The 128,444-nt window shown below is 35.0% G+C and overlaps 18 protein-coding genes and 1 long non-coding RNA gene across 19 annotated transcripts; 10 read left to right on the top strand and 9 right to left on the bottom strand.

Annotated features, from left to right (window-relative positions):
- Nucleotides 1-343: 343 nt before the first annotated feature.
- Nucleotides 344-2,853, bottom strand: LOC116140855 (V-type proton ATPase 16 kDa proteolipid subunit). Its single transcript, XM_031426430.1, has 3 exons — nt 2,545-2,853; nt 1,832-2,117; nt 344-740 (listed from the first exon to the last, which is right to left on the bottom strand). Exons 1-3 carry the CDS (start codon nt 2,621-2,623, stop codon nt 608-610), a joined length of 498 nt encoding a protein of 165 aa, XP_031282290.1. The 5' UTR covers nt 2,624-2,853; the 3' UTR covers nt 344-607.
- A 3,919-nt stretch (nt 2,854-6,772) lies between these two features.
- On the top strand, nt 6,773-8,792 carry LOC116140842 (BTB/POZ domain-containing protein At1g21780-like). The gene is made up of 4 exons (XM_031426415.1): nt 6,773-7,019; nt 7,118-7,263; nt 7,667-7,782; nt 7,976-8,792. Exons 1-4 carry the CDS (start codon nt 6,907-6,909, stop codon nt 8,579-8,581), a joined length of 981 nt encoding a protein of 326 aa, XP_031282275.1. The 5' UTR covers nt 6,773-6,906; the 3' UTR covers nt 8,582-8,792.
- A 1,883-nt stretch (nt 8,793-10,675) lies between these two features.
- On the top strand, nt 10,676-19,240 carry LOC116140831 (protein transport protein Sec24-like CEF). Its single transcript, XM_031426406.1, has 7 exons — nt 10,676-10,807; nt 11,163-11,240; nt 11,390-11,482; nt 12,117-12,171; nt 12,593-12,669; nt 18,922-18,993; nt 19,139-19,240. The coding sequence occupies exons 1-7, from the start codon at nt 10,676-10,678 to the stop codon at nt 19,238-19,240; spliced, it is 609 nt and encodes a 202-aa protein (XP_031282266.1).
- A 548-nt stretch (nt 19,241-19,788) lies between these two features.
- LOC116140835 lies at nt 19,789-21,096 on the top strand. Its single transcript, XR_004129705.1, has 3 exons — nt 19,789-19,905; nt 20,024-20,092; nt 21,037-21,096. It is a non-coding gene; the product is annotated as an uncharacterized LOC116140835 (long non-coding RNA).
- A 94-nt stretch (nt 21,097-21,190) lies between these two features.
- LOC116140830 lies at nt 21,191-22,509 on the top strand. The gene is made up of 4 exons (XM_031426405.1): nt 21,191-21,199; nt 21,282-21,401; nt 21,575-21,688; nt 21,757-22,509. Exons 1-4 carry the CDS (start codon nt 21,191-21,193, stop codon nt 22,207-22,209), a joined length of 696 nt encoding a protein of 231 aa, XP_031282265.1. The 3' UTR covers nt 22,210-22,509.
- Nucleotides 22,510-25,512: 3,003 nt separating this feature from the next.
- LOC116140829 (putative disease resistance protein RGA3) lies at nt 25,513-28,329 on the bottom strand. The gene is made up of 2 exons (XM_031426404.1): nt 27,270-28,329; nt 25,513-25,811 (listed from the first exon to the last, which is right to left on the bottom strand). The coding sequence occupies exons 1-2, from the start codon at nt 28,327-28,329 to the stop codon at nt 25,513-25,515; spliced, it is 1,359 nt and encodes a 452-aa protein (XP_031282264.1).
- A 1,716-nt stretch (nt 28,330-30,045) lies between these two features.
- Nucleotides 30,046-31,712, top strand: LOC116140827 (probable inactive 2-oxoglutarate-dependent dioxygenase AOP2). Its single transcript, XM_031426403.1, has 3 exons — nt 30,046-30,164; nt 30,645-30,862; nt 31,564-31,712. Exons 1-3 carry the CDS (start codon nt 30,046-30,048, stop codon nt 31,710-31,712), a joined length of 486 nt encoding a protein of 161 aa, XP_031282263.1.
- Nucleotides 31,713-43,383: 11,671 nt separating this feature from the next.
- Nucleotides 43,384-45,176, top strand: LOC116140852 (probable 2-oxoglutarate-dependent dioxygenase AOP1). The gene is made up of 3 exons (XM_031426427.1): nt 43,384-43,915; nt 44,045-44,369; nt 44,484-45,176. Exons 1-3 carry the CDS (start codon nt 43,539-43,541, stop codon nt 44,727-44,729), a joined length of 948 nt encoding a protein of 315 aa, XP_031282287.1. The 5' UTR covers nt 43,384-43,538; the 3' UTR covers nt 44,730-45,176.
- LOC116140853 (probable 2-oxoglutarate-dependent dioxygenase AOP1) lies at nt 45,176-46,575 on the top strand. The gene is made up of 3 exons (XM_031426428.1): nt 45,176-45,494; nt 45,574-45,898; nt 45,998-46,575. Exons 1-3 carry the CDS (start codon nt 45,415-45,417, stop codon nt 46,238-46,240), a joined length of 648 nt encoding a protein of 215 aa, XP_031282288.1. The 5' UTR covers nt 45,176-45,414; the 3' UTR covers nt 46,241-46,575.
- A 1,140-nt stretch (nt 46,576-47,715) lies between these two features.
- Nucleotides 47,716-48,878, top strand: LOC116140858 (2-oxoglutarate-dependent dioxygenase AOP3-like). Its single transcript, XM_031426434.1, has 3 exons — nt 47,716-48,133; nt 48,215-48,539; nt 48,627-48,878. The coding sequence occupies exons 1-3, from the start codon at nt 47,769-47,771 to the stop codon at nt 48,855-48,857; spliced, it is 921 nt and encodes a 306-aa protein (XP_031282294.1). The 5' UTR covers nt 47,716-47,768; the 3' UTR covers nt 48,858-48,878.
- A 6,722-nt stretch (nt 48,879-55,600) lies between these two features.
- Nucleotides 55,601-56,913, top strand: LOC116140854 (probable 2-oxoglutarate-dependent dioxygenase AOP1). Its single transcript, XM_031426429.1, has 3 exons — nt 55,601-56,006; nt 56,088-56,415; nt 56,488-56,913. Exons 1-3 carry the CDS (start codon nt 55,645-55,647, stop codon nt 56,728-56,730), a joined length of 933 nt encoding a protein of 310 aa, XP_031282289.1. The 5' UTR covers nt 55,601-55,644; the 3' UTR covers nt 56,731-56,913.
- Nucleotides 56,914-57,498: 585 nt separating this feature from the next.
- LOC116140836 (molybdate transporter 2) lies at nt 57,499-58,920 on the bottom strand. The gene has a single exon (XM_031426410.1). It carries the CDS (start codon nt 58,918-58,920, stop codon nt 57,538-57,540), a length of 1,383 nt encoding a protein of 460 aa, XP_031282270.1. The 3' UTR covers nt 57,499-57,537.
- Nucleotides 58,921-65,651: 6,731 nt separating this feature from the next.
- On the top strand, nt 65,652-68,697 carry LOC116140849 (apical junction molecule). Its single transcript, XM_031426424.1, is given in 8 exon segments — nt 65,652-65,888; nt 66,038-66,153; nt 66,244-66,362; nt 66,460-66,622; nt 66,712-66,938; nt 67,033-67,351; nt 67,453-68,202; nt 68,204-68,697. Coding segments are annotated over 8 exon segments (2,169 nt in total). The 5' UTR covers nt 65,652-65,729; the 3' UTR covers nt 68,520-68,697.
- Nucleotides 68,698-69,366: 669 nt separating this feature from the next.
- On the bottom strand, nt 69,367-72,451 carry LOC116140817 (pentatricopeptide repeat-containing protein At1g15510, chloroplastic). The gene has a single exon (XM_031426395.1). The coding sequence runs from the start codon at nt 72,423-72,425 to the stop codon at nt 69,786-69,788; it is 2,640 nt and encodes an 879-aa protein (XP_031282255.1). The 5' UTR covers nt 72,426-72,451; the 3' UTR covers nt 69,367-69,785.
- Nucleotides 72,452-73,388: 937 nt separating this feature from the next.
- Nucleotides 73,389-76,463, bottom strand: LOC116140844 (root phototropism protein 3). Its single transcript, XM_031426417.1, has 2 exons — nt 75,518-76,463; nt 73,389-74,244 (listed from the first exon to the last, which is right to left on the bottom strand). The coding sequence occupies exons 1-2, from the start codon at nt 76,244-76,246 to the stop codon at nt 73,681-73,683; spliced, it is 1,293 nt and encodes a 430-aa protein (XP_031282277.1). The 5' UTR covers nt 76,247-76,463; the 3' UTR covers nt 73,389-73,680.
- A 1,136-nt stretch (nt 76,464-77,599) lies between these two features.
- Nucleotides 77,600-81,838, bottom strand: LOC116140837 (plastidic ATP/ADP-transporter). The gene is made up of 5 exons (XM_031426411.1): nt 80,902-81,838; nt 79,469-79,723; nt 78,916-79,059; nt 78,463-78,810; nt 77,600-78,195 (listed from the first exon to the last, which is right to left on the bottom strand). The coding sequence occupies exons 1-5, from the start codon at nt 81,661-81,663 to the stop codon at nt 77,839-77,841; spliced, it is 1,866 nt and encodes a 621-aa protein (XP_031282271.1). The 5' UTR covers nt 81,664-81,838; the 3' UTR covers nt 77,600-77,838.
- A 10,485-nt stretch (nt 81,839-92,323) lies between these two features.
- On the bottom strand, nt 92,324-95,501 carry LOC116140826 (caffeoylshikimate esterase-like). The gene is made up of 3 exons (XM_031426402.1): nt 95,424-95,501; nt 93,904-94,210; nt 92,324-93,089 (listed from the first exon to the last, which is right to left on the bottom strand). The coding sequence occupies exons 1-3, from the start codon at nt 95,499-95,501 to the stop codon at nt 92,431-92,433; spliced, it is 1,044 nt and encodes a 347-aa protein (XP_031282262.1). The 3' UTR covers nt 92,324-92,430.
- A 445-nt stretch (nt 95,502-95,946) lies between these two features.
- LOC116140838 (caffeoylshikimate esterase-like) lies at nt 95,947-98,310 on the bottom strand. Its single transcript, XM_031426412.1, has 2 exons — nt 97,796-98,310; nt 95,947-96,681 (listed from the first exon to the last, which is right to left on the bottom strand). Exons 1-2 carry the CDS (start codon nt 98,115-98,117, stop codon nt 96,023-96,025), a joined length of 981 nt encoding a protein of 326 aa, XP_031282272.1. The 5' UTR covers nt 98,118-98,310; the 3' UTR covers nt 95,947-96,022.
- Nucleotides 98,311-101,057: 2,747 nt separating this feature from the next.
- On the bottom strand, nt 101,058-103,601 carry LOC116140825 (probable disease resistance protein At5g63020). Its single transcript, XM_031426401.1, has one exon. It carries the CDS (start codon nt 103,584-103,586, stop codon nt 101,058-101,060), a length of 2,529 nt encoding a protein of 842 aa, XP_031282261.1. The 5' UTR covers nt 103,587-103,601.
- Between the last annotated feature and the right edge of the window lie 24,843 nt (nt 103,602-128,444).

The following is a 128,444-nucleotide window of genomic DNA, read 5'->3' as shown; positions in this document are numbered from 1 at the left end:
TAAATATTGATAATTGTTAAAGGGAAACACATTCCACACACATATATAATGGTAAACGCGTTCATCATAAGTAGCCAGTCAAAGAAGCACCCAATTTCAACACCTCATAGAAAGCATTTGCCATCATTTATTATAAACAGAAGATCCATTAAGCTACCTAAATCTAATTCGTATCTAAACATAATATTGTTCACAAGAAGCATGGAAATGAAATCACTTTAAAAGAAAAAAGGGACATTTAACAGACATTGCTGTTGATTAGAGATAAAGTGCAACTTATATATATATGCCCTCATCAATGATACCATATGGATGTATACTTGAGAGTGCGAGACAGAGAAAGTCAAGTCAAACTGAATTTGGTTATTCCCGGTTCAATATATATTCCTCAAGTAATCAGAGTTCATAGGAAAGAAAAGTATGTCACAAAAGAGTACAATTCCATGATAGTGAACCAGATCCAGCATATACAAGAGTTTATCAACTAAACCAAATATAATTTGGAAATAGATAAAAGAAAAACACAATCTCAATCAACTTCAACTGATACAGCTGCAATTTCGAATCATACTAGATGCACATCACAAAATCACTGACTTGAACTGCTTTAATCTGCCCGAGATTGACCGGCTCGGGACGACAGGATAATCCCCACAATGAGTCCATAGAGAGCAAGAGCTTCAGCAAAAATGAGGATGAGAATCATACCCACAAACAGCTTAGGCTGCTGTGCATTAGCCCTGAAAAAATCCCAACAAGAATTCAAGAGATTCTCATCAGTATGATAAAAGCATTCAACTTAATTCAAATTAAACAGCCTACAACCAAAACAACCATAACCACAACTTAAACACAACTATGAAGGAACTGATATATAAAAGCAGTAAAACAAATAGTGCCCAAAATTTAAACAAAAAAGAAAAAGAAAAATCAGGCCAAATAGCCAAAGGATTTAAAGTCCCCAAGTTCAAAGAAAAATGTAATGTATTAATAATGTATATCCGACAAAAAGTTCAACATCACTATTATTTAAGAAAAGTCTATAGGACTTAAAAACGAACAGCAATAAATCAAATAAGCAATGATGGGTGTGTAAGAAAATTGGCATAGCAATCAAGAGGTCACTGCCGCAAGACAACGAATTCATCAAGTTAAATAATGGAAAGAGAAGGGCAAGTAGGGAAGTGATGAATCCCAGCAAATTTATAGTATATCCCATAATAAAAGCAACATAAAGACATAATCAAGGAAAGGTGTTTGAATCTAACATCAATTACATGTAAGATATTGCAAAATAACATGCCTAGAAAGCATAAAGCTCATTAACCTCAAGCCCTCAACAACCTAACATTCAAAAACGTACAAGTTGATCTACTTATCAGCAAGTAATTAAAACAATTTACACTTTAACCTCATCTACTAATATACTCGATTCCACTTATGTAGATAATTTCATCCCAATAAAGGTATATTTCAATCACCTTAAACACAGACAAGTTGGCTGGGTTTGGAACTAACTATGCAGAGACTACCCCAGAAAAAAGGTTTCTGATTAATTTTATAAGACTACAGGGCAAATATGACTTAATTTAGTTGGGAATATCTATAACTATCAAAATTCTAAGCAAAGTTTGGCAAATCTTGAACCAATGGATTTGCTTGTATGTCAGCCAAATCTCAGGAAACATCATTAAAACCCAACCTAATCTGTTTTGCTTCATCCAAGCCAAGAGACAAAATTGAAATTTTGGAGTTCTATTAACCCATAAACAGAACGTCTCGTAAAAAAATAGCCAAAAAAAAAAACACAAGCAAACCGACAATGCATTACCTAACTCCAGCATCACCAACAATGCCAATGGCCATCCCGGCAGATAGGCCAGCAAGCCCACAAGCAAGGCCTGACGACAAATGTGCATAGCCATCAAACAGATAATAAGATTTTGCTTTGGGGTTAATTCCCGTACTAATAATAACAGCTATAATCAATCCGTAAATCCCCAACACTCCAGCCATAACCACTGGAACAATCGATTTCATAACAAGCTCAGGTCTCATCACTCCCATTGAAGCCACTCCAACCCCACTCTTAGCCGTCCCATATGCCGCTCCCATGCCTATAAAAGCCATCCAACAACCAACAATCAACAATAAACAATTGAAAACTTAACCATTGATATGAATTCTTACAGAAAAAAATTATATATTCATAAAATTTTCCCCACAATAAACAAATTCCAGCACAAAAAATCTTGCAGGTATTACATATGTTTTCATTAAAAATAAATGAATAATTACTAATATAACCAAATTGTCCTTAATTGTCATAAATATACAACCTTCTTTCTGTTTCCGTATTAAAAAATTTCCGTCATATGCATCAATAATAAATTATAAAACAAAACAAAGATTAATTTTATTAATTAGTTAAATGCAACTATTGATCTATTTCTTTTTTCGTCTTTTTAAGAAGCAACAAATTATATTTTCGATAAACAGAATCCTGCAATATATGATTAGAAAACAAAGTATGAGAGGAATTACAAGAGAAGACGAGAGCAGCGGCGGCTCCAAGGAAGCCAAAGAAGGGAGCAGTTTCGTCGCCGCTAAAAGTCGATGACATGGTGATGATTGTGTTTGTTTGTTTGGTTACGTAGATCTGATTAGCTGGCAGCCGGTTTCGGTGATTCGTCGATCAGACAGAGTTCTCTTCCAGAATTGCGTAGAATTTTTATTTATTTTTTATTTTTTTCAACTATATTTCAGTTTTGATGGGTGAAAAGATGAGATCGGGAATCGGGGTCGGTGACAATTGATTAGAGTGGCTCACAAGTCACAAGAGTTTGTAGATATGTGGTTTTACGAGAGTGCCCTTTAGAGTGAGAGAGGGAATAACAGGCGTGATATGTTAGATCTGATATTGTAAGCCTATGACTTGGCAATTTGGCAGGTAGTGATACGCTCTTATTTATTTTATTTTTATTTTTGTTTGCTTCACAGGCCGGTATTCGGGGGAGGCCTCCTGTAATTTCAAATTGTTAAGATCGATACCAGACATTATTAATTTACAACTGACAAAATACAAGCAAAAAACAATTAATATTTAAAAACATGTAAATGAATATATGGAAATCAAATTTATCATTCCAAATATTATGTTCTTTTATGTCATTTTTCGCATTTGCTCTTTTAACTATATTAATAAAACCTGTAATGGTTTGATCAATTAATTTTATTATTATGAGAATATTATAACTTAATAGAGGTATAGTTACAAAAATTATTGTTTTGATTCCTTATTTTATAATTCAAGTTTTAGTATTACAATATTAGAATTTCGATACATATTTTAGTAGTATTAGGATTTTAATTCAACACTTTAATTGCCTACTTTTGAAATAGATAGAAGATCATGTCTTGGAACCAACAAAGATAAGTATCATTGATGGAATTTTAAATGCAGTTAATGTATAGTCAATTAATGTGAAACCACAAATAATTGCCAATAGTTTTAAGCACTACAAAATTAGAATCTCTGATGTTGATGAATTGCAAGTTACAAATGAAATGGATGAGGAGAATAAAAGAGTCACTGTAGAATTGAGTTATCATATTCGACAACTTCACTACACTAATCGAATAGATATTAATGTCCTCCTCGATCGTTCAAATGAGTAAAACATCATGTATGCTTTAACTGCATAAGAAATAATTGCTGCAGTTAGAGAAGAAGAAAAAGGAAATAATTCTAAGAATGATAGTACAAAAATACAAAAAAGTTTCATGCTATGAAATTCTAAACATGCTTGAAAAGCTAAAACTATTTTGATTTTAACAAGAAAGTGTCTATACTAACGAGTTATTATGTACTCGCAAATTAAAAGATGTGGTAACAACTCAAAAATATAAATCATTATCCTAAATAACTTTAGATAAATATTTTATTTTATCTTAAACCTTTAATATAATATAAAATATATTTTTTTGCAATATGAAATGATTTTAAGAACTCCCTTTTATGGAATTTAAACGAAAAATTGAATTTTTTAGTGTTAATATCAGCAAAATTGTTTGATGGCATGTTTGAAAACTGAAACATAGTTTCTCCCAAAATATATAAAAAATAAAAAATAAATAAATGAAAAAAAGTTGACTTTACAAAAGAGTTTTGGACCCAAAAAAAAAAAAAGCAGAGCTTGGAATGTTTTTCAAATCATTATCAAAAACACAGGAAACATCTTTAATCTTTTAGTCCCCGTTGATCTAAATTACATGCACTTTGTGAATAATTAAACCTTTTTTTTTTTTTTTTTCTGTGAATCTTTTTCTTTTAATCATTATTACGTGGAGACAACTTTCTTTAAGACAAGAATTAGAAAAATTATAATTTATTACAATGTAAAGTTTATTCTTGTTTATAACTATATCAAATTGGGTGATATGTTTACAAGTCCAAAAACACTTGTAAACATGAGTAAACAAGGAATTACAGGTCTTAAAACACTTGTTAATTCGGTTGAATTGAAGAATTTCACTCCAAGTCCTAAAACACTTGGATTGTGGAATGTGGAAAGCAATAGAGGAAATTCGGTCCAAGCAAGTTTCAAGGAGGGAAAGAGTCCAAACATTTCGGCACAAATCATTCCAAGCCTAAGCTCAACAAGGAAAACTCAAGCCCACCAAGAAAGAAGCCCAAGTGTTGAAGTGGTCCAATCCGGCCTAAGTCTCATTCCAAAGGGGAAGATCCACGTGAATCTTTATTGGATCTATTTGCATGATTCTCAAGACCCAAACTCTTACACCCTTATTAGTAGACTTAATTAGGATCATTGATCAAACTTAATTAGGATCATTGATCAAGTTTTGATCTAATGAAGTAAGCTTATTTCAACTAATGGGGTGGTTAAAGACATAGATCATAGAATTAGAGAATTACGTCTCTTTGCATTAAATAGGCATGACATTGCTTTTTGAATGAATGACTTGTAATATTAGTTAAGTTTATTTCCATTTTATTGTATTTGTCAATTACTTGTTTATCCTTGTATTTGCCTATATAAGGACAACTATTTTATTGTAACAATTAGCTTATGAAATATATGAAATTAGCTTATCCATTTCAGAGAACTTGTGTGTTCTTGAGTGTGCATTCTTTATTCGAGTCATGACAAGGGGATTTGGTGGTAAATCAATTCAAGTTGGTGGAGTAATCCTTTAGGCTTGAAGTGTTTCTACTTGTCTTGGTCCGGATTTGCAAGTAAGTGTGCTTTAGTTCATGTTTTTAATTTGACCGAATTTCTATTTGATTTTTGGAGTGTGTTGTGTTGTTGAATTGGTTGGAAATGGATCATTATCCTAAACAACTTTAGATAAATATTTTATTTCATTTCAAACCTTTAATGTAATATAATTTTTTTTTTTTTTGTAATATAAAGATAATTATTACTATGTGGAGGCAACTTTCCTTAAAGCAGGAATTAGAAAAATTATAATTTATTACAATGGAGAGTTTATTCTTGTTTATAACTATTTCAAATTGAGACTATAATTTTTTATGACTATGTATAATTTATTCTTATATAGAGTATCACTATAGAGATATTTTACTGTATCAATATTATATAAATGAATACATCACTTGGCAAATAATAATATCACTTAAATTTTCATCTTCATATTATCCAAACGATCTTTTTGTAAAGAGTAAACCACCTTTTCCCACCCAAGGTTTGCCTTAATGACACTCTCTCCCCCAAAAATTTTCAAATATCATTTTTTCACCCAAAGTTAATATTTTGTTACTACTCAAGGCGATTCTACCAGCGAAAATTATTTCTGTCACCACAATTTGAACATCCTGTCTCCTCTATACAAAAGCTTTCTCACTCCAGCACCTGATTTTTCACCAATTGTCGGGCATAGCAAAGCTAGGGTTTTGTTCTTAGCTAATTTCAACTGATTTTGATAACAAATATTCAATCGGTCATCACTATTAAATCTATTAGCTTCTGCTCTACAAAAACCCTCTTACCGTAGCTTCTAGTAACTTGTCAGACGTCGGCTGAGAAAGTGAAGTGTATTTTGGGTATTAACGAAATATAAACATTGGGTGAAAAAATGGTAAGTTTGAAACCTTTTGGATGGAAAATGTTATTAAGGCAAACCTTGGGTAGTCTTATGTAAATATAATAAGAAGGTGGGCAAATCACTTGCTTTGGCGGGTACCCGTTGAGCCCATTTGCCAATTTCCGCCGAAGCAAACACTTGATTTAAATTCAAATAATATAAATAAAAATGAAAGTGTGCTTTTATTTAACAAGTGGTCGATGATTGGGGTGAAATTAGATTATTTACAAAATGTCGGTTGTGCTTTTGCGGCAAAAATATAGTAATACCTGAATCTGAAAGGTACCAAAATTATTAGTAAAATACAGGGTAAGTGCGAATCTACTTCATCATCCATGAATATTCATTTCTAATTACCATTATTGACTTTACACATACTTCCACCGCAATCACAACTATTTATATAATATCCTATTTTCCCACTTCATTTTCTAATTTTTCACTCTTTTTAATTTAAGTCATATGTAATTTTGTCCTTCAAACTCATATACTTACTACAAAATCATAAATTTTAAATAAAAAATAATATAACCTGTTGATAACTCCGTCATAGTGTAATCTTTTAAAAATATTATTGTTTAATAAAAGACGTGAGAAAAAGGAAACACATTTGGTGGACTTGGCTTTAGCAGACATGTCCCGTAAAAGCGCTTTTACTTCAATAGTGCGTCAAACAACTTCAACGCCAAATTCTCTTCCTTCTTTTCCCTCACCTCCCAGTTCCCACACTTGAGAACTTGCAGAGATAGAAGAAGAGCAACTCAGAAAAAATACAAACAAATGGGGGATTCTCGAGTGGAGACGATCTCGAGATTAGCACAATGGAGAATCGAAAACTTTGGACCTTGCTCTTACAAAAAATCCGACGCTTTCAAGGTCGGTATCTGGAACTGGTAAGTTGTTCACCACAGTAACATTATATATACAAGATTTTGGCTTTTTGTTTTGATATCTGGGTTTGTTTGTATAATTGAATTTTGGGATTGATTAGGCACTTGTCTGTGGAGAAAAATCGGTATCTGTATATACGTTTATTTCCGGAGCCATCCCGTTTGTCAAAAGAACAACCTCCTATTGCTAGCTTCGTTCTTCGAGTTTCTATTGCTGGCGCTAACCGCAAACCTTACATCTCTCCAGGTTTGTTTATTTATAGATTGGTATATTGTTACTGTACGTGGATGTGTGGAGGAGTTTTTGGGAGTCATAATCGTTTGATTACCTTTTTTTTTTTTCCCCCAAGTGGATGGTTAAAAGATATTGGAGAGGATAATAGGGATAATTTTCTTATCTGATCTTGTGATAAGATCACATACCCTTCAAGTTTTGTCAATGTTTAAATTGTTTGGCTTAAATTGTTTCCATATTTTTTATTTGGATGAGGTTGTGGACGTGTGTGGTTGGTTTATGTGATTCATCAGCGCTGTAGAACAAATTCAAATTTGAAAAAAGTTTTAACATGATATATGGCTTATGGCAAGTTAATTTGATATTTGCAGATTTAGCTGTTGATAGTAGATGCTATTTTGGTTTTATGTTGCAGTTCATGAGAGATTGCTTCGGACTTGTGAAGACTTTGTCTGGCCTGTTGATACTATGTTCCAGGGGCGCTTCATCATCGATGTTGATTTTCTAGACCTGAAAGTCTGTCCTCTGAATGTGAGTTCCTCTAAAATCAGTTTAGCGGTGGTGATGACGGTGTATATAAATGCATATTAGTAATTATTTTTCTGGTATTAAATGGATCATGAATCTATAAGTAATGCCTTTCACACTATTATATGTTACTACGTCATGCGTTTGAACACGGATAAGACTTCTGTTAATTAATTGTTTTCATGTCGAAACTTAGGGTGGGTTGCCCAGTTCTATATGGCCCTGTGATGGATTGATGCAACGTGTCTCATCCCAAAGCACTCTTCGATGCCTCTCCCGCATGCTTGATGAAGGCATCCATGCTGATGTTGCCATCCACGCTGCTGATGGCACTCTAAAAGCTCACAAGGCAGTTCTGGCAGCGAGTTCTCCTGTTTTCCAGAGCATGTTCCATCATAATCTCAAGGAAAAAGAATCCTCCATAATTAACATAGAAGACATGTCGGTAGAATCTTGCATGGCCCTTCTCAGTTACGTGTATGGAACCATAAAACAAGAGGATTTCTGGAAGCACAGGCTGTCACTGCTGGGGGCTGCGAACAAATACGACATTGCTGACTTAAAGGATGCTTGTGAGGATAGTCTCATGGAAGACATCAACTCAGCGAATGTCCTCGAGAGGCTGCAGGAAGCCTGGCTATACCAGTTGAACAAGTTGAAGAAAGGATGCTTGATGTATTTGTTTGACTTTGGCAAGATATACGATGTTAGGGACGAAATCAATAATTTTTTCAGGCAAGCAGACCGTGAACTGATGCTGGAGATGTTCCAAGAAGTGCTTACAGTTTGGAAACCGGTATAATTTGCCTTGTACGTTCTCTGTTTGGGATTTGGTTTCAGCCTGAGAGTTTGTATAGAATAGTGAAATCTTCTTAACTAGATATGTAATGAGTTTTTAGCTATTAACTGTGAGATTTTGAGTGTTGTAAATGATGTAAAACTTTGTTCTGGACTTGACAATTGTGTGTCATGGAATATGGATGAATATTCTTGTCTTTTGTTTAGTCCTTCTGCAAGGAGCGCTGGAGCGCAGACTTAAGGCTGAAGAACAGATTTCCTTCACATGTTTTAGTTTGGTGATGCCAATTTCTCAAATGGGCTGCCTTAGTATTTCTTTAAGGGTGTGTCTGGCTAGGGCTCTGGAAAGATAACTCCGATAATCAATCTTTAATTTTGGACATTCCTTTGTTTGGTTGTTGAGTAATAAAAGATTTTGGTAATCTTTCAATACCAATAGTGATTACTGTGGGTTATATAGGGGGTAATCAGATTACCACCTCAGGGGGCAGTATATAAAGATTATCAGCGTAATCTTAATTTTATACCCATTTTGCCTTAAATTAAATACAATTTCAAACACAATTGCTTTCAAATGTTTATCAAATAACAATCAGTCTAGACCCCGTACATTTTAGAATTTAGCTAAAACACTTCAATCACAAAAAGTTTAGAAATTAACAAAATACCTACAGCCACCAAAGACCACTGTCAGCCGCTAGCCACCATCGTCAGCCACTGGCAAAAGTCGCCAGATTGACTTACAACTGACGAGATTTGGTCGGTCGTGCGTCGGTAAGACTGTTTTCGGCTAGATTGAAGACTGAAAACAGCCAGATCATCGTGGATTTGGCCGAAAATGGCCAGAATAGATAAGTCGTTTGTGGCCGTTTCCAACCAGATCCATGATGATCTGGTTGTTTTCGGCCTTCAATCTGGCCGAAAACAACCAGATTAACATGGATGTGGCTGGAAATAGCTAGATCGCCATGGATTTGGCCGTTTTCGGCCAGATCCACAATGATCTAGCTGTTTTCGGCCTTCTATCTAGCCGAAAATAGCCAAAACGGTAGACAGCCAGCCTAATCTCATTGGTCTTGCACCGTTTTGATGACTAACGTCGATGGCAGACAGTGGTGGCCGGTGGTGGTCTTGGGTGACTGGGGGTATTTTATTAAAATTTAAACTTTGTTGTTGGGGATGTTTTAGCTAAATTTTCAAATATAGGGGGTTAAAAGAATTTATTTAAATAATAATAATAATATTATAATGGTATTAAAAAGGAAGGGCAATTTAGTAAAAACTTTTGTCAATAATATTTTATTCTTCCTAACCAAATATCTTAATTATTTATATCCACTAATCTAACCAAACATATTAATATAACATTTCTTCGTAATCTTTAAAGACAATCTATCTTGGTGGTAATCCTACATTTTCAATAATAAAACATTCCCCGAACTAAACGCATCCTAAGAGATAATCATTTTTATCCTCCTTATTTAATTAATTTCATTTTTAAATGATAATTTATATAAACGTAAATTTAATTTTATTAATTTTATATTTCCATTAAAAAACTCATATAAGGAAATTTAATTTTAGTCACCGTGGCAAAAACAATCCTTTTTGTCTTTGAAAAGGAAATACTGTTCGTAAAATTATTTTATAAAATATATGTCAATGTGTTTTCGTAAATAGCTATTAAATACTTTCTAAATAAAGCAAATTAAAATAATGTTTAATTTTTTTTTTAATTTATACCTAAAATGATTTCATACTTTTAGAACATTTTTTAATCTATTTTAAAATATAATAGATTCAAATTGTTTAAATAATATATTATTAAAAAAAATCCACACACGCACAAACGTATTTAAACTCCTTCCACATACTAACGCTCTCTCTCAACGTTAAAAACTACCCTCCCTCTCTCCCAGNGTAAGATAGATATTCCAGTAGAATCTTTTCTGCATAGCTGCAAATTCACTTTCTTTCTTTTCTATTTATTTCTTCATTGGATGCCTGTTACAGTCTGTTGAATTGCTGGTTGTTACATAAGTATCTTCTTTATCTTCTTTCTTGGTTCATTCTGTTGAAAATCTCTTGCATTCAACACATGGAATACTTTGGCATAGTGGTGACTGGTATCTATGATCAATTCTTTCAGGAAGGTCCTCGGACATTGGTGGGAGTAGCTACATTTGACTCCACAATTCATTTTTACAATTTAAAACGTGCATTACAGCAGGTGAACTGTTAGTTGGGCACTTTGCCTTTTTCTAGAGTTATTGGGTCATTCCCTTTTTTATTTTACAGAAATGATACTGGATAGTTTTTTGATGAGATTAATATATGACTTTTTGTGGAGGGGGATAAGAATCCCATTCCATTACACTGAACTGCCATTTTTTTTTTTTCCTATTCTTTTAAGCACAATTCCCTTGTAGGGGAGAGGGGAAAACGGGTCTGTCAAGAAGCTCTCTTTTATTTAATATCTCTGCCCAAAAGCTGGGATTTTTTATGGTTGCAAGGACTTGTAATCTTGCTGCAGAATCACTTGAAAAATGTTTCCAACTATTTTAATTTTCCATTTGTTGTTGCAGCCATTAATGCTTATTGTTCCTGATGTAGAAGATGTTTATACCCCTCTCCAAACAGATGTTATTGTTCAGCTTTCTGAGGTAAGCTCTAGACTTTAGTCCTTTAGGGTCTATTACTAGATTAGATATATCGTCATTCGAATTTAAACAATGATGGATGGGCTTCTGTTCTTATCTTTTGAAATTCTGAATGTCTCCTAGTAACTTTGATTATTCTTTTGATAATGTAGTGTCGTCAACATTTAGAGCTGCTGTTGGAGAACATCCCAACGATGTTTGAGAACAATAAAAGTGTGGAATCAGCCTTTGGTGCAGCAATCAAGGTATGCCATTTTTGTCCAGTTATAATCCATATTCCTGGTACTTCTTGTGTGCTTGGCATATTGCAGAAGTGAATCTATTAACAGTTCCATGGCAATGGGGGTGCGATATGCTTATGAACTATATCACAGTGTGCAGCTCCATTGAATGTGATGGCACAGGCAACATGGAGGTGCACACACTTAGACACTCACCTTATGGTCCACCAATCTATTCCAAACAATGAAGTCTCGTGTGAACCAATTTTAGTTCATTTTACAAAAGTTCCTTGCAATTCCATTACTATATAGGAGCACCTCTGCTTAAAATAATATGCTTAACAGATGTATTCAGCAAAGGAGATTATCAAGGGTTTTTATGTGAGAAAACTAGTAGCTAAGAGGTAGGAAATAGTCGGACAATATGATCAAGGATTGTGAATGTGTTGGAAAGGTGGGTAGGTTTGGAAGTTTAATTAGGCAGGGCTAGACTTAAATTCTAGATTGATGTCATTTAGGTTCTTACTGGTACTTGGATGTTTGATGCTGAAAGAGTTTAGGTTTCCAAAGCTAGGAAGAGTGTTTGGCTTTTATGGTAGTTATTTATTTATTCATCATATGGATATGTTAATACCTTCTAACTTTGTTCCAAGTTCAGGCTGGCTTTTTGGCACTGAAGGGTACTGGAGGGAAGCTTCTTGTATTTCAGTCAGGCAAGCTCATAAACCTATATATATTTGTTTGACTCTAACTTGATCTTGTTGTATAGTGCAATCAGTTGTGAATCACCCCTTCTTTATTTTGATTGGTTTTGCTCACATATATGACAAACAGAAAGGGGAAGAACAACACTTTGTCTCCAGTTTAATATATTTTGTGGAGTAGCTGCTGGTTTGTCATCAAAATTGAACTGCATCTGGCTCTTATTTTTTTATTTTTTTATTTTTGTTCAAGTTGGAACAATATGTTTATAGAGGAACCTTCATATATATTTATCACAAATGCTCATGCAAGTTTCTCATGTCTTCCACTTATCATCATTGGAAGTCTGGGAATTATCAACTAGATGATATTATTATAAAGCATACTAGTACGTTCCTGTGTGTTCTGATCATTGTAGCATTTTGCGTTCAGTCTTGCCATCAGCTGGTGTTGGAACTCTTTCTTCAAGGGAATCCGAAGCAAGAACTAATGTCTCAGTGGGGGAAAAGGTATACACATGTTCATACTTATTTCCTCTTGATGCCTGTTTCTCCTGGAGTTGTAGTACTGTGTTGACTTGCATTTTCTTTAGAAGTTGGTTGTTTTGTTCAGATAAAGGTGGGTGATTGTTCCTGTTAATGTGCAGTTGGGGAATCAGACATTTTCATTTGTTAGTGCTACTATGTACATTTTCATTTCATTGTTTCTAACCTTTTGCTAATATCCCTAAATCTACTGTTTCATTCACATATATACCCTAGGACTAAAGAATAAGACAAATGTGCTCATTTTGTTAGGACAATTACTGCATTAGAAATTTGACTTAATGCACCCTACTGGACTGTTGTTTTTCCAATATGCTTCGATATGCCTGATGGGGCTGTTTTTTCCTTTTGAATATGCTGGTGGTTCACCCTTCCTAAAAACTCATACCTACAAAAAGGTTTTAATTTTCAGCTGCTGACTGAAGTTAATTTTCTGCATGGCCACTCGCTCATGTTTAGTGTCTATTGTGTTAGGTTAACTTTTGGCCTCAAATTCTGTGTCTGTGTTGAATGAATTCCATGCTTATGATTATATTATTGTGCCACACTTCTTTCTAGACTGCTTTTCTTTTGCATTATTTGCATCTTAGTTTGTCATGGCAGGTTTAGCTTTTGCTTTCAATCCTAGGGCTTATATTAAGTTGTGCTTTGCAAATGGTCACAGTATGGTTACTATGTTCTAATGTATTTAAATCTTAAAAATAAAAAAGGGTTCCTGTTTCTTATTGTTGGAAACTATGTATATATAGTCAAGGGTATATATGTAATTGTAGTGTGTGTGTATATATTTGTTAGGTTGTACTGTTGAGAGAATTAAGTCAAATAAAAATTGAAAACAAAACATGGTATTAGAGCGGGACGCGTGAACCCTTAAACCCATTTCTTCGTTTTTTGTTTTCCGGCAATCGGCGATCTCCGGTGACATCTGAACGTCTTTGTCCATGGTTTCTCTCTCTTCGGCGATGTCTACCCTTAGTTTCTCTCTTTCCGGCGACGTCTGAATCTGTTCGAGGAACCCCGACTTCCTCTGTTATCTCCAGCAACATCTGGCCTTTGTTTCTCCCTTTTCGGCAACTTCTGTTCTCGGTTTCTCCCTTTCCGGAAAATGCTGGTTCTGTTCCAGCAATCTCTCCTCTGGTTTCTATCTTCTCTGTTGTTTGGTGCAAGTTGCAATCTCTCCTCTAGTTTCTCTCTTCTCTGTTGTTGTTTGGTGCGGTAAGCGTGGAGTTGTTGTGAATCCTTTTGGCTAGCTCTTTCTGGTTGTTTGAGATTGGGAAGCTTTTGTGTTTGCTTGGGTTGTTCGGTGTTGAGGTTGTTGTGAATCTGTGGAGTTGGGAGTTATTTGACATTGTCAATTGCTAGACAATATGGCAGAGGACGATAAGAAGATGGTTACTGAAATCGTCACTTCCTCCACCAAAATCACTGATCAGAAGTTATTGGGAAAAAAGAATTATATTCAATGGAAGCGGATTATCCGACGATATGTGTCCAACATTGACATGGGAGACTATTTAATCAAGGATCCACCTGAGGAAACAGAAAGTGATAATAAAACTCGAAAAAAATGGCTCATGGAAGATGATAAGCTCTTCAATCAGATTCAGAACACTCTCGATTCGTCTATGGATGATGTGATTGGTAACTGTGATACCGTCAAGGAGTTATGGGAGTATCTAGAGTTCTTGTATGTTGGTAAACAAGACCTGTCTTATGCCCATGAATTGTTATTGAAGATCTATCGAGCAAATATGCAAGAGAAGACGTTGCTCGAATATTTTACAGAGATAAAACAAGCCTTTGAAGAAAAAAGGGCTATGTTTCCTGTCCCTACTGATGTGAAGATGATGCAAGCACAAGAAGAACAAGTGGTAGTGCAATGTTTTCTGGCTGGGTTGAGATTGGAATATGAGATAGCTCGTACACAACTTCTTACTGGTGAGACACTTCCCTTTCTTACGGATGTCTTTGCTCGACTTCTCAGAGTTAGTAAGGGGGAAGATCGAGGAGTTTCTAAGGACAAAGAAACCCTTAAGGATCCTAATGTAGATCATGCGACCCTAGCTAGCATGAAGCCTAGTGATGGCAAAGGTAACAAAGGGACAAGTCGTGATACTGGGAACAATCGTGGTAATGACCCTCGTACTTGCTTTCACTGTGGTGCTGAGGGTCACGTAAAAAAGAATTGTTGGAAGCTCCATGGCAAGCCCTTGAATATGCAAGGCACTCAGAAGTTTGCTCATGTTGCAACTCAAGATGGTCTCCTACCCACCCTATCACAGGTTACTATCTCTGCAACAGAATATGCTCGCCTCACTCAGAATTGTTGCTCCCAGTCATCCATCCCATCGACTACCACTACATTAACCCAGTTAGGTAATCCTGCAGCCTGTTTGTCCACTTCTAGTAGTAACTAGGTCATTGATTCTGGTGCTACCCACCATAAGACGGGCGATACATGTATTCTCTCCTCATTTACACCTTCTCCCAATTTGTCTTCTGTTACCTTAGCTAACGGGTCTATTGCACCTATTATTGGATGTGGTACTGCCTATCTCAACAAATCTATGTCTCTCTCCTCTGTCTTGTGCCTTCCTCAGTTTCCCTTTAACCTATTATCTGTTAGTCAAATTACTAATGCATTGAATTGTGGTGTTTACTTTTTTCCTACTCATTGTATATTTCAAGATCTTGGGACGAGGCAGATTATTGGTAGGGGCCGTGTATCAAGTGACCTGTATATGCTCGATGATGTCTCCACTCCTGTCCCTCAACCTGTTACGTGTACAAGTGATTCATCTCTACCCATATTACATGGTCGCCTTGGTCATCCTCCCCTTCCCATTTTGAAAAGATTGCGTCCTAGTGTAGGGTCAACGTCACACCTTGAGTGTGAGGCGTGTCAGTTTGGAAAACACCATAGAGTGTCCTATAGCCCTAGGATAAACAAAAGAGCCACAACCCCTTTTGATGTTATACACTCTGATGTTTGGGGTCCTTGCCCTGTGTTGTCTAAGTCTGGATATCGATACTTTGTTATTATTGTGGATGATTTCTCACGTGTGACTTGTTTGTACTTTATGAAAAATCGTTCTGAATTGTTCTCCATATTTTGTACCTTTTATGCTGAAACACAAAATCAACTTATTTCATCTATTAAAATTCTCAGAAGTGATAATGCCAAAGAATACTTTTCTACACCTTTCTCCTCCTTTCTGTCTACTAGAGGTATTATTCATCAATCATAATGTGTTTATATACCTCAGCAAAATGGAGTTGAACGAAAAAATCGTCATTTATTAGAAGTCGCTCGTACTCTCCTCTTTCACATGAAAGTCTCTACAGAATTTTGGCAGATGCTATCTCTACTGCATGTCATTTGATTAATCGCATGCCTTCTTCTGTTTTGGGTGGTCAAATCCCGTACTCCATCATTTTTCCATCACAGCCTTTATTCTCTCTTCCTCCTAAAGTATTTGGATGCACGTGCTTTGTTCAAGATGTTAGACCTCATGTATCCAAATTTGAACCTAGATCCCTCAAGTGTATATTCTTGGGTTATTCCCGATATCAGAAGGGTTATCGTTGCTTTTCTCCTGTCCTAGGTAAGTACCTTGTCTCAGCTGATGTTTCCTTTTTTGAAACCACTCCATATGTTGAGTCCTCCATTCCATCTACTTCTCTTGAAGCACCCCCTGATGATCTTCTTGTTTACAACATTACCCATCATAGTCCTCTACCATCTCGTCTTCCTATCACCCAAGTATACTCCCGCAGGGTTCACCAGCACCATGAGACACCTGCATCAGCATTTGATCCACTGCCTCTATCGACTGCCTCGCCCTCGCATCCGGTTCCTCCTACCTTTGACCATGATCTTCCCATTGCTCTTCGTAAAGGTAAGCGCTCTTGTATCTATCCTATCTCCTTATTTGTTTCCTATCACTCTTTGTCTTCATCTTCCAAGTCTTTTATTGCCTCTTTAGTCTCTGTGTATGTGCCCAACTTTGTGTCTGAAGCAATTACTCATGATGGGTGGCGAAGGGCTATGGAAGAGATGTTGGCTCTAGAGCATAATGATATATGGGTTCTAATGGATTTGCCTGAAAATAAAAAGGCCATTGGGTGCAATTGAGTTTTCACAGTGAAGGCTAATCCCGATGGAACTGTGGCTCGGTTGGTTGCTAAGGGTTATGCCCAGACGTATGGTATTGATTATTTTGAGGCATTCTCCCCAGTGGCTAAAATGACCTCTGTCCTATTCATCTCACTTGCAACTTCATATTGTTGGCTTCTTCACCAATTTAATGTAAAAAATGTCTTTTTACATGGTGATCTTCTTGAAGAGGTTTACATGGAGCAACCTCCGGGGTTTGTTACTCAGGGGGAGTCAGGAAAGGTATGCAAACTGAGAAAATTTTTATATGACTTAAAGCAATCTCCACGGGCTTGGTTTGGGAGGTTTAGCGAAGTGGTGACTTAGTTTGGTTTACATAGGAGTGCTTATGATCATTCTGTCTTTTATAAGCAATCTAGTTCTGGCATCATTCTTTTGGTTGTTTATGTTGATGACATTGTAATCACTGACAGTGATGATGTTGGCATTCAGAGTTTGAAAAACTTTTTGGCTTTCAAATTTCACACAAAAGATTTGGGCACTTTAAGGTATTTTCTGGGAGTCGAGGTTTCTCGGAGTAAGAAATAGATTTTTCTCTCTCAACGCAAGTATGTGTTAGATTTGTTGACCGAAATGGGTTTAATTAAGGGGGTGTTTGTCTAAGCTTATAAGCTGGTCAAACTAGCTTATAAGCTGGTCAAACTAGCTTATAAGCTCTAAAATTAAGTGAACTTGTTTGTTTATAACTTTTTTTGTACTTTTTTTTTTTTTTTTTGCTTATAAGCAGAGTTTGACCAAGTACATTACCACATTATCCTTGTATAATTTTAAAATTCCATAGTATACCTTTGTTTAATGTAGTACCCTTTTTAGGCATTTTATAATAAAATATACTTATAAGCCACATTTTACCAAACACGTCAACTATTTATCAGTCACTTATAAATATTTTAACCAAACATATAATTGCTTAAAATTTCAAATGCTTATAAGCTAATTTTTATAAGCTCAGACAAACACCCCCTAAGGCTAAGCCATGTGACACTCCTATGGTTCCTAATGTGAGATTGAATGCTGAGGATGGAGAGATACTGACGGATAGTTGGAAAGTTAAACTACCTTACAGTAACCCGTCCAAATATTGCTTTTTTAGTGAGTGTGGTGATTTAATTTATGTCATCTCCTAGGACATCTCATTGGGATACGGTCCTCCATATTTTGAAGTATCTAAAAGGAGCCCTTGGACGTGGGATTCTTTACAGTGATCATGGTCATAATAAGGTAAAAGGTTTTTCAGATGCAGATTAGGCAGGATCCTCTGTGGATAGACGGTCTGTGACTGGGTTTTGTGTTTTTGTTGGAGGAAATCTTATTTCTTAGAAAAGTAAGAAGCAACCGGTTGTAGCTAGGTCAAGTGCAGAGTCTGAGTATCGGGTTATGGCACAAATTACTTGTGAGCTTATATGGACAAGACATCTTCTTAAAGGAATTGGGTTTGGTTATCCAGGGACTATGGACTTGTGGTGTGACAACCAAGCAGCCATACATATAGTAAACAATTCAGTCTTTAACGAGAGGACTAAGCATATAAAAGTGGATTGTCACATTGTACGAAAGAAACTTGAACAAAAGCTAATTGCTACTAATCATGTTAGAACAGGGGAACAACTAGCTGACATCTTCACGAAGTCTCTAGTTGGTAAAAGGGTAACATATATTTGTAACAAGCTGGGCATGATAGATATATATGCTCCAGCTTGAGAGGGAGAATTGGAAACTATGTATATATAGTCAAAGGTATATATGTAATTGTAGTGTGTGTATATATTTGTTAGGTTGTACTGTTGAGAGAATTAAGTCAAATAAAAGTTGAAAACAAAACACTTATTAAGTGGGGTGGTAGATTGAGTCAGAATCTGTTGTTTGGGTTGATACAAGGGGTTGTCTAGATGTTCCACCTACATACTGATTTTTCCGTGGTTCATTTGTTTCTTTAATTAATTCTATCTTGAAATTTTTAGTGAACTATACACAAGTTTTGGGGTCAATAGAAAATAATGACATGTTTTATGTTGAAAATATTTTTAATATGATTTCAGGACGTCCCTAAGTTACTACAACCAGCAGATAAAACACTGAAGACAATGGCAAGTGAACTGGCTGAGTATCAGGTAAACTTTAAGTAATTTGGTGTTTTATTGTGATTTTAAAGAAACTCAGAATATAGCCCATGAAGCTGGTTGAGAGTAATATTTCTTCCGTAATTATGTGTGCATAATGTGTCAAGCTAATTATAAATATTTGAACATTTTCCAGATTTGCGTCGATGTATTTATCACTAGTCAAACTTATGTTGACATTGCTTCTGTCTCTGTCATCCCAAGAACTACCGGAGGACAGGTATCAATTAATGCTTAATGGCCATATTAATATTCAGCTAAATTTTTATGTGCATCTCCTGCTGCAGGAAATGGTATCATATAGTATACGGGTCTGTCTCTATTTTGGCTGTAATCCTGTATCACCATACTAGCAGGATATATAAATTGAAGGAGTAATTTTTCATCTGAATTGATGGTTTCCCTGATTTTCCATCTTAGTGTCTGAGTTAGTCCCTAAATTCACTGAAACCTGGACAGATTCTTGAAATTTGCGGCTTTCACTAATGTGGTTCATTTTCAGAGCACTGGTTTGAATCCAACATCTAGATGTACAATGGGTCATCTGTGCTGCCTAAAACTGATGAGGATTTAGAATTCGTTTTATGGGTAACATTAGAAAACTCAGCGTCGTCTTAGAATGCGTATTTATAAATGTTCACAGATCAAGTGACTGTTTAGTGAAAACCCTTTATCAATTGGTTTTTCATGTGTATACAACTCTTAGCTATTCAAATTCTAAGTTTTGTTGGTTCAATTTGGGTTACTTCAGTTTCAAGCTTTTATGCTTTCCCAATCTTGCAGGTATATTATTATTCCCCTTTTTCAACTCTATCAGATACGGCCAAGCTTTGCAATGATCTTAGATGGAATATCACCAGGCCCCAAGGTTTTGAGGCTGTCATGCGTGTGAGATGTAGCCAGGTAACACTTCTAGGTTTTTGAAAATTTATTGCTAGTTCTGTCAGTGTTGGATGATTATTGTTGTTTTATGCTTCAGAGCATTATCCTAGTGAATCAACTTCTGTTTTCATCTGTGTAGGGAATCCAAGTTCAAGAGTACTATGGAAACTTTTGCAAACGCATTCCAACTGATGTTGACCTCCCTGGGGTTTGTAATTTTTCCTTCTCTTGCAAATTGCTTTGTCACTGAATCATACATATGCTTTTATTTTTACCATAGTTGGCATTGACTAGTTTATCAGTCAAAATGAGGTAAATTTTCCTTTTTAAGTTTGTTCTGACAATACTATGTTAATTATATTCATAAAGAAAATAAGGGAATTGTATTACTCCCATGTCTGGACAACCATCTATCTTAGTTCAGTGTTCATGAGCTGCTGACCACATCGCTTACCACCTGAATTTATTTTCTAATAGAGAGGCAATTTTCGTAGCCTTGAGGCATTACTCTTTTAAGTACCTTAATCTTAGTGACAGAGCATATTGTTTCCATGAAAAATATTGGAGTTAGATGGTCTTGTGTAGAGAGTTGAAGTTGATAGAGAATTTCTGCACGGACCAATTGCCTCAAGAACTTGCTATTCAGTAGATTTAACTACCTACTCATTGTTTTCAGTCAGTACAAGTTAGATTTGGTGACAAAAAATAGTTATTGTTTGAGGTTTCAACTGTAATTTTTAACATTTGTTTTTATGTTGTAATTGGAATTTATCTTTTCCGAACTTTTGCCTGTTCAATGTATATAATTTAATTTAGCTTTTGTTGAAGATCATATGATTATTGTAATTATACCTAAGGATGCTTTCATTATTTTCTAGTGGCTCATGATTATGGATAATGTATATCAATTCTCAAATAGAAATTGTATGATTCCATGATTCTTCTTGTAATTTTTTATGGGCAGTTCCATCAGAAGTTGCTTGGTGTTTAGTGTATTTTGTGCATTTATCTTGCCTTTGCTAGTTCTGTCTCTTATAAGCTGTTTATGAACTAACACATTGGCATACATTTAGGATTCCCTTTAACAATTGCATTTACATAGGAGTTTCCGAAGACTAATTCATACCTTGACCAATCCTTCCTGTTGTGCAGTTTGACTGTGACAAATCTATTTTGATAACCTTAAAGCATGATGACAAATTGCAAGATGGCTCAGAGTGTGCTTTTCAGGTGACTATCTAAATTTTTGGGCAGTCTGCCACACATCTTAATTGTTAATTATTGGCCCATTTTNTATTTGATTTATATGGTGTCTGTGAAGACTTGATTAATTTGCTTGGTGGATTTTTGCTAGATTAATTTTGTTTACACTATTTTGTTTTGTTTATGCACTTCAGGATAATTTCGAAGCAAATGCTCCATCCCCTTTTCCTGAGAGTAAAATCTCTACACCCCTTTTGCCTGAGACTGAGATCAATCATGAAGCACATCACATAAGAAATGACTCAAGTCAAAAGGTAAGCAATCCACCAGAACATTACTCCTATATTAAAGTATGAATCTCAAGTTTTGATAGATTAATTTATATAGACATTAAAAATTATCGTCAGAGAACTCAATTTAATAAGATATTGTCTTCATTTAACCATCTTGTCAAGTTAATCAAGTTTTTACCTCAAATGGATTCCAGGATAGTACAGCGGAGAAAAATAACGATGACATCCATCCTATTCATGGTTCGCCCACAGATTCCGAGTACTTAAGCTGCACAGATGTTGATCAGAGTACAAGTATTAGGAAAAAGGTGAAAGATCTAACCAAAGTCTTGGAAACATATTCATTTTCAAGTTCTAATTACATTCTTTCTTGCAGGTGATATTAGAATGGTTCCTGGTTGTTGCCAATGTTGTAACTGAGGTTTCAACAGCCGTGCTCGATCAGCTTTCGTCTCCACACAAGTCCCATTTTGCTCTAATTGCTACAGTGACATCTTTCGTCACCCTAGGATTTTGCATTATTGAGATTTGTTGCAAGTGTAGTCAGGGAAAGTATGTCTGGAAAATGAAAGGCAAGTTTTATTGGTTTTATAATGCAGGAGATGGCAAGCCTTTTGGTTCAATACCGGGTATCATTGGATTGGTTTCTGGCACTCTTCAGTTTATTTTAACAGCAGTTGCTTACGGGGTGTACTATTCTCGACATGTTAATAGTCCTATTAAACTACACATTGGCTCCATCATCTTTGCTATTGGTCTGTTATGCTCAAAAATTATTGGTGAGAAGCACAAGACATGGCAGCATTTTGAGAGCTCTGAAAGCACATAGATTTAAAATGTTATTTTCTCCAATCAGGTGTGCAGAATGGATTTGATGTTGAATGATTGTTACATCAATTTATGTAGGAAATGCTAGATATATAAAGACTATTACAAAGACTCTTTGTAAGACTCTTTGTACATCTAACATTTTTTCAATTTATTTCATTCTTCTATTAAACATATGTAGGACCTCCATTTATATTGATTAATGGGCCTGGTTGGGTTTCGACTTTTTTTGGGCCATTGTGTAGTTGGTTTATGGATATTAACTTATATACGAACACTTGAGAGGGTATGGAATATAATATTTATGGTTCTATTATAACTTATATTTCGACACACTACTTTGATTGTTCGGAAGTTATATACTTTTTCAAGCAAAATGCCAAAATCTTGGCATGACTTATTTTTATTTGGTTGGCCAATTCATAAATATATTTTCATTAAACTTGTGCAAGACAGACATGAAGGAGAACATGAAATCGGGTGGGAAAGCTTCATTAAGAAACCGACAACATTTCAGATTATCAGGAATTGTAATTGTAAATGAGAACGTATTTATATCTAATTCATGCTGGTCGGGTGGGAAAGCTTCATTAAGGCCAGTCCTCTCTCGTTTCCTTGTTGTATCGTTGTCTTAGAATGGGACTTTCTTTAAAGCAAACTTAATTTAAACTTAAACAATTAAATAATTTTTTATTAAATTATTAATTTATATCGTCGAAATTTGCATCGTCATAATCTATGTTTTTGAAGAGGTCAAGCAGTTCGGGATCTTCAGGGTGGTACTATAGTCTTCTGTCTGTATGAGTCCAATCCCGTAAACGTAATGACTTCAACCATCTCATTGTTAAAGAGCATCTTCTGTCTTTAATAATGCAACCACTAGTTGAAAATGCCGACTCGAATGCAATTGTGGAAACTGGCACACATAAAATGTCACGTGCCATTTGGGCTCCAATGAGGAATCGACTTACATTTTGGTTCCGCCATTGAAGCACAGCCATCTCGCATTTCTCCCTCTTGGTCATGTAAGACAAATCCATTTGCAGATACCGCTGTAGCTCATTTGGTCCATGTCTGTATCCGCTGGAGCTACTACATTCACAACCACCAGTAGTAAGTTCCATAAATGTCCAGATGCTCGATCCCTATTGATGAATTAATGTCTTCATCAGCTTCTTACTGCTCGTCTCTGATGGGTGTTCCACTATACCTATTCTGATACAAAGAAAAAAAGATTCTACAATTTTTTGTTAAATTCTATCGAACAATAAATGTAGTGATCTTGTCCTAAATGCTGGCCTATCTCATTAACTATACAATTAAATACATTTAATCTAAACCTAGGATCTACAAGAAGACCTAATCCATATAAGAATGGGATATCTAACCAATATTTTCGGTATTTTTTTTCCATTTCTAAAACAATTGAACTTAACTCTGGATTATATCTATGTCTGGCAAAAGTTTTAGAAATTTGAAGTAAAATATCTAATGCTAAATTAGTAGTAGGATAATAAACACCACTTAACGTATTAATGGAATTGTAAAAAATTTTAAGAAATGTATGAAAGATACCGCAAACCTCCCAATCAGAATTGTTGAAGACTTCGTCTAGATAGTTCTTCTAGTTGACGAAATCTGTAATTTGTCTAGCGGTTGACATAACTTTTTCAAACATCATGTATGTGGAGTTCCAACAGACAGGCATGTTGCAACATAGTTTCTTCGGTTGAACCGACGGCTCCTCTTGGCGACAATATTTGACATACTCATTCCATCTTGTATTACTACTGGCAATAAATTCGATAGTCACGAGCACCCTACCAATCTTACATGTATAGCTTCTAAACCTGCTTTAACAATCAAATTAATGATGTGACAAGCACATCTCTGGTGGAAAAAATTGCCTTCAGCAAGCGGATCCAATTTCTTTTGAAATAAAGAAATTGTCATAGTGTTATTAGCTACATTATCAAACATTAGCCCCACAATTCTCTATGTTAATAAATAATCTTGCAAAACTTCAATAATTGTAAAATAAATAGTGTTAGCACTATGTTTAGCATATAATGGTTTAAAACCTATCAATTTTTGTTGTAAAGCCCAACTATGATCTACGTAATGTATTGTGACACTCAAAAAATTTGTTTTTGATCTAGCAGCTCATATGTCGAAAGTAAGTGCAATAGAAATACTCTAAAAAATTTCAAATTCTTTTTTAAGTTTATCACTTATTTTCCTATGTCCCTTCTACACTTTTCTAATCATATCAACAAAAAATACATTTTCAGATAAAGAAATGGGAGAGTTCCTAGCAAGTATGTATTTTGCTACTTCCTCTCATGCTGCCAATGCATTGTATGTAAAGTTTGAGAGAGCTGAGGATTGTGGATTAAAATTAAGTTGAATTTGTATTTGCGTACCGATTCTAATTGAAGTTGAACCTTGATGCGTTAATTGAGGGTGCTTCTTCTCCAAGTGTCACCTCATCATAGAAGTCCCGTTCTCAGCACCGATCGTGGTTTGATAGAAATTGCATACCACACACGTCTCTTCCCCCAACCCATTTTGCTTTGGTCGTTTTGATTTCGTGAAAAACTACCATACACTAGACATGGCCCTCTTCGTCAGTCTTGCTATAGTGTTGCAATTCACTTGTGTTTGGCTAGACATAGTCCCGGTCACCTCTGGATTTGGAATTGTTGCGTCTAGAAAGGGTAAAAATGGATCAAACCCTTCTATTTCTTGGGTGGATAGAGGAACTGGAACATAATACTTATTTGGGGATGATGATCCTCTGAATCCATAATTTTGAGAATCCTTTATGAATTTATGATAAAATAATAAATAAATAAAAGTGGATGAAATTGAATAATGTAAATAATAATATGAATAGTAGATGAAATTGAAGATAGTTTGAGAATTGGAGTAGAGAGAATGAGAGATTGAGAGTTATGAGGAAAATGAGTGGGAATTAAGGGTTATTTATTGTTTAGGTATGGGGGGAAGTGCAAAAAAATAAACCTCCCCCCCTCTTTGACCGTTGCTCAATGGTCCAATTTTTTTTTTATAAAATTACATTTTAATCCTTTTATTTATTGTCAAATTCATTTTAAAAAGGGGGTTTTGGATATTTTATAAGGGTTAAATGAATTAGGGAGGGGTTTGGGCTCGGGCCCGGGCTTGGGACCTTGGAGGAGAGATCGACCTGGGCCCGATCCCTCCTCCCTTAGGCCTACTCCGGTTGTAGGGCCTGGTCCGGTCCCCAAACCAGGTTTTTAGGGCAACCCATTTGGGTCCGGACCTAATTCCCTCCTTCAGATGATGATGAGGTCTCATTGTCTATTCCCCAAAAATCATTATCCACCTTTTTCATATTGGACATTGCTGTTAAATCTAGTAATTCAAGCAATGGCAACTTTCCCAAATGATGCAAATGCTTATAGTTCAGGCCCCAAAAACGTAACTCCTTCAGTTTGGTTAACATCATCCAACTGCAGGGAAATGTGGTGCCTCTATAGCCTGATAGCTTTAATTCCTCTAAATTTGGCGATGGTTGTGAGGTTTTAAGGATTAGTTCATCATCCTCGCCTAATCTCTTCCCTTTTTCATGTTCATCAAATTTTAATATCAACTGATAGAGTTTTTCCTTTTTTTTAAATACTTTTGTCAGTTCACCATCGCTTACATTTCCTAAATTTCCAAGCCCTGTAATTGTAAGGCTCCCTTCAAGTTGAGTCAAAATTTTCAATCCTTCAAGGATACATGCTTTGTTATCATTATCACTTCCACCACTTATAGTGAATTCACTGAATCTTCAAATATCGGTTAGTTTCTCAATCCCATGTAAAGTAGTTTAACATCAGAAGTGTCAAACCCTAAGTGCCTTAAGTTTACTAATTTTCCAATCCTTTGAGGTAATTCTATGACCACACCATGCAAAAAAAAAAAAAAAAAAAAAAAAAAAAAAAAAGGAGGCCCTAAAAGTGTGTAAATTATATAATTCAGACTAGCTTTCAGGTAATATTATTGTATATCCCTCAAGTTGGTCATGTAATTCAAGGTGTCTCAAATGTATCAACTTTCCTCAGCTCTTTTGGAATCTCTTTAAAATTAAATTTAGCATCTATCTTTAATGCCCATAAACATGTCAAATCATTAAATAACCTTGCTAAAACATCACTAGTCAAGCAATCAGTGTCAAAAGTTTTATATGTAAGTAAGAAACCATTATTAATAGTTAGCAATCAGTGGCAATAAGTGCAAGGTAGATTCAGGAAATGAGGCCCCAACTTCATTATGAGTTAACAATAAATGACGAACTTTGTCATATGAAAGAGTTTCTAAGTGGGTCTTCGACACCATGGACTTCTATAGAAAGACATTCATTGTTATTGAAAATTTGTCATGCACTATATCATACGTCTTATAAGTATAATATTTATTCTCTTGTAAGAGAGATCTTGCTACTAAATACGCAAAATATTCTTTACCAATTATCTCCTCATTCTCATCATCTTTTTCTAATCGAAGATAACCTTGAGCTATCTATAAATCAATTAAAGTTTTTTTTAAGATAAATAACCATAATCTTTTGGAAAGATGGAACAATTAAAATATAAAACACAGTTTTATCATTGGAGGTAAATCATTATAATAGCATTTCCAAATGACTTTTTATATCACCCAAACTCTTTATTATAAACAGTAAATCCATAAAAACAAAAGTCCAACAAACTTTTTATTCTTTATATACAAATTAAAGAGTGAGTTTGACTCTTCACATCTAAAGAGTCAAACTTCACTCTCTATTCTAATTTTAATTAATAAATGACAAGCTTTCATGCATTTTATTTATTAATTATCCCTCCTATTAAGTCTCTTTCTTGAAAATAAATAGCATCTTTATTAAATTTAAAGAGTCCATTGGATTTGAATAAAAATTTTGCTATTTATATTTAGAGATTAATGAAGATGCTCTTTATTTATATAAAAGATGCTCTTTAAAGTAAAGAACACTATTGGAGATGTTATAACTCAACATCAAAGGGGTTAAAAGACCTTTTTCAACATTTTCCAATTTCCACAATTCACTACCTAAAACACGTTGCCATTGGTCTTTAGATTTTTTAAGCTGCAAGAGACTCCTAATAGTTTTTGTTGCAAGAGGTAACCCCTTGCATTTCTTAACTATTTCCTTACCAATTTCTTCTAAATCTTCATACACACCAGGAGGTCTTTCAGAAAGAGCTAGCTTTCTAAACAATAACCAATTCTTCTCATAGGACAATTCATTAATCTTGATAATATCAATTGAATTCATCATACGTGCAACCGACTCTTTACGTGTGGTAATTAAAATTTTACTTCCACTGAGACCATTCTTTAAACAATTATAGAATGGTTCCCATTTCTTGTAATCTTTGGTCCATACGTCATCGAAAATAAGGAGAAATTTTTTATTCTTAATATAGTTATAAATACGTTGAAGAAGAGATTGTAATTCTACAACATTAGGAGTACAACCTTCGAGAGATTCAATAATCGCTTTGGCAATCCTAATATCATCAAAAGGGTCTGATAGACACACCCATATTCGTTCATTAAAATTGCTCTTCACCTCATTGTTAGTGTAGGCAAATTGAGCAAGAGTTGTTTTTCCAATTCCCCCCATCCCTACAAGTGATATTATACGGAGGCTTTGTTTACTACTCTCACACAATAACTTGCTTACTAAAATATTCTTCTCATTATCTCTACCAGATGTATCAGATACATCAATAAACAAAGTAGTTTGCATTTGTTGATGATCAAGCTTCTCTATAGCTTGAATCTCACTAAGATTATAATCATTTTTCTCTTTGGCTATAGCATCTAGCTTTTTATTTATATCTGTTATCTTAACTGCAATGTCACGGCGTAAAACAACTTCTTTGAAACCAAAGCAATGAGAGGGAAAGAAGCAACACACCTTCTTCTTAGGAGCAAGAGCATTTGGATCATGACCTCCCTCAATTCGCAATTTCAAGATTGCAGTATTCCACTCATCCAACACATCTTCCACCTCATAGCAGACGTCTTTGAGACGATCTAACCAAACTCTCACAGCTTCATTCTTCATTTTTTTTTGCTCTACGTCAAGTAGCACAGCTTGAATGGCTCGAAGATTGTGCTTGAGCTTGTCTACTTCTTCGTCAACATCCCCAACTAGGCTCACCTATTTTCCGATGAAGCCAGACATCTACTGAGAAAGAATTGAACCAAGTTGCTCCAAGGCAAAAGAAACAATTGCTTCAGTCATGGTATTGAATGATGAAAGGTAACAAATATCGAGTTATCAAATGTGTCTGTGTTGTGAAAATTCTACCGTCCTTTGTTTCAAATGTTTTATAATGCATGGAAAAGCTAAGGAATGTTTTAGCTATTGGGCAAAGTGAAACCTTGCTTTGATGCTGGTTTAGGTATACGTAAAGCTTTCTTCCCAGCTATTCCATTTGTCTTTCCTTTCGTTTACCTGAAGTTTATTGAAAGCAAATAATTTTTTTGTAAAGCAAGATCCTGAAGCATGAGTGGAAAGCAAGTAATTGCAGAAAATTAAGAAAAGCATATTCCTGGAAGCTAAAGTAAAGAGAAGGATTTGGATTAATTCCAATGTATTGCGCAAATTCAAATTTAAGTTTTGTAAATTATTGGGGGTATATTGTAATTTTACAAGATTTATTTGTCAAGTTAAAAAAGTAGGGGTAATTAAAATTAATCTAAGTACTCGGAACTGGAACCTATGTTTCAGGTTCTGGTTCCTCTAAATTTGGGGGGTACCGAGACTTGCCCACCCCTAATTAAAATTACTTTTAAAATAAAATTATTTTATCAGAAAAAATATTTTCAGCTAATCTTTGTGTATATATATATAAAGTCAAATATGATTTTTATATCTCAATTTCGAGTTGTACTTGAATAATAACTCACAGAAGAGGATAATGCTCATTCAATAATTTCACACACACACACACATATATATATATAAGTAATGTATTAAAAAAGTCAATATAGAAAAAGCATTTGGGTTGCGGCTGACAAAAACTCAAACCTCAAAGATAATAACTCAACTTTAATGGTGATATAACACAAAGTCAAAAGTCATTGTTAATAAAATGGGACTCTGCCTCAAAGAACAATGCAGACTACTCTGCTTTTTGATAACTCATGTATTTCATCTATATTCTACACATCTAAATACAGAGTACTCTGTCATATAGATTTATCAGAGGGTGACTCAACAAAGAAAAAGAGCACTCTGTTTTGTCAACTATCTTCTATGAGGAAAGGAAATGGCTGTAGCCAGTGATCTTCTTTAGAAAGGAGGAAAGCGAAGAAAAAAGGAAATATAAAATAATCCTGATTTTTTATGTTTAGAATAAAAAGTTTCATGGCTTGAGTTTCAATTTATTAACCTCCGTCAAATTTCTAGAGTTTTTCCTTGAAGAAAACATTCATGGACGGCTGGATCATTTAAAACCATTATAGTATGTTCACAAGGTTAATTTCATTAATGCCGGGTGCAGCCGGCTTTATATGTCTATATGAAATATCTATAAACTATTGAATAGTGTATTATAAAATTTTCTTTATGATAAATTTACGGCCGGCTATTGAATTTATAATTTACAGACTCTTGTCAGAGGGATAGCGATGGTTTTAATTCTAAAACATCAATCAGAAAAACTAATTAAACCTTTTGCAGATAAGAATCATCCTGTAAAAACCATTCAGAAGTTAAACTTTCGGCATCAATTTCTTTTCTTTGTACAAAGTCCATGCTTCAATCTCAATAATCATGGCTTCCAAAACTCTCCCAAAATTACCAGTTATAGACTTATCATTGAGGGAGGACTTGAGGCCTGGTACAAGAGCTTGGGAATCGATGTGCAAAGAAGTTTGCAATGCTCTAGAAGAGTATGCTGCTTTGTGATCAAATGCAACCAAGTTTCTTTAAATCTTCACCGTGAAATCTACAATGCAGTCCAGGATTTGTTCAATTTGCCATCAGAAATCAAACAGCAGAAACCTGCTCATGGCGGCGACTGGCCTATCGGAAGGGCGTATTCGTATGGCCTTAAACATGAACGTATAGATACTGAAAATTTAACCACCTTATAAGGAGCTCAGAGTTTCACCAAACTCATGTGGCCCTCTGGAAATGACCAATTCTGGTATGTATTTACTTGATGACCGTAAAGAATAAAAGTACATACTAATTAATTAAATCAACATTCTTGTGTTTTCTTGTTTTTGCAGTAAAAGTTCCCATGAGATGTCAAAGATAATGATGAATTTAGATCAAACGGTTGTGAGAATGGTATTCCAAAACTATGGGGTAGAGAAATAATATGACTTTCACATTCAATCAACGGATTATGTTACTGGGTCCGCCAGGTATAAAGAATCAGGGACGAATGAGAACTATTTGGGTCTTCTCGGCCACACTGATAAGTCATTTTCAACCGTGATTCATCAGGATGGTGTTAACGGATTGGAGATTCAAACTAGGGATGAGCAGTGGATTCTTTACGATCCTCCCTCGCATTCATCGTTCATATACCTGGCATCTGATGCATTCAAGGTGGGCTTGATTTCTCTTGTTCGGTTTATTAGTTGATTATACTTGTTGAGATAAACAAAGTTTGACATTTGTTATGCCTAAAAAGTCATGTTTATGTCAGCCTAATAAATGTTTTTTTTGTACTAACTGCCAAACCCATATCTCCTTAAAGATATTCATACCAACCCTATCTCATTTCAAGAGATGAACGGACGAGAGTCTTCCATGTGTCAAGGCAACTTGCAAAATACTCATTACATTGAGTGCAAAGGTGTATAAATTGGCTCTTCTCTTTCCGAAGAGGGGGACTGGGCATATGAGAGCTAAACCATAGATTCAAGCTCAATTCTTTCTCTCTATAAACACTGTATTTCTTCATCTTTGTATACCTTATGGGCAATATCACAGAAATAAGTCAGAGAGCAATAAAATAACAGTGGATGTAGGATTTGCTTTAAGCATCCGAACCACTATAAAAACCTCTCTTGTTAGTCTATTATTTACGTTTTCTACAACATATATAATCTCAGCACCATATTCAAATCTCATGAATCCATTCGCGTGTGTCTCCTGAGTCAGTTCAGCGTTTTTCACGTGCGAATCGTTGACGTTCAAAATTAAGCGTCAACAACATTATTGTGGATTGGATCAAGCATGGAGCAATGACAGAATACGTTCGTGTTACCATCGAGTTATTATGGGTGGAAAGAAGATAACGTTTGCATTGCTGTCTGTGTACTACATTACATAAAGGGACAGTGATGGGTGTTCCTGATGAGCTAGTTGATGAGGAACACCCTTTACGATACAAGCCATTTAATCACAGAGAATATCGTAAATTGCATATAGAATATGGCAGCAAGAAAATTGAGTACTCTATTGAAGCTCACTGTGGTGTCTAAGAAACCCATTATCCATTGAGTATGGTATTGCCTTTTCCGAGAATGGAGGGAATCAAATTTGTATAATTGCTAGGATTATTTTAGAGTTAAGATAGAATTAAAATATTTAAGGTTTAATCTTTTTATAATTATGCTATTATTTAATTAGAATATTTTTTTGAGTTAAGCAATTAAAGTCCTTTTAAAATTAGGGTAATAATTAATAAAATTCTTTTCTCTTAATTCTCATTCTTCTTGGAGATTATGTTTCTTTATATAAGCCAAAACACTATCCTAACACTCTTTTAAGAAATTAATTCGCTAACTTGTATTTAATTAAGACCCTCTCTGAAGGAAGAATAAAGTTTTGTATCCCATTGGTCGTAAGTCTGAATTCTTTGAATCTAAATATCATCTAAGCTCTTTACATTGTCTAGCAATCTCTCATTTTCTCTTTGTCAAGAAATCTGATTCAAGTCAGAAATTAATGAAGAAAAGAATCAATAATTATAACAAAATTATTTTCTTTTCAGTTTCAGTCTCTGTAAGTTTTTAATTTGATCTTAACCCCAAGAGATTGGCTTGGCGGTTAAAAATGTTTGCTTTATTTCTTGAGTTTCTGGGTTCAAATCTTGGAGCTATTTACCATAATAATATTGTGACTTATCTGATTCTTTGGGCTTATAAGATGTTCAATAAACTCCAAGAATTAATTAAGATGCACGCAAACTGGTCCAAACATCCTGATTACCAAAAAAAAAAAAAGTTTCAATGCGATCTTCGTATTTTGTTGTAACAGTGAGAAGATTAAGATCTTAATTATAAGAAGAATTATTCTAAAATCCCCTGGAGATTTGGGCATTATTAGTGTGGATTTTAGCTTTCTGCAGCTGGAGCTGTGTATGGTTGGGCTACAAAGGGTGTGGACTGTCCCATTTGTATTGGTTTCTCCCTGGGCCTTTTGTCATTTTATTGGTGTAGTTGCTTACTTGCTTTTGTCCATTGTTTAGTTTTGCCTAGGCCTGGCTTTTTGTTTGGGCTTTTGTTTGTAAAGGATTGTACATCGTTGTGAATCACTTGGGATTTTTTTTTTTTTTTTTTTTTTTGGTATAGTTACAAATCTTGGGCCTGTCCAAGATTTTGGTGGAAGGAGATTTCCTCCTGCTAAGTTGTATTTTTTTATTCTTTTATACAATTATCACGTTTACCAAAAAAATTAATTATTCTAAAATCTACGATGTTCATTTAGGAAACCTTACGTTATTAAATTATATACTCAATTAATTTATAAGAGGCAACCGATGATGACATGCACCTCTTTAAATTTTTACTCAATAAATTATTTTATTCGTTTATGTATGAATAAAAAATTGAGTATTCTATTGAAGTTCCAATTATGTACGCAAATGAGATGAGTACTGAGTAGCTTGGCAGTATCTTGGAGCCTATAAATTACCCAATTCGTTCAGTTTTAAATATTGGACATTGCCTTCACTGGATAATAATGCCTATTTAGGGTGGAAAGTTGGTTTTGACCATTCAACAATTCGGTTTTAGTCAAATATTAGCTTTAAAGACAATTTTGCCTCCAAAAAGTTTGAAAATGATAATTGTGCACAAACCATTAATTTTATCCGTTAATTTAGTAAATTCAAAAACATTAAAGAGTAATTGTGTTATTTTATCCTTACATATATGTGTGTGTGAAAAAAAAACCTAACCTCTTCCTTCTTCTTCTCGGTGGCGCGCTTTAGCAAGCGCTACCATTGGCGTTGTGGCCATTTTTTTGGTCATTTCTTCACCCAAAACCACCTCCATCTACCCTTCTGACCCTCTCTCACTAAAAACCACCTAATTCCAACACCAATGCACCCATTAATCGCGAAATCTAGCCATCGTTCTTCCTGATGACTACCTCTATTTGAGGCTAGATTCTTGTCGATATTCACACTCGAAATCCACCATTCCACTACCATTCGAATTCTCATCAACCTCTTCAAAACCCAACCTTCCATCTGACACCCCCACTCACCATTTTCCGTCGACCACACACTCTTTAGCCGCCCTCCAACTATATGACAGATCTTATTTTCAAAAAATTACCATCTTATCTTTTTTTAAACGGATTTTATTAACAGTTCTTAACAGTAAAGTGAAAACTATCTAACAGATCTTAACATTTGTGGGTAATTGTCATTTTTAAACTTTTTGGATATAAAATTGTCTTTAGGCAAACTTCGGGTGGGAACATGTCCTCCAACCTATTTTTATTCCCGTAGACATCAAAGGATAAACTGCTATTCATCCAATAAAAAGCATTGAAATGTACAAATTACGGTGAAATTTTCTCTAATAATGCTACCAGGATTTGTTCCATAGTCGGGATTAGCCTCATTAATTATGATATTGTGACCTCGATTTTTTTTTCTTAAACCAAACATTCATCATGCAGGGATTGCTGGATCATTTATAACCATTATAGTTTCTTAACAAGGTTAACTTGATTAATATTGATTGGGTGCAGCTGGATCTATATACACGGCATCGATCTCTGTACATCATTTGATTAAAATAAATAACTTCATCAATTAAGAAAATTTTTCTGTTGAGTGGCATAAACTATTTAATAATTAATAGAGTAAACGACATGTTCCACCCAAGGTTTGACGAAATCCTAAGTTGGTACGTCAAGTTCTATTTATTCCATATTCCCACCCCTAAAATAACACTCTTAACATTTTTTGGAAGTGAGGGCGCAATTATCATAATGCCCTTAACCCTAAATTAATAAATTATATTTTAGCCCCTAAATTACTAAAATTATAAAATTAACCATCTTGTTTTGAAATTACTTCAATTACATCCTCAGTGACTGCGCACCGTCTCGATTTTCACCGGATCTGGGCTGTTTCTGATGACGGCGAAACCCCTGGTCACCTCCATCAGCTTCCCCATCGTCCGTCATCCAAAACCCCTCTGATACCCGACTTATTGACCTCTCCAATCGACGGCGCCGTCAGGGTTAGGTTTTTGTCATTCTTCGCCAGATTCCGGTCGATTCTGACGATGAAAATCTAATTCGACGTCACCACTACAACCAGCATCTCCTAATCTACAAAACCCCTATGTCCCAACAACCGTTTTATGGTCATTCGCCTGTGGAGATCGACAAAAACCAGCCACATGTGGCGGTTGTCGTGGTTGGCGATCGACGAGTGATAAGGGGTTGTCAAGGGTACGGTTTTGTAGAGGGGAGGATGAGGGTTCAAATGGTGGTGACAAGGGTGATTTTGAGTGGAAGAATCGCCGGAAAAGGGTGAAAAAATCAGCGGTGAGGTTGGCTAACGTGTGCCGGAACTTTATCAGGGGCTGCGATCTGCTAATGTGCGCCTCTTCTGTGAAATGATCAATTTACCCCTGAGCCGTTATATCTAACCATTTCCCGTTACTTTAAGAGTGGGAATATGGAATAAATGAAACTTGGCGTACCAACTTGGGATTTGGTCAAACCTTGGGTGGGAACATGTCGTTTACTCTAATTAATATGATATCTTTGCGGCCGGCCGTGGAATTTACAGCACTTTAATCTTAGCCTCTCGTCTTAGGGATAGTGATGGTTTTAATTTTCAAAATATCAGTAGGAAATGCCAAAAGCAGGTGTTACATCATTTCTGTGTATCCGTCCCATTCAACATTTTTTCTGGACATAAATTAATGTTACCGCGAGATTCATTATTCATACGTCCATTATAGTAAATTGACATTATAATTTAGAGTAAACGACTTTTTTAATAGAATTTCATGATCACAAACTTTTAAAATACTATTACTATTCTGTTTATATTCTGTTTTTTATTTCCGCATGTTACAACCCTAAACTATTATTATTCTCTTCCCCAATCATCTCTCACCAAAACCTCTCAAACCCTACTCTCATCAACCCCGTTAATCGTTGGCAATCGAGTGATTAGGGTTTACGCAACCATTTCTCTCACGTCAAATTATGATAAATCCCAACAACCAAAATCTAATCTTTTACCACCAAAAGACTCATATGTCTCTCCTTTTCTAAAACATCAACTGTCTAGACCAAGTTTACTCTCTGTTCATTGTCAGAATATAAATTTGATAATAAGTGATATTTTAAAAAATCATTATTTACGTGGGAAAAAGTCATTAACTCTATAATTTAATTAAACATGTTTTAGTAGTAGGAATTTAGAGGTGGGCAATTGGGACTAGGTCCAAAAACCCAGTCCAAAAACCCGGTCTTAGGATCGATCCTTATTTTTGATTCTAGGACAGGTCCTAGGAGGCCTGGTCCCTAAACGGTACCAGCCTAAGGAGGAGGGCCCGGTCCCTCCATTGGGCCCAAATTTTTTTAAACATTTTCGTTTTAAACCCTTGTACAATTATTAAAACCCCCTATAAATTTTGAAATAAACATAAATTATAGGAGTTAAAAAAATTACAAAATTTATAAAATTAAATTTTCATATTAATAAATTTATTTGTAGTTTAAATTTAGTACTTAAAACTAATAATAAGTTTATATTCATTTTAATGGTAAAAACAAATGAAATAAAAGATTTTTTTTTTTTAAATTTCACTTATTACACTTACTAATGAAATAAAATCATATTTATTTATCTATTATTCATTATTGTTATTATCTATTATAACTAGTTTATAATCATTGTATTGAAATGATATTTAAAGATGAGTTCAATGGTATTTAAACATAGTCATGACAAAATTAAGGCATTTATCTTAAAAATTAAAGTTTTAAGATATTTAAAAATTTTGTCTTCTAAAAAAAGATGTCTATGATTTGTAAAAGCAAGCTTGATAATACTTATAATACAACGTTTATAAGAAATCGAAAACCATTAATTAATCATAAACGTTTCGACAAATCTAGTTATCAATTACATTAATTGTCAGATATATAATAAAAGCCTCTTTAATCTCCAATTTTTTTTTACTATAATCTCATAAAACTTTTGCTAAATATAGATATAATAACGTTTTAAGGGAAATTATTTTAAAGATGGAAGAAAAATATGAGAAATATTGGTTAGATATTCCATTCTTATATGGATTAGGTTTTGTTGTAGATCCTAGGTTTAAATTACACGTAGTTAACTGTATAATTACTGAGTTAGGCTAGCATTTAGGATATGATTATACGTCTTATTTGACTGACTTTAAACAAAAATTGGATAACCTTTTTCTTTATATGAGAACAAGTACAATAGAAGTGGAAGTGGAACGTTCAGGAGAGACGATCAGGACCGGATGCAGACCTCCGTCAAGGATCAAGCAAGTGGACGTATATGGAACATGGCGGAAGTATATGGAACATGGCAGAAGTAGCAACTCTAGCTCGTATATACATGAACCAAATGAACTGAATCGCTACCTACAAGTGGACCTGTCCTTTATGACAATGAAGGAGAAACGTGACATGGATATTCTCCAATGGTGGAACCAACATGAAAGTCAATTTTCCATTGTAGCCCAAATGGCACGTGACATTTTATCTGTGCCAGTTTCTACAATTGCATCCGAGTCAACATTTTCAACGAGTGGCCGGATTGTTGAAGACAGAAGATGTTCTTTAACCGATGAGATGATTGAAGTGATAACGTGTTTATAGGATTGGACTCATGCCGAAAGAAGACTACAACAGCATCCTGAAGATCCCGAACTACTCGAACTCTTTAGGAATACAGATTTGAATAATGTAAATATTGTTGACGATGAAGATGAATAATTTAATAAAAAAAAATTATTTAATTGTTTATTTGTAAAGCGTGAATGTGTGAAATGTGAATATTACATTTATGTTAAAATTAACTATTAATTTTATTATTATTTTTTTAAATTAATTAATCTTTTAAAAACTTACTAATCTACCCCTAAAAAATACCAAAAACCCCTACAAAATTTTGTTCCGCCATTAAAGTATAAAAAAAAATCAGGGGAAAAAATAAATTTTTTAGACACATAGGACTGGTCCTGGACCTATAGGACCAGTCCTAAGGATCGATCGGAGTCTTAAAATTGCTCATGGGCCTGTGACCGATCCCAAGCCCATGAGCTACTGGTCCCAAAAGGGCCCAGGCCTTGGCCAGCTCTTGTAGGATATTAATTAACGTATGGGGACTAGTCCCTGCGTTGATACACCAAGATTTGATTGATTAACTAAGAATAAAAAATGACAAGTATGATTAAAAACAAACCGTAAATGCCAAAACAAACGTTTTCATTTCAACCAAACAAATTAATAATGCAAACACTTGTTATAGATTTATCATCAAGGGAAGACTTGATTGTATATCATTTGATTAAAATAAATAACTTCATCAATTGAGAAATTTTTCTGTTGAATAGCATAAACTATGATATGTTTGCGGCCGGCCGTGGAATTATAGCACTTTAATCATAGCCTCTCGTCTTAGGAGTTAGGGATAGGGTGGCTTTAATTTTCAAAATATGAGTAGAAAAGCCAAAAGCAGGTGTTACATCATTTCTGTGTATCCGTTCCACTTTGTCACGGTTCAACATTTTTCCGGGGGAGAACAACATACACTACCCAAGGTTTATCGTAACAACAAATTGGTACCTAAAAGGTTTTAAAATGATAAATAAGTACTTTTCGTCATGTTCTATTAATGATTTCTGTTTATTAATAGTGAAAAGACTAAAATACCCTTAAAAGTTTGAATTTTAGTTTTTATAATTAAAAATTTCTAAAAAACCCCCTAGATTTACAAATTTAACTAAATAACCCAATATATAAAATTTTGTAAAATAACAAAAACACCCCCACCACTGCAGTGCCAGATTCGGCCACCACGCGGGAATCTGACCGAAAAGTTGCATTACGACCAAGACCCGTCAGATCTGTGTCGTAACGCATCATCCGTGGTTGATCTGGTCGGAAAAGGCCAGCTTACGGCTAGATCTGGCCGTCGACGCTGCAAAACTCCATCTGCGGTGTCGACGGCTAGATCTGGCCGTAGATCTGGCCTTTTCCGGCCAGATCTGGCGAAAAAGGCAAGATCGGCGCGTTACGACACGATCCGACGGGTCTATGTCGTAACGCAACTTTCTGACCAGATTCGACGGTGGTGGCCAGAATCTGGCACTGCGGGTGGCAGGGGTGTTTTGTTATTTATATAAAATTTTATATATTGGGGTATTTAGTTAATTTGTAAACCTAGGGGGTTTTTTAGAAATTTTTAAATTTTTAAAAAACTAAAATCCAAACTTTCAAGGGCATTTTAGTCTTTTCACTATTAATAAACAGAAATCACTAACCGAACATGACAGAAGGTACCTATTTGTCGTTTCAAAACCTTTTGAGTATCAACTTGTTGTTATGAAAATCTTGGATGCACAAGTCGTTCAGCCTTTTTTCTGGACATAAACTAATGTTACCACGAGATTCATTATTCATACGTCCATTCTAGTAAATTGACATTATAATTTGGTGTAAACGACTTTTAATTGACTGGCATACCCAAAGGCTCGTTTGTCTTCTTCCAAAACATCTATGGTTTAGATTAATATAAATTTAATAATAAAATAATATTTTAAAAATCTTTTTATGAAAAAGAGTTATTAAACTATTATTTAGGTGAAAAAAGTTATTAACTCTATGATTTAATTAAACACGTTTTAGCCGTAGGATATTAATACCGTATGGACTAGTCTTGAATTTATAATTTACAGACTCTTGTCAGAGGGATAGCGATGGCTTTAATTCTAAAACATCAATCAGAAAAACTAATTAAACCTTTTGCAGATAAGAATCATCCTATAAAAACCATTCAGAAGTAAAACTTTCGGCATCAATTTCTTTTCTTTGTACAAAGTCCATGCTTCAATCTCAATAATCATGGCTTCCAAAACTCTCCCAAAATTACCTGTTATAGACTTATCATTGAGGGAAGACTTGAGGCCTGGTACAAGAACCTGGGAATCGATGTGCAAAGAAGTTTGCAATGCTCTAGAAGAGTATGGCTGCTTTGTGATCAAATGCAACCAAGTTTCTTTAAATCTTCACAGTGAAATCTACAGTGCAGTCCAGGATTTCTGATTCAAGTCAGAAATTAATGAAGAAAATAATCAATAATTGTAACAAAATTATTTTCTTTTCAGTTTCAGTCTCTGTAAGTTTTCAATTTGATCTTAGCCCCAAGGGGTTGGCTTGGCGATTAAAAATGTTTATTCTATTTCTTAAGTTTCTAGGTTTAAATCTTGGGACTACTTACCATAATAATATTGTGACTTACTTGATCCTTTGAACTTATAAAATGTTAAATAAACCTCGAAGATTAGTTGAGATATACGCAAATTGGTCCGGACATCCTAATTATCAAAAAAACAAAAAGTTTCAATTCTATCATCGTATTTTGTTATAACAGTGAGAAAATTAAGATCTTAATTATAAGAATAATTATTCTAAAATCCCCTGGAGATTTGGGCATTGTTTAGTGTGGATTTTAGCTTTCTGCAGCTGGAGCTGTGTATGGTTGGGCTACAAAGGGTGTGGGCTGTCCCATTTGTATTGGTTTCTCTCTGGGCCTTTTGTCATTTTATTGGTGTAGTTGCTTACTTGCTTTTGTCCATTGTTTAGTTTTGCCTAGGCCTGGCTTTTTGTTTGGGCTTTTGTTTGTAAAGGATTGTACATCGTTGTGAATCACTTGGGATTTTTTTTTTTTTTTTTTTTTTTGGTATAGTTACAAATCTTGGGCCTGTCCAAGATTTTGGTGGAAGGAGATTTCCTCCTGCTAAGTTGTATTTTTTTATTCTTTTATACAATTATCACGTTTACCAAAAAAATTAATTATTCTAAAATCTACGATGTTCATTTAGGAAACCTTACGTTATTAAATTATATACTCAATTAATTTATAAGAGGCAACCGATGATGACATGCACCTCTTTAAATTTTTACTCAATAAATTATTTTATTCGTTTATGTATGAATAAAAAATTGAGTATTCTATTGAAGTTCCAATTATGTACGCAAATGAGATGAGTACTGAGTAGCTTGGCAGTATCTTGGAGCCTATAAATTACCCAATTCGTTCAGTTTTAAATATTGGACATTGCCTTCACTGGATAATAATGCCTATTTAGGGTGGAAAGTTGGTTTTGACCATTCAACAATTCGGTTTTAGTCAAATATTAGCTTTAAAGACAATTTTGCCTCCAAAAAGTTTGAAAATGATAATTGTGCACAAACCATTAATTTTATCCGTTAATTTAGTAAATTCAAAAACATTAAAGAGTAATTGTGTTATTTTATCCTTACATATATGTGTGTGTGAAAAAAAAACCTAACCTCTTCCTTCTTCTTCTCGGTGGCGCGCTTTAGCAAGCGCTACCATTGGCGTTGTGGCCATTTTTTTGGTCATTTCTTCACCCAAAACCACCTCCATCTACCCTTCTGACCCTCTCTCACTAAAAACCACCTAATTCCAACACCAATGCACCCATTAATCGCGAAATCTAGCCATCGTTCTTCCTGATGACTACCTCTATTTGAGGCTAGATTCTTGTCGATATTCACACTCGAAATCCACCATTCCACTACCATTCGAATTCTCATCAACCTCTTCAAAACCCAACCTTCCATCTGACACCCCCACTCACCATTTTCCGTCGACCACACACTCTTTAGCCGCCCTCCAACTATATGACAGATCTTATTTTCAAAAAATTATCATCTTATCCTTTTTTTAAATAAATTTATTAAGTTCTTAACAGTAAGACAGAAACTATCTAACAGATCTTTAACGTAGTAGGCAATTGTCATTTTTAAATTTTTTGGATATAAAATTGTCTTTAGGGCAAACTTTGGGTGAGAACATGTCCTTTAGCCTATTTTTATTTCCATAGACATCAAAGGATAAATTGCTATTCATCCAATAAAAAGCATTGAAACGTACAAATTACTGTAAAATTTTCTCTAATAATGCTAACAGGATTTGTTCCATAGTCGGGATTAGCCTTATTAATTATGATATTTTGACCTCGATTTTTTTCTTAAACCAAACATTCATCATGCAGGGATTGCTGGATCATTTATAACCATTATAATTTCTTAACAAGGTTAACTTGATTAATATCGATTGGGTGCAGCTGGATCTATATACACGCCATCGATCTCTGTATATCATTTGATTAAAATAAATAACTTCATCAATTGAGAAATTTTTTCTGTTGAATAGCATAAACTATTGATATGTTTGCGGCCGGCCGTGGAATTTATAGCACTTTAATCATAGCCTCTCGTCTTAGGAGTTAGGGATAGTGGTGGCTTTAATTTTCAAAATATGAGTATGAAAAGCCAAAAGCAGGTGTTACATCATTTCTGTGTATCCGTTCCACTTTGTCACGGTTCAACATTTTTTCCGGGGGAGAACAACATACACATACCCAAGGTTTATCGTAACAACAAATTGGTACCTAAAAGGTTTTAAAATGATAAATAAGTACTTTCCGTCATGTTCTATTAATGATTTCTGTTTATTAATAGTGAAAAGACTAAAATACCCTTAAAAGTTTGAATTTTAGTTTTTATAAATTTAAAAATTTCTAAAAAACCCCCTAGATTTACAAATTTAACTAAATAACCCAATATATAAAATTTTTGTAAAATAACAAAAACACCCCCACCACCTGCAGTGCCAGATTCCGGCCACCACCGCTGGAATCTGACCGAAAAGTTGCATTACGACACAGACCCGTCAGATCTGTGTCGTAACGCATCATCCGTGGTTGATCTGGTCGGAAAAGGCCAGATCTACGGCTAGATCTGGCCGTCGACGCTGCAAAACTCCATCTGCGGTGTCGACGGCTAGATCTGGCCGTAGATCTGGCCTTTTCCGGCCAGATCTGGCCGAAAAAGGCAAGATCGGCGCGTTACGACACAGATCCGACGGGTCTATGTCGTAACGCAACTTTCTGACCAGATTCCGACGGTGGTGGCCAGAATCTGGCACTGCGGGTGGCAGGGGTGTTTTTGTTATTTTATAAAAATTTTATATATTGGGGTATTTAGTTAAATTTGTAAACCTAGGGGGTTTTTTAGAAATTTTTAAATTTTTAAAAAACTAAAATCCAAACTTTCAAGGGCATTTTAGTCTTTTCACTATTAATAAACAGAAATCACTAACCGAACATGACAGAAGGTACCTATTTGTCGTTTCAAAACCTTTTGAGTATCAACTTGTTGTTATGACAAATCTTGGGCATGCACAAGTCGTTCAGCCTTTTTTCTGGACATAAACTAATGTTACCACGAGATTCATTATTCATACGTCCATTCTAGTAAATTGACATTATAATTTGGTGTAAACGACTTTTTAATTGACTGGCATACCCAAAGGCTCGTTTGTCTTCTTCCAAAACATCTATGGTTTAGATTAATATAAATTTAATAATAAAATAATATTTTAAAAATCTTTTTATGAAAAAGAGTTATTAAACTATTATTTAGGTGAAAAAAAGTTATTAACTCTATGATTTAATTAAACACGTTTTAGCCGTAGGATATTAATTACCGTATGGGACTAGTCATTTGATTGATTAACTAAGAATAAAAAATGACAAGTATGATTGAAAACAAACCGTCAAAGCCAAAACAAACGTTTTCATTTCAACCTAACAAAGTAATAATGCAAACACTTGTTATAGATTTATCATCAAGGGAAGACTTGACGCCCTGTACAGAAATTGGGAATCATCCTATAAAAACCATTCAGAAGTTACAGTTTCTGCAACACCCTCTTCTCTTTGTATAAATTTCAAGCTTCTATCTCAATAATCATGGGTTCCGAAACTCTCCCAAAATTACCTGTTATTGATTTATCATCAAGGGAAGACTTGAGGCCAGGTGCAGAAACTTGGGAATCAACTAGAAAACAAGTATGCCACGCTCTTGAAGAGTATGGCTGTTTCGTGATTGAAAGCAGTCAAGTTTCTTTAGATCTCCATAGTGAAATCTACAGTTCAGTTTTGGATTTGTTCGATTTGCCAGTAGAAATCAAAGAGCAGAAACCTGCTCATCAGAGGGACCATCCTCTCGGAAGGTCAAGCTCATTTAGCCCTAAACATGAGCGTATAGACACTGAAAATTTAACCACTTTAGAAGGAGCTCAGAGTTTCACCAAACTCATGTGGCCCTGTGGAAATCACCGATTCTGGTAAGTATTTGCCTTATGTAAGGGTGAAACCAGGATTTTTATTTTGGGGAAGGCTAAAATTTTTTTGTAAAAATAAAAGTACATGCTGATTAAATTAACATTCTTGTGTTTTAATTATTTTTTTGGCAGTGAAAGTGCCCATGAGATGGCAAAGATTATGATGAATTTAGATCAAACGATTGTGAGAATGGTATTCCAGAACTATGGGGTAGAAAAATACTTTGACTATTACGTTGGATCAATGAATTATGTTATTGGGTGCAGCAAGTATAAAGAATCCGAGACGAACGAGAGCTATTTGGGTCTTCTCGCCCACACTGATAAGTCATTTTCAACCACAATTCATCAGAATGGTGTTAATGGACTGGAGATTCAGACAAAAGACGGGCAGTGGATTCTTTATGATCCCCCCTCGCATTCATCGTTCATATACCTTTCTTCTGATGCATTCAAGGTGGGGCTTAATTATATAAACATTTAGTTATTTAATTGATATATATATATATATATTGATTCATTATCCTTGGTGGCTAAACATTGTGATTTTATTCTGGATTGGCTATATAAGGCATGGAGCAATGGCAGAGTACGTTCATGCTGTCATCGAGTCATTATGAATGGAAACAAGACCAGAATTTCGTTGGTGTCCACTACATTTCACAAAGGGCCGGCGCTGAGTGTTCCTGATGAGCTAGTTGATGAGGAACACCCTTTGCGATACAAGCCATTTAATCACCTTGAATATCGTAAAGTGCATATAGAATTAGGCTTGAAGAAAATTGGGTACTCTATTGAAGCTCACTGTGGTGTCTAATAGACCACTTTTCGTCCTATATATATAATCTTTCTGGCTATATTTGCTATTTACTTGATAAGTGTCACATCCTTAAAGTCAGTGTTTTGCCTTTTATTTCTGTATACAATATTGAATTATGTATGGAACATGGCATGAATAAATTTGAGCCTAATTGCGTGATGCATTGAATCCAAATATTAAAAATCGCGTGGTGGAAAAATTCGTTTTGAAATAAGAAAAAATAATCATGTTTGCTCAATAATGTCAACTTATTCATATAATATTTTTGTTGCGATAGACAAAGGAAAGGATATACTGTATTCTTCTAATACAAAGCATTGAAAAAAGTTACAGATACCTCTATCAATCTCTATAAATTAACTTAATTTGTAGCTTGGGAAGGAAAAAGAGAAACTATGGATTCCCCAAAACTTCCTGTTGTAGATTTGTCTGGTGAAGACTTGAGGCCTGTACAGAAATTTGGATCTCAACATCAAAACAAGTATGCCATGCTCTTGAAGAGTATGGCTGCTTCTTGATCAAATCCAACCAAGTTTCTCTAGATCTTCACAACGCAATCTATACAGCAGCACTTCAGGATTTGTTCAATCTTCCTAAAGAAATCAAACAGCTAATCAAATCTTCTTCCGAACAACCTTACCGTGCAGTTTTCTCCAACAATCTTAATCATGAAGGTATTGCTATGGGTGATATAATCAGTACTTCAGAAGCTATTCACCAGTTCTCCAATCTCGCGTGGCCTGCTGGAAATAGTCATTTCTGGTACGTTTTTGCCTAGCTTAGTTTGATGTAATATAAATCAATTAGATAACTATATTTTGTTGTTTCTTTATTTTGGCAGTGAGAGTGTTAATGAGATTTCAAAGATCATGATGAATCTGGATCAGACAGTATTGAGAATGGTGTTCCAAAACTATGGTGTTGATAAGTACTATGATTCTCAAATTAGATCAACCGACTATGTTACTGGATCCTCCAAGTACAAAGAATCTGAGAAGAATGAAAATTATGTGGGTCTTGTAATCCACACAGATAAGACATTTTCAACCATAATTCATCAGAATGATGTTAATGGGTTAGAGATTCAAACAAAGGATGGCCAATGGATTCTTTATGAACCCTCTTCACATTCATCATTCCTGTATCTTGCAGCTGATGCATTCAAGGTGAGCACATATCAAACATTCACAATTTTTTTTATGGAAATTGGCTAAATTATTATAGTGTTCAATTGATGTATGTTAATCTATTTTTTTCTGGTTTAGGCATGGAGCAATGGAAGAATTCATCCGTGTTGCCATCGAGTTACTATGAGCGTAAACAAGACAAGATTCTCACTGGGATTGTTCACGTTTCTCAAAGGAGTGACATATGTACCGGATGAGCTAATTGATGAGGAGCACCCATTGAGGTACAAGCCATTTAGTCACAGAGAGTATCACAGATTATTCAAAGAACACGGAAAGAAGAAAATTCAATACTCTATTGAAGCTCTCTGTGGTGTTTGAGATATATCAATTGGATAAGATTATCTATGGTGGATAGTGCTTTTGGAAAATAAGTTTAAGGGGCCCAACAGGCGCAGCTGAATTTTGACTTTTCGGTAGTGGAATGCTATTTTTAATATAATGACAAATTACCAATGCCGTGTAAGCCCATTGATGGATTGAGTTACTTTGTTTTCTGATTATTAGTTAACAATTATAGTGTTTGATTCTATAAAACGTCTTATCTCAGTCAAGGTTTTGAAACCGACCAGGGGTGTCACCCGACCAAGGGGTTAGAGTCGGGTTGATCGTCCAACTGGTTAAACCGACGCTCTGACTTGTGATCCAGAAAGTTTGAAATCTCGCAAACACTTCCTTATAATTACAATAAATCCCTCCAATTTTGAAATATAGCAAACACACCCCTATGATAGTTAGGGCTTTGATTTTTTCGGCTGAATTCCAGCTAATTCTACGGCCAAAATTCAATCGGACTTCACCACTTGAACCACCAGCCTCCAATCTTCAAAACCCGTCTAACCTTGGCACTTGGTAGCCCCTATTTGTTGATTGTGACTCGCATATACCGTCACGATTATATTATTTTTTCGACCAAATTCTGACTGATTCCGACGTCCAAAATTCACTCCAACACCACCCCTGAAACCATCGACCTCTACTCTATAAAAGCCCTCTAACCTTGATACTTAGTAGCCTCTCATTCGTTAACGGTCAGGTTAGGGATTTCGGGAATAGTTGAATTTTGTAACTCGGCCCAGTGAAGCTCCAGGTCCTAGTTCAACCAGCAATGCCAAGCTGGATTTTAAAACCTTGATCTCAGTAGTGGAACAATTATGAATGCATTCCAATCCGTTTTCATCAGATAAAGCCCTAATTAAATTAATTGTATAAATATGCTCGCTCTGAGAAGTGGGAACCAACAAACTACCTTTAGGTGACCAAGTGGTTTGATAGAGATTCTTGGGTATATTACTCAAAAGGTCTTGAATTCTATTATCTCCTCGGTTGTTAATAGGGATAGCTACTAGAACTCATACCCGACCAATAGTTCCAAGATCTCAGAAGATTAGTTGAGGTGCCTATAAACTAGTCTGGATACTCTCGATCATTAAAAAAAAGAACCAACCCAACTCGACCACCAATTCTCGGCATTTGTTTTGATGGACCCTTTTACAACTCTGGTAAACCACGAAAGATTAAGGCCCAGTAACGAAACTTTATTCCTTCAACATGGGTCACCCGACAAGGCCCAAGATAATGGAATCAGGATTTGATGGTAACGAGGGTGCCACTAAAATTTATGACATACAACTTGCTCTGGAATTTGGATGATTAATAATTTAATAATTAATATATGGCTTGTATTAATTTGCTTGGAGCCTAAGGGAAAATCCTTGCTGACAAAGAAAGAATATCTAGACATGGCCCCCTTGTTAACTTATTTATATAACACAAAGGATATATTAATTGCTTCAAATTACCTCTATCAGTCTATAAATTTCCAGCTGCAGAAGGAAAAACAAAAACCATGGATTCCCCAAAACTTCCTGTTGTGGATTTATCAAGTGAAGAGTTGAGGCCTGGTACAGAAACTTGGATCTCAACATCCAAACAAGTATGCCATGCTCTTGAAGAGTATGGCTGCTTCGTTCTCAAATGCAACCAAGTTTCTTTAGATCTTTACAACGCAATCTACACAGCAGTACTCCAGGATTTGTTTGACCTCCCTACAGAAATCAAACAGCTCATCACACTTACTTCCGAGCAACCTTTTCTTCATCGGTTCTCCGCTAGTTCCAATCATGAAGGTCTTTCTTTGGATGATTCAACAAGTTTAGAAGCCACTCGCAAGTTCACAAATCTCATGTGGCCTGCTGGAAATGATCATTTCTGGTACGTTTTCGCTTAACTTAGTAAGCATATGCGCATGTGCCTTAGTTTGCTGTAACTTTGTTGTTTTTCTGGTTTTGGCAGCCGAAGTGTTAATGAGATTTCAAAGATAATGATGAATTTAGATCAGACAGTAATGAAAATGGTGTTCCAAAACTATGGTGTGGACAAATATTATGATTCTCATGTTGGATCAACACAATATGTCACCGGATGCTCCAAGTATAAGAAACCTGAGAAGCATGAAGACTATTTGGGTTTTATGATTCATACAGATGGATCCTTTTCAACTATACTTCATCAGAACGAAGTTAATGGATTGGAGATTCAAACAAAGGATGGCCAATGGGTTCTCTATGAACCCTCCTCCCATTCATCGTTCATCTACCTTGCACCTGATGCATTTAAGGTGAGCATTCAAACTTAATTTATTTATATTGTGATAGATATAATTATAGATTCAAGTGATGTATCTGTGATCTTTTGCTTGGAATAGGCATGGAGCAATGGAAGAATTCATCCCTGTTGCCATCGAGTTATGATGAGTGGAAACAAGGCAAGATTCTCAGTGGGATTATTCACGTTTCACAAAGGAGTGATACATGTACCGGATGAACTAATTGATGAGGAACACCCTTTGGGATACAAGCCATTTAATCACCTAGAATATCGTTCTGCTAAGAAAATTGACTATTCTATTGAAGCTCACTGTGGCGTTTCATTATAGTAAATGTCTCATGATTTGTTTCAATTGATCAATCTAAGCGTACTATTCAACTTTATAATTAAATACGAATTATATGATATAATAAAATTGTGTTATTATTATATCACAGTACAAATTGATTTTGGTGAAGGGCCCATATCGAACAATTTTTTAGAGGTGTACTTAAGTGACTTTATATGAGTTTTTACATGTGAATTTATTTAGTTCAAACAATAATGGTTACATAAATCATTACTTAAGTACTTTAGTTTCAAACTTGAAAAAGACTAAATCTAAATGAACCCAAATAGAAACAAAATTAGCCTCAGCCCACTTGCTTTCAAAAACACTCTATTTTTTAAATAAAACAGTCAAATTATTCTAGAGATCAGGTAAATTAAATATAAATATGTACTAACATCAAACATTTTAAGGTGCAATAATGTTTTTGAAAATCTTGCTTTTTTTTAATTCAATTAAAACACCCCTTAAACAAACAAAATAATATCATTTCAAAATAGGTTTAATCCGATTTTCATCGAAGTTTCTTAAATAGATATTTTCCCCTCAAATATTTGAAATAATAATTTATTCTTTATTGTCAACGTTTCTTAGTATCTATGTCGTCTAATAACCTATATTACTTTTTAGTATGTTAGATTAAACAATAAAACATTTATGACAATAGTTTAATTGTAAATATACTCTAATCTGTTAAACTGAACAACAAAACAATAACAATAAGAGTTAAATTGTAAATTTCTGCTATAGATATAAAATCGAATATCTCTTTCAAGTACAACGGTCCACTTGAACAAGTAAATACAAAAATTGAAAATGCTCCCATATATTAGGGGGGAAATCCAATTATTTAAACTAAAGGGTATTTTGGTCTTTTAGCATATATGTCGATTAAGTGATGGAGCAAGACAACTAGGAGCAAGACTTTGATGATTAAATAAATATTCACTGAGTGTCAATGACGGCCAGATCTCTGGCCGTAGATCTTCTTGAACCATAATTGGGCTTTCATAATGGGCCTAATCAACAATATATTTTTCTAGTATCCGAGGGTGTCCCGGCAAGCTTGGGCATACCTCAATTAGTCACCTTGGGCCATAAAGTTAATAGTCAGGTAAGCCTCTAGTTGTTACCTCTTATTAGTAGTCATGAGGAGTCAAACTCAAGACCTCTTGAGTAATAACACCTAAGAGTCTCAAGCAAACCACCAAACTACTCAAGTAGTTAATCCAGTGATATTTTTAATTAACCACCATGTGCAAGCAAACCACCAAACTAACAGGTATTACTGCTCCACCACTTATAATCTAATAAGATCCATTTCTTAAATAATTTCATTAAAAATTTAATCTTAAATATTAATTACACCCCAGGATTAGTTGTAATATTATTCTTCATTATTTTTAATATCTTTTTTAATTGCACATGAATGGTGAAGGTGCTAAGATATTCAAAACATATTCTCGTAGAGTTTGAGTTAGAATTTATGGTGTTTGGTTTGAAAGAAAATAAGAGAAAATGAGTTGGAAAACTACAGTTAGCCTAATAAATTTGAAAATCACCACTTACACGCTTTATCTTCACTTTTGTCGATTAAATTTGAAAACTTATGTTCTCATCGTGATCTTTTAAGATTGTTGTGCGGTGAAATCCTTGAAGCATGAATTCACGTCATGTGTCATTCTTTTTATGTTAACTTTATTTATAAGTTTGTCATTATAATAGTATTTTACACCAAATTGTCTTCTAATATCAGAAAACTCAACTATAATCAGAAACAATCCTCGTATTAAACAAAGAAAGAGTGCAAATCAAGACAATTCAAAACCGAAAAAAATAAATCAAACCCATAAGGCAAGATGCATATGAAGAGAATCATATATTAATCAGAAGCCTCAATCACAATCAAACAATTCTCGAGTTATCTAATTCTACAAAGAGTAGTGTTTACATGGAAAATGCAATCTATTTATGAATTTGAGGAATGAATATGTTTATGCATTTGTTCTTTGGTCAAAACGCAGAGTTTTGGACTTCTTGGAAACACAACATTTCACTTTTTTTTTTAACGGAAATCATTTCCGTTAGATTTTAACCAACTTCAACAGACTTCAGTAACTGTGCTGTTAAACTAAGCAATTACCAGATTTTAACTAAGTTTTCAAAACACCCTTTTTCTAGAAATGGCATTGATTTAGAATCTATAGCCTTCAATCTGCTTCTCCAATATCCTCCCTTAAGCGAAACCAACAAAGTGGATTGAAGCTTGACTTGAGAGAAGACATTCATAAGTATTATCAGACAGATATAGATCAGATTTTACTTATATGCATTTGAATTCTCTGATGAGTTTGCCCCAATATCCTCTCGCAAACTGAGCGGAGAAGTCAAATTCAGCTTGCAATGTAGGACAATAAAACGAGCAGCCGCCAAGGGTTTGGTAAGGATATCAGCAACTTGAAACTCAGAAGAAATATATTGAACAGCATGATGTTTAGTGACAACTAATTCATGAACATAATGCACATCGATTTCGATTTGTTTGGTCCTATCGTGAAACATAGGATTTGCAGCAAAAGAACGTGCACTGGAATTATCACACCATGGAACAGTTGGTGAAGATGGAAGATTAATATTCAGCTCTTGAAAGAAATTTTCAATCCACACAATTTCAGTAGAAGCCTGAGCAAGAGAGTGATAGTCGGCTTCTGTAGAGCTTAATGCAACTACTTTCTAGTTCCGAGAAGCCTAGCTAATAAGATTTCCACCAAGCATAACAGAATATCCACTCATAGATTTACAAAAAAATATAGATCAACCATAAAGGAATTCTTATTCCTAATACAATTTATAATCCTGTTCATAATTGTATTTCTCTTTAATTAAATTTACTTTTTTAAAAAGATACCATCCTACCTAGAAATATCTTAGCAAAACACATATCCCAACACAATACTAATTTGGCTCCAATTAGGCTTCACAATCTGAATAGAAAAGGTAAAGGAAGAAGAAAAATACGTTATAGAGTAATCCTAGGTATATATAAAAACTCATTATACAAACTATTTCCTATAAACTGCAAACCCTGCACATTTGACATATCATTTATTCTAATTTGTTTAATTTATCCATAATTTAAAGTCATCAAATTATATTAACACACGTCCATTTGTATAAATGATTTTGTACGAGAAGTAGAAGCTTGTAAATACAATGTTACTTTTGTTCAAATTTTATTTAGAAATGGTGTGGATTGAGGATTTATGTGGAGCACCTTCGCCATTTCAAAGTCAATCAAATTTTCAAGGGATATTGTGGTCATTTCATGTATAAGATATCTGGGAACAATAATGAAAATGTGATAGAAATGATTCATGATGAGCTGTAAAAATTATTGGTGGATGTAAGAATTCGGAGAACACCTTTCCCCATTTTAATTGTTAATCAAATAGATAAGAGACATTATGGTCATTTAACAGCTAAAATTATTTTCCTTTAACTTTTTTAAACTTTTAATTTATTTTTCCTTTAGTTTTTAATTTTTTAGTTTGTTAATGTTCCTTAAAACATGGTTATAATCTTTTTTTAGTTTTTTTTTTTTATTTTTTAAATTCAGATTTTAAGAACCAAATTAACTTCAACAAAAGAAAAAAGAAAAAATCAAGAACATTTAAATCATTTTATATATTTTTTTTAAGTTAAAAAGATAAATAACTGTTAAATGTCCCTTAATAATTTGCAACTTTTATCCTTAAAAACATGATGGTAATTTTACATACAAGATGGACACCTATCTTACGTCATCTTACATTCAATTAACATTGCAAAATAGTCAAGGGATATTAAGGTCATTTGATAATCAAAGAGTGAAAGGACATTATGGTCATTTTACGTACAATATATTTTGGAAAACATGAATGAAGAGGTGATGTAACTGGCTGTGATTGACTTGTAAGTCTTCTAATTATGGTCATTCATTAGGAATAACTCTTTTGAAATTTGAATTCTTTGAGAGTTTTGATAATTAGCTACATACAAAAATTAACAAAAAGGCCAAACAATTACAGGACTATTCCTTTATGAATTAGTATTATTTTTTGTGAAAATAATGAAAAGAATTCAAATTATATATTCCCTCCGTTTCAAAATAAAAATCGTTTAAGTTATTACACGTATTTTTAATAAACTAATTTTGTAATGTAAAAAAATTTTCTCTTTGCTCTTCCCTGCGTGGGAAATGGAACGAAGAAAGAGAAAGAGAGAGAGGAGACAGGGGCATACTTCGAGAAAGAGAGAGAGGGTTGCATTTAGCCCAACGACATTTATTTTGGAAAAAATTTATAAGATTAAAATGACTTTTATTTCGAAACAGAGGCAGGGTACGAAAAATATAGATCAACCAAGTTACTAGCCCAACCCGCATCAGCAAAACCTTCCAAAAATAATGGATTAGAGGGCTTAAACAAGAGACCATGAGTTGTACCTTTGATATACCTGAGTATGACAGTCTACTCTGCAATCCAGGATTTGTTCAATCTACCTACAGAAATCAAACAGCTCATCCAAGCTACTTCCGAGCAACCTGTCCGTGAAATGTTCTCCCAGAATCCCAATCGTGAACGTATTAATATGGATTTAGAAGCCATCCGAAACTTAACTAACCTCTTGTGGCCAGCCGGAAATGATCCCTTCGGCTACATTTTCGCCTAACTTTGTAAGCGTATGTGCGTGCCTTGGCTTAATTTGATGTGACTTTTTTTTTTTTTTTTTCCTCTCCGTTTTGGCGGTCTTAAGTGTTAATGAGATTTCAAAGATAATGATGAATTCATTTCAAACGGTTGTGAAGATGGCGTTTCAAAACTATGGTGTAGACAAGTACTATGATTCTCTTGTTGGATCAACACGCTATGTTACAACGTGCGCCAGGTATAAGAAACCTGAGAAGAATGAAATTTATGTGGGTATTGGGATCAACACAGATAAGATATTTTCCACCATATTTCATCAGAAGGATGTTAATGGATTGGAGATTCAAACAAAGGATGGGCAGTGGATTCTGCACAAACCCCCCTCGCATTCATCATTCACTACTCTGCATCTTATGCATTTAAGGTGCAGGGCACATATTTTTTATTTATATTGTGATAGATATTTATTATAGATTCAAGTGATATATATGTAATCTTTTGCTTGGAATAGGCATGGAGCAATGGAAGAATTCATCCCTGTTGCCATCGGGTTACAGTGAGTGGAAACAATACAAGATTCTCACTGGGATTATTCATGTTTCACAAAGTAGTGTTACAAGTACCGGATGAGTTAATTGATGAGGAACACCCTTTGAGATACAAGCCGTTTAATCACCTGGAATATCGTAAATCAGTCACAGGACATGCTGCTAAAAGAACTCATTATGCAATTGAAGCTCATTTTTTTAACTGCAAATCAATTTGTTCTTAAATAGTTCTTACTCTTTTTTTTTTTTTTTTTTTTTTGGTGATCAGAGGTGTCTATATCAGTTTGTACGCACATCAATTAATCTTTCGGATCCCTGAAGTTGATGGTCAGGTAAATCTCTTCGGTGATCACCCTTATTAATAACTCAAGTGGATCAAACTCATAACCTCTAGAGTAATACGCACAAGAGTCCTAGTTAACCGTTGAAACACTTGGTTATTCCTTACTCTCGTCTCTCCACTTTGGCACTTTCTCTCTTCTCTTCACTTTTTTGGGTCTGCTTTTAGTGGATTGGATTAGTTTCATTGTAGAAGTGCGTGATGAAGTAGAATTTTTTTTATTTTTTTTCAAAATAATACTTGATTATATATTTTCTTTTACCAATTTCAATTACTTTTTCTATGTCCACAGTCCAACCACTCTAGATCAAGTGAGAAAATGTCAGTAGTGTTGCTTTCAGTCTGTCTCGAGTCCGAGACGGGTTCATTATAAACCTGCTATTTTATGTAGTGTTTGAATCAAAGAAAAAGAAAAACACCCTAATGGCTTCCAATTATGCAATATTGTCAATATATATACACTAAATAAAATGAAAGATTCCTGCAACATCAAGAAGGATTATAAATGAATCTCAAAGAGTTGGCTTAGTGGTCAAGGAGTTTTACTCCCTTCTTCAAGTGTCTAGTTCAAACTTTAGGCTATCTATCACAATAACATTGTGGTTTATCTAATTTTTTGGACTTGTACAGTGTTTAATAACATTCAAAATTAGTTGAAGTACCCATAAGTTGATCGGACACCCAATTATTTTTAGTCAACCATGTCAACTTCATAAGATGATTTTGGAAAAAAAAACATTGACTTGACTTATTGAATGATATACTGCTATTTTTCATCAATCTCTGTAAATTAACTTAATTTCTAGCTTGAGAAGGAAGGAAAAAGAAAAAACATGGATTCCCCAAAACTTCCTGTGATAGATTTATCAAGTGCAGAGTTGAGGCCTGGTACTGAATCTTGGATCTCGACATCAAAACAAGTATGCCATGCTCTTGAAGAGTATGGCTGTTTCGTTATCAAATGCAACAAAGTTTCATTGGATCTTCACATTGCAATCTACTCTGCAATCCAGGATTTGTTCAATCTCCCTACAGAAATCAAACAGCTTATCCAAGCTACTTCTGAGCAACCTGCCCGCGATGTGCTCTCCACCAATCCTAATCATGANAAAAACATTGACTTGACTTATTGAATGATATACTGCTATTTTTCATCAATCTCTGTAAATTAACTTAATTTCTAGCTTGAGAAGGAAGGAAAAAGAAAAAACATGGATTCCCCAAAACTTCCTGTGATAGATTTATCACGTGCAGAGTTGAGGCCTGGTACTGAATCTTGGATCTCGACATCAAAACAAGTATGCCATGCTCTTGAAGAGTATGGCTGTTTCGTTATCAAATGCAACAAAGTTTCATTGGATCTTCACAGTGCAATCTACTCTGCAATCCAGGATTTGTTCAATCTCCCTACAGAAATCAAACAGCTTATCCAAGCTACTTCTGAGCAACCTGCCCGCGATGTGCTCTCCACCAATCCTAATCATGAACGTATTGATATGGATGATTTAACCAGTTTAGAAGCCACTCACAACTTCAGTAACCTCTTGTGGCCGGCTGGAAATGATCACTTCTGGTGCGTTTTCGCCTAACTTGGTAATTAAGTAAATATGTGCCGTAATTTGATGTGATTGATTTGGTTTTTCTGTTTTGGCAGTCAAAGTGTTAATGAGATTTCAAAGATTATGATGAATATAGATCAGACAGTTGTGAAAATGGTGTTCCAGAACTATGGTGTAGACAAGTACTATGATTCTCATGTGGGATCAACACGCTATGTTACCGCAGGCGCTAAGTATAAGCAGCTTGATAAGAATAATGAAAATTATTTGGGTATAGTGACCCACACAGATAAGACATTTTCAACCATACTTCATCAGAAAGACGTTAATGGATTGGAGATTCAAACAAAGGATGGGCAGTGGATTCTGTATCAACCCCCCTCGCATTCATCATTTATCTACTTCGCAGCTGATGCATTTAAGGTGAGCATTCATATTGTGATAGATATTATTATAGATTCAAGTGATGTATTTGTGATCCTCTGCTTGAAATAGGCATGGAGCAATGGAAGAATTCATGCCTGTTGGCATCGGGTTATGATGAGCGGAAACAAGACAAGATTCTCTCTGGGATTATTCATGTTTCACAAAGGAGTGTTACAAGTACCGGATGAGCTAATAGATGAGGAACACCCTTTGAGATACAAGCCGTTTAATCACCTGGAATATCGTGAATCAGTCAGAGAACATGCTGTTAACGGAATTTATCATACCATTGAAGCTCACTGTGGCGTTTGATCCTAATCAATGTCTTATTGATAATTACCAAATGATCAACTATATGCTATCCCGCTGTAATAAATAAAGATTGTTGAAGGTGTCTTCTTGTTCGTCAACACTCGAACTGTAGTGCCTTCTGATGTTGTATTTCCACACCATGTACTATGTTAATATCAGAAAATCTAGCCAGTGTCTTTAATTTATTGCTTCTTGGATCTCTGTTAAAAGTTGCAGAGACTGATCTTATACGCTGGTCTAAATGACCATATTAGATCGCTTTTAGCTTGACGATGTCGAAAATGTATGACAGATGATTATACTAGGCACCAACAGAGATACTGAAGACTACAGAGGCAGCGGAGGCTTGGCAGCCAAAGCCATTAGACTATAAATCTGAGCTTTATCCAAGACAATGCCCCAGGTTTGATATGAACTAATCTTTTTTCTTAATGGGATCCGTCAATTCCCATAAGTATAATGGTATCCATCAAATTGCTTAAAGAATATATATATTCCAGCTACAGAAAATTTCACCACAGGCCTTGGTGGTGAGACTGGTATCGGTATCACATCCCCTTGTTTCAAAGGAAAAGAAAGCTCTAGATTTCAAAGCATAGAACAGGTTATGTGAAATTCTGAACTTAGTATCATAACTGCATAGAATAAGTTATATAATTCTACAAATCAATAGTATTTACATAGAAAATACAACAATATATTATTGCTCATTAATAATATTCCCCTCCTAACCATATAATAGAAAATACAACAATATATTATTGCTCATTAATCATATTCCCCTCCTAACCATATAAACTTACCCAATTAAACAACTAAATCATCCTCATCATCAGCAGAACATTTAGGCTTGCATTTGGGGGACCCAAATCCACATCCAAAACACTCCAATCTTCTCAATTTAAGCAACAAAGACAGCAAAATCCCACACCCAAACCCCAATGCAGCACTAGACCCAGTCAAAGAAACAGCAGCACAAACCAACATCACAAATGACTCTTCCTTACTGTTCATGTCTCTTGAAGCCATAGCCAATTCAATCCCTGCAAACAACAAAAGCACCCCAAGAATCCCAATTGGAAACTGGCTCAAAATCCTGACAAATGAATTCCCAAATACCAATCCAATCACCAACTTCCCAATCCCTAAAAACACCACAGACAACCCAGTCCTTGCACCAAACCTGTACTGCCCGGCGAGCCCGCCGGCTCCATGACATACCGGCATGGCCCCAAACCAGCACCCCACCAAGTTCATAGCTCCAACGCTTACAGAAACCTTTGTTGCTGAAATTTCTTCACGTTCAGGAAACAAATCACCGGACAATTTACATACAGCAATCACTGAGTTGAGTACTGACAATGGAATCTGAGGAATCGCTGCTCTTACAAACCCGATTTTCCAATCTTCCCATGTGATATTTAACAGTTTTATTTTCGATGGACCGAATCTTAGATCCCTGAAAATCGTAGGATCACGAATAAAACATAATATTAATCCGAATAAAAAAACTATGAGAGCTGCAGGAATTGCAGATAAAAGTCTCAATCTTTTATTCAATTTTTTATTGCGATCGCTTTGAGATTCATCTTCTTGAGAAATGTCTTGATCTTTATAGTCACCTGAACCGGTGGCGAGCACTAAAAACAAAACGGCTGAAAGTGCGATGATAAGACCGTCAAGGCCGAGCCAAGAACGAGAAGTTGTTGACTTGGAGGTGATAAAGTCTTGATTGTAACGGATGTATTTGATGGCGGAGAAGGCAAAGGCGAGGCCTTGAGAGAGCTGAACGCCGCGAACGACGGGAAGAGGGATAAAACGATATAGGATCGACATGAGTCTGGTGGTGCCGAGGAGGAGGAGGATGCCGGCAGTGGAGATGCCGGCGGCGGCGATTTGGGAGGTGGTGAGGTGAGGTGACTCGGAGACGGCGACGGCGGCTATGGACTTCATGGGCTGGACGGGCATAGGGAGGCCGAAGAGAAGGCCGGTAGAGATGTTGTAGAGAGCAGTGAAAATCAGAGTGGTTGAGAGGTCGAGGTGGGAGACTAATGTTAGAGTGAGGACTATGGGAATGAAGGTGCCGAGATCACCAACGGCACCGGAAAGCTCGGAGGAGATGCTGGTTTTGTGGTGGCTGCGGCGGCCATGGTGGGGGAGGAGAGGAGTGGTGGTGGCGGGTGCTTCCATGGATTAGAGGAGAGTGTGTTTTGGAGAAAAGAAGTAAATTACCACAAAAAAAACCGTTAAATTATCATCATAATTCTGCCTTGAATATATAAGATAAAGAAATATGATTGAAAACCACAAAAGACAAGGAGATTTAATAAGTCATGGAATAGAAAGGCCTGTTGAAAGTTAGATGGCTCCTCACGCACATGGAAAGCTTATTAAAGATCAATATGGCTCTTCGTGGATTTGTTGTGTAAAATTGGAGTAAACAACTTTTCCCACCCAAGGTTTCTCTTAATGATACTTTCCCATCAAAAATTTTCAAAATATCACTTTTTTACCTAAAATTTATATTATATTAATATCTAAAATATACTTTACTTACTCAACCAGCATTTAACAAGTTACTAAGAGCTAAAGTAAAAAGAGTTTTGTAGAGTAGAGACTAATGGATCAAATATTGGTGATTAAGTGAATATTTACCATCAGAATCAGCCGAAAATCAATTAAAAATAAGAGATTCTAACGTTACAATAGTCAACAATCGACGAAAAATCAAGCTTTGAAGTGAAAGGGGTTTTGTAGAAAGGATACCGGAGGTTCAAATAGTAGTAACGGAGAGAATTTTTCCATCAAAATTGGTTGGAATCGGCTTTTAAGCAGTAACGGAATATAAACTCTAGTGAAAAAGCGGTATTTTGAAATGTTTTAGGTGGAAAAAGAATTATGACAAATCTTGGGTGGGAAAAAAACAAACAGTAATGCTTCCGTCGAGCGCTCGGACTCATTGGCGAGAACAAACACAACTCTACCACCAATGATTGGCATTTGATGGGCCCTTACAAGCTTATGATTTATTGACCCAAGCCCACGATAAACACGGCCCAAAAAGAAAATATAATTCCATCAACATAGGGTCACCCGACAAGGCCCTAGATAATAAGCCAATCATAAATTAAAGTCTAATTTCCAAACTTGAAACGTTTATTTCACTCTTTTGAATCATTTTTTGTTATCTTATTTGAATTAAAAAACAGAATATATGTTTATTTACTTATTAGAATTATTATTCTGAAAATTTATCCGAATTAAATAAGATTCTTTTTATTGAAAATGAAAGGGGGGGAGGGGGGAAGAACTTGTTTTCTATTATCATATTTTATTTAACTCAAAATATTTTTCTAACTATATTAAATTAAAAACAATTACCTTTCACTTATTTTAATCTGAAAAGTAATCCACCCAAGACCACCACTGCTTGCCAGCAACCACCGATGGCCACTGTCAACATCAGAACGATGCACGCACGATCGATTGGATCTAGCCGATCGTGCATTGATCTTATCGTTTTCAGCCAGATCCACCGTGGATCTGATTGGAAACAACCAGATCTATGACCAGATCCAACCGTTAATGACCAGATTGCCATTGACGACAGCCAGATTTTGGCAATCATTTTGGGGGGCATTTTAGTTAATTTCTAAAATTTTATTATAGGGGTGTTTAACTAAATCAACAAATGTAGGAGGTTAAAAATAATCTAAATATTTTCAAAAAATGTACCAAACAACTATTCAGCATTTTATTCAACTCTTATATAATTTTTAGATATTGTACCAAATACATTCTCATAATCATATCCTACTCAATTTAATCCAACTCAACTCAATTTAAAATAGTTTTCAGAATAACATTTTTCAAATACAAATAATCTACCAAACAGGCACATAGATAGTAGTAACATTACTCTTCCTATTTTTCTATTATTAAATCAATATAAGAATTTCAAGTTTATCAACAATATATAACCCATCTGATTTTTCAAGTTACAAATACGACGTATAATAAAATAATTAATTGTTCAATGTTTTCCTCCTAATCTCACAACTTTTTCTTATAACCCCAATGTGGCCAACGTCGCAATTGAATTGGCAACTTTCACGTCAGCTCCCACCACGGTCATTTGCCAATTCAATTGCCACGTTGCCAATTCGTATAAATCAAAGCCATTTAATGCATTGGGTGTGATGGGAGCTGACATGAAAGTTGTAATGTGGCAATTGAATTGGCAACTTTCACATCAACAAATACGAACGATCGTTTCTTAGAAACAAACGATCATTTTTTCATAAAGAATGGCAATTCCTTCATAAGAATTGTCGTTCTTTATGAAGAAACAATCATTCATTCATAAGGAATGGTTATTCCCTATTAATAGAACAGTCATTGCTTATAAACGAATAGTCGTTCGTCTCTAAGGAACAGTTTAGTCAAAGTTGTCAGTTGACATGGTTGTGTCAACTCTACTGCAAAGTTAGGGTTGTAACAGAATGTTGTGAGATTAGGTTGTAAACATAGTATTTTTGTTAGGTATAACAAGGACCGGGTGGGGGGGTTGGGGGGTTGAGAGATTGTGATCCCTACATTTAGATACTAACTTGTTAAATAATATAAAAAGAGCAATGTTTTCCTTTTAAATTAGAGTAGTATTACACTTTTACACAAGGTTATTTATACAAAATAACATTTATATCATTTACTATCCTTTAATGTATATTTATTAATCTAACGGCACCGGAAAGCTCGGAGGAGATGCTGGTTTTGTGGTGGCTGCGGCGGCCATGGTGGGGGAGGAGAGGAGTGGTGGTGGCGGGTGCGTGTTGTTCTTCCATGGATTATAATAGAGTGTTTTTTGGAGAAAAGAAGTAACTAACTTCAAAAAAATCGTTAAATTATCATCATAATTCTGTCTTGAATATATAAGATCAAGAAATATGATTGAAAACTAGAAAAGATAAGGAGATTTAATAAGATATGGAATAGAAAGGTGGAGGTTTGTTGAAAGTTAGCTGGCTCTTCACGCAGACGGAAAGTTTATTAAGATAAATATGGCTCTTCCTGGATTTGTTGTGTGACATTGGAGTAAACATTTTTTCCCATCCAAGGTTTGCCTTAATGACACTTTCTCCCCAAAGTTTTAAAATATTATTTTTTCACCCAAAGTTTATATTATATTAATATCTAAAATATGTTTCACTTTCTCAGCCAACATTTAACGAGTTATCAAAAACTAACATTTAACAAGTTATCAAGAGCCAATGTAAAAGGAGTTTTGCAGAATAGAGGCTAGTATATCGAATGTTGGTGATTGAGTGAATATTTGTCATCAAAATCAATCGAAATCAACTAAAAACAAGAGACTCTAACTTTGTAATTGTTAACAATTGGCTAAAACTCAGGTTTTGAAGTGGAAGGGTTTTTGTAGAGAGGATATCAAAGGTTCAAATGGTAGTGATAAAAAGAATTTTTCCATTGAAATTGTTTGGTATCTGACTTTTAAGTAGTAATAGAATATAAACTGTAGGTAAAAAAATGGTATTTTAAAATGTTTTGGGTGGGAAAAAGTAACTAACAGTAATGCTTCCGTCGAACGCTCGGACTCATTCGTGAGAACAAACACATCTCTACCACCAATGATTGGCATTTGATAGGCCCTTACAATCTTATCATTAATTGACTCAAGCCCACGATAAACACGGCCCAATAAGAAAATATAATTCCATCAATATGGGTCACCCGACAAGGCCCTAGATAATAAGCCAATAAAAAATTAAAGTCTAATTTCCAAACTTGAAATGTATAGCCATGTCTGTTTCACTCTTTTGAATCATTTTTTGTTATCTTATTTGGGTTAAAAAATAGAATATATATTTATTTACCTATTGAGATCATTATTCTAAAAATTAATTCGAATCAAATAAGATTCTTTCTATTGAAAATAAAAGGGGAGGGACCTGTTTTCTATTATCATATTCTATTCTATTTAACTCAAAATATTTTTTTAACTATATTCAACTAAAAACAATTACCTTTCACTTATTTCAATTTGAAAATTAATCCACCCAAGATCATCACTGCTTGCCAGCAACAACCGATGGCCATTGTTGACATCAAAACGACGCACACACGACCGGTTGGAACTGGCCAATCATGCATTCATCTTGCTGTTTTTAGCCAGATCCACCATGGATCCGACTGAAAACAATCAGATCTATGGCCAGATCCAGCCGTTAATGACCAGATTGCCATTGACGACAGCTAGATTTTGTCAGTCATTTTGGGGGGCATTTTAGTTAATTTCTAAAGTTTTATTTTAGGGGTGTTTAGCTAAATTAATAAATGTAAGGGGTTAAAAACAATCTAAATATTTTCATAAAATGTTTTCAAAAAATGTATCAAACACCTATTTAGCATTTTATTCCAACTCTAATATAATTTTTAGATATTATACCAAACACATTCTCATAATCATATCGTATTCAGTTTAATCCAACTTAACTCAATTTAAAATAGTTTTTGATAATAACATTTTTCAAATAACCTACCAAACTGGCACATAGATAGCAGTAGCATTATTCTTCCTATTTTTCTATTACTAGATCAATATAAGAACTTCAAGTTTATCAACAATATATAACCCATCTGATTTTTCAAGTTACTAATTACAACGTATAATAAAATAATTAATTGTTAAATGTTTTCAAAGAAAAAATATTTTCATTATCAATATAATGATTTTGTATCCTAACATAGTAACATTATAGTTGGATTTGTTTGCAAGTATTTGAAATGTATATAAATAAAGACGACAATCGGGATCAGGATCATCATCCGAAATTGGTGTATATATCTCCATCATCACCTTATCTTTGAAATTTTATTTACACTCATCCCATCTTTAGACAGAGTAATATTACGCCCACAATCCAATCTCACAACCTTTTCTTATAACCTCAATGGCGCTAACGTGACAATTAAGTTGGCAACTTTCACGTCAGCTCTCACCACACCCAAGACACTAAATGACTTTGATTATATACGAACAGTCATTCCTTAGGGACAAACGATCATTCCTTCATAAAGAATAATTATTCCCTCATAAGAATCATTTATTCATAAGGAATAATTATTTCTTATTAATAGAACAGTCATTGTTTATAAACGAACGGTTCGTCTCTAAGAAATAGTTTAGTCAAAGTTGTCAATTAACATGGTTGTGCTAACTCTACTACAAAGTACAAAGTTAGGGTTGTAAGAGAAGGTTGTGAGATTGGGTTGTAAACGTAGTATTTTTCTTAGATATAGCGAGGACAAGTGGGGGTTAGGGTAGAGATTGTTATCCCTACATTTAGATATTAACTTGTTAAATAATATAAAAAGAGCAATGTTTTCCTTTTAAATTAGAGTAGTATTACACTTTTATACAAGGTTATTTATAGGAAGTGACATTTATATCATTTACTACCCTTTAATGTATATTTATTAACTTGACTTTTATATAAATTCATTTAGTTATATTCTAACAGGTCACTTTGTATAAAAAACTTTGTATACCGTTTTTATAAATATAGTATTATTTTTTAATAATATTAAACGTACAAAAAAATCTTATAAATTTTTTTATATAAGGTAATGTGGTAAAAAAGAAATGAAAGAGTCAAAGAGTGAATAAAAAAAGTATTATGTATGAATTATTTAAATTCATTTAATGTAGATGTTATTGAGCTAGTGGACCATAATTGGTCCTGGATAAACCCAACCAAGCCTAAAACACAATACAAATTGGTTTTGTTGAAGGGCCCATATGGAACAATCTTTTTGTAGGTGTACTTAGTGAATAAAGTGACTTTATATTAGCTTTTACATGTGAATTTATTTAGTTCAAACAATAATGGTTACATTAATCATTACTTAACTTTTAGTTTCAAACTTGAAAAAGTCTAAATCTAAATGGACCCAAATAGAAACAAAATTGACCTCACCCTTTTTATAACATCTCACTTGCTTTCTGTTTCTAATTCAATTTCATTTATTATGAATGCCCTCCAACCAAGAGAGATAAAATCACTCTATTTTTGAAAAAAAAAAAACAAAAAAAAAGTCAAATTATTCTAAAGAGAGGTAAATAAAGGATAAAATATGTACTATATTTTAATGTGCAATAATCTTTTTGAAAATCTTGCTTTTTTTGACTCAATTTAAAAACCCCTCCAACAAACATAACTATATCATTTCAAAATAGGTTTAATCTGATTTTCTATCGAAGTTTTTTAATAGATTTTTTTCCCTCAAATAATTTATTCTTTATTGTCAACGTTTCTTAGTATCTATGTCATTTAACAACGTATATTAATTTTCAGTATTTTAAATTAAACAACGAAACATTGACGATAAGAGGGTAATTATAAATATACCCTTAAACTGTTAAAATACAATAATTTTTTGCTTACAATAGAGTCATACAATGAAGCAAAATTCATGTAAAATGACTATTTTATCCTTTGTTTTTGTCTGAATATATGACTTAATTATAAATATAACATTACTCAAATAACAAAACATTAACTTTAAGAGTTAAATTGTAAACTTCACATATACATACAAAATTGAATATCTCTTTCAAGTACAACGGTCCACTTGAATAAGTAAATGGAAAAATTGAAAATGCTCTCCCATATATTAGGGGAAAAAAATCCTATTATTTAAACTAAAGGGTATTTTGGTCTTTTTAGCAGATATGCCAATTAACGACAGCTAGTAGCAAGACTTTGATGATCAAATAAAATATTTAATCACTCACTGGGACCCTCCTTATCTAGCCGTTACACCCACCGTCTGCCGACGTGGCACCGAATCCTTTATTTTTTAAGAACTCTTTTAAACAGGAATTCGACCGTTACCTCCTCTGCTTCCTTAACAAAGAGAAAAACAGAGCAATCTGTTTCTGTTGAACAATATAGAATAGAAAATCAAAATCTTCAGAAACAATGGCCGCCGAGTACATGTTCACTGACGATGACATGGTCGTCGACGACGGAGTCGGGTACCCGAAAGCTTACGCGAAAATCTGTAGAGACCGCGGCGTCGGTTTACACACTCATGGCCCTCCCTTTTGTTTCAGGCCTTACAGTTTGCAGCCGGATGAGGTAAGATTTTTTGTTTGAATGGATAGAAAGTGAAAGAAAATGGAAATGGGGATCTGGGTTTCTTTTTCTATGATGTTTTGAGTTCAACGTATTTTCTTTTCTAGCTTTATCTCGGGAACCAAACGGAGAATGATTTCTTGTTTTTGCAGACTTTGAGAGCTAAAGAATTAGAAAAGATGTTCCCAATTATTGATCCGAAAGCGAAACCAACTAACAAGCCGAAGATTTTTCTGAGTCTATTGTGGAAACAACTCAACCATCTTGGGTAAGTAACAGCTTAAAAAATTATACTTTAAAGCATCAAAAATTGAAGAATGTGCAAAGAATTTATTAAGTTTTGTGCATTGAATTGTAGGAATGCTGGGTTTGATCCTGCGGTGATTCGAGTAGACCCTTATGGAAATGTGTTGTACTATCATGCTGATTCTGCTTCTCCTCTTGCTTGGGACATTGATCACTGGTTTCCTTGCTCAAGTAATTCTATTAACTGGCCTTAAGTCTCTCACTTTTTATTTTTTAATGCAGTTTATGAATTGTTGGTTAACTTATGCAAATCTTTTGAATCTCTTAGGGGGAGGATTGACAGTTCCGAGCAATTTGAGGATAATACAACGGCAAGTGTACAAAAGAAAGCATCATAAGCTTGAGTTTCTTGTACCTTGGTGGGATTTGCAACTGGGTATATCTATAAACCAGTTCTTGTCAATCTTTGCTTCTTCAAATTCGGATTTCAGGTGGGATTTGCTACTGATTTCTACACTTTTTATACGTTTTGGTGTGAAAATCTAATGTTGAAGACACATTTTGTTTGCAATTTTGGCAGGCATAGGGCGTTTTCATTCTTGTTCTTGGAAGGTGAAAATGAAGAGATAAATGACTCACAGACTGTTGAGTCACATTGTTTTCCGCATCATTTCATAGAATCGAAAGAGAAATTAGGCCTAGCTCCAGCAGCCATTGTACTTTCTCGAAGGGAGTCTCATGATTCTTCTATGGCCTTAAAATCATTGGATTACAATAGGCAGATGAGGTCACAATCTCCTGCAATTGGTAAGTACAAAAAATTCAAACAGTTAGATTTTATTCTTGCTTGTGTTACTGAATAAGTAAGTATTAACTTGTGTCATTTTGGCTGTGTTACCAGCGAGAAAAGGGAAACAAAATGTCTCGAAAGAAAATGAGAACCCGGACTTTGTTACAAATCCATATCAAGCTATTGTTTTGGCCAGGGATTCCGTGAAACAAAGAGAAGAAAGTCAAAAGATGCAATTTGAAATACAGAAATTGGAGGATGATGTGAGTGATATGAGGAGAAAAAATGAAGAAGAAAAGCTTGCCATTCAAGACCTGGAGTTCGAGCTGATAAAACGTAGAAGAAGAGCAGAAAAGTGCAGGCGCCTAGCAGAAGCACAAAATTCATATAGGACGATGCTCGAGAAGATGATTCGAGATGCTATGCACCAGTAAGATTGATAAACCCTTTTGTTTTAATGTCAACAAATTGATATGTTCAGTTTGATATGTATTTAAAATTGGAAGAGTAACATATATGTTTGTTATATAGGAGTGTTGTTTATAAGGAACAAGTGAGGTTGAACCAAGCTGCAACGAATGCACTAATGGCAAGGCTTGAAGCTCAGAAAGCTATCTGTGATGCCTCAGAAAAAGAACTTCACAAGAAATTCAAGCAACGTGAAGAAATTGAGAATCAGATAAGGCCTGAGTTGGAGCAAGCCAGGAAGAGATCAAGAATGGAGGATACCTTGTTTGAAGAGAAAGACAGTAGAACAGTTCTTTATCTTCCTGGAGTCAGGCCAAGAACACCCTTACACAAAGAACTGAGAATGTTTCTAGAGGAGGAACAGAAAGCATCAGAGGCTGGATTGTCTTTAAGTGATGAAAGGAAGCATGATGAAGTTGAAGAACTACCGAACCTGGGGAAAATATATTCTAGAGAAAAATTTGAGGAGCATGATAAGTCCATTGTTGCCTTTGAGGATCACAACTCTATTGAAGATCAGCTTAAGAGGCTAGAAATTGGGAGAGAGAAAGGACTTCGTGAACCCGAAATAGAGGAAGATGAAGAGAGCAGAAAGCAGCGTGGGAAAGGGAATGTCGAGAAGTGGCTGCAAATGCTGTTGGACAACACTCAAGAAGAGCAGGAATGTCAAGATGAAAACCCAGTAGAAACAGGCAAGACTGACGACATAATAAAAAAGCTAGATCAGAAGTATCCGCAGAAAGACAAAGATATACATGTACCTGAGGAGAAGGATGTTGGAAAGAGGAAAGAAGAAAAGATCATTGAGATAGATAGAGCCTGTGACAGATAAAATTAATGCAGTAGAAGCAAGTAATGTCATTGAAGGAATTGGAGGTAGCCAGAGCTTTGAAGGGAAGGAAAGAATGGAGAAACAACAGGTGAAGGAGAAATCGTTAGTGAGGTCAGAGAGTGCCAGGGGCTTTAGGAGAATCCCATCTTCTCCATCTTTGATCTTGAAAAAGGGAGTAGACTGCATGCGCAAGAAGCCCCTGGTTATTGGCGAAGATGAGGGTTATGAGGATCATACTGCTAGCAACAATTTCATCAAGTCATCCATCAAGAATATCAAGAGAGCAGTGAAGATATAAGACTTCCACTGTTAGGTCTATACATTTGTTTTGTATCTAAAACATTGTTACTTATTTTTTTTTCATTTGTTTTCAGTGAGCCCTAATAATTGAGTGAATTTGAGTATTCAATTGTGTTAGTGTGTGTATAATATTTGGTTGTGCCAGTTACAATAACAGCTTGTTGTTTTATAAATAATTCCAGTTTTCAGTTAACTTATCTGGTGAATCCTCAACAGAGTGATAGTACTTTCTCTATGTTTTCTTCTTCCTTTGCAGTCAAGAATTGCACCAATTGCATATATCTCGAAGAGCAACGTGTTTTGAGAATGAACATTGAGCAACCAAAGATGGATAAGAAATTAATCATGGCCTTGTCAATAGGAAGAACACAACAATCTGTCACCGGAAGAAAACATATCTTTAATGACAAATTATTCATCCTCTAAATTTCAGAACAAATGTCTTCACCAGTGAAAAAAAAATCAAAGTAAAGAACATGAAATCCAGTAATAGACAGATGTTACTAATCAAATTTATTTGGATTGTTGATGATATCATCGTATCACTTAAAGTAGGAATGAGAGTCCAAAATTTCACGAGTTTCTTTGTGTTGTTCAGCCCTCGAAACCAATTGGACTCAGTTACAAGAAGACAAAGATTGCAAGAATGACACAAGAAGCTGAAAGTGATAATAAATCTGTACTTTTTTATTCATACTGTCTTCAACTTTTTGATGAATTCTTGTATCCAATTTCACAGGAAATATACACATACAACAAAAAGAGAGCACTTTCCCTACAAGTACAACAGAAGTGATTACGTTACCCATTTCTTTTGGAAGTAAGAAATTTGATTGACACCATTTCTTTTGGAAGTAAGAAATTTGATTGACACTACTTTCCATTGGCTCCGCACCACGAAGTCCCCAGGTCAATTACCTTGATCAAAGGGTAAGCCTCAAAGTGAATAGAAAACCAGCTATAATTGTCTGTTCATTGCTTAGAATGTAGTACCTTTTTGGTAGCAAGAAGTAAGACCGAAAATATTTTCCGTTGGTATCACAACACAAAGTCCCCAGGTCGATTACCTTGATCAAAGGGTAAGCCGCAAAGCGAACAGAGAACCAGCTATAACGATCTGTTCATTGCTTAGAATGTTGTGTATTTTAGTTCCAAGGGACAAATCACCTCCCAAGTATACGAACTGCTCCCACAACATCGAGTGTAGTTCCCGTATTTGTTTTTACAAGTTATAAATATTTGAAAACTCTTCCATAGCTCCAACTTATCTACTACTCCATTCTTCCCAATAACCTTCATCACCACAAGAGCAGATTCCATCCTTAAAATGGTGGAAATGTTCAGTATCCCTAACAGAAATGTCTCTGCGTACAACCTTGGAGATGAATTTCACAATATTGTGACAACTTCGGCACATGTGGAGATTCTTTGTGACCCAAATAGGCGTACCAGGGGCGGTATTTATGAGGCCAAATGCAACAGCCAGCCTCTCACTGTGCCCACAGAAGATCTCAGCTTCGGAAGACTCAACTTCATCAATAGAAACACATTTTGAACCACCAAAGTCAAATGCTTTCATTTTCTCATAAAATCCCTTCAAAACAGCATTTATTTCCTTTATGCGAGGGTGGAAATTATCACCACTGAGGAAAGCATGAACTTCTCCCTTTACTTCCACCCAACTGCATCCAGGATCAACAGCCAGCCCTTCCTCTCTCATAATCTTTCTAACTTTTGCAACTTCATCCCATTGCCCACTATCAGCATAGAGATTACACAAGAGAATATAATAACCAACATGCTTCGTATCAGTCTCAAAAATATGCTCAGCCGCAAGTTCCCCAAGCTCCACATGTCGATAGATCCTGCATGCATTTAATAAGGCTCCCCATATGGCTGCATCTGGCTTCATAGGCATTTTCTGTACAAACTCCAGAGCTTCCTCCAATTGCCCCGCACGACCAAGTAAATCAACTATACATGCATAATGTTTCAGATTTGGGGTGACTGAGTACTTCTGTTTCATGCTATTAAAATACTCCAAACCTTCAGTTACCATTCCAGATCTACAACAAGCACATAACAGTGAGACAAATGTAACCTCATCTGGATTCACTTTAGAATCTATCATTCTACCAAAGCACTGAACAGCAAATGCCCCTTGTCCCCGCTCAGCATACCCTGTCAGCAAAATATTCCAAGCTGAGACATCTCTATTGTTTGAGTTAAATTGGTTCCATGCAGGTTCCATCCTTCCACACCGTACATACATGTCCAGAAGCGAATTTGGTAGAAAGCCATCAAATCCTACCCCAGTCCTTAATGCATGAGCATGAATCTCTTTCCCACACATTAAAGCTCCTATTCTAGCACATGCAGATAGGACAGAAACTAGGGTAACAGAGTTTGGTTTTGAATTTAACTGCATCTGCCGAAAGAAAATTAAGGCCTCAAAGCACCGATTATTGAGCCGAAGCCCAACGATTATTGAAGTCCAAGAAATTACATTCTTGTGAGGTATACTGTGGAACACTTCTAGAGCTTTATCGATGCATTTACACTTAGAATACATATCAATAAGTGAGTTTGCAACAATGATGTATGATATGTACCCTGTCTTCTTAGCAAGCTCATGAAGCCTAATACCCAAATCCAAATTCCCTAAACAAGTGCAGGCTGATAGAACAGTAGCTATAGTGATCTCATCAGGCACGATACCCTCTGCATCCATCATTTCATAAGTTTCCACAGCTTTGTCAGGCAGCATATTATTCTCATAAACTGAAATCATTGTTGTCCATGACACTAAATCTTTAAATTCCATTCTACTAAAAATTTTTTCTGCTTCCTCCAAATTGCCAAAACTAGAATACATTTTAATTAATGAATTTGACACTGAAACATCATCACGAAACCCCATTCTCAACGCAAACCCATGTATATCTCTCCCTAATCTTTCATCACTAACAATCTCACACGCTGAAATTACGCTACTCATGGTCATGCAATCTGGATCCACCAAACCCTCCCTCATCATAACAAACAACCTCAACCCTTCAACACACTCTTCATTCTCGAAGTACCCAGAAATCATTGCATTCCACGATATTCTATCTCTGCGAGGCATTCCACCAAACACCAACCTCGCACCCCCAAGATCACCACACTTCACATACATAGTTATCAAAGCATTAACAACGTCAACATCAGCCTCAAAGCCAAACCTAAGCACATGAGCGTGAACCTCCTTTCCTCTCTTTAAATCTGGTACACCGCCACAAGTCCTCAAAACACAAGGGAATGTAAACACATCAGGCTTAACACAACCAACCCACAACATTCTTTGATACAAACTCAACGCTTCATCGAAAAATCCAGCTTTTGCATACCCACCAATCAAAACATTCCATGAAAACAAATCTCTCTCACACATTTTCCCAAACACATACCACGCATGACCCAAATCACCAAACCTCACAAACATACTCAAGAAGGCATTACCAAGCCTAACACTCATATTAGTCATCGCTTTTGACACAATATAATGCAAATGAATCCCCTCGTCATGACCTCTCTTCCACTCACATAACCTAACCAAATCAACAAAAGCATCTTCATCAACAGAAATATTCAGTTCTTGCATTGAATCTAGGTATTTTAAAGCTTGTTCTAGGGACCTATTAAGGCAAAGTTCATTTAAACGTGAGATGGGATTTTGAGTGGATAGCGAATTGGTGTTTTCGGTGTTAAGGACTTGGACATTTTGAGCTTGTTTTGAGGAGAAACGGTGGGTTTTAAGCTTATGAGAGAAAAACAAGGCTTTAGGCTTGATATATACGGGGTTTTGAAGATGAGGGTGGTTTTGGTGGAAAGGGATTTGGGAGGTTTTAGCAAAAATGGCCATTGTTGAAGATAGAGGTAGAGAGCATCGCTGGGGTTTTGTGTGAGGTTTTAAACGGCTAGATAGAAGATAAAGTGGGGAATGTTTTAAAGAAATAAACACTGAGCAAACGCTGACGTTTTAGCTTTTATATTATTACTTCTTCCCAGTATTTAATTAATTTTGTTTTACTTTCTTGTCATTTTAATTGGCTTTTCTTTCTCTACCCTTACAGAAAATAATATGAATATTACTTATTGCTCTATTTTCGGGTCATCTAATTTTCCTGCATTTGGTTCCAACAATGTTTTATTATCAAAAAGATACGATTATCAGTGGAATAGATAACTTTAAAAATTAACCGACATAAATTTTTATTGTGTTTGATTTGTGTGAAAAAACAGTGGAAAAACAATCTATAAAGGCCCTTTTTAGACTTTGAAGTAGAAGAATTACACACTCTCTCTATTAGATACTTTTCCTGATATTTTTTCCTAGAGGTGATCAATTCCGAGTATCCTATATTTTTTTAAGGAACAGAAACTGGTCAGTTCCTAAGATTTGGAACCAGAACCAGAACCGACCAATTCCAGTTCCTAGAAATCTGGAACCAGAACCTAAAACATAGATATTGGTTCCGGTTCTGGGTACCCTGGTAAATTTTAATTATCCCATACATTTTGAAAAATGACAAATACACCCTTAATAGTTTACAAAAATTATAATTTAGTTTTGGTTTCTACCCCAGGTACGTAGACATCGGTTTTGATTCTAATTCCCAATTCCAGCATTGTAGGAACTGGAATCGGACCCTAATGAGGTCGATTCCTGTTCCTACCCGAAATCTACAGATGGGTACCCGTCGGATCCAATTCTACCCTTTACCCACGCTGACTCCTACTTTTTTCTGTTTAATGTTCATCTAATAATAATAATGAAAATAGTAATTAAGACATATATATTAACAATGAACAAACAGTACATTCACTTGTTGTTGCTTGTACATGAAGTTTCAAACCTAATTGTAAATCCCTCTTCTTCTTCTAATTAACTCTTATATATTAAGATAATCTTATTCAGCCCTTACATTTTTATTTCGCAAACACAATTTAAATGAAATTAATACACAACTCATTTTCAATTAAAATTCTTCCATTTTTATGCATGCAGTTGAAATTAAATCCTCTCCTTATCCGAGTTTTGCCAAAGCATAATCAGATACTTTGATTTATGATATTTTGATTTAAACTCGGATAAGAGGAGAATTCAAATTCAACTTTTACGACATGGATTTTCTCCACTTAGAAGGAGTCCTGCGTGATTTAACCAATCTTGTTTTCATGTCCACTGCTGGCGTTTGTCTTCCATATCCATACATGTCATCTCCTTCTCTTTCACCTTCTTCAATCCTCTCAACAACGCTGAGAGTAGTCTTCAATGAAGAAGGCATTATTCCCAGTTTCTTCCACCTGAAGAAACCCTTCTTTTTATCCACCAACTTCTCCAGTTGCGCCTGCATGAAGTTGCATTGGCTTTGAAGCCTCAGCACATCTTCTCTCAGCTTCTTTATCTCCATTTGCTGAGCGTTCACTTCACGTTTTGATAGGCAACGAGCTGCAGGTGGGTCCAGCCCGAGATAAGGACTCCTGGTTCCGTTAAATGAGCCACTCCAATCGAGCTGTTTATTGAGCTTAGATTGTTCGGAGAAAAGCACTTGAATCACAGCTCGAACAGGTAAACGTTCATTCTGTGCGGCATGAAGTGATGCTTCTGGTGAGAGCTTTCGGCTGTCAATTAATCTACAAAGAAGCTTCCTTTCTTCCTTTGATACCCCAGGATGTGCCTACAAGGAAATTGATTATTTTATAGTTGCAATATAATTATACATACCATAGTTTAAATAGAGGTTACATTCACCACCAAAATAAAGTTCTCCCCCAGGGCAGAACCTGCATCGAGTGCGAGCTTTCTTGCTTCTGGATTAACGTACAGGATATTGCACCTGACAATCGTCAGGAAATGTCTGTTGGAGACATTGGTCCCCGATGCATGCAGTCATGCACAAATTTCAATGCACAGATATTATGCACCGACGCTTGTTTCCTCGGGATAATATGAATCAGTCACACTAGTTCCGACACATTTCTATGCCAGGAAAGAAGCAGCTTCTTCTCCGACGCCATATTTCATAACATTATTAGTAGAGTTGTTAAATATCCAAAGCCTTAAGAGTTCAAAAAACCTAAGAAAAGTGTCACGGGACGTTTGAAGGAACATAAAGTAAATTTTAGAAACAGATAAATAAATGTGGAGACATTTAAGTGAAGAGGAATTTCTTTTTTTCTTTTTTTCTTTTTGGGGGGTAACCAAGGTGTCCAGGTAGTTTCCGCGTACCTCAACTAATCCCGAGAGTCTATTGAATACACTACAAGTCTAGAGGGGCTAGTCGGGGTTTGAAGAGGAATCTTTGCACTAAGAAATGGACATAAGTTGAAAGACTATGTTAGTTTTTAGGCAGAGAGTCAACTGCCAATTGGCTTGGCTTTTCAAGTAATGCATTTTCCAGATGGTTTATAAGTGGACAGCAGAAAATCCAAGTTATTTCAGGTCTAGGTTCACCACAAGAAAGATAAAGGGGCATCTATTTCAATTAACATACAACCTGCAAGATTTTAACCACCAAATTGGTCACATGAAGAATCTTTTGTTGGTGACAACACCTCAACAACCACTACTGCTTTGGTCCAAAATTGATTGTATTGTACCTCTAATTTCTTCCCTTTTCTTGTTTCCTTTGCTGATTAATTTCATGTATCCTCTTCTGGGTCAGTGATATATAGTATTAGAATGAACATTACTATGCACTATGTTGTTTAAGTGAATAATTGAATTACACTATTAGAAAAACAGTTTTCCTTAACAGTCAAGAACCCTTTTAATGCAAAAAACAGAGTATTAAAAGAAATTAATGTTAAGGATTTTCTTCACGGTCAAAAGACTGTCTAATTGGAGAAAGAAACAATGGACTGAACATGGCAAGGAAAGAACCAGTACTAATGAATCACAAAGCTCAAAAAAACAAACACAAAACAAAACTTTAGTGTTGAAAAACTTACTTTAAGGTAAGTATCAATGGCGCGGTACAGCCCATCGTCTGTTGCACGGGCATGGCTAGGCAGGGCACTAGCAAGTTCAACGAAGTCTGATAAGCTTAAATTCGAATCCATGGCGGCTTCAGCCAAGTAACAATCAACAAGCTTCGCAACTTTAACCAAAGCAGCTCCACTTTTAGCCCCTTCGCTATCCAAGTTAATGAACCTCTTCACCAGCCTTGAAACTAACTCAACATCGAGCAATGTCCCACAGGTGTGACTAAACGAGGGTATCAGAATCTCCTTCAATGAAGCTTGGTCCAGTTGCCATGAAATCCGCTTCTCCAACTCGTCCCTGAAGGTCGGCTCAACGTTGACCATGTTGGCAGTCCGGAGAAGACGAAGAAGAAAGTTGCATGGAAGGGAGTCCTTCTCGGGAGGTAAAATTCCCACTAAAGTTTCAACAAAAAACCTCTTCTTCATCCATGAAGCAGTGACACTTTCCGGTGATTCTTCGAAGTTGGTTAGACCCTTTTTCATGACGTCGTTGGAGAGGTCCGGTAGCCATTTTGATGCATAGTGAGCTATGATTGAGCCAATGAGGTCAGGCCGGACCCCCTTCGCTTTTATGTCCGTTATGGTCTTAACAAAATAGTCCATGTCAAGAATGCAGGCATCGTCAAACCAGCAGTCAGCAAATTGGGATGGTTTTCCCGGGCAAGTAACAGAATCCGGGAGGGAATATTTCTTCATTATGGGGTTGTTAATTTTGTTGATGATGGAGTTGTAGTATAGAAGGAATAGAGTGGAATGTATATAGTTTATATAAAGTAATGTAAAACTGAGGTGAAAAGAGATTATATAATAAGTACTACTGTAATAATACCGTTTGGGTTTGAGAGGTTGTGAATGAACAGGAAGAAGGATAAGAGATGGAGAGTGAAGACAAGTTTCTTTAAATGCGCAATATTCCCATGATCCAGTGACACTCGACACATCGTTATATTCGACACTCGACACATCGTTATATTCATTCTCTGATGTGCAGAAACAACGTAAAATATATAGCTATTTCCACCCAAGCTCTGAAAGAGACTTGAAACTGATAAGGACTCCCTCCCTCTCTCTATACACCTCATATGTGACGTGTTTTTACGATTCAAGTGTATTATTCAAGATTTATTCTTGATTTTCAATGAAATTTTTGTATGGATTACAGTTCTGTATTTGTTCAGATAAAAACTCAGATGTATGTACAAATGCTAGCTATCTGCATGTTTCTATATATGCGAGCGTTTTATGTGGGAGAGATGACAAAATATGTAATTTCCAAATGAACGTCTACTTTCGCAGGCTGCGTCTTGTTGCAATAGTGATACTGTGAATGGTGTGGGGAAAGAGAACCTTTTCGTGGTGGGGGAACAAAATTTAATTGATGGGTAAATTGGCTTTCTTAATTAAATGATTAGAAAGGAAGATGAAGGAAAGCAATGTACCAACTGTTATGCAAAGAAATGTACAAAAAGAGAGCATTAAATTTATGATCCCAGTTTTTGTATGCTTTTGCATGGTACAACCAACACGTGAACTCTTGATTTGTCTGTTTGGTATCCAGCATCTGCATCTCTGGCCGCCACTACTTACTGTATCCATGTGTAACTTGGTCGAACCTCTAACTAAATGGACCACACCCCACGCTGTAATTCTCCTGCAGACATTCCCAGCTCTAGACTACACACAGTTCTTCTTGAAGAAATAGGCCTTAAAGCCATTCAAAACATCCAGTCCACCACTGCCTAAAATGGGCCTGTCCTATACCATACTATATATCTCATATATTATTCAACGAGTTTGAGTCTCTTAGCAGAGGTGAAGATCTTGAACCAAAAGTGGACAATATTTTACTTAGATGCGGATTCAGACAGTAAAATTGAAGATATAGCTTGCAAACCTTATGGAGATTATTTACAAATGAGAGGGCAGTTCAGCTCTTCAAGACTATGCTACCCAGTTAATAACAAAGCAGAACAGCAGACTTGCAATAGGAAATTAAAGAAGGGAAGTACAGTTTCTGAAAAATCAATCGAACACTCTGATGAGGGTGAATTTCATATAAATTAAATGGTTTTTATTAATATGATATCAAAATGCAATTCTACAAAATACAGGAATGTCAAAATAAACAGATACTAAGCTCATTATCTACTGCAAAAAGGACTTAAAACAGTTGGGAGCAGACATGTTTTTAGCTATTATTTCTGTAATTCGCAGAAAAAGTCCTACAACAAACTATTCATGTAACGGTGCTCCCCATTCTTCTTGCAACAAGAAATAAAAGAATTATTTCAAATATTGCGGGGAGTAGAAGTTTCGCTCGTTGAGTCACCTGTTGCGGGATTGAATGTTGAACCACTTGAAAGAGAACCATTTCCGCTTTCATTTCCAGACACGATTGGGATCTTAACAGCAGCTCTTTCCATCTCCTTCTCAAGCTCTTCTTCTTGTCGCAGAGAAGTAAACTGGGTATCCAAAGACCTGGCTGCCGCTAACCATGCAAGAACAATCACCAAAAGTATCCCTCCAAGATAAGGAGTTGAGTTCGCCAGCGACCCAAAGGTCAAGATCATAAACTGCTGAATAAGAGCTCCTCCAGATTTCCCCAATGGGTTGCACACAACATCAATGGCTGCCTTTCCTTTAACCTGAAGAAAATAGCATTTAATCAGCAAAGTCAACAAAATATGGGCTGTGGCACGAACTTCAGTCTATAGATAGTGCTAGATAGTGTGTCATATCAAACTTCAAAAATGCCCACATTTCAATACCTCAACCGATTTTACCCTTTTTACAATAAAACTTGAACCACCAAAGACAATTAACATTTTTAGATAGTAATTGGTATTAAACACAACTAGGTTGAATGCCACACAGAACTCCAAAAACCTGATTATCAAGTAAGAAGTTCAAACCTTGGTGTCCTCGTCTAAAGGAATATAGGCCATTTCTTTGCAAGGATCAAACAAGCTGTACTTGGCACTCTTGCTGAAAATGTTTTGCATGGCACCTACATATACGGCTGCAAGAAGTGGAGTCAACCCAAACTTTGCAAGAGCAGGTGCGAAGGGATCCCCAAATAATATTAGAGAAAAGAAACCAATTCCTGTAAGCAGGAGGACTGATGGTGTGATCTTCGCAGCCACTCCCCATCCATATTTATCAAATATAAATTGGCTGAGAAGCATCATCGTAAATGTTGCTATTCCAGTTGCAGTTGAGAAGTCGCCCATAAAGGATGAGTACTCATTTGGGCTTGGAAACTACAAAATTGTAGGTAAGAGAATGTGAAAATAAATAAATAAAACATCGATATTTTTAAGCCCATGATAAAGAAAGAAGATACAGGAATAAACAAATGCAATTACCTGAGCCTTGAGCTTCGATTTCCAGGTAACCTCTACAAGATTGATACTTATACCATATGCAACCACCAAAGTAGCAAGATCCCTAATGTATCTTGAAGATACCAAGAATTTCAAGCTCTCCATTGTTCCCATCTTTGGCTTATCCTGCAAACGGAATCAAAAATGGGGAAAAAAGTGAGTTTACCAATCACAAGTAACTGTTCATAAAAAACATGTTTTTGCACCTATTTTTACAAATGTGTGCTATTGGGTGTGTCTTATCTTAATTAATATACTCGCATTGCATGTTAATGATATAAAGTAAATTCAAAATATTTCATTCATGGATGGTTTTGATAAATATAAGGACAATACTTGCTCACTTGAGATGCTAAACAGATATTATTAGGAGTGCAGTTTATCCTATGAAAACAAATATAGTTTTTCCTGCACTGAAAAATGAAATAGCGAAATTGTTTTTCTGTATCTATTAATATATGAACAGACTCAGATACCTAATAATTGAAGCAACCAAATACCATTATAAAAACATCTTATGAAAGCAGAATAATACCTTCTTCTTCTTACTACGGGTAGGAAGAGGAACATAAGTGTTCACCCACCAGTAACAAGCACAGATCGCAAGCCCCATCAGAACCACAATACTCATCATTCCTTTCAAGGAGACGGCCCAGCCATCGACTCCAGGACCCAAATTTTTCCTCAAATTAGAGAAATACTTCACTGTTCGGCCTGAGAAAATAAGGGCAACATTGGCTCCAAGTCCAAATAGAGGGTAAAATCTTTTGGCTTCGTCAACGGTAGTTATCTGCACCAAATGTAAATAGTATTTTACTTAAAACTTTTATATCCCCAACAACCAAAGAAAATCGAGAATTAACTGAGGGGAATTTCAGACAACCACAAGTTAATTTCTGGAAAATTATACATGAAGCTAAACATCATTTTAGAGACAAAACAAAGAAAGCAGAACCAAAATCACTAAAAATGCCAACAAAACAAAAATAAGAAGTATTTTATATCAACAAATTGCCTATATCCTAAAAGAAAGCAGCAATGCTTCTGCAAATTTAGCTAAAAGCTGAACCAATTATTTGAAAGTACAAATGACATTATATTGCAGGGTATTTTCTTACTCTTCGACACCAAAATTTAACCCTGATATAATGGATGGAGGAGGCCATGAGAGATGCTATGATGAGAAAGAAAACACCTAGAGCACCTATACTAGTAATTATGTCGTGATAATTATTAAATAAATCCATAAACAAGCAAAAACAAAATCACACCGACATTTGCAAACCATTTAGTAGAAATCAAATGTAAACGGAACAACTCAAAGAGCAAATATGTTGTCAAAAATGCATCGCATAACTATATATTTCTTGCAACATTTGACAATACATCATATAACCTACAAAGTGCATTCAAAAACATCTCATGCATGCCAAAAAAAAGATGAGAAATGTATAAATCAGAAGGAAACATCCTCAATTGAAACATCTGACTGATTACGCTAACTTGTTTCTGAATTCACAGCATAATTGAGAAAATTGCCCGTATTTTTTTCACAGCTATTACTTAAGGGCTACAATCTTATACCATAATTATCATTTACCAATCCAATGAAGAGACAACCAAGTACATGAGTAACTCCAAAAACATCACCAACCAGCACCCGAGAAGTTATTAAGACAATCATAAATTTGATTCAACCTAATAAATTCAATCAGTGACAAAGATGATCAACCAACAAATTCAATATTGGCAGACATTTTTCAGTGTTTAAGCAGCATATGTGGCAGGAACAAACAATCAGGACTCTCTACCACAAGAGTTTTATCAGTGCAGATAAGATGAACAAATAATATGTAAAAACAAATTATTCTGACACCAGAATTAAAATCAACATAAAAAAGAATATCCATAAAATTAAAAGAGCAAAAAAATAATAAATAATAAGCGTTCATAAAATTGTTTAATCACCTGATTAGCAAATCCCCAAAACAAAACAGAAATCACCACACTGCCCCAAAGCTCAGCCATGACATAGAACAAACAGAAACTCCAAATCCTCAGAATTGCCAGAGGACCAAGAAACCTTGGGCCAAGTGTGTGAAGAAGCTTATCAGCCAGAGCCTCAGGGTGGATATAATTGCTAAGAGGATACAAAACAAATCCAAAGGCCCCAAAAAAGGCAATAAAGGGGACAATAACAGTGTAAAACAAGGCCTTCTTGGACAAGACATTAGCCAATTTTGTGTATAATAACATGAACCCAATAGCCATAGGCAAGTTGACCCAAGTCTTCAAAAATGGGATAATCTCAGCACTGCTCCCTTTCGCCGTCACAACCAACACATCCTTTGTGTCTCTAAGGATTGTGTAATTAAACAAAATACAAAAGAACATTAACCCAAGAGGGATAATCTTTTTCAGAGTCACAAGTTCAATCCCCAAGAACTTCGGTGAATCATCCTCGCCCAACAAAGGCTGACCATCAGCTGAAGCAGCCGCCTCAGCTTTGCAAACATGCAAAGGTCTCTCCTTTGAGACAAACAACCCTTGTGGTTTTGACACAGAGCCACAGACTTTCGAAACCCCATTTGAAGATAATGAAAACCCACCAAAGGGCTTCGGTTTAACAGCCAAAAGTCTCTGCTTTAACCCATTAGATGGTTGCAAAGTTCTGATTTTGGGATTCAATGGTAGAGAAAGAAGCCCTCTTGTTTGCAAAACAGCTTCCATATCTCTATCTTCTCCCCTCCCACTATTAGCTTTTCTCAAAGAGAGATTTCCACAGAGAGATTGAGATAAGGTGGTGGCTTGGAGAAAGTTTTTTCCTCTCAAAGAAACAATAGGGTTGGCTTTCTCTTTAAAAAAAAAAAAAAGTTATCTTTCACACGCTAAGGTAACAAACAAAACAAAAACCCTCCCAACCCCAGACCAAAAAAAAAAACTACTTTTGAGAGATAAATGCTTTCATCTCTAAATTAAAAAAAAAAAAAAAAATTGCAGAAGGAGGATTTGTTTGTTTGTGATTATGGTGTTAAAATTTGTTAATAAGAAGACAAAGTTGGTTTGATGGAGGCGATTTAAGAGAGAACAGGTGGAAGTGAAGCAGTGAAAAGTTGAAGAGTGGGATACAGTCAAAGGGCAAAGAATCGCAGAAGGATCCTCTGAAATGACGGAAATGGGCTTAAGATATTTCTCACTTTTTTAATGCTTTGTGGGGATTCATGAGGGCTATGAAAGTAACATGTAAGACCATACTTGTGTAAGCGTGTGGCTTCTTCGTTCACTTGTGGGCATTTTATTTTATATATAATTATTTATTTTAAGAAATTTGAGATTTTTATTTTATTTTTAAATTTACCTTTTATATTGGTAGTCAGTTTAAGTAATTTTAGATCTACTCGTAATCTAAATTCAAAACATTGAATAAAATTATGTAATTATTTTTTGTTATTAAAAGGAAAATATTATACCTAAAATTTCACATGGTGACATGTGTCATTGTGCCCTCAAGAAAAGATAACTAATTGAGAGAATGAATCAAGCTTGATTCTCTTTTTTATCCACTAATTCAACCCTAAATACCATAAAATGCCTATATTCAAGTTTCTAAATTTGAAAGCCTCTCTCTATTAATTTATATTTAAGAATTATGAAAACCGAAGCCCTCATCTCTAAAAAGCGTAATAATCTTATTTTTCTTATCAAATTTTTATAATTTATTAAACCAACATTCATATTTTTATTTAGAGTAAACAACTTTTCCCACCCATAGTTTGCCTGAATGACACTTTCTCATCCAAAAAGTTTCAAAATACAACTTTTCCAACCAAAGTTATTATTATGTTACTATCCAAAATTGATTCCAATCAATTCCGACAGAGAAAATTTTCTCCGTCATCACCATTTGAACCTTCAGTCTCCTCTCTACAAAACTTCTCTCACTCCAATACCTGATTTTTAGTCCATTGAAGATCATCGCAAATCTAGGGTTTTCCGTTCTTAGCTAATTTTGGATTGATTCAGAAGACCAATATAAAATAGAAAACAAAAATAAAAAAAAAAAAAAACAAAAAAAAAAAACTCTAATAAAAAAAAAACAAAAAAAAAAAAAAAAAACAAACAAAAAAAAAAAAAAAAATTTAAGGATTAACAAAATATAAACTTTAGGTAGAAAAGTGATATTTTGAAATTTTTTAAGTAGGAAAGTGTCATTAAAACAAACCTTGGGTGAAAAAAAAGCAATTTACTCTTTTATTAAGGAATATTATTGAATCGATATGCCATGGTTTATTATAATGTGGCAATTACAGAAGGGATTCTTCACAAAGAGTTATTAAATTCCAACTATATTCTGAAATAATAAACGTGACATAATAAGATGGTCCATTATATGTTTTTGTCAATTGCATTTTCCGTCGTTGACAACGAGGTACACCTCGTCAAATTAGAATGCATGCTGAATCATGAACCGGCACGTGCTTAATTAGAAGAGTTGTTGGTTACTTTAGCGTGAAACATTCATATCATTTTTATTTATTTATTTATTTTTTTTTTTTTTTTTTTTGCTAAGTACATGCATATCCCTTATTGGCTTTAATTTTTTTTTTTTTTGGTAATCGGGATATCCAAGCAAGCTCGTGCATATCTTAACGAATCTTAGATTCATTGAACACCCTATAAGTTCAAAAGACCAAATAAATCATAATATTATTATAATAGGTGATCCCAAAGTTTAAACCCAAAAACTCAAAAAAGAGAACAAATCTCCTTGACCATTAGGTTAACCTCTTGGGTTTATTAGCTTTAATTTATTTTAAACAAAAAATAAAAACAATAAATTTATAACCATATTTAATAAACTTACCCTTCAACAATATTAATAATAAAATTTATAATTTTTTTATATAAAAAAAAAAAATCGGTAATATGTTAAGCCGTATAATGACCAATTGAGCACTTTATTATATATTTGTAAAAGCAAAATAAACATCATTTTCATGAATAGGTTGATTTGAGTCTTAATCAAACAGCTGCTTGCATTTGAAAGTTTTTTAATTTCACATGGCAAAAATGACCTTAAAGACCATTGTTTTCATTCTAAGTCAAACATTGAAGGTTGGTGGCAAGCCAACTTCAATATGTTTACGCCTTTAATTTTCAATATTGATATTTAGTTTACAAATTAAAAAAAATACCAATTGAAAATACAATATTGTACACTAATATAGTGTATTCATTAAACAATCAAATATATTTATTACTTTTTCTTAACAATCAAATATATTTATTATTTTTTCTTAAATATATTGTATTTATGGCTTATCAGGAACATTGAATTTGTATAGTATTCAATGAATCCTGATGATTAACTGAGGTACGTGTAAGCTTTTTGGACACCCCGGTCATAAAAAAAAATTAAATATAATACTCCAATTATAGTTTTATTTATATGGTATCTTAAAGAATATTCATAGTAGAAAGTGAAGGCAGTAATAGCGGAGTAGATATGCTTACTTAAAGGTAATATTAATTAAAAAGCATATTTTATATAAATTGGGGCGGCTTCATGCCTCCTCAATTTCCAAAGTGGGGGCACAAAACAAAAGGCCACAACTTAGCGTATATAAATTGAAAAGAGCGCCTCTTGGAATCATAACATGTATTTTATATAAGCAACTTGCAATTCAATGACCTTCCATTTTAAGCTTTTGCTATGCTTCCAAAATACATGCGCCGAAGTTTAGGGTTTAACCATGGATTAATTTTTTTTTTTTTAGTTGATCGAGATATCCGAGTCAGTTTACGATATATCTTGATTAAATCCTCAGAGAAAGTTATTTCACATCAACTCATTGTCGCACCTCCCAGGTAATCCCTAGGATATACTTTTGCGTCCATCGGAGAATAGAACTTTAAACTGTGCATTAAAGTCATGCATGATCCCCTTAGTTCGCCTTTACCAAACAGTTGTAGATACCAATTTTGGTTAAATGGAAATTATGGTTATTCATATGTTATATTTATAATTATATTATAAGATCTAAAGGGGTGTTTTCGTAATACTAATTTTTTTGGAAAGTTTATTGTTTGGTAAGACCTCGTACTAATACATTGTGCATAATATTTAACAATTAATGCATGACATTTTCATATTATTCAGAATAAATAAATAAATTTGAAATTTATAGTAAAATAATATTCCTTAACTTAAGGTTGAAATTTAAGCTATAAAAGCAAAAGGTTCATTTGCAAATTCAAATTAAAAGCTGGGGTGTGAAAACAAGTCAAAGTCCAAAAATTCCTTCCAAGAATTTGACGGAAGAATAAGACCGAATTCGGCAGCCTAAATAGAAAAAGCCGGTCCATTTTTCCCATGTAAATATTCCATCCCATGCTGTATTGTATATACATAATGTCTTGCAATAAAAATAAGATAGAATATTCAATCCAACTTTTATTGTAGATAATTTTAGTTTTAGCCCCGCTAAGTCAAGTTTTTACAAATAAATAAAAATTATATATTCCAACTCAATCTAAAATCCTATGTGTTTGAGTCCTAGAGGTGAAATCAAGTTGAATCGAGTATCTAACTACTCAAACTCCGCTAGATTACTACAGTACTGAATTCAAATTCAAATTTGAGCCTGACCGAGCCTAGGGAATTAAATTCGATCTCGAAATTGGTATCTAAAATTAGAATTCAAGTTCGAATTCGAGCTTTAATCGAGTTTTAATTAAGCTTTTCGAATAGAGTTGTACCATAATCGAATTCGACTCAAATTAGTATTCTAGCTATTTGAGCTCAAGCGCTCATGAGCGGCTCGGCTTTGTTTTCACCCCTATGTTTGATCTTTTTTCGTAGTGAACACTTGCAGGTTTTGGAAGTCCAGTCCTAACCCTTAGTTTTAATTGACCATTAGGTTATTTTGTTTAAATTTGAAAGAAACGTGTTTTTACTATCCACTAAATTTTAATCAATCTAATATCATCTTTTTTAAGCAATAATATTTTGTATTTGATTTCCAAATAAAAAAAAAATGAGAAAAACACTTGTTTTGCATCTTGTTTTAGAATTTAGAAATGTGATTTTTGAAAATGTTAATATTGTTTTTTAGATTTTGCGAAGGGAAGTTGAAATTATTAGTTTGTTTTAAGGGTTATTATTCATTGAAGTACACTTTTTTAAAAAACACAGTTTAATTTGTATCAATAAATTGACACATATGTTAATAACATTTTTCTATCAATAAACAAACACTTTTTATTTATTAACAGATTTTTTTTTTTTTTTAAATATCTTTTGATTGATGAAAGTGTCGTTTAATGATAAAAATGAAACTTCTATCATTTTTCTTTAATTTTTAAAAGAAAAGTCCTCCAATGAATAATAACCCTTGTTTTAAATATTTATAAGAACCATTTTTTTTAAAAAGGTATACATGTTTATATTGATTTACAACTTTTAATATCTACCAAAAATATAATTTATTTTCTAAAAAACTTGATAAAATATTTAGATCTCTATCATGGTATTGTTAAATTTCTTTTATGTTACAATATTTTATATCAATAAATTGTAATAACTATTTTTATTTTAACATTATTGGTGAAGAAAATAAAACACACATTTACGAATAAAAAACTACTTAAAATGCTTTCAAAATAAACACTATGATATGTGCTTTTTTCATGCAAAAGTAAAACAAAAACAAAAATATTAAAAATTATTTTTGACTTATTGGGCAGCTTCACTATACTAATGAACCCATTAAAATTGGTCAAACGTGGGATTAATAATAGTTATCAATCAATGTCATTTGGGTAACAGTTAGCATTTTCAGACTCAAGTGTCTAATGTTTTAAATCTTTGTCTTGAATTAAATAATTTAAAACATGTCTTAATTACATAAGTCCTATAGTTATATACATTGTCCAATAAGTTTATTATCAATAGACTATACAAGATTCGACCTCCACGCACTAGTGTTTAACAATATAGTTTAATAGTCTAATTAAAGCATGCTACATAGTGCTAAATTTAGTAATCCAATACATTCTGTCTATTTTTATCCTTATTGTTTTTATGAAGAATATTTAAGTTAAATCATGTGATTTTATGACTACATATGTCATTTAAACATAACCTTGGGTGCGTTTGGTTTATTATTTTGGATAGGATTTTGAGAATAATATTGGGTAGTTAGATAGGGAAGTATTACGAGGTAAAATTTAAAAATTTATGAAAAAGCCCATAGGTTTGCTAATTTAATTAAATACCCTAATATATAAAATAATAAAAACACCCCCACCACCTGCAGTGCCAGATTTCGGCCACCATCACCAGAATCTGGCCGGAAAATGGTGTTACGACACAGACCGATCGGATCTGTGTCGTAACGCGTCCTTATGGCTTTTTCCGGCCAGATCCACCATAGATCTGGCCGGAAAAGGCCAGATCTATGACCTGTTGTGGTCGCGACGACCAAAAAATGTCAAAACGACAACCATGTCTTTGGCCGTCGTTTTCGGTCAATAATGGCCAAAATTTGGTCGTCATTGACCTCAACGACGGCCATTTCTTTGGCCGTCGTTCACGGCCAGATCTGGCCTTTTCTAGCCAAATCCGTGGTGGATCTGGCTAGAAAAGGTCAGATCGGTGAACTTCTGGCTATTTCTAGTCAGCAGGTAGGCCGTTGTACAGATTCCAGCTACCCCCGACGGTAGTTGCCAGAATCTAGCAAGTATGGGTTGCGGGGGTGTTTTTGATAATTTTTAAACTTTTTTTTAGGGTGTATTTAATGAAATTAATAACCTTATGGGGTCTAAAAGTAATTAAAAAAATAGGATAATATTTCTACACATTATTCAGAGAATAGGATGGAGAATATAGGCAGAAATAATAAGCCAAACACGCCCCTTAATATTTTAGGAATTAAAATTAATGATAATAACTATATATCTAAATATCTAAAAAAACATCATATACTTCAATATGACATGTCAAGCATGCATATAAAAGACCAAAGTGTACCTCTCTCTCTCTCTTTCTCTCTCTCTCTCTCTCTCTCTCTCTCTCTCTCTCTTTAGACTTGTATTTTGTCACAATGAAAAGAAAAGAAGAATCCAAATTTGAGTTTATGTCAAATGTCAACAAGATTAATAATCAAAATTTAAGAATTAAAAATGTTGAAAGACATCATCCCACCCGAATTTCGCCCTAATGACAATTACCCACTAACCGTTAAGATCTGTTAGACAGTTTCCCACCCACCATTAAGATCTATTAGTAAAATCTGTTTAAAGAATGATATAATGGTAATTTTCCATGTAGCTAGAAAATCTAACATTTTAAAATTCTTGTCTCAGTTTGCATGGGGGCTACGTGTCGGTTCTCTCTCTTTAATTTTAATTTTATAAAGAATCTCTCTTTTTAATTTTAATTATTTTATTTTTATAATTAACATAGCCTAAAGAAATGGTGATCGATGGCAAGGAAAATTGCCCCCAAAAAACTCAATCAATCAACAACCAAATCTCCAATTCAAAATAACTAAAAAACAGCCTCCAATTCAATTCCATAACACAATCAATCTCCAATTCAAAACAACTCAAAAACAGCCTCCAATAAGATGAGTGGCGATGATGAATGAAAGGTTATCATGTTCGTTATTTTGGGGGTTTTGAAGGGGGATGTCAGTGAGTGAAAGGGTGGTGACGGCTAGGCTTTTCACTATCAAAATCCGGCTTAAAATAGTTGTGGGACACGTGAAAAAAGCCAGCAATGGCCAACGATTTGCGAGAGAAAATACTAGGGTTTGGTGATTGGTGGTCAAAGGTGCGCACCGACCGAGTGCGATTTGGCCGGATGGGGAGATGAAGAAGAAGAAGAAGAAAAATATGGGAGGAGTGGTTTAGGGTTTATATATATATATATATATATATATGGATTAAAATTACATAATTACCCTCTGATTATTTTTGAATTTACCATCCTATCCTTCTTCAGCTCAAGGTAACGGACAAAATCAACTGTTGGTGGGTAATCGTTGTTTTCAAACTTTTTCGGTAGTAAATTGTCATTAAGGCAAACTTCGAGTGAGAAGATGTCATTCGGCCAAGGAAAAATTGATTTGTGCATACATAGGAGCCAAAGCGTGTGCACTAGAAGCCCATGTAACTCAATAAATATAATTTTCCAAAATGTGCAGGTTTTATTTAAAAGAACAAATCTATCATAAAATCTGATAATCTATCTATGATATCCTTAATAAAATAATAAATAATGTATTCATAAGATATATTGCTACACTATACAATACTAGATAGTCTCATGTTTAACAATATAGTTTGACAATCTAATTAAAACATGATAAACCGTGCTAAATTGTGTTAGGCTTGGCAGTACACCTCTCCCTCTATTAGACTTGTATTTTGTCGCAATAAGAAGAAAAGAAGAATCCAAATTTGAGTTATATATGAAATGTCAACAAGGTTAATAATCAAAACTAAGATTGAAAAATTGATATGTGCGTACATAGCATAAGAAGGAGCCAAAACTTGGTTCACCAGAAGCCCATGGGGACGGATGATAGAGGCATGTAACTCGTGACTTAATAATAGCAATATCAATTTGATGTTAAAGAGACCTTTTTGAGTGAACGGCTGTGACCACTCTTACCTGTTGTTTTCAAATCGTTGGGATGTGACTTTTGTAATTGACCCCTTTTTATGAAACAAATTATACTAAGTTGTCAATTGTTCATTTCATTTGTAATTTTGATAAATACCAAGATTATTATTATTATTTTTTTTTCTATGGGAGAGGAAAGATATGATAAAAGAGAAAATTTGAATATTTTTACTCGTAATTGTTCTTTCTCATAACTCATAATTTTTTCTTAGAATGATTAAGTAGCTTAATAGAAATTTTTAATATATTATTTAATAAATTTTGAGATCGCTTTCTCCTTTCATTATTAATGAAGGTATTTATTAAAAATCTTATTATTAATAGTTTTAAGATTTCTTAATATTAATTGGAATAGACGTAAATTTGTCGGATACTCATATTATAAAAAATATAAAATAAAAGGTTAATATATGAACGTTAATCTCTAAGTAATTATTTTCTATAAATATCTTGGGATCTTTTTTTAATGGTACACGTACAACCTGCCGTAAATAGTCAAAAAGCAATTTGATTGCGGTAGCAAGTTGTGGTGCCTACATCAACGATGACTATGATGCCACGTATGAAAAAGTTAAAGGGCCAGATATGATATGACCCAACCTTCCTCGAGAATTGAGTTGATGGCACGAATTTCAACACGCAATTTTCCAACGGGACAGACAAAAACAAAACAGAATCGAGTTGCCAAACGTCACCTCTTATATATTCCGTTACGGGACAGCCCTGTCGTCTTAGAATGCGTCTACGTTTGTATCATTACCTGTGGCCCACTACAAAGACCACTGATTCGAATATAATTTTTATGGGCCAAGGCCCGTACCCATGAAATTCATATTGCAAAAAAGCCCAGACCAACAATAAGCCCACGAATTCTTTTGCCACTTAATGGGGTAGAAGCTTTGAAAACTGGAGCACTGAAATTATGTGTAAAATTATAATGAGACNTAGTCAAAAAGCAATTTGATTGCGGTAGCAAGTTGTGGTGCCTACATCAACGATGACTATGATGCCACGTATGAAAAAGTTAAAGGGCCAGATATGATATGACCCAACCTTCCTCGAGAATTGAGTTGATGGCACGAATTTCAACACGCAATTTTCCAACGGGACAGACAAAAACAAAACAGAATCGCGTCGCCAAACGTCACCTCTTATATATTCCGTTACGGGACAGCCCTATCGTCTTAGAATGCGTCTACGTTTGTATCATTATCGGTGGCCCACTATAAAGACAACTGATTCGAATATAATTTTGATGAGCCAAGGCCCGGACCCATGAAATCACATTGCAAAAAGGCCCAGACCAACAATAAGCCCACGAATTCTTTTGCCACTTAATGGTGTAGAAGCTTGGAAAACTGGAGCATTGAAATTATGTGTAAAATTATAATGAACGATGTTAGACCAACAACATGTTCTCAAAACTTTCCCTCATAATTCACCACATGTCAGTTTTCTATTTGTTAATTATAATGATTTCACTTGATAAAATTGCAATTGATAAAATAGCAAACTGACACGTGACAGATTATTAAGGAAAGTTGTAAGAATGTGTTGTTGGTCTAACATTTTTTAATTATAATTCAAACTTCAAAGAGTCTTCCACTAATTTAATTAATAGAAGATGAAGACTAGCCATGGTTAACTCACAAGTTTATGGTTTACTTTTTCTAGTGTCTACATAATTACATGGAGTAAATGACTTTTTCCCACCCAAGGTTTGCCTTAATAACACTTTTTCACCCAAAAAGTTTCAAAATACCACTTTCCCATAGTTTTTATTTTGTTAATACCTAAAATACAATTCACTTTCTTAATTAGCGTTCGAAGAGTTACTAGGAGTCAAGGTAAGGGAGGTTTTGTAGAGTGAAAGTCGATGGATCAAATGGTGATGACCGACTGAATATTCATAGTAGGAATCAACTAGAAATCAGCTAAAAACAAGAAACCCTAACTTTGCAATGATCAACAATAGACGAGAAATCAGGTCCCGAAGTAAGATGAGTTTTGTAGAGAAGAGACTAGAGATTCAAATGGTGGTGACGAGAGAATTTTCGTCGTCAGAATCATCTAGAATCGGCTTTGGCTAGTAATGAAATATTAATTTTGGGTGGAAAAATAGTATTTTGAAACTTTTTGGGTGCGAAAGTGTCATTAAAGCAAACCTTGGGTGGAAAATATCGTTTACTCTAGATACATATGTCATTGTTTCTTATTTCCCAAAGATTATAGGGTTTGAGGGATGCTCTAGTTTTGAGTTTTTCAAGGTCATTGTTTCTCATTTCCCAAAAAATTGTACAGTTCAATGGATACTATAATTTCAGTTTTTTAAGGTCATTCTTTCTCACTTGAAAGATTAAAGGGTTTAGTTTTGAGTATTTTTAGTGATTTAAAAGTCATTCTTTTTCACTTGTTAAAGTTTGTAAGAGTATTCCATATGCAAATTGATTGTAGGGTTTGACAGATGCTTTAATTTGCTATTGAGTTTTATTAGTGATTGAAAGGCCATTAATTTCTATTTCCCCTGTCGAACTTTACCAGGTAGCATTATGGGAGAACAATTACACAAACAATAGGAGTGGTTACTGGAGTTCTTACCTGACCGATAGTTTTAGAGTTACGGGAGATTAGTTGAGGTGCGCGTAAATTGGCCTGGACATCCACGATTAAAAAAAAAAAAAAATCACAGAACACAGATTATATCATTATAATTATAAAATAAATAAGTCCATTCATTGCTCTTATTCAATTAGAATAACCCTTCTTTCCTCCATATTAATCAACAGTTTTGCATTAATGCAACCATTTTATCCATTTTTAGGCCCATACCTCTCAACCCTCTCATCAATCCACTCCCTCATATCCTTCAACACAAGCTCAGCATTTTCATCAGGCTCTCCTTGAATCAAAGAATGGTACATCCCATCATAAATTTTGATGCTCTTGTCCGCACTGGATGCCTTCTCATACAACAACTGGGAAGAGGTAGGGCACGTGACCCCATCCGCCGTCCCATGCACTGTCAAAAAGGGCACCGTAACTCTGGAGAAATTATCCTGTACGTACTGGCACATCCTAGCAATCTCTCTCATGGTCCCTACCCTCGGCTTTCCCGTGTACCTCCGTGGATTTGATGCTATGATCTTCAGCTTTTCTGGGTCCTTGATCGCTTTGCCCACCATTTTGTTATCAGGCATGGCAGCCCACGTGTCGGCTAATCCGAAGAGGAGACCGTACATGAATAGATGGACTTTACTGGGTTTCATATTCTCTGGGATGACAAAAAGTGGGGCCGAGAAGATCAGGCCCGTCCACGTGTTGGGTTCTGATTGAAAGTACATTAACATTGTTGCTAGTCCGCCCATGGACTCACCAAATAAGAAGGCGGGTAAGTCTTTGTATGGCTCGCTGTACCGCACATGCTTGAAGAATGATAAGGACGAGGCAGCCACCTTCTCCATTTCACCTACATTGGCAACATTGCATATACAATGTAATATATTTTCCAGTTTTACAGTCTATGAATCTAAAATGTATAAAAACTAACACAATTCTATTTTTTTTTCTAAAAATAAATCCGTTAAAATATAATCAAACAAGGGTGAGCATGGGTAAAGGGTAGAATCGAAATCGAAACCGAAACCGAAACCGACTCCATTAGGGTTTGGTTTCGATTCTAAAAAATTGAAATTGAGAATTTCTGGGTCCGGTTTTAGCTCCTATAGTACTGAAACAGGGAGCCAGAACAGGAATCGAGGTCTGGGTACCTACATAGGAACTGAGACTGAATTATAGCTTTTGTAAAACGTTCGGGGTGTATAGTAATTTTTTGGGGTGTATTTGTCAATTTAAAAAAAATAGGGGATAATTAAAATTAACCTGGATACCCAAAACCGGAACTGAAACCTATGTTTCAGATTCCGATTCCAGGTTTTTAGTAATCGAAACCGGCCAGTTCTGATTCCAGTTCTAAATATTAAGAACTGACCGATTCTAGTTCCTTAAAAAAACGCAAGGTACCGGGAACCACTCACTCTAATCAAACTAATGGTGCATGATTATTATTATTTAATATTATTAAGCAAATATAACATTTAATTAGATAATTAAACCACCTTATAAAGGAATTAATTATACCATTAAAAATAATCACACGCTACATTGATCCCAATTAATTAAAATTTATCAAAATCTAATTAAAGCTTCATATTTTCCTCTAATATTATTCACATTTTATCTTAGGAAACATGGAAAGAAACTACGTAAAGTTGATCACCTACCTAAGTAGCAACGTATACCGTCCGATCGACCGTGGCCGAGAAGATCAGCGGCGAAAACAGCGTAACCCCACGTCGCAAAGTTGATGCAAATCTTCTGAAACATCCAACCGGTGTCGGATCCATAGCCGTGACTCATGTAAACCGTGGCTTTGACTTTCTGATCCAACGGTAAGAAACTCTGCGTGAAGAGCTTCCCATTGGGAGTTTCAAAGTACTCCTTCGAGTTTCGTACTCCCTCAGAGGTATAGTACTCTTCTTCCGGCATGTAGCCCCAGAAATTCGGTGGCGTTTCGGGCTTCGTTTCTGGCTATATCAACGATGACTATGATGCCACGTATGAAAAAGTTAAAGGGCCAGATATGATATGACCCAACCTTCCTCGAGAATTGAGTTGATGGCACGAATTTCAACACGCAATTTTCCAACGGGACAGACAAAAACAAAACAGAATCGAGTTGCCAAACGTCACCTCTTATATATTCCGTTACGGGACAGCCCTGTCGTCTTAGAATGCGTCTACGTTTGTATCATTACCTGTGGCCCACTACAAAGACCACTGATTCGAATATAATTTTTATGGGCCAAGGCCCGTACCCATGAAATTCATATTGCAAAAAAGCCCAGACCAACAATAAGCCCACGAATTCTTTTGCCACTTAATGGGGTAGAAGCTTTGAAAACTGGAGCACTGAAATTATGTGTAAAATTATAATGAGACCAACAACACCTTTTCACAACTTTCATTCATAAATCATCACATATCAACTATAATAATTTCACTTGATAAAATTGCAGTTGACAAATAGCAAACTGACACGTGACAGATTGTTGAAGAAAGTTGTGAGAATGTGTTGTTGGTCTAACATTTTTGAATTATAATTCAAACTTCAAAGAGTCTTCCACTAATTTAATTAATAGAAGATGAAGACTAACCATGGTTAACTCACAAGAGGTAGCCGAACGGTCAAGTTTATGGTTTACTTTTACTAGTATCTACATAATTACATGGAGTAAACGACTTTTTCCCACCCAAGGTTTGCCTTAATAACATTTTTCCACCCAAAAAAGTTTCAAAATACTACTTTATCACAATTCATATTTTGTTAATATCCAAAATACAATTCACTTTCTCAATTAGCGTTCGACGAGTTACCAAAAGTCAAGGTAAGAGGGGTTTTGTAAAGTGGAAGCTAGTAGATCAAATAGTGATGACCGATTGAATATTCACAATCAGAATCAACTAGAAATCAACTATGAACAAGAAACCCTAGTTTTATAATGGTCGGCAATCAACAAGAAATCAGGTGCCGAAATAAGAGAGGTTTTGTAGAGAAGAGACCAGAGATTTAAATTGTGGTGACGAAGAGAATTTTCGTCATCAGAATCATTTAGAATCGGCTTTGGGTAGTAATGAAATATTAATTTTGGGTGGAAAAATGGTATTTTGAAACTTTTTGGGTGGGAAAGTGTCATTAAGGCAAACCTTGGGTGGGAAATAGTCTTTTACTCTAATTACATACGTCATTGTTTCTTATTTCCCAGAGATTATAGGGTTTGAGCTTTGAGGGATGCTCTAGTTTTGAGTTTTCAAAGGTCATTGTTTCTCATTTCCCAAAAATTATAGGGTTCAATGGATACTATAATTTTGAGTTTTTTAAGGTTATTCTTTCTCACTTCTCAAACATTAAAGGGTTTAGTTTTGAGAATTTTTAGTGATTTAAAAGTCATTCTTTTTCACTTGCTAAAGTTTGTAAAAGTATTCCATATGCAAATTGATTGTAGGGATTGACCGATGCTTTAATTTGCTATTGAGTTTTATTAATGATTGAAAGGCCATTAATTTCTATTTCTCCAGTCGAACTTTACTAGGTAGCATTATAGAAGAACAATTACACAATTAATAGGAGTGACCACCAGAACTCTTACATGGCCGATAGTTTCAAGGTTACGGGAGATTAGTTGAGGTGCACATAAATTGGTCCGACATCCACGATAAAAAGAATAAATTCATAGAACACAGATTATAATTATAAAATAGGTCCATTCATTGCTCTTATTCAATTAGAATAACCCTTCTTTCCTCCATATTAATCAACAGTTTTGCATTAATGCAACCATTTTATCCATTTTTAGGCCCATACCTCTCAACCCTCTCATCAATCCACTCCCTCATATCCTTCAACACAAGCTCAGCATTTTCATCAGGCTCTCCTTGAATCAAAGAATGGTACATCCCATCATACATTTTGATGCTCTTGTCCGCACTGGATGCCTTCTCATACAACAACTGGGAAGACGTAGGGCACGTGACCCCATCCGCCGTCCCATGCACTGTCAAAAACGGCACCGTAACTCTGGAGAAATTATCCTGTACGTACTGGCACATCCTAGCAATCTCCCTCATGGTCCCCACCCTCGGCTTTCCCGTGTACCTCCGTGGATTTGATGCTATGATCTTCAGCTTTTCTGGGTCCTTGATCGCTTTGCCCACCATTTTGTTATCAGGCATGGCAGCCCACGTGTCGGCTAATCCGAAGAGGAGACCGTACATGAAGAGATGGACTTTACTGGGTTTCATATTCTCTGGGATGACAAAAAGTGGGGCCGAGAACATCAGGCCCGTCCACGTGTTGGGCTCTGATTGAAAGTACATTAGCATTGTTGCTAATCCGCCCATGGACTCACCAAATAAGAAGGCGGGTAAGTCTTTGTATGGCTCGCTGTAGCGCACATGCTTGAAGAATGATAAGGACGAGGCAGCTACCTTCTCCATTTCACCTACATTGGCAACATTGCATATACAATGTAATATATTTTCCAGTTTTACAGTCTATGAATCTAAAATGTATAACAAATAACAAAATTCCATTTTTTTTTGTAAAAATAAATCCGGCAAAATATAATCAAACAGGGGTGAGCATGGGTACAAGGTAGAACCGAAACCGAAACTGACCCCATTAGGGTTTGGTTTCGAAGCTGAAAAATTGGAATCGCAAATTCCTAAGTCCAGTTCTGGTTCCTATAGTGTTGGAAGTTGGAACCGGAACCGGAATCGAGGTTAGGGTACCTATATAGGAACCGAGACTGAATTTAGCTTTTGTAAACTGTTGGGGGTGTATAATTTTTTGGGGTGTATTTGTTAATTTTTTTAAAAATAGGGGCTAATTAAAATTAACCTGGGTACAAGGTAGAAGGTATAATCAAACAGGGGTGAGCATGGGTACAAGGTAGAACCGAAACCGAAACTGACCCCATTAGGGTTTGGTTTCGGTTCTGAAAAATTGGAATCGCAAATTCCTAGGTCCAGTTCTGGTTCCTATAGTGTTGGAAGTTGGAACCGGAACCGGAATCGAGGTTAGGGTATCTACGTAGGAACCGAGACTGAATTTAGCTTTTGTAAATTGTTGGGGGTGTATAGTAATTTTTTAGGGTGTATTTGTCAATTTTTTTAAAAATAGGGGCTAATTGAAATTAACCTGGGTACCCAGAACCGAAACTGAAACCTATGTTTTAGGTTCCGATTTTAGGTTTTTAGGAATCGAAACCGGCCAGTTTCGATTCCGATTCCGATTCCAAATGTCAGGAACCGACCGATTCTAGTTCCTTAAAAAAATGTAGGGTACCAGGAACCGCTCATCCTAATCAAACCAATGGTGTCATGATTATTATTATTTAATATTATTTAGCAAATATAACATTTAATTAGATAATTAAACCACCTTATAAAGGAATTAATTATACCATTAAAAATAATCACACGCTACATTGATCCCAATTAATTAAAATTTATCAAAATCTAATTAAAGCTTCATATTTTCCTCTAATATTATTCACATTTTAATATTTTATCTTAGGAAACATGGAAAGAAACTACGTAAAGTTGATCACCTACCTAAGTAGCAACGTATACCGTCCGATCGACCGTGGCCGAGAAGATCAGCGGCGAAAACAGCGTAACCCCACGTCGCAAAGTTGATGCAAATCTTCTGAAACATCCAACCAGTGTCAGATCCATAGCCGTGACTCATGTAAACCGTGGCTTTGACTTTCTGATCCAACGGTAAGAAACTCTGCGTGAAGAGCTTCCCATTGGGAGTTTCAAAGTACTCCTTCGAGTTTCGTACTCCCTCAGAGGTATAGTACTCTTCTTCCGGCATGTAGCCCCAGAAATTCGGTGGCGTTTCGGGCTTCGTTTCTGGTTGCGTTTCTGGCATCGTTTTCGCAGGCTCTAATCTTGAAAGAAAGCAGCCGGATTTTGTGAGGGAGTTGTCAGGAGAGTAACGGTGGAAAGTACAGGGGAAGAGTATATAGGAAAAGAAGTGAACTATGGGGGAAGCGTTTCGAAACGCGTTTCTAGGGGGGGAAGAGAGATTGAGTGTGTTGATTCACCAACCACCGATTATTGGGTGAGGGTGGTGGTTTATGTGGAGGTTTGGGGTGGGTGAGTGAGGGGGTTGGTGGACTGAAAGTGATCGTGGGCCATGGCTAATGAACTAAGTGGTTTGATTGGGCCCACCACTATGGGTTAGGTTATGAAATGGTTTAATCATATTTCATCATTGGCTGATTTGGTGGTGATTCCATGGATCCTGAGTACCATATGAGCTTTTGCTGAATGGGGGTGTGCAATCTTTTAAGGGTAGAACCAAATCTGATGGGTACTGAGGCGTCGGTTTCAGTTTCAAATTTGGTAGAACCAGCATTATGCCAATCTAAGTCCGGTTCCACCATTTTAGGAATCGGATATGGACTCAGAATTGGACATGGACCTGAGGTCGGCTATGCAGAGTGTATTTGTAATTTCTGCAAACAGTTAGGGTATATTTGTAATTTTTATAAGATATATTTGTCATTTTTTCTAACAAAAGGGGTGTATTGTTATTTTGGGTGATCAGAGTCGTCTTAGAATTGATTGAATTGTTTTCAGTTAGAGGAAGTTAAGGATGAAATTGAGTCATCTTATTATAATTTTTATTCATTATACAGTAATTTAAATTAGAAACTATAAGCTCTGGCATGAAAATTAAAAATAAAATGTTTTGTTTGACTTAAATTAAAGGATTTAAAAGGTATAGGCATGTGAACGAAAATGTAATGTAAGGTTTTTCTGATGGGTTCCACCTAGCCACTTTCACCAACCGGCTTATGGACCAGAGCCCATAAAGCGGATAGGCCTTAGGTCCACTAATACATTTTTCTATTTTCATTTTTAATTAAAAAAATGAAAATATTCAATATTTAAGTCTAACAATTGAGTAAATGCAATATTGATGACCAAGTTTGTCCATAAATACGGTGATGTTCTATTTTTATGTCTCTCTATGTGCTACAATAGGCAAGTAATTAATTGTGATATTCAACCCCTTAATCGGACCAATAAGTCACATTAGTCAACCTGGAGATAATATTACCTAATATTACTTCGGTTGCTAATAGAGGTGGTTACTGGAGGTTTATTCAACTGTTAACTTCAAGTCCCGAAGATTAGTTTAAGTGCAAACAAACTGGCCTGATCACAAAACAAAAAATAAAAATAAAAAAATTAATGTATCAGAATAATTAATTATGACATATTTTCTCCTTTCATCTCTTGTAACTATATTTAAGGTTTGAGATTAACTGCTTTAAATATCATTTACTAAACAAACATCACTTTTTAACTACCCTTGGATGATCGAGTGGTTGAATAGGGACTCTTGAAGTATTACTCAAGAGGTCATAAGTTCGATTAACCTCAGTTGCTAATAGGGGTGACAATTGAAGGTTTACCCGACTTTTTATTTCAGGGTGTCGAGATTAGTTGAGGTACGCGCAAGTTAGTCTAAACATCCTGAAAAAAAAAAAAAAAAAAAATTGTTGTACTAAAAAGTTCAGTCATTTCTCACTGGTTTTTGATTCGTTCAATCCCAATTTTTTAGTCTTTTAAGAGGGTATAAAAGTAAAAAGAATTAAGAATTCTTGCTTTGGTTAGATGCAAGAAATCCAGTCACTTAGTTAACTAGGAACTCTCATAAATGTTGGCAAACTTTTACATCAAATTGCATGTTAAGTTAAAAAAAAAAAAAAAATAGAAATACTACCAAACTGCAAAACAGAGAGTCTTGTGAGATACATTAAACACGAGCACCCGCAAAAAAAAAAAAAAAAAAAAAAATCATACTCAGAAAGACTAATTAGTTCCACCAAACCTCTCTCCATTAAGAAAACTTTAACTTCCATTTTCAGATCCAACTGGAAATCTCTGAAGCTTTCGAACTTCTTTATTCTAATTTCCTCAAATCTATGACGCCAGTTGATAATGTCTACAGCTTTCAGACATTTTAACACTAGATATCAGTTGTTGTGGAAATGCAGGAGAGATGAGTGTGCGATGCAAGTTCAACACTTTGAGATTTTTTCAAGACATTTAACTCCCTTGGCATGTTTTATGGTCGTGCGTGAAACGTTGAGATATTGTAGAGAGACCAGTTTTGATATTTCTGAAGGGTAATCTCCATAAATGGATTTCAGGACAGGCTTAAAACTCTAAGAGAGGGCATAAGATCGGAAGAAGCATAGATTGGTAATTCAGTTTGCATCAAGAGAGTCTTTTGATCCCTCCCCATTTTTCAATATTGGTCCTTCAAATAATCCTGCTCTTGCATGAACCAGAAAACACTCTTTTCCTTACCAATTTCGCATGCTATCCACATGGCCATATCAGGAACCACAACATCATGCATTTTCACACAAATTTTTGCTTTCTTTCAATAAATGCATGAAGAAGAATACCAATAATGTAGTATCTTTGGATTGATGCTAAAAGTTATTGCCGCCATGTACACATCCACAAAAGAAAATAGGAAGCAAATAATTAACAACACTCATGAAAAGAATTCTTGTCTGACAGAATCTGCCTTTCACACAAAGCCAGGAAATTTACAAATAAGAAATCTGAAAATCAATAACTGGGTCAAGGAAGTCCACCTTGCTCGGTAGTTGAGTATGGTGAGCGACGTTGACACAAACCATCCGTTTTGAGCTCGCCATGAGTTCCACAAGTCATCATACTGAGCAACCTACTATTGTGATCTCAAAGAACAGAAAAAAAAAATACAAAATCAAGGAAAGAAATAATAAAATTCAAATAGAAAACACAAGAAAAGTGAGATAAATTAAACAGAAGAGGACACAAAAAACTGCTTCAGCAAACTTAGGTTCAGATTTTTAATGGCTTTGTCCTCCAGCTGCAGCAATTTGCCGTCCCTGTCCCTCTCTCCATTAACAAAAATTTTACAATCCCTCATGCTTTCGGATATAAATGCAAGCTTCTTAAGCTTTGGGCAATTACTTATTCTAGCTTCCTTCAAATCTTGGAAGAACAAGGTCTTCTGACAAATAATTCTCAAATTTCTGAGATCTTCTAAAGTAAGATATTGTAATTTTGCAAATGGGTTTAGATTTCTGGACACCAGACCTTCAACTGCAGACAATTTTGCAACACTGATTGTTTCTTCAACCTCCTGGCAGCTTGATATGTGAATGATCTCGAGTTTTGGAGCAAAAATAAGCCACGTCAAATCCCTGAATTTAAAACAAGACTCTATATGAATCATACGAAGGTGGTGAAAGCCATGATTCTGACGGATAACTTGTGCTTGCTCAGCATTGTTAATGGCCAACTCTTCCAAATGAGCACAGCTGTAAATATTAAGAGCACCCAGATGCTTCATTTCTGCTAAAGATAAAACATTAAGTGCTTCTGAATTGTCAAAGTCTTCGAGGCTGAGAGATTGAGTGCAACATTGTAGCTTCTCAGAGTCCAAAAATCTTCGGAGAGCACAAAAACTTTTCAGGGTAATACTCAGGACATTTAAATTTTCCAGGTAGCGCAATTCCTCCACCAAAAATTCGGCAGTTTGACTCAAGTAACCACAAGAGAACATCCTCAATACATGTAACCTCGGAAAATTTGATATCAGATTCTGTGGAATTCTATTCAGAAAAAGTGTGTACTCCAAGTTCAAACATTTAAGATTTTTCAAGGCCTTCAATTCTATCGGCAATAATTTTATGTCTGTCCCTGATACATCAAGACACTGAAGTGAAACTAATGCTGAAATTCCTGTTGGTAGTGACCACAAATAGCAGTTATGAGATAGGTTTAAAACTCGAAGTGAAGGCATAAATTCGAAAAAATCATTTCTGATGCTGCCTAACTTATTTCTGTTGAGAAATAAAGTTTGGAGTTGAGGGCATCTAGGAGCATTAGATAGATGCGAAATTTTATTTTCCATCAATGATAACCTTTTTATCCCTTCCCATTCAATAATGGTTTTTGCTTCAGTTAACCCCTCACCTGCATGAACCAAGAAGTTCTCCTTCTCCTTCTCGATGTCACATGCTATCCATAAAGCCATATCACGAATCACATCATGCATTTTTACATAATCATCGTCTTTTTTTTCTAATAAGCATGCATCAAGAAGAACACCAATGATGTAGTACCCTTTGTTTTGTGCTGCCCAATTATCATATTCATCCAAAAATCCTTCACCAATCCAATAATCTATCAAGTCCCTTTTGAAAATGTTATAATCTTCAGGAAATAAAGCACAATACAAGAGACAGGATCTTAGTGTATCATTCGACAAACTATCATAACTGAACTTTAGAAGAGGATATACTTCTTTTCCCATCCTGGCAAATTCAGAGGCAGATCGTCTTAAAACTTGAATAGCGTAGCTCCATTCTTCAGGTGTTTTCTTGTTAGCCATAGCTCGACCAATGGTAATTAATGCAAGCGGCAGACCAGCACATTCATTGACCACAGTTTCGGCTAGCTCAAGAATATCAGGATGACTGTCGAGAGTTTCTTTTCCGACCTTTGATTGAAACAACTTCCAAGAATCTTCATATGTCAAACATGTAACTTTAAAATTTCTGTGAGCATCCATGAAGCCACAAACATCAAATATACGAGTTGTAAAAACTATCTTGGATGCCATTTTTGGGTTTGGAGTAGGAACACCTACTTTATTCAAATCAACTCGTTCCCATATATCATCCAATAGTAATACAAACTTCTTCTTGCTCATAATCTTGAATATCTTAGAGGCTTTTTCTTCAAAACTTTCACTTCTTAAATAGTCTTCGGAAAGACCTATTCTTTTACCGATCTTTTCCTGAATCCTCTCAATTCTTAAGTCTTTAGACGCCACTACCCATATCACAACATCAAAATCATTCTCTGTGTTCAGAAACTTATTGTTGATCTGGGTTAGTAGAGTAGTTTTACCGACCCCACCCATACCATATAGGCCAATAATTCCGACGCTTTCTTCTCCAAGACATCTCCAAACCTTATCAAATGTTGATTCTAGACCCACTATTGCCTGTTCAATAGGTCTTTCATCAACAGGATCTTCTGGTAATCTCTCAGCTACCTCGTTGAAATCTCCTTCAACCTTTAAAGTGGCTGCAACCTTCAGCATTTTAATCACTTTTTCTCCATACTCATATCTTGACTTACAGTTCTTGGAACAGTATCCTCCAATGCACGAATATTTATCAACTTCTTGATATTTAAGTTGTAGCAGTTCCCCAACTTCAATTTCCACAACTTGTACCCTTGAAAGCCAGCCTTGAACTTGGTCCATCCGCTTCATTTGTTGTTGTTCAGCAATAAGAACCCTCCTCATCATATCGTTCCTTGTCTCAATTAACTTTTGCAATTCAATCTGCAAGGCAACTAGATTATCTTCAAGCTCACTTAAATATTTTGCCTTTCTGACAGTGCAATCTAAGAAACGGGAGAGAAAGGCATCACATGAGAATACTGTGATTGAGCAGACACCACCCATTTACAAATCGCTGAAAAACGGAAACTCAGGAGACTAACAGAAATAATGAAAGAAATCAGCTTAAGAATATGTCAATCAATAAGAAAACTAAAGTTTGGTTATGGAAATGAATCAAACGATTAACAGATACACTAAATTATGGGATTGAATGCATTGTCGCCTGACAAACAGACGAAAGCAAGAAGCTTGGTGTAACCAAAGCCATAAATGTAATGTACTGCAGTTATTCTAGAAAATATCAAACATCTAGCTATGGTTCTTGTTCCTTCCTTAGCTGGAGACAATAAAATAATATATCCATCTCCAAGCTAATAGAATGATCTTTTTATGCTTAGAATGATTCTAATTAAAATTCTTACAACAAACCCTATATGTTAGTGAAGATCCTATATTTATATGAACTAATTAATGGATTAAGAATGTTCTCTAATATTAAAGAAGAATCGAATAGCATGGTCTACTTGTATATAAATGAAGATTGGAATGCATAATACAATGCGTTATCTATATCTAGTTCCTCGTGATTCTGGAGGTAGTGACAATTTCATCCTTAAAACTAAGATAGAAGGGCACAGCTGCAAAATTCTGGAAATTAAACCTTTCAAGTCATTATCAAATATTAGAAATAGGAAAAAGACAACCCGTGGTCCTCCGTGAAAGCCACCATCACCACCGTACATCAACATCAGAAAACCCAAATACTAAACTAACTTTGACCACTAGCGCATTTTCACAAACAACTTCTGCGCATGAACTCAAACTCATCCATACAATTCGTTTTATGAAAATTGCAATTTTCACTCTTCATTGAAGTCTCCTCTAAATAACGACAAGTCAACACCCATTACCACAAAAGCAAGACAATCCCCCGCCAGCAGCCTTCCACATCCTCACCCCCACGCTGCCACGCATCACCAACCCGACTTCTCAAAGACTCCTCCGTTGGGCCATATTTTATTGGGCTTACTAAGGAACCTACCTTTGTTAAGGTTACTTTAGTAAACTTCCAAATGGGCCAAACCCAAGTTAAAGCCCAATTTACACAATTAATAAATGGGCCTTCTTGCTTTTGGGCCCAACAATATTGTTGATTAAATTTAAGATACGTTTGATTTGCATTTAAAATGGAATGATCTAAGTAACGTTCTTTAATATTAAAAAAGAATAACACTAACACTTCTCACTAACTTTCTCTCACTAACGCTACATGTCAATTTACAATTCGTCAGTTCACATAGGCCTCACCTATTCAATAATAGGTCCTGCCTAACCAAGCCAATCACAAACTCCCATATGGGGTTAGTGAGAGGGATTAGTGAGATTAGTATTATTGATTAAAAAATTGTTTGTGCCGTTACATTCAAAATTAGTTTTTGAATCTAAAGACATTCTCAAAATATATTTAGTAATGAATCTACAAATATACTTCTATACTTGGGCATAAATACCCACTTATCTTTGAAAGAAAAATGTTTATGTCGTTACATTCAAAATTAACTACCTTTGGATGACTGAGTGGTTCGATAGAGATTCTTAAGTGTATTACTCAAAAGACTCTGAGTCCGAGTCCCTCCTTGGTTACTTATAGAGATAACTATTGGAATTCTTACCCGACCAGTAATTCTAAGGTATCGGGGGATTAGTTAAAGTACGCATAAGCTCACCCAAACACCCCAATTCAACCAACAAAAAAAAAAAAAAAAAAAGTCCAAATTGGATATCAATCTCAAAACCTACCAAACCATTTCAATCTCAAAACCTACCAAACCATTTACATGAATACATCCCACCAACCTCAATATTCCTCAATGAATCAAACTTCAAATTAAACTTAATTCAAACTACTTGTCCACTAGTAACTCTATCCTTGTCTCTTCTAGAAAAATTTATATCTGTCTCCTAGGGTTTCTAGGTTGAGTTATGGGATGGTGACTCAACAAAGTGTGAAAATCTTTATCAAGAAAGATGAGCCTAGTCACTGCCTTTGGAGTACTTCTAAATATAGCTGTTTCAAAATACTACTTTTCTTATGTAAGTTTATATCCTTACTACCCAAAATACATTTTACTTTCTCATCAATGTTCTACAAGTTACCAGAACTAAGTGAAAGAAGTTTTATAGAATAAGGTCGGTAGATCAAATAATGATGACCGATTGAATATTCGCCGCCGTGATTAGCAAAATCAATTAAGAAAGAAAACTTTAGTTTTGCGATGATCGACATCTACTACGAGAAATCAAGTGTCAAGTGAAAGGTTTTGTAGACAGGAGACCGATGTTCAAATGGTGATGACAGAGAAAATTTTCAGAGCCAAATTAGCTTTGGGTGAGAAAGCGGTATTTTGAAACTTTGTGGGTGTGAAAGTGTCATTAAAGCAAACCTAGGTGGGAAAAAGTCGTTTACCTTCGTTCAATCATCCATTTTTTTAGTCTTTTAAGAGATTAAATGTAAAAGAATATAGAATTCTTTGCTTTGGTTAGAATGCAAGAAATCCATCACTTAGAATAACTAGGAACTCTCATAATGTTGGCAAACTTTTACATCAAATTGCATAGTATAAATTAAAACAAAAAATACAAACCAAAACAGAGAGTCTGTGAGATACATTAACACACGAGCACCCACAAAAAAAAAAAAAAAAAAAAAATCATCCTCAGAAAGACCTATTACTTCCACCAAAACCTCTCTCCATTAAGAAAAACTTTACATTCACTTCCATTTTCAGATCCCACTGGAAATCTCTGAAGCTTTGGACACTTCTTTATTCTAATTTCCTCCAAATCTTGATAAATGTCTACCAGCTTTCAGACATTTACACAGATATCAGTTGTGTGAAATGCAGGGAGATGAGTGTGCGATGCAAGTTCAAACACTTTGAGATTTTTCAACATTTAACTCCATTGGCATATTTTATGGCTTGCAGAAACGTTAAGATATTATAGAGACCAGTTTTGATATTTCTGAAGGGTAATCTCCATAAATGATTTCGGGACAGCTTAAAAACTCTAAGAGAGGGCATAAGATTGGAAGATGCATAGATTGGTAATTCAGTTTGCATCAAAGACAGTCTTTTGTGATCCCTCCCCAGTTTTTCAATATTTGGTCCTTCAATAATCCTGCTCTTGCATGAACCAAGAAGCACCCTTTTCTCCTTACCAATTTCGCATGCTATCACATGGCCATATCAGGAACCACAACATCATGCTTTTCACACAAATTATTGCTTTCTTTCAATAACATGCATGAAGAAAACCAATAATGTAGTTCTTTGGATTGATGTTAAAAGTTATTGCCGCCATGTACACATCCAAACAAAAAAAATAGGAAGCAAATAATTAACAACACTGAAAAAGAATCTTGTCTGACAGAATCTGCCTTTGTCACACAAAGCCAGGAAATATACAAACAAGAAATCTGAAATCCATAACTGGGTCAAGGAAGTCCACCTTGCTCGGTAGTTGAGTATGGTGAGCGACGTTGACACAAACCATCCTGTTTTGAGCTCGCCATGAGTTCCACAAGCTATCATACTGACAACCTACTATTGTGATCTCAAAGACACAAAAAATATACAAAATCAAGGAAAGAAATAAAAAATTCAAATGAAAAACACAAGAAAATGAGATAAATTAAACAGAAGAGGACCAACCAGAATTAACTGCTTCAGCAAACTTAGGTTCAGATTTTTAATGGCTTTGTCCTCCAGCTGCAGCAATTTCCCGTCCCTGTTCTCTCTTTAACAAATTTTACAATCCCTCATGCTTTCGGATATAATGCAAGCTTCTTAAGCTTTGGGCAATTACTTATTCTAGCTTCCTTCAAATCTTGGAAGAACAAGGTCTTCTGACAATATTTCTCAAATTTCTGAGATCTTCTAAAGTAAGATATTGTAATTTTGCAAATGGGTTTAGATTTCTGGACACCAACCTTCAACTGCAACAATTTTGCAACACTGATTGTTTCTTCAACCCCTGGCAGCTTGATATGTGAATGATCTCGAGTTTTGGAGCAAAATAACCACGTCAAATCCCTGATTTAAAACAAGACTCTATATGAATCATACGAAGTGTGTGAAAGCCATGATTCTGACGATAACTTGTGCTTGCTCGCATTGTTAATGGCCAACTCTTCCAATGAGCACAGCTGTAAATATTAAGAGCACCCAGATGCTTCATTTCTGCTAAAGATAAAACATTAAGTGCTTCTGAATTGTCAAAGTCTTCGAGGCTGAGAGATTGAGTGCAACATTGTAGCTTCTCAAGTCCAAAAATCTTCGGAGAGCACAAAAACTTTCAGGGTAATACTCAGACATTTAATTTCCAGGTAGCGCAATTCCTCCACCAAAATTCGGCAGTTTGACCCAAGTAACCACAAGAGAACATCCTCAATACATGTACCCTCGGAAAATTTGATATCAGATTCTGTGGAATTCTATTCAGAAAAGTGTGTACTCCAAGTTCAACATTTAAGATTTTCAAGGCCTTCAATTCTATGGCAATAATTTTATGTTGTCCCTGATACATCAAGACACTGAAGTGAAACTATGTGAATTCCTGTTGGTAGTGACCACAAATAACAGTTATGAATAGGTTTAAAACTCGAGTGAGGCATAAATTCGAAAAACATTTCTGATGCGTGCCTAACTTATTTCTGTTGAGAATAGGTTTGGAGTTGAGGGCATCTAGGCATTAGATAGATGCGAAATTTTTTTTTCCATCAATGATAACCTTTTTATCCCTTCCCATTCAATAGGTTTTTGCTTCAGTTAACCCCTCACCTGCATGAACCAAGAAGTTCTCCTTCTCCTTCTCGATGTCACATGCTATCCATAAAGCCATATCACGAATCACATCATGCATTTTACATAATCATCGTCTTTTTTTTCTAATAAGCTGCATCAAGAAGAACACCAATGATGTAGTACCCTTTGTTTTGTGCTGCCCAATTATCATATTCATCCAAAAATCCTTCACCCAATCCAATAATCTATCAAGTCCCTTTTGAAATGTTATAATCTTCAGGAAATAAAGCACAATACAAGAACGGATCTTAGTGTATCATTCGACAAACTATCATAACTGAACTTTAGAAGAGATATACTCTTTTCCCCATCCTGGCAAATTCAGAGGCAGATCGTCTTAAAACTTGAATAGCGTAGCTCCATTCTTCAGGTGTTTTCTTGTTAGCCATAGCTCGACCAATGGTAATTAATGCAAGCGCAGACCAGCACATTCATTGACCACAGTTTCGGCTAGCTCAAGATATCAGGATGACTGTCGAGAGTTTCTTTTCCGACCTTCGATTGAAACAACTTCCAAGAATCTTCATATGTCAAACATGTAACTTTAAAATTTCTGTGAGCATCCAGGAAGCCACAAACATCAAATATACGATGTTGTAAAAACTATCTTGGATGCCATTTTTGGTTTGGAGTAGGAACACCTACTTATTTCAAATCAACTCGTTCCCATTATCATCCAATAGTAAATCAACTTCTTCTTGCTCATAATCTTGAATATCTTAGAGGCTTTTTCTTCAAAACTTTCACTTCTTAAATAGTCTTCGGAAAGACCTATTCTTTACCGATCTTTTCCTGAATCCTCTCAATTCTTAAGTCTTTAGACGCCACTACCCATATCACAACATCAAAATCATTCTCTGTGTATTCGAAACTTATTTTGATCTGGGTTAGTAGAGTAGTTTTACCGACCCGCCCATACCATATAGGCCAATAATTCCGACGCTTTCTTCTCCAAGACATCTCCAAACCTTATCAATGAGTTAACTATGGGGAAGCGTTTCGAAACGCGTTTCTAGGGGGGGGGAAAGAGAGATTAAGTGTGGTGATTTCACCAACCACCGATTATTGGGTGAGGGTGGTGGTTTATGTGGAGGTTTGGGGTGGGTGGGTGAGGGGGTTGGTGGACTGAAAGTGATCGTGGGCCATGGCTAATGAACTAAGTGGTTTGATTGGGCCCACCACTATGGGTTAGGTTATGAAATGGTTTAATCATATTTCATCATTGGCTGATTTGGTGATGATTCCATGGATCCTCAGTACCATATGAGCTTTTGCACTTCTTCGGTAAGCAAGGGTTTTTTTTGTTTGGAAGCCAAAATGTTCGGTCCGGTCCAGTTTATATGTATTTTAACTAATTTATAGGATTTATTAAATATCTTATAAACTATATTGGTCAAATAAGACACATATATAATAGATGGTCAAACTAAAAAAAAAAAAAAAACCTTATTACATTATTCTTGAAATAAATGTACTTTATTACTATGCATTTGCTGGTAAAAATTTGTGGCCGTTAAAAATTGATTGAATTGTTTTCAATCAGAGGAAGCTAAGGACGAAATTGAATCATCTTATTATAATTTTATTCATTATAAATAAAGAAGATTATCCAAAATTTGAAAGGAGATATAGTTTGGATAATTTGTATGTGTAATATTAGTATATCTATGTATATTAAATTAGAAACTATAAGCGCTCGTATAAAATAAAATTAAAACATTTTGTTTGACTTTTTGACTTAAATTTAAGGATTTAAAAGGTGTAGGTATGTGAATGTAAACATAATATAAGTTAAATACTTATAGTCATCAAGTTATTTGATAGGGACTTTTAGGTGTATTACTTAAAATATCTCGAATTCGAGTTTCTTCTCTATTACTAATAAAAGTAACTACTAGAATTTTTATCTGATTAATAATTTTAGAATCGCGAGAAATTAGTTGAGGTGTGCATCAAAACACACCAATCACAAAGAGTAAAATAATAATGTAAGCTTTTTTTATGGGTCCCATCTAGCTATTTTCACCAACCGGCCTGTGGACCGGAGCCCATAAAGCGGATAGGCCTTAGGTCAACCAATACATTTTTCTGTTTTCACTTTTAACCGAAGAAAATATTTATTATGTGTAAACGGAATATTAATAAGGAAGTTTGTCCATAAATAAGGCGATTCTCTCTCTATGTGCTGCTACAATAGGCAAGTCACATTGGGCCACCTTGATATAACATGACCTAACATTAATGTAGCAGAACATTTTCTCCATTTATCTCTTGTAAACTATATTTGAGGTTTGGGATTAACTCCTTAAATATCATTTACTACATAAATAATTTGTTGTACTAAAAAGCTGTGTTATTTACTTCACTGCTTTTTTATTCGTTCAAGAGTAAACGACTTTTTCCCAACCCAAGGTTCCGCTTAATGACGCTTTTTCACCAAAAAAAAAAAAAAAAAAAAAAAAAGTTTCAAAATACTACTTTCTTATGTAAAGTTTATATTCCGTTACTACCCAAAAACATTTTACTTTCTCAGTCAATGTTCTACAAGTTACCAGGAACTAAGGTGAAAGAAGTTTTATAAATGAAGGTCGGTAGATACAATAATGATGACCGATTGAATATTCGCCGCCGTGATTAGCAAAATCAATTAAGAAAGAAACTTTAGTTTTGCGATGATCGACAATCTACGAGAAATCAAGTGTCAGAGTGAGAGAGGTTTTGATACAGGAGACCGGATGTTCAAATGGTGATGACAGAGAAAATTTTCAGAGCCAGAATTAGCTTTGGGTGAAAAGCGGTATTTTGAAACTTTGTGGGTTGAAAGTGTCATTAAGGCAAACCTAGGTGGGAAAAATCGTTTACTCTCGTTCAATCATCCAATTTTTTAGCCTTTTAAGAGGCGATTAAGTAAAAGAATTATAGAATTCTTTGCTTTGGTTAGAATGCAAGAAATCCAGTCACTTAGTAATAACTAGGAACTCTCATAAATGTTGGCAAACTTTTACATCAAATTGCATAGTATAAATTAAAAATAGAAATACAATACCCAAAACAGAGAGCTGTGATACATAACACAGAGCACCACAAAAAAAAAAAAAAAAAAAAATCATACTCAGAAAGACCTAATTACTTCCACCAAACCTCTCTCCATTAGAAAACTTTACATTCACTTCCATTTTCAGATCCAACTGGAAATCTCTGAGCTTTGGACACTTCTTTATTCTAATTTCCTCCAAATCTTGATAAATGTCTACCAGCTTTCAGACATTTTAACACTAGATATCAGTTGTTGTGGAAATGCAGGGAGATGAGGTGTGCGATGCAGTTCAAACACTTTGAGATTTTTTCAAGACATTTAACTCCATTGGCAATGATTTTATGGCCGTGCAAGAACGTTAGAATTTAGAGAGACCAGTTTTGATATTTCTGAAGGGTAATCTCCATAATGAGGATTTCGGGACAGGCTTAAAAACTCTAAGAGAGGGCATAAGATTGGAAGATGCATAGATTGGTAATTCAGTTTGCATCAAAGACAGTCTTTTTGATCCCTCCCCAGTTTTCAATATTTGGTCCTTCAAATAATCCTGCTCTTGCATGAACCAAGAACACCCTTTTCTCCTTACCAATTTCGCATGCTATCCACATGGCCATATCAGGAACCACAACTCATGCATTTTCACACAAATTATTGCTTTCTTTCAATAAATGCATGAAGAAGATACCAATAATGTAGTATCTTTGGATTGAATGTTAAAAGTTATTGCCGCCATGTACACATCCAAACAAAGAAAATAGGAAAGCAAATAATTAACAACACTGATGAAAAGAATTCTTGTCTGACAGAATCTGCCTTTGTCACACAAAGCCAGGAATATCAAACAAGAAATCTGAAAATCCATAACTGGGTCAAGGAAGTCCACCTTGCTCGGTAGTTGGTATGGTGAGCGACGTTGACACAAACCATCCTGTTTTGAGCTCGCCATGAGTTCCACAAGCTTATCATACTGAGCAACCTACTATTGTGATCTCAAAGAACAAGAAAAAAATATACAAAATCAAGGAAGAAATAATAAATTCAAATAAAAAACACAAGAAGAGTAAATAAACAGAAGAGGACCAACCAGAATTAACTGCTTCAGCAACTTAGGTTCAGATTTTTAATGGCTTTGTCCTCCAGGCAGCAATTTCCCGTCCCTGTTCCTCTCCATTAACAAAAATTTTACAATCCCTCATCTTTCGGATATAAATGCAAGCTTCTTAAGCTTTGGGCAATTACTTATTCTAGCCTCCTTCAAATCTTGGAAGAACAAGGTCTTCTGACATAATTCTCAAATTTCTGAGATCTTCTAAAGTAAGATATTGTAATTTTGCAAATGGTTTAGTATTTCTGGACACCAACCTTCAACTGCAGACAATTTTGCAACACTGATTGTTTCTTCAACCTCCTGGCAGCTTGATATGTGATGATCTCGTTTTTTGGAGCAAAAATAAGCCACTCAAATCCCTGAATTTAAAACAAGACTCTATATGAATCATACGAGGTGGTGAAAGCCATGATTCTGACGGATAACTTGTGCTTGCTCAGCATTGTTAATGGCCAACTCTTCCAAATGAGCACAGCTGTAAATATTAAGCACACCCAGATGCTTCATTTCTGCTAAAGATAAAACATTAATTGCTTCTGATTGTCAAGTCTTCGAGGCTGAGAGATTGAGTGCAACATTGTACTTCTCAGAGTCCAAAATCTTCGGAGCACAAAAACTTTTCAGGGTAATACTCAGGACATTTAAATTTTCCAGGTAGCGCAATTCCTCCACCAAAAATTCGGCAGTTTGACCCAAGTAACCACAAGAGAACATCCTCAATACATGTAACCTCGGAAAATTTGATATCAGATTCTGTGGAATTCTATTCAGAAAAGTGTTACTCCAAGTTCAAACATTTAAGATTTTTCAAGGCCTTCAATTCTATTGGCATAATTTTATGTCTGTCCCTGATACATCAAGACACTGAAGTGAAACTAATGGTGAATTCCTGTTGGTAGTGACCACAAATAACAGTTATGAGATAGGTTTAAAACTCGGTGAAGGCATAAATTCGAAAAAATCATTTCTGATGCTGCCTAACTTATTTCTGTTGAGAAATAAAGTTTGGAGTTGAGGGCATCTAGAGCTAGTATAGATGCAAATTTTATTTTCCATCATGATAACCTTTTTATCCCTTCCCATTCAATAATGGTTTTTGCTTCAGTTAACCCCTCACCTGCATAACCAAGAAGTTCTCCTTCTCCTTCTCGATGTCACATGCTATCCATAAAGCCATATCACGAATCACATCATGCATTTTTACATAATCATCGTCTTTTTTTTCTAATAAGCATGCATCAAGAAGAACACCAATGATGTAGTACCCTTGTTTTGTGCTGCCCAATTATCATATTCATCCAAAAATCCTTCACCAATCCAATAATCTACAAGTCCCTTTTGAAAATGTTATAATCTTCAGGAAATAAAGCACAATACAAGAGACAGGATCTTAGTGTATCATTCGACAAACTATCATACTGAACTTTAGAAGAGTATACTTCTTTTCCCATCCTGGCAAATTCGAGGCAGATCGTCTTAAAACTTGAATAGCGTAGCTCCATTCTTCAGGTGTTTTCTTGTTAGCCATAGCTCGACCAATGGTAATTAATGCAAGCGGCAGACCAGCACATTCATTGACCACGTTTCGGCTAGCTCAAGAATATCAGATGACTGTCGAGAGTTTCTTTTCCGACCTTCGATTGAAACAACTTCCAAGAATCTTCATATGTCAAACATGTAACTTTAAAATTTCTGTGAGCATCCATGAAGCCACAAACATCAAATATACGAGTTGTAAAAACTATCTTGGATGCCATTTTGGGTTTGGTAGGAACACCTACTTTATTCAAATCAACTCGTTCCCATATTCATCCATAGTAATACAAACTTCTTCTTGCTCATATCTTGAATATCTTAGAGGCTTTTTCTTCAAAACTTTCACTTCTTAAATAGTCTTCGAAAGACCTATTCTTTTACCGATCTTTTCCTGAATCCTCTCAATTCTTAAGCCTTTAGACGCCACTACCCATATCACAACATCAAAATCTTCTCTGTTTCAGAAACTTATTTTGATCTGGGTTAGTAGAGTAGTTTTACCGACCCCACCCATACTAGGCCAATAATCCGACCTTTCTTCTCCAAGACATCTCCAAACCTTCAAATGTTGATTCTAGACCCCTATTGCCTTTCATAGGTCTTTCAATCAAGGATCTTCTGGTAATCTCTCAGCTACCTCGTTGAAATCTCCTTCAACCTTAAAGTGCTGCAACCTTCAGCATTTAATCACTTTTTCTCCATACTCATCTTGACTTACAGTTCTTGGAACAGTATCCTCCAATGCACGAATATTTATCAACTTCTTGATATTTAAGTTGTAGCAGTTCCCCAACTTCAATTCCACAACGTTACCCTGAAAGCCAGCCTTGAACTTGGTCCATCCGCTTCATTTGTTGTTGTTCAGCAATAAGAACCCTCCTCATCATATCGTTCCTTGTCTCAATTAACTTTTGCAATTCAATCTGCAAGGCAACTAATTATCTTCAAGCTCACTTACATATTTTGCCTTTCTGACAGTGCAATCTAAGAAACGGGAGAGAAGGCATCACATGAGAATACTGTGATTGAGCAGACACCACCCATTTACAAATCACTGAAAAAAGGAACTCAGGAGACTAACAGAATAATGAAAGAAATCAGCTTAAAATATGTCAATAAGAAAACTAAGTTTGGTTATGGAATGAATCAACGATTAACAGATACACTAAATTATGGGATTGAATGCATTGTCGCCTGACAAACAACGAAAGCAAGAAGCTTGGTGTAACCAAAGCCATAAATGTAATGTACTGCAGTTATTCTAGAAAATATCAACATCTAGCTTGGTTCTTGTTCCTTCCTTAGCTGGAGACAATAAAATAATATATCCATCCCAAGCTAATAGAATGATCTTTTTATGCTTAATGATTCTAATTAAAATTCTTACAACAAACCCTATATGTTAGTGAAGATCCTATATTTATATGAACTAATTAATGGATTAGAATGATATGTTCTCTATATTAAGAAGAATCGAATAGCAGGTCTACTTGTATATAAATGAAGATTGGAATGCATAATACAATGCGTATCTATATCTAGTTCCTCGTGATTCTGGAGGTAGTGACAATTTCATCCTTAAACTAAATAGAAGGGCACAGCTGCAAAATTCTGGAATTAAACCCTTTCAAGTCATTATCAATATTAGAAATAGGAAAAGAAACCGGGTCCTCCGTGAAAGCCACCATCACCACCGTACATCAACATCAGAAAACCCAACTACTAAACTAACTTTGACCACTAGCGCATTTTCACAAACAACTTCTGCGCATGAACTCAAACTCATCCATACAATTCGTTTCATGAAAATTGCAATTTTCACTCTCTCATTAAGTCTCCTCTAATAACCACAGTCAACACCCATTACCAACAACCAAGACAATCCCCCGCCAGCAGGCTTCCACATCCTCACCCCGACGCTGCCCAGCACACCCAGCGCTCTCAATTCTGTTGGCCACATCTTTCTTGGCTACTCGCACAAATGCGCTGCTCGCTGTCTTGGCCCTCAATGTGTCGTTAATTCTTGTTTTCTACTCCACCCTGATGGTTTGGGCAACTCAACCTGGTTATTCATCCTCTTCTTGCAATCGTTGTCTCCTTGTTAATGGCTATTCCTCTTATATATTTCTCACAGAGTGTCTCAGTCATGATATCCTGCCTATGTAGGGCGGGGCCGGCAATGGTGCCGACGAGACCATCCTTTACATATCTAGGGGGTTCGGCGTCGGCTGGGGGGAATTGACTGTTCTGTGGGCTAATTTGCCTTCTTTTATTCATCCTCGCATCAATGACCCTCAATCTTCTACGCCATGCAATCTCATTAGCATTGCACCTTCAGGCCTCCTGCTTGCTGCATGGGCAGTCGTGCATGATCTGTTTGGTACATCAATTATAATTCTCGCATATACTGGTTGGTTGCAAATGAATAGTCCCATCCAATACATCAATCCCCCGCGCAGGTGTCACATCCAGCCGAACCAGGAGGGTGCCTCACTCGCCACTTAATCTCCTCGTTGGAACTTTAGCTAAAGGCTACCTTTGTAGGTCTTAGTCACGTTCACAAAGGGCCAAGACGCCAAGTAAGTCCCAGATTTTCAGCGATAATAATGGGCGCTGTTGCGTTGGGCACAATATGTGGATTATTAGATACGTGATTGTTTAAGGATGTCAGTAACGTTCTTTAGGTTCTAAAAGTAACACTGATACATTCACGTAACTCTTCTATTCACTAACGCACTGTCGCAATGTGACGCAATCGCAATCACCGCAGCATCACCTAAATGAAGGGGGTCCGCCTAAGGGAATAGACATACAAAAAAAGCTTGGGCCCAGTAACTGGGGGTGGTGGCACGTGAAAAGGGATAGGGGGAGATTAATATTGAAAAAATGTGCAGCCGTACACAATGTTTGAATTAAGATGAATCCAACATGACCTTTATAAGGACGTCTCCCACACATCTTTATACGTTGGCATAATACCCACTATCGTGTGAAATACAAAATGTTTGTCGGTTACGCAAATTAACTACCTTAGAAGTTCAGAATCACTTAAGTGCAGATAACCGATGGCGACCCCTTAAGTGGATACTTCAAAGAACTCTGGGATGTCGACCCTCTGGTTACGCTAAGAGTCTATGAAATACCGCGTTTTGTCAAGTAGAGGGATACGTCTAAAGCGTACCCATAACTCACCAGACCCAGATTCACCAACAACAAAAAAAGCAAGGATATAACAAACCTAGCCAACATTTTCATCGTCAAAACGCACAACCGACTTACTGGAATACACCAATATTCCTAGCTCAAACTTCACACGAAACCTTATTCAAATAACTTCCCCATAAGTCAAGGCACCCAGTAATCCGAGTTCACTACTGTCACGGGAGATAATCATCGGATCGTCGGCAACACAGGTTCTGGGGTTCTAGGTTGAGGTTAAGATGTGGACGCACAAAGTGTGAAAAGTCTGTATCAAAAGATGAGCCGTAGCAACGGCTTGAGGAACTTCGAAAGTATCGCTGACGTGTAGAGACATGAGCGTTGTTCGGTTTTTTTTTAAAATATTTTAGGTACGGTAATATCACAATAATAAGAACTCATGATGACTGATAAGTATGTGCAACAAGTGACACAAAACGGTTCATAATCACCACAGAGACGCGCTAAGTACCCGTTAAATTTAATGTAGAACAACATAAGACCCTACCGCAAGATAGGATGATAAAACGACGGTTGCCACCCAAAGGCGTTAGACGATACGTTCCAGCCCCAGCGAATGTGTAAATAGTCGACTGTTATATTCACATTTATATATAATGATACGTTGACGTGAACCCAAAACAGTGAAGAGGAATTCATTCGGCTTGAACAGAGCCAAACTTGACTAAGTTGTTAAGCGTGTTTGAGAAGGGAGACCAGTGTCTTTGTGATGGTGAATGTTAGATTTTGGTGGTTGTGATTAGTTGAAATTTGACCTTGGAATGGGTATGTAAATCAACATTAATTACTCGATTGTTGGTGATTAGCAGGGTCGGCAAGAGTAAATTTTGAGGGTTTTGGTGATGATGATCGAAAAAGAGAATGGTAGTGGTTTGAGATTACAACAATGTTTGAATCGATTGGCAATTGACGTTGGTCGGGGGAAGAATGTGAACTAGAATGATCTGGGTCACTTTATGTAAATATTACCACATTTATACGTGGCTTGAACTTGAGGTTAAGAGCCGTGTAGAAAAGTTTTGAATTTAATGTCGGGGATAAGCCCTTTCAAACATGCTTTATATTACTTTAATTTGTTTTTAACAGGGTCATCTAGTAATATTAAAAATATTAGATCAAGTTGGGAATCAATTAAATTATTCTTTGATTTTATTTTCAGATTTTTGTTCTTGTTAACTTATCCCGGATGCTTTCACATCCTGTACTCGTATTTTTACATTATTATAAAGTAAATTACAGCTTTAGCCGTTTCTCGGACACCTAAAGTTTGCTTAAAAAAAAAAAAAATAGATTTCATGATATTTGACCAGAAAACATGGAATCATTTTATATATGGGTTTTTGTAAGTGTTCCATTCCATAGTCAAAATTTCAACACAACGGCTACCGTTGTTGAATGTAAGTTAGACAAAAGTTTATTCATCAGTAATGACAAGATTATTAAAATATAAAGTAGTTGGTGCATCTTTTTGAAACTTTAATCAAGAATTGTTCATGCCAGTCTAGCCGATTAGCCCCTTAATCATCAATTCATCTCTTATCTGTCCACTTTTTTTTTGCGCTGTATTTCTTTATTTCATTCTTTATTCATCCTCCATGGATAATCAAGGATTGCTCCTTCATTTGAATTTTAGATTCAAATATTGAGATTATCTATCATATAGTGTTCAATGGATTTTGGGGATTAATTAAGATACTATAATGACTGAAACATCTTAATTACCAACAAAAGTGTTCAAAATCTCTATCGTGTTAAACCTTACTTTAAGATCATCATATCACTTGTTGGGTTGAATTAATAGACAGAATTTGCAGTGTTATTTGGAGAATTGCACAAGATTGGCAGCACAAAAAACAATAATAATAAAGAAGAAATTGAAGTATATGGTTGTCGTTTGGTGCAAAAAGTTGGAAATAGTTTTAGGGTTTGATATTTTGACATATACAAAATTGTGTTCTTATCAGAGTTGGTGACCGCCTGCCAATCTTGCACAAGGGACCACTGAATTCTTTTCTGCCATTGGGGTAACTTACCTGGATTTTGATTCTTCCCTATGGACAAATACTTTTTCAATTCCGAAGAAATTCAGAAAGAGAAAGTGCACTTAAAAATGGTTGAAAAAACTAATTGTGTAATCAAACCGACGACAGACAGTCGATAATAGTGATTGGAGTTGAAAACGATAATGGATGTCTGACCTGGTGAATATATATATTTTTTATTTAATTACATTGGAGTGGGCAATAGATACACACTGCCTTGGATGTATGTTATATCTAGACATATAATAGGTGTATTCTCAAAGATTTTGTTAAAAAAAAAAAAAAAAAAAAAAGCATCTCTTGGTGGTGAAGATGTCTATGTGCTATATAAACCCTTGAGATTCTTATCTCCTAATGAGTGTGAGACTTTGGTACCAACACAACCCTCTAAAGGGTGAGGGGCTTAGCAGTAGCCTAAACCCTCCTTCCAACGCCAACTGTTAATGTATGTCGAATTCATACACATAGTAGTTGGGTTCTCAGAGGTATTGTTCCTTTTGGACTCTAAGATTCGTATGATTTTATCCTAAAAAAAGCGTCTCTAGGTGGTGAGAGTGTCCTTATACTATATAAGTGACCAAAACTATCATTTCTTAACCGATGACTTATCTCTTAACTGATGTTGAACTTTGACACCAATAATATGGAATTCACATGGGAGAAAAGGTTAATAATTTGGAGTGGATATCTCTCCTGACAACTTCTTTGTCTGGTAGGACACCTTAATATTAAAAATAGTTTTGAAGCTTTAAAACATTCCAAGAAATTATGTATAATTTAATTCTAAACAGCTCACTTCACAGATCATTTGTTGTTTTTCTATGGCTACAACTATGGAACTTTAAACATTATTTTCCCTATTTCATAAGCACTATTATATTAATTGACTTAGATAGAAATGTATGGATGATAATTGTCACAACAAAAACATTATTAAATTAGCCACCCACATAATGGCCATTAGGATAAGAAATAGATTATTTGAAAATGAAATGAGCTTATTATTGTCAACGAGATAATTTTACATTTCAAGAATCAAATTCTCCATCATGAAATGAAACTACCAATTTACATTTTTAATTCCACCACTTGCATGACATAGACATAAGACATTAAATTCATTACCTAATTTTCAAATGTTTATAATTTATATAAAACCACAACCACCTTATACAATATTTAACAAACAAACCCAACCCACTCAACTATTTACATCAATTATTTCATTTCACAATTTACTCCTACTATGCAATTTACCCTATTTGGTATATAAATTATTGTTTGTCTTAACATATGTCCTTAGGTCACATCTTAAAGGCATTAACAGGCACAACCGTTATCTTTTTATACATAAAATACATTGAAATAATCAAATATTTTGTGTGGTAGTGGTTTTAGGGTACAGGTTAAGACAACTCATAAATTAATACTAAAAAGATCTTTACATTATTCTCACCAAATAATTAACAAATTTTCATAAATTTTTCTCTAATAAACTCTACTTCAATAAGAATCTGAGCCCAATACATATTAATGTTATCTTTGATTCATTAAATTAAATATGAAACCCTAAACCTCGGGAGAAATTATAAATTATATTAAAATATCCACCCAACTACCTTTAGATAGTCGAGAAGTTCGATAGGGGCTCCTGGGTGTATTAGTCACGAAGTCTTAAGTTCAAGGAATAATACTATATGCACTAACCAAAACCATATTAATCCAAGTACTAATTGCTGTGACAGACATCTCTTATTGCCACGTCAGTTCCCCCCAAAAACTAAAAAATTTCAAAATTTCAATTGTTGTTAATACTTGGATTAGTATAATTTGGTTAGTGCACATAGTATTACTCAAGTTTAAGTCTCTTCTCGGCTGTTAATAGAAGTAATTACCAGAGTTCTTACCTGACTGATAGTTTCATAATCTTAGGAGATTAGTTGAGGTGCGCTTAAATTGGTCCAGACATCCCCGCCCATCAAAACAACAACAACAACAACAAAAAAAAAAAAAACAAAAATTCAATTTTTGTGATTCTATCTCAAGTAAAAGTAAAGCTTCCTTTTTTAGCTCTCCAATTGAGAAGTTGTTGCTTTCCATATTTAACACCAATTGAGTTGATTTCTCCACTGCCTCTAATTCCCATCACTCAAGTTTTGAACGTTTCTTTGCTAAAATTTTCCTTCCTTCCTTCCTTCTTTCTCACGAGAAAACTTTCCTTTGAAATAATTTTTTTTTCTTGCAGATTCTTCCATTCTCTGAAAAGGGGAATCTGTTCGGCTCAAGAGTATCCACTTTCAATTTGTAGAGACATCAAGGGCCCATATTGCATCATCAGCTGAGCTGCAAAAGGATACAATGACTCACATTTTTTTTTTTTGTTTTTTTTGCTTTTATAATTTTATTTATTTATCACTCTGCTTTTTAGTCTTCCTTTTGTCTCATACATTCATGGGAAAAAAGTTTCTATTCTTTTTATTTCCTTTGAACAAATTATGTAAATTTACAACTGAAAAGTCAGTTGTGAATTGTCATTAATGCCCCTGCTTTTCTTCTTTTTTGGTTCATCTGAAATGACCGTTTTGGCCTTTTGCGCTTTAGGATTTCTTTTCTTCTTATTTTTCTTCTATGTTTTTATTTGAGAAAGATTCTTCAGGGTATCTTCTTGAAGTCGGGAAACTATAGGATTTTGATTGTATTTGCTTGTTTGTGAGCATATATAGTAAAGGTTCTAATCGCATATTATTGAGATTTTTAATGCATTTTTAGGTTATATCTTAACATTTATTTTAATTAGAGGGGAAATTCGAGTATAAGAGTGAGATTGTCATCCCATTCCCATCCATAAAAATGACATTCACATAACTATCTCTAGATGGTCGAACTGTTCGATAGAAACTCTTAAGTGTATTATTTAAGCGATATTGAGTTCGAGTTTCTTATCAATTATTAATAGGGATAGCCACTAAAGTTCTTATCTGACTGATAATTTTAAGATTCTAAAGGATTAGTTGAGGTGCGCGTAAGTTGGTCAGACACCCTCGACCCCGGTTATTAAAAAAAATGGCTTTCACATCCTTAATCCCATATCCAAATCAGAAAATTCGTAGACGAGACGAGGAGTCCAATAGATTTGATCCCCAAACAATTGTATTTTATCTTTAGTTATTATAATTTATAGTGACAATTATATTAAATTAAAACAAAAAAACAGTATATGTACTAACATTTTCAAAATACATATTTAAGCAATAGAGTACAATTAGTATTAAAAATAGAATAAAAAATTCGGCGAAGTCACAGCAGCAAAAAAGATTATAATAAAGTCAAATAAAGCAATAAATAATCCATGTGATGTGACTCCAAAATTTTGTCACTTGGTCAATTGACTTGACCATCTGTACATGTTATCATGTGCACATGTTATTATAATCGTAGTTCCTACCAATACAAAAAGAAAAAAAATATAATATAAACTTTATTTTAAAATTATAAAAAAAATAAAAGTCATCCTCGTAGAAAATAAACCCACCCTATTCATAATAGGTTTAGAAAAAACATTTCCTCGTATTTTGCACCTTAAAATTACATTATCACAGTGGCCCCCGAAACGACATAGTACTGTCATTTCCTCGTCTTGCTGTCTATTGACTATGGGGCAATGTTGTCTCCACACTATATAATTGAGCAAATGTTTTTTATTTTACTCAATATTATGTCTTATTTAAATTTCCTATTATTTAGAAATAAAAATATTAATAAAAACAAATAAATAAATATGTAAATAAATACAAGGAAACACTGAAACGCGCATGCTGTCGTGGTATGACAAAAAGTTAAAAAGCGGAACTCCACTTTATTTCAGCATTCAGAACAGAACCATATGGTGACGTTTCTTTTTCATTTATTACTGTTGTGTAAAAACCATGACGTACGGTACAAATTAGCTTTTTTTTTCCAACTAACAGAAACGTTTCGGTCGCGCAGTATTTGGCCTTTGGATACACGACAAATCAGAACATCCAAAAACATGCAGTGCCGTACGATTTAATATCGGCAGATTTCTGAAGAGAGATCACCACCGTCGCTTTTTAACCTTTAGAGACTCTGGGACCCAACAGAAACAGTATCTTTTCTTAAGTCTGTGGCCCCGCGGAAGTTTTGTTTCTCCATTCAGTGTGCTCAACGGAAGAAAGGAACAGCACGGAGACAAGGTGGGGCGTAGCTGACGTAATAAATATTAATAATTTGTAATTGATTTTTATTACATAATTTATTTATTGTGTCTAATATTTAGTGCCTCACCGTAACAGTGTACTTTCCTAGATTCTTATGTTCACATTCACCATAAATTCAATTATATAGTTTTAACATTTATAGTTAAATTTATAACTTTAAAAGGATGATTTATAATACTAAGATAAACTTTTAATAGAAGAATGAATTTGCAACAACCAATAATAATAAATTTATGTGATCGAACATTACTGTAAGTAGAAATAGAAATTACAGACCTATGCCCTATCCATGGGTAGCCTAGTGGTAAGGGCGAATCAAGAGGCTACAAATAGTTAAGACTCATAGTCTTAACAGGTTTGATTCCCGATTAAGCGTAAAAATAATATATTTGTCTAGAAGTCGTAATGATGAGTTGTTGTGAACTAGCTCCTCTAAAAATTAGTCAAGATGCATATAAGTTGGCCCGAATACCTCAGTTGTAATCTTTCTCATATTTTATTTTAAGAAATGTACTGCTTTGAGAATTAACGATGGAACCAATACGCTCAACTCCTTCCAATCTATTATTTGATATAATTTGTTTATTATAACAATCGAACTTAATTTTTACTCATTGAATTTCATTGTTCCGGTGACATTCATAGTTCTATAAGATTTTATTTTTTCATAACATTAATTTTAAAAAAAAATCTCTTGCATAGTAATTTCTTATTTCATAACTCTAATTGCATAAACGATATTTATTTATGTGGATTGAAGGAATTATTGACATTTTAATTTCTCATTTAGTTAGATTTTATTGTTCATTAATAGAAACAAGAAGAAGGTGCGGGATATGATTAATTAAAATCTCATTACGTATGGGTGTTGGTATCTTTCCCGAACCTCGGGGGAGGTTGGAGTCTTGGAGATAAGATCTTGATTCTTAAGGCAATAATACAAACATAGTCAATATATGTACCATCATATACGAGAAAATCTTCCTGTTATAATTTTTTTATTTATTTCATGTATTTAATTTATAACCCCTGTACTACTTTCTTATTTTAATTTAAATAACTTAATTATTAAACATGTGGTGTCAAAAAAAAAAAAGAAAAAAGCCAATAATTGTGGCAATGATTGAGTTACCTAGCATTACTGTTCGATTATGAAGACTAATAATGTACTCTTAAATAAATTTCAAAAGATTTTCTTTTAATCTTGGGAAATTGATTAAATATGAAACCCTAAACCTCGGAGAAATATAATTATATTAAAATCCACCCAACTACCTTTAGATAGTCAGAAGTTCGATAGGGGCTCCTGGGTGTATTATCACGAAGTCTTAAGTTCAAGAATATATATATGCACTAACCAAAACCATATTAATCCAAGTACTAATTGTGTGACAGACATCTCTTATTGCCACGTCAGTTCCCCCCAAAAACTAAAAAATTTCAAAATTTCAATTGTTGTTAATACTTGGATTAGTATAATTTGGTTAGTGCATAGTATTACTCAAGTTAGTCTCTTCTCGCTGTTAATAGAGTACACCGAGTTCTTACCTGACTGATAGTTCATAATCTTAGGAGATTAGTTGAGGTGCGCTTAAATTGGTCCAGACACCCCGCCCATCAAAACACAACAACAAACAAAAAAAAAAAAAAAAAATTCAATTTTTGTGATTCTATCTCAAGTAAAAGTAAAGCTTCCTTTTTTAGCTCTCCAATTGAGAAGTTGTTCTTTCCATATTAACACCAATTGAGTTGATTCTCCACTGCCTCTCATTCCCATCACTCAAGTTTTGAACGTTTCTTTGCTAAAATTTTCCTTCCTTCCTTCTCTTCTCTCACGAGAAAACTTTCCTTTGAAAATTTTTTTTTTTTCTTGCGATTCTTCCATTCTCTGAAAAGGGGAATCTGTTCGGCTCAAGAGTATCCACTTTCAATTTGTAGAGACATCAAGGGCCCATATTCGCATCAGCTGGAGCTGCAAAAGGATACAATGACTCACATTTTTTTTTTTTTTTTTTTTTTTGCTTTATAATTTTATTTATTTATCACTCTGCTTTTAGTCTTCCTTTTGTCTCATAATTCATGGGAAAAAAGTTTCTATTCTTTTTATTTCCTTCAACAAATTATGTCAAATTACAACCGAAAAGTCATTTGTGAATTGTCATTAATGCCCCTGCTTTTCTTCTTTTTTGGTTCATCTGAAATGACCGTTTTGGCCTTTTGCGCTTTAGGATTTCTTTCCTTCTTATTTTCTTCTATTTTTTTTATTTGAGAAAGATTCTTCAGGTATCTTCTTGAAGTCGGGAAACTATAGGATTTTGATTGTATTTGCTTGTTTGTGAGCATATATGGTAAAGGTTCTAATCGCATATATTGAGATTTTTAATGTATTTCTACATTTATTTTAATTAAGGGGAAATTCGAGTATAAATGAGATTGTCATCCCATTCCCATCCATAAAAATGACATTCACATAACTATCTCTAGATGGTCGAACGTTCGATAAACTCTTAAGTGTATTATTTAAGCGTATTGAGTTCGAGTTTCTTATCAAGTTGTTAATAGGGATAGATACCACTCTTTTATTTTCAGATTTTGTTCTTGTTAACTTATCCCGGATGCTTTTCACATCCTGTACTCGTATTTTTTACTATTATTATAAAAGTAAATTACAGCTTTAGCCGTTTCTCGGACACCTAAAGTTTGCTTAAAAAAAAAAAAATAGAATTCATGATATTTGACCAGAAAACATGGAATCAGTTTATTATATGGGGTTTTGTAAGTGTTCCATTCCATGAGTTCAAAATTTCAACACAACGGCTACCGTTGTTGAATGTAAGTTAGACAAAAGTTTATTCATAAGTAATGACAAGATTAAATTAAAAATAATAAAGTAGTTGGTGCATCTTTTTTGAAACTTTAATCAAGATATTGTTCATGCCAGTCTAGCCGATTAACCCCTTTAATCATCAATTCATCTCTTATCTGTCCAACTTTTTTTTTTTGCTGTATTTCTTTATTTCATTCTTTATTCATCCTCCATGGATAATCAAGGATTGCTCCTTCATTTGAATTTTTAGATTCAAATATTGAGATTATCTATCATATAGTGTTCAATGGATTTTGGGGATTAATTAAGATACATATAAACTGACTGAAACATCTTAATTACCAAACAAAAGTGTTCAAAATCTCTATCGGTGTTAAAAACTTACTTTAAGATCATCAATATCACTTGTTGGGTTGAATTAATAGACAGAATTTGCAGTGTTATTTGGAGAATTGCACAAGATTGGCAGCACAAAAAACAATAATAATAAAGAAGAAATTGAAGTATATGGTTGTCGTTTGGTGCAAAAAGTTGGAAATAGTTTTAGGGTTTGATATTTTGACATATACAAAATTGTGTTCTTATCAGAGTTGGTGACTGCCTGCCAATCCTGCACAAGGGACCACTGAATTCTTTTCTGCCATTGGAGTAACTTACCTGGATTTTGATTCTTCCCCATGGACAAATACTTTTTCAATTCCGAAGAAATTCAGAAAGAGAAAGTGCACTTAAAAATGGTTGAAAAAACTAATTATGTAATCAAACAGACGACAGACAGTCGATAATAGTGATTGGAGTTGAAAACGATAATGGATGTCTGACCTGGTGAATATATATATTTTTTATTTAATTACATTGGAGTGGGCAATAGATACACACTGCCTTGGATGTATGTTATATCTAGACATATAATAGGTGTATTCTCAAAGATTTTGTTAAAAAAAAAAAAAAAAAAAAAAGCATCTCTTGGTGGTGAAGATGTCTATGTGCTATATAAACCCTTGAGATTCTTATCTCCTAATGAGTGTGAGACTTTGGTACCAACACAACCCTCTAAAGGGTGAGGGGCTTAGCAGTAGCCTAAACCCTCCTTCCAACGCCAACTGTTAATGTATGTCGAATTCATACACATAGTAGTTGGGTTCTCAGAGGTATTGTTCCTTTTGGACTCTAAGATTCGTATGATTTTATCCTAAAAAAAGCGTCTCTAGGTGGTGAGAGTGTCCTTATACTATATAAGTGACCAAAACTATCATTTCTTAACCGATGACTTATCTCTTAACTGATGTTGAACTTTGACACCAATAATATGGAATTCACATGGGAGAAAAGGTTAATAATTTGGAGTGGATATCTCTCCTGACAACTTCTTTGTCTGGTAGGACACCTTAATATTAAAAATAGTTTTGAAGCTTTAAAACATTCCAAGAAATTATGTATAATTTAATTCTAAACAGCTCACTTCACAGATCATTTGTTGTTTTTCTATGGCTACAACTATGGAACTTTAAACATTATTTTCCCTATTTCATAAGCACTATTATATTAATTGACTTAGATAGAAATGTATGGATGATAATTGTCACAACAAAAACATTATTAAATTAGCCACCCACATAATGGCCATTAGGATAAGAAATAGATTATTTGAAAATGAAATGAGCTTATTATTGTCAACGAGATAATTTTACATTTCAAGAATCAAATTCTCCATCATGAAATGAAACTACCAATTTACATTTTTAATTCCACCACTTGCATGACATAGACATAAGACATTAAATTCATTACCTAATTTTCAAATGTTTATAATTTATATAAAACCACAACCACCTTATACAATATTTAACAAACCAACCCAACCCACTCAACTATTTACATCAATTATTT

Source organism: Pistacia vera, unplaced genomic scaffold (assembly GCF_008641045.1).
Source record: "Pistacia vera cultivar Batoury unplaced genomic scaffold, PisVer_v2 Contig381, whole genome shotgun sequence".
Taxonomy (NCBI): domain Eukaryota; kingdom Viridiplantae; phylum Streptophyta; class Magnoliopsida; order Sapindales; family Anacardiaceae; genus Pistacia; species Pistacia vera.
This window is presented reverse-complemented; position numbering and strand designations above follow the sequence as displayed.

What these genes read in the sequence shown, in the direction of transcription:
- LOC116140831 (XM_031426406.1), top strand. Translation starts at nt 10,676, where the DNA reads ATGGAATACTTTGGCATAGTGGTGACTGGTATCTATGATCAATTCTTT. An exon ending in CCTTTGGTGCAGCAATCAAG is followed by an intron (nt 11,483 to 12,116) that starts GTATGCCATTTT and finishes TTCCAAGTTCAG; the next exon opens with GCTGGCTTTTTGGCACTGAA. An exon ending in ATGTCTCAGTGGGGGAAAAG is followed by an intron (nt 12,670 to 18,921) that starts GTATACACATGT and finishes ATATGATTTCAG; the next exon opens with GACGTCCCTAAGTTACTACA.
- LOC116140836 (XM_031426410.1), bottom strand. Translation starts at nt 58,920, where the DNA reads ATGGAAGCACCCGCCACCACCACTCCTCTCCTCCCCCACCATGGCCGC.
- LOC116140855 (XM_031426430.1), bottom strand. Translation starts at nt 2,623, where the DNA reads ATGTCATCGACTTTTAGCGGCGACGAAACTGCTCCCTTCTTTGGCTTC. An exon ending in CGCTGCTCTCGTCTTCTCTT is followed by an intron (nt 2,118 to 2,544) that starts GTAATTCCTCTC and finishes TGGCTTTTATAG; the next exon opens with GCATGGGAGCGGCATATGGG. An exon ending in GTTGGTGATGCTGGAGTTAG is followed by an intron (nt 741 to 1,831) that starts GTAATGCATTGT and finishes GGATTTTTTCAG; the next exon opens with GGCTAATGCACAGCAGCCTA.
- LOC116140853 (XM_031426428.1), top strand. Translation starts at nt 45,415, where the DNA reads ATGGGTGATATAATCAGTACTTCAGAAGCTATTCACCAGTTCTCCAAT. An exon ending in GCTGGAAATAGTCATTTCTG is followed by an intron (nt 45,495 to 45,573) that starts GTACGTTTTTGC and finishes TTATTTTGGCAG; the next exon opens with TGAGAGTGTTAATGAGATTT. An exon ending in TTGCAGCTGATGCATTCAAG is followed by an intron (nt 45,899 to 45,997) that starts GTGAGCACATAT and finishes TTTCTGGTTTAG; the next exon opens with GCATGGAGCAATGGAAGAAT.
- LOC116140817 (XM_031426395.1), bottom strand. Translation starts at nt 72,425, where the DNA reads ATGGCCATTTTTGCTAAAACCTCCCAAATCCCTTTCCACCAAAACCAC.
- LOC116140844 (XM_031426417.1), bottom strand. Translation starts at nt 76,246, where the DNA reads ATGAAGAAATATTCCCTCCCGGATTCTGTTACTTGCCCGGGAAAACCA. An exon ending in CCATTGATACTTACCTTAAA is followed by an intron (nt 74,245 to 75,517) that starts GTAAGTTTTTCA and finishes ATTTCCTTGTAG; the next exon opens with GCACATCCTGGGGTATCAAA.
- LOC116140842 (XM_031426415.1), top strand. Translation starts at nt 6,907, where the DNA reads ATGGGGGATTCTCGAGTGGAGACGATCTCGAGATTAGCACAATGGAGA. An exon ending in AAGGTCGGTATCTGGAACTG is followed by an intron (nt 7,020 to 7,117) that starts GTAAGTTGTTCA and finishes GGGATTGATTAG; the next exon opens with GCACTTGTCTGTGGAGAAAA. An exon ending in TGAAAGTCTGTCCTCTGAAT is followed by an intron (nt 7,783 to 7,975) that starts GTGAGTTCCTCT and finishes GTCGAAACTTAG; the next exon opens with GGTGGGTTGCCCAGTTCTAT.
- LOC116140837 (XM_031426411.1), bottom strand. Translation starts at nt 81,663, where the DNA reads ATGGAAGCTGTTTTGCAAACAAGAGGGCTTCTTTCTCTACCATTGAAT. An exon ending in AATCGAAGCTCAAGGCTCAG is followed by an intron (nt 78,811 to 78,915) that starts GTAATTGCATTT and finishes ACAATTTTGTAG; the next exon opens with TTTCCAAGCCCAAATGAGTA. An exon ending in CTTTAGACGAGGACACCAAG is followed by an intron (nt 78,196 to 78,462) that starts GTTTGAACTTCT and finishes TATTTTCTTCAG; the next exon opens with GTTAAAGGAAAGGCAGCCAT.
- LOC116140830 (XM_031426405.1), top strand. An exon ending in GAAATGACTCAAGTCAAAAG is followed by an intron (nt 21,402 to 21,574) that starts GTAAGCAATCCA and finishes AATGGATTCCAG; the next exon opens with GATAGTACAGCGGAGAAAAA. An exon ending in GTACAAGTATTAGGAAAAAG is followed by an intron (nt 21,689 to 21,756) that starts GTGAAAGATCTA and finishes TCTTTCTTGCAG; the next exon opens with GTGATATTAGAATGGTTCCT.
- LOC116140825 (XM_031426401.1), bottom strand. Translation starts at nt 103,586, where the DNA reads ATGATGAGGAGGGTTCTTATTGCTGAACAACAACAAATGAAGCGGATG.
- LOC116140827 (XM_031426403.1), top strand. Translation starts at nt 30,046, where the DNA reads ATGGCTTCCAAAACTCTCCCAAAATTACCAGTTATAGACTTATCATTG. An exon ending in GTTTGCAATGCTCTAGAAGA is followed by an intron (nt 30,165 to 30,644) that starts GTATGCTGCTTT and finishes TGGGTCCGCCAG; the next exon opens with GTATAAAGAATCAGGGACGA. An exon ending in TTCTCTTGTTCGGTTTATTA is followed by an intron (nt 30,863 to 31,563) that starts GTTGATTATACT and finishes CATTACATAAAG; the next exon opens with GGACAGTGATGGGTGTTCCT.
- LOC116140852 (XM_031426427.1), top strand. Translation starts at nt 43,539, where the DNA reads ATGGGTTCCGAAACTCTCCCAAAATTACCTGTTATTGATTTATCATCA. An exon ending in TGTGGAAATCACCGATTCTG is followed by an intron (nt 43,916 to 44,044) that starts GTAAGTATTTGC and finishes TTTTTTTGGCAG; the next exon opens with TGAAAGTGCCCATGAGATGG. An exon ending in TTTCTTCTGATGCATTCAAG is followed by an intron (nt 44,370 to 44,483) that starts GTGGGGCTTAAT and finishes TGGCTATATAAG; the next exon opens with GCATGGAGCAATGGCAGAGT.
- LOC116140826 (XM_031426402.1), bottom strand. Translation starts at nt 95,501, where the DNA reads ATGACCTTTGAAAACTCAAAACTAGAGCATCCCTCAAAGCTCAAACCC. An exon ending in GGGAAATAAGAAACAATGAC is followed by an intron (nt 94,211 to 95,423) that starts GTATGTAATTAG and finishes TCGTTGATATAG; the next exon opens with CCAGAAACGAAGCCCGAAAC. An exon ending in CGGTATACGTTGCTACTTAG is followed by an intron (nt 93,090 to 93,903) that starts GTAGGTGATCAA and finishes TTGCCAATGTAG; the next exon opens with GTGAAATGGAGAAGGTGGCT.
- LOC116140854 (XM_031426429.1), top strand. Translation starts at nt 55,645, where the DNA reads ATGGATTCCCCAAAACTTCCTGTGATAGATTTATCACGTGCAGAGTTG. An exon ending in GCTGGAAATGATCACTTCTG is followed by an intron (nt 56,007 to 56,087) that starts GTGCGTTTTCGC and finishes CTGTTTTGGCAG; the next exon opens with TCAAAGTGTTAATGAGATTT. An exon ending in TCGCAGCTGATGCATTTAAG is followed by an intron (nt 56,416 to 56,487) that starts GTGAGCATTCAT and finishes TGCTTGAAATAG; the next exon opens with GCATGGAGCAATGGAAGAAT.
- LOC116140829 (XM_031426404.1), bottom strand. Translation starts at nt 28,329, where the DNA reads ATGAAGAATGAAGCTGTGAGAGTTTGGTTAGATCGTCTCAAAGACGTC. An exon ending in ATTGGAAAATGTTGAAAAAG is followed by an intron (nt 25,812 to 27,269) that starts GTCTTTTAACCC and finishes AACATGAAAAAG; the next exon opens with GGAAGAGATTAGGCGAGGAT.
- LOC116140858 (XM_031426434.1), top strand. Translation starts at nt 47,769, where the DNA reads ATGGATTCCCCAAAACTTCCTGTTGTGGATTTATCAAGTGAAGAGTTG. An exon ending in GCTGGAAATGATCATTTCTG is followed by an intron (nt 48,134 to 48,214) that starts GTACGTTTTCGC and finishes TGGTTTTGGCAG; the next exon opens with CCGAAGTGTTAATGAGATTT. An exon ending in TTGCACCTGATGCATTTAAG is followed by an intron (nt 48,540 to 48,626) that starts GTGAGCATTCAA and finishes TGCTTGGAATAG; the next exon opens with GCATGGAGCAATGGAAGAAT.
- LOC116140838 (XM_031426412.1), bottom strand. Translation starts at nt 98,117, where the DNA reads ATGCCAGAAACGCAACCAGAAACGAAGCCCGAAACGCCACCGAATTTC. An exon ending in CGGTATACGTTGCTACTTAG is followed by an intron (nt 96,682 to 97,795) that starts GTAGGTGATCAA and finishes TTGCCAATGTAG; the next exon opens with GTGAAATGGAGAAGGTAGCT.